Consider the following 131,169-nt stretch of genomic DNA (forward strand, 5'->3'; position numbering starts at 1 on the left):
CCGGGGCTTGCCTTGCAAGTCAGCAGGGTTAGTGGCTTCTTCGGGAGCTTGATCAACGACTTCTCCTGGCTGCGGTTCTCCTATGGAAGGCTCCTGGACCGGCTCGGCAATCAGCTCGTAGGCGACTTCGATTTCAGCGTCTATACGAATAAAATAGGTCATGCATGAGACTCATGAAATGATGCAATACACTACACACAATGAAGGGTATGGACCAAACTCCAAAAGCGTCTACGGAGCAACTTCACCACTAGGGTTACGACGGAAATGATTTAGAACTGATGTACAGGCTTTGATTCTAATGCCTTTTAGCTTGAAGTGTTTCCTATCAAGCAAAAGTTACTAAACTCGCTTCGAAGGATTAAATACAACCCTATAACAACATAGATCAAATTAACCAGGGCTTGTTTTGTTGCAAAAACACATGCATGAAAGAATTAATTACAACAATTACGAAAGAAAAGAGCCTAGCTAGGAACAAATTAAAAGCAAGTACCTAAGTTGCAGATATGATCTAGCAACAAGAATTTATCAGAACAACATGATTTTGATAAAGCATGCCACATAAATTTTCCAACATTTATTGTCGATCGAAAGTATTTATTTTAACCCTAGAAAAGAAATCAAACAATAACAGCTCCACAAACATGAACATAGGCTATGCACCTGAAAAATTTTCAGTGAACTACACATGCAAAGAGTAGACTACTCCATAAATTTCATAATTTTTAGAGTAGCAGAACAATCGGTATTAAATAAATTAGCTTAAACACAACCTAAAATTTTAGCAGGGCAAAAGTGACATTTCACAAGCGTGAGTATTTTTCCTCTAAAGATCTCGATCTAAGCAACTCAACAAAATTTAGTTTGCATTTTTCGCATTTTTCTGCAATTTATTAGGCATTTACAAAACTTCAACCAAAACCAACAAAAAGAAATAAAAACCACCCTTAACCTCCCCCCCCACTGACCAACGGGTCCCACCCGACATGGAGAGAGAGAGGGGGTGCTCCCCTGCTCTGCTTGCCTGCCCCGGGCCTCCTTTCTCTGTCTGGCTGCGCCTTCCTTTTTCCTTGAACCAAGCGGCGGAGCTCGCCGGAAATGGAGAAGGTGGCGCCGCCTCGGGGCCCCTCGCCGGCGTGTGTGCTTGTCTTGGCGTGAGGGCGCTGCCGTCGAGTGGCCTTGCGGCCGCGCTCGAGCCCGCGTGCAAGCGAAACCCGCGGCATTGGTCTCCCGGCGCGAGACCACCGTTAGGCCGGTGCTTTCAGCAGCGGCGGAGCGGAAGCCCTTGCCTGCCGCTGTCCCTGATGGCGGTGGGGAAATTCCAGGTAGCTCCCTACCCCAATCCGCCCTTTCTTTGCCTGTTCTAGGGTTAGGGTTAGAGATCGGGTTCGATTTCATCTTTCCTTTGTTTCTTTCGATTTGCATCGAAACATTCTTTCCCAATCTCGATCTACACACTAGATCTGCTCTGGTATCATTATTAGAATCTTTAGAACATCTAGGTGTAGATCGAGCGGGTAAATTAGACTTCTTTTCATAGATGAATACCTTTCGGTGACCACCGTTGTCGCCTGCCATGGCGCCACTGTAGAAGGGTGACGAAGTCGCGGCGCATGGGCTGATGTAGCAGTGGCGACGGCGTGGTCGACGGCGAGATGCGCAGGGGTGGCGTGACGCAGAGGCGACGGCGAGCCGGTGGTGCTTCCTGTCGCTCTCAGCCCTCCCTATCGATCGATCTAGGGTTTGAGGTGGGAGCAATGGCGGCAGCGGTGAACCTCGTTACCTGTGCCGCTGGTCCTCACCTCTTTTTTATGGGGCTACGCGACAGAGGCCCACCAGCCTTCCATGGGCTGGGCGCCCCCGATCTAGGCGCGAGTCAAGGTTCATTTGGTCTGTTGGGCCCAAATGGTGGAGATCAATACTAACACCATGAGCTCCCGGCCCGCCGTTGCTGTCGCAAGGTAATCCGTCCCCCACCCGGAGGCAGAGGAACAGGGAAAGCTCACCGGGAGGGCCATCACGGTCACTTGGGACGTCCTTATGTGGAGCTTCAGGACGTAGCCCCCGCTCGTGGTGAGGCACAGCCAGTGCACGGCGCCGCCGGCGACCAGGGGCCTTCCTCCTCCATTTTACAGAACGCTGCGACGGAAATGAGGGGCCCGGATCTCGGTGTACTCACCCCACGCGCCCTTCTCCGATGAGAAGGTCTGGGTCTCCAGGTACCGGCGGTGGTATGACATCACTAGGTTCGCCTTGAGCACTTGGAAGGGATGACGGATGCCGCTGGCGCCGCCGGCCTCGCCGTCGCCGTCGAGCAAAACGTACGGCTCCCAGAAATTTTGTGCGGCACCAGCGAAGGTCGGCTCGGGAGGGAGGGTCTGGCTGCGGCCGGTGGCCAGGTCGCACACGCGGAGCTCTTCACGAGGCGGCTGGCAGCCCCAGTCGGTGGTGCGGACCAGGAGTAGGCCGTCGCGTGACGCCAAGGGGTCGTGCCACCGCTGACGCAGCTTCTTGCCGTCGGGGGGAGGAGGGAACCCATCGGCGGCGGTGAGCACCCTGGCCGTCGTGTCGGGCCCGGTGATGTCCACCAAGTAGTGCAGCGTCGCATTGTAGTAGTTGATGTCGTACCGGGGCTCCACGTGGCCGCGCAGGAGGGAGGGGACGAAGCGGTCGGCGTGCCGGAGGCGCAAGGCCTTGCCGCCGCCCTCGACGCGGCGGCGCACGTCGCTGCACATCGCGGCGCCGCGGACGAGGGTGGCCGGGTCGGAGCGCGCCGCGATCTCCTGCACGATGTCGAGCGGGTGCGAGGGCGTCTGGTGTTGTTTGCGCCGCCATCCTCTTGCTGCTGCCTGTGCCGGCGGCCTGGGAGCGCCGCCGCCGCCGCCGCCGCCCGACATGGTGTTGATCCACCACGATCGAGATCTGCTGGGTCCGTGGAAAATCAGCGAGTATATACAGCCGGACTAGTAGGTGTTTGAGATCGCTCTGGTGAATTGTAGGCGGACTCGAAGCGATCAATGCCGGGACGCGCAAGGAATTACTGCAACTAAGTCGACCATGAAAAACACGGTCGCGACCAGCAGCTGCCTAGATAGTTTAGCCAGTTCACGTGTCTCGGGCCGCCCAGCGCCTGGTTCGGCTGGGCTACGCTACCTGCAGGCCGCAATGGAATTCGGCCCAAACTTACCAAGGGCGCATCGGGCTCAGTGCATGAAGCCATGGGTCATGGCCTGCCGATGACGGCACGGTGGCACCTGGCACAAGACGCCAGGCAAGCAAACGCGGGCGGACCCATCTGATCTCATCCCGCCCGTGCAAAGCAAAACAAACAGGTGACGGAAGGCTGCCGTCTTCTTCCTCTCGCAACTGCTCATCAAAGGTGTAGGCATGGCATGGCCAGGGAGATTCCAGATGACCCTAGGCTCGCTCTACTGCCCATCACTGCTTGATACTGTATCTACAAATCGCATGGGCAAGACGAGACAAGATTTAAACATACTGCTGCTTGTACTATTACCATATTTCAGAAAGGGCCTCCCCCTAGTTAGCTTCTTGTGTTGTACTAGTTAGCTTCTTGTGTTGTATCTACAATGTATACGTAGCAGCTCATTGTTCTTTTAGGAAAAATAGTAAAGCTAATAAGCTCATTGCATCCAAAGGAGGAAATAAAGATCCACAGTAAGGGTGCGTTTAGATCACTTTGCATTTTGTATTTTTGAAAATGAATCTTTAATATTTGAAGTATTAAATGTAGACTAATCACAAAATTAATTACAGATCTCTGTAAACTACGAGATGAATCTAATGAGCCTAACTAATCCATCATTAGACTGTGTTTACTGTGGCATTACTGTAGCAATTTAGTGCCTAATCTCGTACTAATTAGGCTCATTATATTCATCTCGCGATTTACAGTTCATTTATGTAATGCGATTTATTTTTTGACTACATTTAGTACACTATGCAAGTGATTTACAAAATTTTTACATTTTGCGTTTTGAGATCTAAACGAGACCTAACATTGACACAGCACTCCCTGTCAGATCAGATCTCGGAAAGTGTTTTTTAAAGATGGATCTCGATGGGGGATTCACTTGTGTGCTGGAGAAGTTGTCAGCATGTACCTGTACAGCTCCGACAGCATTCTTCAGTACTAAATTAACTAACTAATCCTTTCCGGAATCTGCATGCTCCATCTTTCATTTTTGCCGTTTGCGGCAATAACTAAGCACCTGATCTTCTGCATCTAAGCCTGCAAATCCAGGCAGAGCTGTCCTTAACTTTAATACTCCTCAGCTCAGCCAGTGGCAGATCCACATTTGATGCATACTTGTACCCCAGATCTTCGGGATGCCATCCCATCACTTTCCCTGAGCTACAAACCAAACAGATCGAGATATTAATCGAGGGACATGGACCCCGAGGAAAAAAAAATATCTCCTCTCTCTCTCTGTCTATCTCCATAGGCCATGGCGAGATCTGCAAGTTGCAGAGCGCGCTCGTGCCGCATCTAGGCGTCGTCACTTGTCAGGCGGCAACATTGGCTCGGTAGAGCTCGGAGAGGCTGCCGAGCACTGTGACGGGCGCGGCTTCGTCTTCACGTGTCGCGGTGCCACCGCATGGCCGGCCGCTCCCAGCCACACAACCAAGCAGTGAAGCAGAGCAAATTGCTATTCTTCACCGTCTCAAAATTAGGAATCGGGAAGCGTTCCGCCCCGAATCCACGGAGGGAGGAAAAAGGCTCCCTTTTTTATGCTTTCACTGCAGTTTCAGGCGACGCTTTCCCAGGCTCGCCACGCCCTGCGCTCCCCCGTCGTAGACGTCGCCTTCGCCTCCACCCCCCTTTTTTATGCTTTCACTGCAGTTTCAGGCGACGCTTTCCCAGGCTCGCCACGCCCTGCGCTCCCCCGTCGTAGACGTCGCCTTCGCCTCCACCCCCCCTCGCGTCGCCTTCTATCTTTGGGGGGGAAAGCCTTTGCCGCTCCCTCACTCTCTGTGTCACGTATCTCCTCGGTTGCTGATTCCCCGCTCGTTTGTCGCCATTGCCGCACCTCGTGCCCTGTGAAGGTAACCTCTGCGCCGTTCTCTGCTCTCTGATTGGTTTCTTCTTCCCGCTGTTCTTGATCTGCTGCCGTGTGCTGCACGGGGTTACTCCTGGTAGCTGGTTCTGGGCGGCCTTGGCCATGGCAGTAGTTGGATAGGAAAGCCTAGCTATAGGAATGTGGGGAATTTCTTGGCTGGACGAATCTGGGCAGGCCTTTTTCAACGGATTCTGATTCCTGAATCTTGCGATTTGCGAACCTTGTTTATTACTGGAGAAATGGAAAGGAGCAGGCAGGGAGGGAGCCAGGAAGAAGAATATATATGCGGGATCTTGTATGGTGAAATCACTCATCCTGTGGATTCTCGGTTGATCTTTTGGGCGAATATTCATGGGAGCGGGGAGCCTATAGTAGATTCTACTTGAAGCTATCAGCTACGGGATTCGTTCTTCAATCTTGCGAATCTTACTTCTTTTGTATGCATAATACATCAATACATTCAGCCTCCTGATTTCTCTCAATTCTTTTTCCTGTTAAAAGGCATGGCGAGCTCGGGGCCAACGTCTGGGAAGAAATCTCTAAATACAGTGACTTTGCTTTTCAAATTACCATATTACACACAATGGGGGCAGAGCCTTCTGATCACCGGCTCGGAACCGGCACTGGGTTCGTGGAATGTCAAGCAAGGACTGTCTCTGAGTCCAGTTCATCAGGATAATGAGCTAATCTGGTGTGGAAAAGTGTCTGTTGCTGCTGCCTTCACCTGTGAGTACAAATACTATGTAGTGGATGACAACAAGAACGTTTTGAGATGGGAGGCTGGGGAGAATAGGAAACTAGTCCTGCCAAGTGGCGTTCAAGAAGGAGACATAATTGAAATCCGTGACTGGTGGCAGGTACCGATCATTTTTATCACTAGTGTTAACATTGTATATTTCTGTGCTCTACAATAAGCAGTAGAAATAGCAGCAATTATCGTTGTTGTATTTGCTATATTAGAAGGCTGATTATGGCATTGAGTTTCTCAAGTTCATGTCGTACAAGTTTCTTGTGTTTTTTTGTTCATGTTGGACAAAAAGAAGCCTTTTGTTCTGTATTGTGTTTAGATTTATTTATTTATTTTGGATTCAGGATGCTTCTGAAGCCCTTTTCCTTAGAAGCGCATTCAAGAATGTTGTTTTCAATGCTACAGAAGGTGTTAAAAAGGAATCCCAGTCGGCATCCCTCAATAAAAGTTTGGATCCTGAAGGTATCATCCTTATCATCATTTATATTAAAAGCAGTTGAGCGAGCAGGAGTGTTCAATCTACAGATATCTGATATTTCGTGATAAAAATATTGCTGAAAAATAATTGATATAGCGCCATGTCTTCAGATGTTAAGTACACCAAATGCAACAAGCTGATAATTTTTTTTAAGAAAAATCTTCCAACTTCTCAAGATGTATAGAGCTCGCTGAGATGATGCCTTTTGCTTGTTCTTATGTATTTTAAAGGAAGTTCCCAGTTATGTTTATCCTTGGGGGCTGGGCTTCTGAAACAAAAGAAAATTTCTTTTGAAAACCTTGCAGGGACCATCTATTTCTATTACAAATGGAAATAGAAAAAGAAAGAATTTATATTTTAGGAGCACCTCATGAAGTTATCATTTTTAATTCTTATACAATATTTTCGCTGAGCAGATATCGTTGTCCAGTTCGTAATTAGCTGTCCTCGACTCGAATCTGGCTCTACTGTAAGTACGCTTCAAGGATATCTTACTTCTACATGCTATCCTTAATTATCTTAATCAATATCATAGTTACTTAGTTAATTAATTAATTTGTATCTTATTCCTGGTGTGGGCATGTCTGCTGATAACTTTAGGTTGTCGTCACTGGAAGTAATCCTCAGTTAGGAAGATGGCAAGCTCAAGATGGTCTCAAGCTGACCTATGTTGGAGATTCCTTGTGGAAAGCAATCTGTGTTTTGCGGAAGTCTGAGTTCCCTGTAAAATATCCTTTTGCCCTTATTTTTTATTGGATGTGCCATACTGTATGAATATTCTTTTGCCAGTATTCTTCAATGCATCATCTTTTTAGCTGTTGGCTAATATGCTACCTTTTTCTTTAAATTGAGGGTGGTTGTCCTTAACATCTTTTCCACATACAAATACTGTCAAATCAGTCAAGCAGGAAACTCTTCATTGGAGCTAGGTCCAAACAGAGAGGTTGATATCGATTTATCATCACCAAAGCAATCCAGATATGTCGTGTTATCTGATGGTGCCCTCCGGGTAATATATCCAATCCGGTTTATTGCTATAAGATCTCTCTAGGAATTTCTTGACCATTTTTAACTAGAAATCATCAACATGCTCTGATGCATTGTATGCAATTAGTAGCATTCAGTATACATGAACATATGCTTAAAGAATCTGCTAGAAATCTATGCACTATACACAACCAATAATGTAATGCTTCTTCTGCATTTACCAGGATGAACCATGGAGGGGTGCAGGTGTTGCTGTACCTGTGTTTTCAATAAGATCAGATGAGGACCTTGGTGTTGGAGAATTTCTAGATCTTAAACTTCTTGTTGACTGGGCAGTCAATTCAGGTTTCCATCTTGTTCAGCTCCTTCCAATCAACGATACTTCAGTTAACGGGATGTGGTGGGATTCTTATCCATACAGGTACGGCTATATTCAATACCAAAGATTCCTGTTCATAATGGTGATTTTCTTGGAGTACATAAGGACCATATCTAAACCTAGGAATGCCCCTCGTGTTTATTGGCAGCTCACTCTCTGTATTTGCGTTGCACCCCTTGTACCTGAGAGTACAAGCACTTTCAGATGCGATTCCAGCAGATGTCAAGGTATACATTCGTTTTGCTTCCATATTTATTCATTGTATGTCCTGGCTGTGTTGTGTTTTCATTTCATTAATGATTGAATAGGTTATTCCTCACCTCATTTAGCACTCAATTTGAAATCTATCACAGGAAGAGATTCAGCAGGCAAAGAAGCAATTGGATAAAAAGGTAAGTGTGTTTGCGTGTTAACATTGATTCTGCTGCTGTTTTAGTAAATGTCTAATATTTGGCTATTTCTCTAACTTGAAAATGACCTGGAGATTAGGATGTTGACTATGAGGCAACATTGTCCTCAAAATTATCGATTGCTAGGAAAATATTCAATTTAGAAAAGGACAAAGTGCTAAACTCCAGTTCTTTCAAGCAGTTTTTATCTGAAAATGAGGTACATCCACTGCCACTTTGTTTATTATGTGTAATCATGGTACTTGATTGCCTAGTCCAAACTGCATGTAATAAGCTTTTATACTGTGTTCTAATAGGAATGGTTGAAACCATATGCGGCATTTTGCTTTTTGCGGGACTTTTTCGAGACATCTGATCACAGCCAATGGGGTCGGTTTTCTCAGTTTTCCAAGGAAAAGGTATTGAAACCATTATTCTGCATTGGTTCTTGGATCTTTTTAGGCACTATAGCTTGCTAATAACAGATCATTTGATATATATTCTTTCATTTGGTCTAATTCTTTGTGAGTGCGCATGTGTAACATGAGCACTAAGATGATTTCCTTCTGTAATGTGTTTCAGCTTGAGAAGCTTATTTCTGAAGGTACTTTGCACCATGACGTTATCCATTTTCATTACTATGTTCAGTACCATCTATATATGCAAGTAAGTATTGTCTGTTGATGTTGTCATCTGAACTGCTTATAGAATCACGCTCATGTATATATCTTTTGACATCATTTTTATTCGCTTTTTTAGTTATCTGATGCAGCTGCATATGCAAGAAAGAAAAAGGTTATCCTGAAAGGTGATTTACCTATTGGCGTTGACAGGAATAGTGTGGATACTTGGGTATACCCAACTTTATTTCGCATGAATACTGCTACCGGAGCACCTCCTGATTATTTTGACAAGAATGGTCAAAATTGGGGTTTTCCAACATATAACTGGGAGGAGATGTCAAAGGATAATTATGGGTGGTGGCGAGCTCGTCTGACACAGGTTATTTAACATGTTAGTTTCTGTATGTCTGATGGTCATACTTTCCTTCTATTGTTCATATCCTTTTAGCACATTGCAGATGGCAAAGTACTTCACAGCATACCGGATAGACCACATTTTGGGTTTCTTTAGAATATGGGAGCTTCCAGATCATGCTGCAACAGGTTTATTAGGGAAATTTAGACCTTCAATTCCTCTTAGTCAGGTAAGTTTCTGTATCTGCTGAGCAAATCAAAATGGGCCAGAGAAAACATTCGGACCAGTTTATCTAACTTGTCCTTGACTTTCAGGAGGAGTTTCTAAGTGAAGGACTATGGGATTTCAATAGAATGAGTCGGCCATACATTCGTCAAGAAATTCTGGAGGTTGCTGTGTTTAAAATGATGTTCATGTTTCCGAATCCTTCTTCAGTAAAATTTCAGGGCATAATCATGAAATTTCTTTTTTTTCCCAGGAGAAGTTTGGATCCTTTTGGACAGTCATTGCGGCCAACTTTCTAAATGAGTATCAGAAACAGTGTTATGAGGCAATGCAATGAGTCATATTCTTTATGTAGAACATATCAGCTATTTAATAGTGCACTACAAATCTCACTATAAACATCTCTATTTTTTGTTCCGAGTTGTGTTACTTTAGTGCAATTTCGTTTCTAAAATACTACCGACTTTGATCTCACATGTTTTCTATTCTTTGCTTCACTTGTATAGTTTAAAGAAGATTGCAACACAGAGAAAAAGATTATTGCAAAGATTAAAACAAGTCCTGAAAAATCACTGTGGCTAGAGAAAGAAGACAGTATCCGCCGTGGTCTTTTTGATTTATTACAGGTGATTTGGCCTTCTATTGTGATATACTTGCTTTGTTGTAGGCACACTTTATTATCCAAGTTATGACTTCTCCTAATATGTCCAGCTCCTTTTCAATTTGGATTAAGTACTGTTTGTTCTGCAGAATGTTGTTCTTATCAGGGATCCAGAGGACCCCACAAAATTTTATCCCCGTTTCAACCTGGAAGATACTTCAAGTTTTAGGGACCTTGATGAACACAGGTAATGTTAATGGTTCTCAACTATAGTTTTTCTATTCTCCATGTTCAAGTTGAGGGGATTTGATCCAGTTGTGATTTAGTCTGTAAATTTGCTTCAGTCTACTAAATGTTTATAAAATATAGTGTGGAAGTGTAAGGGTGTTTTGTTATTTTACTTTGTTATCTCCAGCTCTTTAGATACCCTGTTGCCAAGAAAAAAGAAATTAGTATATTAGTGTCCTTACAATAGGCATTTTCATGAAAACAAAATCAGCTCACACCACCTTTTCAGCTTTGCTATTTTTGCTCTTGATTTATGTAATATTTTGTAACCGAATCTGTGTTTGTGGCTTATGTCATCCTCTCATCGAACAATGTTTTACAGCAAAAATGTTCTCAGAAGATTGTATTATGACTATTATTTTGCTCGCCAAGAAAATCTCTGGCGTCAAAATGCACTGAAGACTCTGCCTGTCCTGTTGAACTCGTCAGATATGTTGGCATGTGGAGAAGACCTTGGTCTTATCCCTGCTTGTGTTCACCCTGTATGACCCCTTCTCTGGACATGCTAAGTTGCTAAATAATGTACTGATTTTTACTCACTGTTAATAAGTAACAATAAAAACTTCTTTACAGGTTATGCAAGAACTTGGGTTGATTGGACTGCGTATCCAAAGAATGCCTAGTGAACCAAACACGGAATTCGGTATTCCTTCTCAATACAGCTATATGACGGTGTGTTTCTGTCCTCTACAATATTACACTCAGATACAGCTGGAAATATATTGAAAAGTATATTCTGACTAAAAATAATACAGAGATTCAGAGGGTCCAAGTTGGATCGATGAACATTTTTTTTAAGCGATGAACAATTTTTCGCTGGAATGTTTCAGGTTTGTGCTCCCTCATGTCATGATTGCTCTACATTACGTGCTTGGTGGGAAGAAGACGAAGGAAGAAGAAGTCGTTTCTACAAGACTGTAGTTGGCAGTGATGAAGAGCCCCCATCTCGCTGCACCCCAGAAGTAGTTCACTTCATTGTTCAGCAGCATTTTGATGCTCCATCAATGTGGGCAATCTTTCCACTTCAGGTAAAGAATTTGATTGACATCATAGATCAATTTCTCACCTGACATAAGCTGACGAGCACACTTCGCGTTTGGCATTTATCAGGACCTTCTCGCACTGAAAGACAAGTACACCTCAAGACCAGCACCAGAGGAAACAATCAATGACCCCACTAACCCAAGGCACTATTGGAGATTCCGTAAGTCAATTTCCATTATTTTTTCTCCTCTTCATCAAATATGCACTATCGACTTTTTTTGAAAGATAATTGAAGCATCTGTGGTAGAAAAAAAGGCATTTCATTTTTTTTTTTGAAAATATTAAGGCTATTCTTGAATGATGCTTTATTTTTCTTTTTGAAAACAATGACGCTTTCTTTTGAGGTAATGGCTCCCATTCAATTTGTTGACATGATGACGATAGGCATGTTTTTGGTGTTGTACGGTTCAGTAGTCTTGATGTTAGATGAATTGCATGATGTATCTGCTGCCCGGAACATAAACAGTTCAGCATATGTGTTTATGCTACTACCTGCTTAACCATTTGATCTGGACTCATCAAGTGAGGCAGCACAGCAGGCGAATTTAATATTTGGAGTCACGATACAATTCTAGCCTGTCAACATTGAATTATCGAATAAACAATAGCTATGAGGGCAAATTTTTAGGATACCATCGTTTTCATATGGGCCATTGACACAGCTTTCTAAGCTAAAGCGACTTGTCTCAAGTTCCACATGCGATTCACACTCCTGTTGTAATTTAATCTGAAAAAGGCAATTCTCTTCCTTAGATCTAACTTCTCCCTAAAATTTTCAGGTGTCCATGTGACGTTGGAGTCCCTGCTGGATGACAAGGACATCCAGGCAACCATCAAGGGCCTTGTCACAAGTAGCGGGAGATCCTTCCCTGGAAAGAAGGTGGAAGGTGCCGACGAAAGCGGAGAGAAGCTATCTAAGGTGCAGTTGAATGGTAAAGCTTAGGAAAGGATCGCAATAGCAGAATGCGACCACGATTACAAGTAAATAGAATAAGGGGACACATTGCGTTACCATGTTGGTTGGTTTGTCCGCTTATGTTGTTTAAGCTAGAAATGTCCCGTGAAATTCTTTCGACACATGAAATAAGGAGTGTGACCTGTCAAGTCAGAAAGTGAAATAATTCATTCCATTCATAAAATTGTTCCTCTCATGATCCAACTATTTCTTATTGGTGCATTTCTGCTTCAGTCTGATTCAAGCCATTGAAATGGCCTCTTTTTGCATTATATAAGCTGGCCAAATCAAGCGGTATCGGTGCGTCTGTGGTGCATCACATACGAATAATGCTGTTTTTTTTTCTTTTCTGAGAATAAATTCTGCTCTAGATTTGTGTTCTGCTCTGCTAGAACTCTAGGGGGAGACAGTTCCATATCTCTTGTCGGTGAGCATAAGAAAAAGGTCATGGCTATGGATGGTTCTCCTGCTGCTGCTGCTTTCCATCATGGCCTCTACTTTTTTAGAGCTTGCCTATACCAAATGCCATTTTACAAAAATATTAGAAGCTGCATTGCTTGCTATTGAAGTGGTCCAAAGTTTTGGTTACACCAAATGCCAATTGATAATCACATTATCAGCAGCTGCCCTTGATCGATGTTGTGGTCCTGGTTGTGAAGCTTTCTTCCTTGATTTCTTTTTGAATAAATTTCTTCCTTGATTTCAGAACTGGTTGGGCACAGTCATCTAAAAGGACAGGTTGGGCACTCGTTTTTGTCTCTGCAAGTAGGATACATGTCCCTTTGTACTATCACTGAAAAGGTAGCGAAACTGAAGAAATGGACATGGGCACATGGCCATCTCCCTAGCTCAGATCACTCTGCATCTGGAGTCTAAAAGCGGGTACCCTATTTTCTTTTGGCTATGGGAAAGTCTAAAAGTTTTTATTTCGGTCAGAAGTCTAAAGAGATCTTTGAACTGTACCCTATTTTCTGAAATTGAAGGGGAGAGAAATGGACGTGTCATCTGCAGTCAGTAGTACAATCTGGGACATTGCGTGCATCATATGCTGTCTTATCTGAAAGGCTCCGAAAGGGCCTGGGCAGCTGATTAACCAGCTGAAAATCAGTAACGCACAAGATTGAAATTTGAACAGGCGCTGGAAAAATTTAGTTTATTATTAGTAAACCACCCCCTATCGTGCAAGAGCCATCGCTTTGTTGCCTCCTTTACGTCGCTTTACAACACCAAACCCATTCCATAATCAGTGGTTAACTGGTTAGAATTTCCATCTCCATTTATTTTCTTTTCCTTTCATTTTATCTTTTAGAGCAGTCCCAGGAGTGATCTGACAGTTACCGACTGTCGGCAACAGTAACTGAACTTGGACCACAAAGATGAATACTACTACTATTTGGTCGTTGTTACCGCTGTAACTGAAGACGAAGATTATTCAGTCAGCTCAAAAGGCACTGCTTGTTTGCTTTCAGGCCCTGTTTTTTTGGGTGCCGAAATTCGGTGGCAACACCACCACGGAATTTGGAGTTGGACGAAGAAAGCGAGTTCCCTTGCTTTGCCACCTCTTTCTGGCCCTGTTTGGTTCGTGTTAGAATTGTAGCGCGCTAGGAATAGTAACACTTTGACCACTAATTACGGTGTCAAACAAAGTCAGTTTACAAAACCAACTTCAGAACCCCGCGCTAGTGACCCTGAAGAATTTAACGAGGCTTTTGACCGCACGATTAGAGGATGATACTATAGCATCACTGTAGCTAATTATCGATTAATTACCGTCATTAAATTCGTCGCGAAAAGTTACACTCATTCCTAAAAAAATTTACAAATAGACTTCATTTAGTATACCATGCATGCGAGATTCTCTTCTCGGGAAATGTGCGCGCTAGGATTCTTGCACTTCCAAACAAGGCCATCTCTCTGCACTTTATTTGGGGTTGGGCAGTTGATGTTGGCACCCACTGCTTTTCTTTTCTCAAAGATGGTTAACCTTTTCTTCCATTCACTCATTCATCCAGCACATCATAATGTTCTTTCTAGAATGAATGCTGTGATAATTCTCAGGGCGGCCGGGTTTAGGTTGAAGGTTGAATTAACAGCAAAGTAAGTATCCTACCTCACCAACTACTAACCCGATTTCTTCCCAAGATCAGATCGTGCTTTCTTGGTCAACATACACCAACCCAAAAATTGCTAAAAAAAATTGTGAAATGTCTGTACAGAGAAAAAAAAACATACAGTGTGTGTGTGCTGGGCTGCTGCTGGCACGGCGATTTGGGCTTCGCCGTCGTCGTGTTGCGAGCTGCGCTCGTGACGAGCGCAATACGCCGATCGATGTCGACTGAGTTCATGGATACCCGGAGGCGAGGCAGTCCTCCCAGAACTTGCGGTCCTCCTCCTGCCGCTCCGCCGCGCGCTTCGGGTCCTCCGCGGCGGCCTCCTCCTGCGCCAGCGCCGCCGCTTGCAGAGGGAACGTCCCGCCGCCGCCGACCGCCATGTTCTGCCACCAGACGCCGCTCCCCGCCTTGTTTCTTTCCTCCTCCTCGTCGTCGTCGGCGGCGTGCTGCTGGTAGCTGCTGCACTCGTCTCCCTCGACGCAGCTGCTGCACCCGTCGTCGTCGTCCATCCCCTCGTAGTCGTGGCAGCACGCGGTGCCGCCGCAGGAGGAGGAGGAGGAGGAGGAGGAGGAGGCGGCGGAGGAGTCCTCGGCCGCCGCGGCGCGTCGCGGGTCCGGGTGCGGGCACGACTCCGCGACGCTCTCGGTGTCGCTGTCGTACTCCATCTCGATGCCGGCGCGGGAACGCGGGACAAGCGCGAACGGCGGCGGGTGCACGGCGGCCATGGCGGCCTAGCCGGGACCGGGAGGGGTGGCGCGGACGGCGGAGCGGTGGCGAGAGCGACATGGGCAGACACCGCAGCTATTTATTTATAGCTGACCACGCGCCCAACTTGCCAAGCGGGCCACTAGCTGTCCAGTCCAACAATCCTGCTGCAGCCCACAAGCAGAAGAAGAAAATAGTATTTTCAAAATACTCCTGGTCCTGGAATATAGGAGTATTTGGCAAGAACTTTACCAATAAATATCTTAAGATTTTTCACAAGCCAGAATAAATTAAAACACTAACTGCCTAGCTAACCCAACGTAACAATTTTCAAGCGCATCATATATACGACCGCTGAAAATGCAGGTTCAGAAATCAGAAGGATTCAACCTGTTCTAGAAACGCTGGTTTGACTTGCTAGGTCGAGGAAAAAGGCCACCCGCGCGGCATGTTCGGTGAAAGTGCCATGAGTGTATTCCTTCAAAAAAAAAAAGTGCCATGAGTGTCACACTACTTGAAAGCGTCCAAAAACTGAGAGGGGAGAAATTATGACGCTACACGTTTTTGGTTCCGAGAATGTGCTGCACGCATTTCAGTAAGTAGTAGATGTCATTAGTACAAGTTTATATATTTTCCCAAAAATGTGCAAGCATTATTCTGAACAGAAACTTTTCAACAAAAAAAATTCTGAACAGAAACCTTTCAACAAATTTTTTTTTGAACGGAAACGTGTTATATATTGATGCGATCGAACAAATATATGGTAAGCACATATATATAGTGGCATTTTGTCTCAATTTTTTTGGTCTATAAACTTTCAATTTTTTTAAAAGTAGAAAAAATGCATTCTTTTAAGAAATATCTATCCGTTGCAAACCGAGTAAAATAAAATAAAAAGGAACACACATACTGAAATAAAAAAGAGACAAGAAAACGGTCATTATATTCTAGTCTGGTTTAGTTTCAGTTTTATCTCTGTGCCGTGGTTCGGTGATATCGAGATGAAGGCTCGTTTGTGGGTTTGGATTTGGAATAGTCTTTAGATGGACAGACAGGCAGTCGGCAGCGGAGTTCTAAAAATCATCAAGCAGGCCAGGCTATCAGTAAGCTAAGCACCGGCAGCACGCAGCAGGGGGAAAAGACGCGGCGTGGGGGTGGACCCGCTGCCGCGCAGGCTTTTGCTTGCAGCCCCCCGCGTTCTAGAAGCGCTGACCCCCGCCGCTTCTAGAACAAGGCCAAGCGCACCATTGATCTCGTCCCGCTCCCCTCAGCTGGTAGCCGTCGATCCGTCCGTGCGTCGTCTGTCCCTTTCGATCGATCCGTAGTGATGGTGATTCTCTTTTAATTTTTTTTTGAAAGAAAGATTCTCTTTTAATTTGTCCTGTGAATCTATGATCAACCCGCTAGATATCCCAAACTTAATTTAAACAGTTGCTGGACGTGACACTTGTATCGAAATGTTATAAAAGTATTGTGAGCATTAAATGTCACACTACATTAGCAAATTTGCTGACATGTATGGTAGAGTTATTTATAAGACTAGGATGAAAGATGAATATCCTAGTGATGATACTCCTCCAACGCAATTATCAAATTTTACCGTTACAATTACATAGTCTTGATAACTATACAATGAAACCTCCCGGAAGACTGACCTTAGCTTCTGCGATTCCCCAGCCGTCACCTCACGAGATACGGTACCTCTTCATCTGTATTTGACTTGTATTACTGATCATATTGATTGTGGAGCTTAATTTATTTAGAGCAGATATTATAAAGCCCTATCAGCAGGCTGTAATGTTTTTTTTTTGCAGGTAAAGGTTGTAATGTGTTCCACGTCATCAAAATCCGAGGTGGCGGAGCGAGAAAAAAAGAGAGGGAATGGAGAGGGCGCTTCGTTGGTCGCCCGACTGAACCGCGTGCATAGAGAGGGAGGCCTTGTTTGGTTTCTTAGAATTCTAGAAATAGTTATATTTTGACCGCTAATTACTATATTAAATAAATACAGTTTACAAAACCAACTTCAGAACTCTGTGCTTGGAACCCTGACGAATCTAATGAGGTCTTTGACCGCGTAATTAGAGGATGGTTACTGTAGCATCACTATAGCTAATTATAAATTAATTACCGTCATTAGATTCGTCGCGAAAAATTATATCCATCCCTGAAGATATTTTGCAAATAGACTTCATTTAGCCCTCTATGCGGATCCTAGAAGACGTATTGGAAGATTCCTAGAATGGAACCATACAAGGCCGAAAACGCTCGCTTCCAGCCCGACGCGACCAGATCCTATGTGGCCCAGTGTCTCTGAACTCCAAATGAAAGCAAGCATGCGATTGTGCCATGAACGGCAGGGTTCGTCAGTAGTGGAGCAACAAGCTGGGGCCACAAAGATGCACATCATAATAGATGGCATGCACGTATACAGAATAGATACTTGCATTTCTTTCCAAAAAAAGAATAGATACTTGCATTTTTGTTATATTCCTTCTCTTAGCCAACCGAATAGGACATTGGTCTCCATTATTGACTCTTCATGATATGGTGGGCACTTGTATTTAGCCAGCAAGCTAAATAAATAACTAGCCTTGCTCTTGCCAGCCCAGCCCGGCCTGCTCTGCTTGGCTACTGCATGCTCGTCAAAGACGGTAGCTGTCTATTTTCCAAAGTCGAACTCACGCACGGAGACCCGGGGATGTCTATTCCTAGCGCGCGAGGGCCAGCTCTGCTATCGCATAGCAGAAGGATTGCAGCAGGCTCCCCACCAGCCACGGAGCCATCCTGGCACCCTGCTGCATGCACAGCACTTTCTTCTTACGTACTAGAAATTGTTCAATTGGAGTAACTTGATGGTGAAACTTGAAGAAAATTGGTGTTCCACCCTAAAAAATATAAATTATTCTAGAACAAATAAAAATATTCATAAAAAGTAAAAATTGTTCTGAGAAGAAAACAAAATGTTCCAAAACAGAACAAGTTGTTCTAGAACAAATAAAAATATTTTAGAAAAAATATCATCTAAACATAGTCAAGTGTGGTCTAGTTTTGAAAATTTTATCGAAAAAAACGTAACGGTACAATCAGAACTTAATTTGAATAATTAATTTGCGATGTAGAGCATTTTTTATTTGAGTATTTGTATTGTACGGAATCCAAGGCACATCAGCTGCGCGGCAAAGTCCTTTCTGCGATGGATCGGCGCCCGCTCGCATATGCGACGAATAGAAATTTCCGGAGAACCCCCGCCGGTGAACCAAAACAGAGTAAGCAAGGCCACCCACGCCATGGACTAAATTACACGGATGTATGTATGACTACAGATGATTGTCAAAGTCATTTGCCCGATCCTCCTGCTGTGCCCTGCCGACTGCCGTAGACTACCCCGTCTCTCTCTCTCATTTGCTCCACGAAAGATCCTTCACAATACTTAATTTATGCAATATATTTAATTATGCGCCTGCTTTAATTTATTTTGTGGCACGCCAAAAAGGAAAAACAATAAAAAAAGGACTCCAAATATTCGCGCGCATCAATGCAAGCTCAACCGAGCCTTGCCTAGCTAATTGAAAGCAAGATTATTCCAGTCCATCCATCCATTAACCCTTTTCTGCGCTGATTGATTGGTAACAACATGGATAGATCTTCAACTGTACAGTACGTCGTCGTCTGCCTAGTGCCACCACATCATATTCATGCAAAGGTCTTCCCAGCAAAATAATTAAGTTTTCCCAATAATTATGATGTGTCCCTCCGTCTCTCTCTTCTTTCAGTTGTACCTAGAGCACCGTACCTGGCTAGAATAGCAGATTGCCCAAGTGCCCACTATTCACAGGGCAGCCACCTGAGCACATGCTGCCGTTGCCTTCCTTCCAGTATATTAATAAAGTCCTAATTGCAGTATCAGCATCAATAGGGCATTTGGTCTAGTGGTATGATTCTTGCTTTGGGTGCAAGAGGTCCCGAGTTCGATTCTCGGAATGCCCCTTTTATCATTTTTTTTCGCCTATAATGTGCTTTGACGCTAAGCAAATGACGGGGATGGCTTTCGCGTCCTGATCCTGAACATCTGCTCGTGGCTGAAGAATAGTCGCAGGCGTCTCAGACAGCAGCAAAATTGCACAGGGAGGGAAATACAACAGCCTAAATGACACACCTGCACTCAGTTCGGTCCAAAATGCCGGGCACAAAGCCAGTCGGGTGGAATTATTCTAGAATAACCGTGTGTTTAAATGATCCTCGCTAGGTTTGTTTCCACGTACGGTATAACGAATTAATGGAAACGATGATCCTTCTTTAGCAATAAATAAATGATAATTCGTGATTCATGTTGCAAAGTTGGGCATCTACCCTATGTAACATCAGGTTTTGTTAGCAAACGGATGTCTAGCCGAATTGGTTAGATAGCCTCAGTAGCACTCTCAGTAGCACTACAGATTTCAAACCGAGGTTAAGCCCGCACGAACACGGGTAACGGTGGAGCAAGGGTTTAAGGGTTTTCTCGATCTATATGAGGTTTTCTCTTATTCAATGCTCGGAGATTTCTTCCCTCCGCAGGCCGAGTTTTTTTTTTTTTGTTAAGCAGAATGCAAATGGAAGACTAGAAGTTGGATAGGAAGAAGATGTTCAGCATCTCACATTAAAAAAAAAGTGATCAGGACTAGGAAGTGTATCTGATGGAAGTAACATGTGTGGCCTCTAGCTTAGTAGTTAGTACTGCTAATAATAATATAACAGGAGCATAAGAACTTGCTAATAAGAACGTTTGCATAAACTATGGCAGAATAATACTTTGGTTCGTTAGTGGAAAATTTAAGAGCACAGTGTGTCGCAAAGAAAACCTCCCAGGATGAACGAACCTGCCGGCAGCCCAGCACGAACGGAGTTCACCGTGGAACAAAGTTTCTGAAGCAAATGGGACCTCTTCGTCGCAGTATATTTGAGCAAAGGGTGAAAAGGAGTGTTCCGAGGATGTGTTTGTGTTTGAAGGACGAAAAAGCAGCAGGACTAAAGAGGAGGTCAACGACTCAACAGCTAGCCTGCACGCGCAAAGGACCGATTTGCAAGGAGACAAAAGACCGAAGCACCGATTTGCAAGGAGGCAAAAAGGCCGAAGCGCTCTGGAAGAATTAGCAGGGACCTATGTGCAAGGCAAAAGTTGGACGCCCAAGGTCCACAGGGACATATGTGTAAGACAAAATTTGGACCAGGGTCCGGTGCGTAAAATCTCAAAAACATTTGGACCATTTCTCGAATTGTGCGTATATCAGACGTCTCCAAAGAGAGGACCCAGCTCGCACAAGATAGTATATAAGCTGGTTGCTGCGACGTTGCTCTAGCAAGGTGGAACTAAACTCTGTTCCTCCGCTCGTCTGTCGTCACCGCGCGTCCTCGCATTCCGCAGGGGGACCGAGCGCGTCCGCCGCACCGCAGCCAGTGCCTGGGCTGGTTCGTTTACCAGCGGCCCAGTTAAGAGAGGTACATGGGCCTTGTCCCGCTGCCATGCCCAGTGTTTGAGTTTCCTTTTTTTACTTTTTTTTTTGGGGGGATCATGCCCGTGCCCGTCCATGCCCTACACACAGCTTGTGTGGACGAATGGTCAGTGCGCGTAGCAACTGCAAGCGCAAGAAGAGTGCCATGCCGGTCTGGTTGCACAAAAACGTGGCGCATCTACAAACAAATCCTTGTTTTTGTCTCGAGTATACATACTGATGTAGTACACGCATGTACAGCCGTCGGATCATAAACATGCAGATAGAGCACCGACCAGCAGATCCAACGGAAACCTTTTGCAAGTTCTCGACGGCCAACCAAGCCCAGCTCGCCGGTGAGAATCTGATCGAGGTGATGTAACACCCGGTGATTAGCACATGGATCAAGCGCTAATTGCTGGTCAAAACACCATTAGCCATGGCCCACTCGTCATCCACCTTTCCATCCTTGCCATCCCATTTCCCTGTTCGGCACAGGGCAAGGCATGGCCATCGGCCAGCTGCCTCCCCTCTCGAAGCTGCTGTGCTGTGCTGGCCGGCGACGTCTTCAAGTCGTCCACGACGTCTTCCCGAGCTCGCCACCTGGCTTCACTCTCGCTCGCACTCCCGTTCCTCTTCCTCCAGCTCGAGCGTGAGCGAGCAGAGCCGAGCCATGGCTGCCCCTCGACGCCCCACGCCGAGCCGCCGTTTGAGCTCGCCCCGAGCTCCACCAAACCCCCAGGCCATTCACCACCTCCCTAGTTCCCTTCCCTGCCCTTCAGATCGAGCTCCGGCCGTCGCACGGCTGGGAATCGAGGATTTCCCGACCATCAGACCACCATGGACAGCACCTCCGCCCTCACCGTCGAAGTCCTACCTCCGGTCCTTCTCCATCCAACCTAGGTATAGAAATCGACTCCCCTCGACTCACTGATGCTTGTGCTCTCCTCGTTCTTACACGTTCCCGTTGTTTCCGCGCTCGTTCCCGAGCCATGCCGCCGTCGACAAGCTGCTGCTCGCCGCGAGCCGCGCTCACGCGCCTCTGGGCCGTGTCGCCGAGCGCCTCCACTCCGCCCGGCCCTGCTGAACCTTCCCAGCCCGGCCGCCCTTTCCACACCTCGCCGGAGCCCCGCCGCCGCGGCTCAGTTCGCCGCCGGCCCGCCGCTCGCCGTGGCGCCACCCCTACAGACCACCCCGAGCCCCCAAACCACCACCCACAGGTGCGCACGAGCCCCCTCAACCTTTTCCCCAACTCCCCCCTCGCCGCCGGGGCCGAACCTCGCCGGAAAACGGCCGCCCGAACCTCCCCTGTACTGCCCCGTCCGCCAAGGACCCATGCTGAGAAGAAATAGAAGTTCAGGGGCCTAGATGCAAAAGTTCGTTTCCTTTTTCTTTTGTTTTCAAAAACAGCAAACTTGTAAATTCAATATAAAATCGTAGAAAAATCAGAAAAATGCAAACTAAAATGTTTTGGAATACTTGCAACAATATCTACAACTTTCATTACATGCACATATTTATTTTATGTCTGTATTTTAATCTAGGAAAAAGATTAGATTACATAGGTTGTAATTATTCAAGGAGTTCTACTCACTATCTAGGGGTTATTTTTGGTGGGTAGCTACTTCATGCTATGCTTAGATTTGTGTAAAAATTTGAGCACTAGTTAATACTTTTAACTAGATGAAACCCTAGTTTTTGCTAGATCTAGTAGAATAATATATTCTTTTATTTCTGGATGTTATGATTTAGATATATGTATGAAACTTTTTCTGTGTATTTCCAATACTAAATTAACACCACTGTCCAAATTTCGTTAATTATAGATTTGTGTAGCTATTTATTTTATTTAATCCTTATTTAGAAGACTTTAATTATGAGAAATAATTTATGTTGTTTTAAATCATGAAAATATTTCTGAGTGTTCTTTTTGAATAGATTAGCTTTTCCATGAAGTTTGAGCACCAGTTCATGACTAGAACAGAAGTTAAAAATAAATCTTGTTAGATTGATGTTTGTTTTGTTTATTTTGTCAGAATTAATTCTGTATAGATAAAATCATGAAAAATTCACAGTAGCTAACTCATCCCAGTGTCGACCTCCTGTTAAATTTTCAACTTCTGTTTTGCTCTGGTTTGACCTGTATAATTCAATCTTGTTTTAAGAGTTGTCTGAATGAATGAATTGTTCGGATTAAATGGATGCATGAAAAGACAAGATTTTTACAGAGAAGATTGCTCTCTGTACCTTCTGTTTAGAATAATTTTTGCTGAAATTTTTGTTGTTTATGTACTGAATTATTTAATTATTAGCAAGCCATGACCTGCATGTTATAGGAATCAACTATTGCTTGTTTGTGCAGTTAGTGAACTTCTTTTGTGCCGTTGATCATGATGCCCTGGGTAGTTAGAAATGTAGTTAACTACGCTATAAATGATTGCCCATGTGATATGATTGTTTGCTACTTGTTAGACTACAACTTTATCGTGAAGGAAAAATAATAGCATCTATATTGTTGAGCAACTCAGAACTGTGCATTCATACATATGCATTGCTGCATTTCATTTAGGTACGATAGATGAACCACGTGAGGGATGTGACATTGAAGCCAAGCCAGAAGACGGTGAATGGTGGACACATCTAGAAGATGGATGGATGGATGGATGGATGGATCCCGATGTACATGACCGAAGGCAGATGCTTGCCAAGCGAGTATCATCTAACTAACACTGACTCAGTGTTAATCTCAGGCAAGCCCCGGTGCACATCCGTTTATTTCAAACTATGACACCTATATTATGTTTCTATTACTTGCGCATTAGGTTCAGGAATTATTTTAAACCCTAGTTGCATGATCCCTAGGTCTCCTCGAGTTATACCAGTGTGTAGAGGACGATAGAAATGCTATGCTTAATAGAACCCGGTAGAAGACGAGTGATTTCGGGTCACTCGCGAGATATAGGATATCTCGTTATTTTGAGTATATGGAATACTGGAATAGGTTGGATAAGGAAAAGAAAGTGGAGACCGGGCGGGGAAAGGTTAGCCCCGCCTGTGTCGGTTAAGGACCGTTCGTTGCCTGGCCCTGTGATCGAGTTTGAATTGTACTAACCGCATGCCGGGAGTAGGAGGTAGTCGAAACCGGTAAGCCGAGTACTGCCTTGTTTCGAAAGTATAGAACTTCATCACCACCCCTTAGGGCGAGTCGGGTAGTCGCGGAGAATTGGGATGCATATGTTTACTTTTGGTGGTCTCTCGTTGAGCCCGGCTGACTATATGTAGGTGGGGCGGTTCTGTAGTTCGAGGCGGGGAGGGGAATGGTTGGTATGTATAGTCCGACGGGGCAAATACGTGCCGTGTTGGTTAGGTCCACCTTGCAAGGTTAAATCGGATCGATCCGCCGTACGTCGCATCTCGGATATGAGCACCTTGATCACAGCACCACATCGTAGTGATGCTATATGGAATTTAAATGGTGGTTAGAAATTAATTATCTTGATTTAATATTTCAATGGTTGCTATGGTTGCTTAGAATTTTCAAATACTAGCTCATGGTTTAAGCATATGGAAATTTGGAGCTAAAATATTGAATTTAAGGATATACCCTTAGATGCTTTTCTGCAAATAAATCCACCAGCCAGAAAGCTTTGCATGTCTAGATATGTGGGCTAAGTTATACCCACTGGTCGGGTAAGTCTTGCTGAGTATTAGTATACTCAGGGTTTGTTATTTACCCTGTTTCAGGTATAGAAGCTAACCAGGATTCGCATCAGTGGGCTCGATGTGACGTCCTCACGTGTTCATAGTTATCATTTTATTTTATTGGTTCTCAATCAAATTTCCTTCTCTCAGGTCATATTCTCTTCCGCTGCTGTCATTTATTTTATGTAAATTCTAAATTTAAAGCTGTTTTATAAATATTTATGTTATTATCTATTTTTGGGAAATTATAATATGCTGGTACCGTCTGTGCTCGCCGTCGCGCGAGACTTCTGGTGTGTTTCGATCGGCCTGTGGGTTGGAAACAGGCTGTCAGGTTACACTTAATTAAGCTAATGCGCCTGATGCGTTCAGATGATGGCCATTACGCTTAATTAAGCCGTTTAACTTGGCGGTTCTGTCACAGCTGGTATCAGAGCTGAAATGCACCAGGGAGGGTACTAGCATGATTATTTTTAGTGTTTTCAAAATTAAAAAAATGAGTTTTAGAAAGATACGCTTCTTTGCGCTTAAGGGATTAGGGAAGATTAGTACGTAAGCCCTATATAGTGTAAGTTGTATCAGGTGGCTCTATATAATATCAACTAACTTCCAGCACATTACATTTATGTCAAAAGTTAATTTCTTGTACAACCTTTATTTAATATTGTATCGACGCACCTACGCTAAGGTAAGCAAGGTAAACATTCTTGGTAGTCCCTTAGAATAGTACACGTGTTTCATACGTGCGCGGGTCCCGTATGATGAGCATACGAGGATGTGATAAGGCTCCATTCAAATGAGCCTGTCGCTATCTGCCGCCTGATATTGAACGCGGACTTCCCGCCGTGTGATTGCAATCACGGCCATCTCGTAAGGCAATGTTACGAGATGTAAATCTGTCATGCGATTGGCCATGACCGTGTACCTTGGGGCACGTTTACCCTTGGGTGTCCCGTAAGGCGATTTGTACGGGAAGTGAATACGTTGCCTTGGTAATGTATGAAGCGCTGTCCATGCAGCGTTGAACGCATGGGCGCCATCTCTATAGTGGATGGTGATGTATGTGTGAATATGTGGGCAACTGCATATGCGTTACCCATGTGGCGTAGGACACATGAGGGCCGTTCGTGTGTGCTGGCACGAAGGGTCCAGTCGTGGATATATATATATGTATATCATGTGATTTTCTGCAGGTACACTAACAAACGATTGCGTGAGCTAGAACGAGTACAAAACGACTAGATATATAATAGGGAGAGTACGTATGTATGCCACCGAATGTCTACGTATATTGCCATATAGTTATGTTGGCAAAATTCTGGCGAGAATGTACAGGTCGTGCATGCATGCATTATATCGTGCATACTATTATGTTTTGACTGTTTGTTAGTATTTCCGTATGAATTTCTTTGTACCATGTACATCTCACTTTCGGTAATTTCAGACCTTATGTCGTTAGGGAAGTAGAAAAATAAATGCGTATGTTTGAACAAAACCTATCTACTGGTTCAAGCAATAGACGTGCGAAGTGAGCATAGTAGTATGGTCGGTGTTTCTCGTTTCTAAGGTTAGAATCTTTTGACCGATTTTGTCCTCCTTGATAGTTAAAGTAGGAATGTTAACATTAAATGAAGTCCTCGGGTGGTTTTCGTCGTATACCTTTTATCTCGTAATCAGCCAATCTTATCCTATCCGTGACTCAATGACCATTCCGGTTAATCCAAATATTGATGCTTTCTACTATGGATCAATGTTCAGTTCAAAATCATATATCCTCATCTCTAGGCCATTCGTTCCGATGCCCAACGATAATCCATTCCAGCCCTCCTTGACGACTAGAGACATTCTATTGTTCTTCGAGTATTGATATCCTTTATTCTTAATCATTTTGATTCCTACCCTTAATATGGATTCACTTGCATTCTTGTTCGAATCAATGTGAATAAGATAAAGATTTTAATCACATGCATTATAGTCATCTTGCATGAATAGGAATGCAATATTGTTGCATTGCATAATCATACGTTGTTTAGGTATGGGTCTGACAAGGTGAAACCCGGATGACAGGCTAACTAACGTTGTGTGTCCCGTATGTCTTCGTAGAACTTTTGATGTTTTTGAAATCTAAAAAAAAACTCTCTGAATTTGTGCTGATTGGATTGCTTTCTATGATTTTTCTTTCGTAGCGGTGATTGTCTTTCGATCTATAGTGCCGCGACGAAACCTAGTGCCTCGTATGGACGCATACGATTGTGCCGCTGGGTGCGCGCTGGCGCTTAAGTACGGAGGGACATGGACTGTTATGACTGTCTTTTTATGCAACCCATAAAATATTTTTTTTCTACTTCGTCATCTTTAAGGGGGTAGGCCCTAGACGAATAACAGTGCGGACGGGTTGTTTAGGTTTGAGTTTCTGGGTATTGTCCACTAACTGGCATGGCATCATGTGCATCCTGCATCATGCAAGTTAATTAACAAACAATATCGAGCAAGAATATTCTTGAGAAAAACTTGTCTTGATGTCCTTTCTTTCCAGTTTCCCAGAGTTCCTTAAAACTCACTTTGATGTCTTTTCTATCTAAGATTCCCCACCAAATTGAGAATTTGAGTCTTCCCAAAAACCTCCTTGATTCATGATTGTTGAGAAGCTTAGAACTTCTCTTCTTCGTAAAATCATACTGTGTGCTAGAATCAAAATAGTCAACTGGCCCTTTTCAACCGACTTTGATGGTGATTGTATCCACATATATTATCCACAGTCACTTGCTGCAAAAGCTAAAGCCCTGGAGTTTTTTTAGTGTGGAAAAACAATTGATTAGTGCACACAGCGGCACGGTTAATCTCCAGCTAGGTAATGATAGTATGATTGCTATGAAACTTACATCTTCTAGCACCAGGTTGAGTAAGAAATTAGCAAATCAGCTGTCAGTGTTTATACCACTAAATCCAGCTACGTTAGTTAATCTAGAGACGAGCACCTATTTCGGCCGATCCTTGTCCTTGAGTTCATCGATTTTTCTCCTTTACTTTTTCCCCATTTAAATCTCGGGACGAGATTTCTTTAAGGGGGTAGGATTGTAACACCCGGTGATTAGCACATGGATCAAGCGCTAATTGCTGGTCAAAACACCATTAGCCATGGCCCACTCGTCATCCACCTTTCCATCCTTGCCATCCCATTTCCCTGTTCGGCACAGGGCAAGGCATGGCCATCGGCCAGCTGCCTCCCCTCTCGAAGCTGCTGTGCTGTGCTAGCCGGCGACGTCTTCAAGTCGTCCACGACGTCTTCCCGAGCTCGCCACCTGGCTTCACTCTCGCTCGCACTCCCGTTCCTCTTCCTCCAGCTCGAGCGTGAGCGAGCAGAGCCGAGCCATGGCTGCCCCTCGACGCCCCACGCCGAGCCGCCGTTTGAGCTCGCCCCGAGCTCCACCAAACCCCCAGGCCATTCACCACCTCCCTAGTTCCCTTGCCCGCCCTTCAGATCGAGCTCCGGCCGTCGCACGACTGGGAATCGAGGATTTCCCGACCATCAGACCACCATGGACAGCACCTCCGCCCTCACCGTCGAAGTCCTACCTCCGGTCCTTCTCCATCCAACCTAGGTATAGAAATCGACTCCCCTCGACTCACTGATGCTTGTGCTCTCCTCGTTCTTACACGTTCCCGTTGTTTCCGCGCTCGTTCCCGAGCCATGCCGCCGTCGACAAGCTGCTACTCGCCGCGAGCCGCGCTCACGCGCCTCTGGGCCGTGTCGCCGAGCGCCTCCACTCCGCCCGGCCCTGCTGAACCTTCCCAGCCCGGCCGCCCTTTCCACACCTCGCCGGAGCCCCGCCGCCGCGGCTCAGTTCGCCGCCGGCCCGCCGCTCGCCGTGGCGCCACCCCTACAGACCACCCCGAGCCCCCAAACCACCACCCACAGGTGCGCACGAGCCCCCTCAACCTTTTCCCCAACTCCCCCCTCGCCGCCGGGGCCGAACCTCGCCGGAAAACGGCCGCCCGAACCTCCCCTGTACTGCCCCGTCCGCCAAGGACCCATGCTGAGAAGAAATAGAAGTTCAGGGGCCTAGATGCAAAAGTTCGTTTCCTTTTTCTTTTGTTTTCAAAAACAGCAAACTTGTAAATTCAATATAAAATCGTAGAAAAATCAGAAAAATGCAAACTAAAATGTTTTGGAATCCTTGCAACAATATCTACAACTTTCATTACATGCACATATTTATTTTATGTCTGTATTTTAATCTAGGAAAAAGATTAGATTACATAGGTTGTAATTATTCTAGGAGTTCTACTCACTATCTAGGGGTTATTTTTGGTGGGTAGCTACTTCATGCTATGCTTAGATTTGTGTAAAAATTTGAGCACTAGTTAATACTTTTAACTAGATGAAACCCTAGTTTTTGCTAGATCTAGTAGAATAATATATTCTTTTATTTCTGGATGTTCTGATTTAGATATATGTATGAAACTTTTTCTGTGTATTTCCAATACTAAATGAACACCACTGTCCAAACTTGTTCGGATTAAATGGATGCATGAAAAGACAAGATTTTTACAGAGAAGATTGCTCTCTGTACCTTCTGTTTAGAATAATTTTTGCTGAAATTTTTGTTGTTTATGTACTGAATTATTTAATTATTAGCAAGCCATGACCTGCATGTTATAGGAATCAACTATTGCTTGTTTGTGCAGTTAGTGAACTTCTTTTGTGCCGTTGATCATGATGCCCTGGGTAGTTAGAAATGTAGTTAACTACGCTATAAATGATTGCCCATGTGATATGATTGTTTGCTACTTGTTAGACTACAACTTTATCGTGAAGGAAAAATAATAGCATCTATATTGTTGAGCAACTCAGAACTGTGCATTCATACATATGCATTGCTGCATTTCATTTAGGTACGATAGATGAACCACGTGAGGGATGTGACATTGAAGCCAAGCCAGAAGACGGTGAATTGTGGACACATCTAGAAGATGGATGGATGGATGGATCCTGATGTGCATGACCGAAGGCAGATGCTTGCCAAGCGAGTATCATCTAACTAACACTGACTCAGTGTTAATCTCAGGCAAGCCCCGGTGCACATCCGTTTATTTCAAACTATGACACCTATATTATGTTTCTATTACTTGCGCATTAGGTTCAGGAATTATTTTAAACCCTAGTTGCATGATCCCTAGGTCTCCTCGAGTTATACTAGTGTGTAGAGGACGATAGAAATGCTATGCTTAATAGAACCCGGTAGAAGACGAGTGATTTCGGGTCACTCGCGAGATATAGGATATCTCGTTATTTTGAGTATATGGAATACTGGAATAGGTTGGATAAGGAAAAGAAAGTGGAGACCGGGCGGGGAAAGGTTAGCCCCGCCTGTGTCGGTTAAGGACCGTTCGTTGCCTGGCCCTGTGATCGAGTTTGAATTGTACTAACCGCATGCCGGGAGTAGGAGGTAGTCGAAACCGGTAAGCCGAGTACTGCCTTGTTTCGAAAGTACAGAACTTCATCACCACCCCTTAGGGCGAGTCGGGTAGTCGCGGAGAATTGGGATGCATATGTTTACTTTTGGTGGTCTCTCGTTGAGCCCGGCTGACTATATGTAGGTGGGGCGGTTCTGTAGTTCGAGGCGGGGAGGGGAATGGTTGATATGTATAGTCCGACGGGGCAAATACATGCCGTGTTGGTTAGGTCCACCTTGCAAGGTTAAATCGGATCGATCCGCCGTACGTCGCATCTCGGATATGAGCACCTTGATCACAGCACCACATCGTAGTGATGCTATATGGAATTTAAATGGTGGTTAAAAATTAATTATCTTGATTTAATATTTCAATGGTTGCTATGGTTGCTTATAATTTTCAAATACTAGCTCATGGTTTAAGCATATGGAAATTTGGAGCTAAAATATTGAATTTAAGGATATACCCTTAGATGCTTTTCTGCAAATAAATCCACCAGCCAGAAAGCTTTGCATGTCTAGATATGTGGGCTAAGTTATACCCACTGGTCGGGTAAGTCTTGCTGAGTATTAGTATACTCAGGGTTTGTTATTTACCCTGTTTCAGGTATAGAAGCTAACCAGGATTCGCATCAGTGGGCTCGATGTGACGTCCTCACGTGTTCATAGTTATCATTTCATTTTATTGGTTCTCAATCAAATTTCCTTCTCTCAGGTCATATTCTCTTCCGCTGCTGTCATTTATTTTATGTAAATTCTAAATTTAAAGCTGTTTTATAAATATTTATGTTATTATCTATTTTTGGGAAATTATATTATGCTGGTACCGTCTGTGCTCGCCGTCGCGCGAGACTTCTGGTGTGTTTCGATCGGCCTGTGGGTTGGAAACAGGCTGTCAGGTTACACTTAAGCTAATGCGCCTGATGCGTTTAGATGATGGCCATTACGCTTAATTAAGCCGTTTAATTTGGCGGTTCTGTCACAGGTGATAAGCTTTTTTTAATCCACGGCTTCTCTCATCTCATATTTTAATAATTAATTAATATATATATGCTCCCACGCGCGCCGCGCGCAGGATGGGCGGCGAGAAAGACCTGAAAATTTTCATAAAAAAGATGGAGTCACATCTCCAAGATCGATCAGAGCAGCAGTGTTCAGTTCAGTTCAGTCCAGTCCAGTTCAGTTCAGGGTAGTCATTGCAGAGAGAGAGAGAGACGCAGCGGCAGCAGCAGGGTAGGGTACTTATTCAAAGATGTTCTTCAAGGCGGCGCAGCAGGTCCTCAGGTATACATGAATATTTTTTCGATCCGAGGCAACCCCCATTTCCATTTCATCAACGGAAATACCGAACAAAGAGTAACAGTAGCAAGTTGTCCAGGCAAGAAACTAACGGGGAATGAGAGGGGGGATAGTGAGGTATACATGAATATGATCCGATGACTGGATTGTTAACCAAGAACAACCGCAAATGCTTCTGTTTATGTTCCTTGGTGTTCAAAATGAGTTAGTTGTGGACTTGTGGTTCTTCGTGTGTTGATTGAAGCAGGCAGGGGAAGAGCCGAGCTGGGCCGCCAGCCTTGCCCGGCGTCGCCAGACACTTCTCCGCTGCCGCAGACTCACAAAGGTGCAGTGGTGGCCGTCATTATCCTTCGTGCCCGTCAACTCATGGTCTCATATCATACATATACATACGTGGTCGTGGCTGATCCATTCGATCCAACTGCAGGCTGGCCGGGAAGGTGGCCGTCATCACCGGCGCCGCCAGCGGCATCGGCCAGGGAGTTCGTCCGGAACGGCGCCAAGGTCGTCCTCGCCGTCATGTTCAACAACGCCGGGGTCGTGGGGTCCCTGGCGCGCCCGGCGCTGGGTGCGCTGGACCTCGGCGACTTCGACCGCGTCAGGGCAGTGAACGCCCGGGGCGTGGTGGCCGGGGTGAAGCACGCGGCGCGGGTCATGGTGCCCCGGCGCCGCGGGAGCATCATCTGCACGGCGAGCGTCGCGGGGGTGCTCGGCATGCTGACGCCGCACCCGTACAGCGTCTCCAAGGCCGCCGTGGTGGGGCTGGTGCGCGCCGTGGCCGGGGAGCTGGCGCGCTCGGGCGTGCGCGTCAACGCCGTCTCGCCCACCTACATCGCGACGCCGCGGGTGATGCGCATCCTGGAGGAGTGGTACCCGGGGATGAGCGCCGAGGAGCACAGGCTCATCGTGGAGAGGGACCTGAACGAGATGGAAGGGGTGGTGCTCGAGCCGGAGGACGTTGCCAGGGCGGCGCTGTACCTGGCGTCCGACGAGTCCAAGTACGTCAACGGACACAACCTCGTCGTCGACGGCGGCTACACGGTGGGGAAGGCGCCCAACATGCCGGCACCGACACAGTGAGCAGCAGCAAAAATGCAGGCATCGTGCGCGGGCGGCTTTCTGTTGTTCTTCTGTACTGTTTGGGAAAACTCCGAATAAGCTCTGTTTATGTTTTGTACTCACAATCCCTGTTGGTTCTTCAGTACTGTGCATGCCATTTATTTGCAGTATCTTCCATTGGACTGTGCATTTTGGTGTCATCCGTTTTCCATTACAGCTGTTTCTCGCCCTAGAATTTCCTTTCCAAATAGAGCGACCAGTTACCAGCATGGCGGATTGGTGCGCGCCATAGCCCAACGGTGGCTCGTTTGAACGCGACAACCGACAAGCAACGGTGCGCGAGCGGCGAGATCCTCGGACAGCCGAAACCGAAGTGTAGTGACGCAAGATCCAAAACAACTTATGAAAAGGTCTTGTGTCCCTCGCAGTCGCGGAGCCACGCATGCAGGGGCCAGGGCAGCTTCCACTGGATTTAACAAATTCCATCAGGCTCGATTTAACAAATTCCATCAGGCTACAACACCCCGATTCGCCCCTGAGCCTATGGTTGGGCAGAATATCCAAAATCCGAAACAAAATTAGGAATATCCGAACTCGAATCTAAAAAAATCCAAACTCAAATTCAGGTTTCAACTCACAGTACCCGAAATTATTATGGGTAATTTGGGTATCAGACTATAGTATCCGAACTACCAAACAACCTGAGAAATAGTCCAGCCCAAAATATTGTCATTCATTCTAGCCCAGCCGGCCACCCCAGTACCCCTAGCCACCAGCCGATCAACCCCCACTGCCCCTACCCAGGTGCCCGCCGCCAACCCGCCACCACACCACTACCTACCACCACCGGCAGCGTGACTGTAGGCCGAGGCGGCGAGGCCCCTCTTCTCTCTGGTGTCGCTTTCCACCTCACCTTACCCCCCCCCCCCCCCTCCCCGGGGTCCCAGCTTCCTCGAGACCTTGAGTGCAGGCCAGCAGGGCGCCGAACCCACCACCGCCAGTGCCTCAACCCTCGTCTTCTCTGGCCCAGCGCTGCAATTAGACCATCAGGGGCAAGGGGTTTATTACTTTGCATGCGGTGCTGTTTTGCATAAATTAGGTTATTCGGGTAAACCCTAACCCGAAATATCGGGTATTGTTTTTTCAGGGCAAATTTCGCGTATCATTTTTGTAAACCCGAATTTTTGAAAATCCAAAATATCCGATCCGAATTTTCTAGGTTACCCGAACGCCCATCCATACCTAAGGCAGACATAGCTTCCCGACCAATCTTAAATCTTTAATTCTTATTTTACGGAAGCTAATAGAACTAAAGACTAAACTGTAGATGACTAAACATTAGGTAAGTAAACTTCTGTTTGTTTGGATCCATAGACTAAATTTTATGTACAAGACCATTTAAAATATATAGACTAAACTTTAGTCTGAATTAGGTGGGTTCTGTGGACTAAGGTCAATTTCAGTGGCGGTTTCATGGCATTAAATTATATGCCACATCATCGACTTTGCTGATATGGCGAGTAGAGAGGAGAGAGTTTCATAGGATGAGAGATGAGTTTTATCCCTATAAAACTTAGTTGGCACAGTTATTTAGTTCTCTAGTAACTATAATATGAAACTGTGCGGGCCTAAAATTTAGTCCATGGATCCAAACATAATCTAATTCTACCATGCCTGAGGGTGCTAAGTACATTGTCAATTTAGACTATTATTAGTCATATAATTTTAATTTTTTTGTTGCATAAATGCATTAGTCGAGCGATAGTATCCGGCACCTATATAACTACTAGACAAGCATGTACATTACTCCCTCTGTTCCAAATTATAGATCATTTGATTTTTTCAACCCCAAGTTTGACCACTCGTCTTATTCAAAAATTTGTGTAAAACATCACTTCTCTTGTTGTGACTTGCTTTATTAATACAAGTTCTTGAAGAATGGTTTAAATTTGACTATTGTCGGTACCCCAGAATTGGGGTACCCCCTCTTGCAGTGTCTAGACAAGAGCCTTGTGGTTATCCTTAACTACACCCAAAACAGCCGGGCCCCTGCGATCCGGAGCCCTGTTCACTTGACAACGGTCCCGGATCCGTCCCCCGGCTGGAGAAGGTCCGGGAGCACCACGTGTTTCGGAAGAAGCAGGCGCTCAGCCCGAACAGCCGGGGGCTCCGGACCTCCCGTGGAGGTCCGGATCCCCGCGGTATCCCGGACCCCCCCTTTTTGGGGTCTCGGACCCCCGGTATAGTAACCGGACCCCTCGCCAAGGGAAGGAATCGACACTTCGCCTCGGGGTGGTGCGGAGCCGCACCGTGTCTGCAAGCACAGACACGTATATAAAGCCGCTTGATCTCCATATTAAGGTTCACCTACCGCCGTATTCATTGCGGTAGAAGGACGTCCGCATTGATGTAGCAGAAGCCGAGGCGACTCTTTGACCAGGGGGCACTATTGATCGCGTATTACCAAGATGCATAGTGGGGCTACTGGCGCCGCCCACGCCGCGCCTGTCAGTCTGCCATAACAGATGGATACGACGGCTCGGCTTCACCCATTATGACGCCTACATAATAGCCTCAACAGGTCACGCCGCAAGCTACGCTCCCCCAACGGGCTCCTTGCTGACGGGACAAGAGAAGACCTCCCTTCGTCAGAGGGTCAGTAGGGGATGGAATCATATCGGAGGAAAGATTCGTAACACTGTAGCCATTTGAGTACTCTGCGCAGTATGCTGCACAGTCACGTTGGGCCCACTTGTCGGGGCCCCAACGTCCTATGTATCCGCACCCCTTGGTCTATAAAAGGGGGCGCCCGCTAGAAGAAAAACTTAGGCTGGGTGAAAGCCAAGACCCGGCAGAGGATAGATTCATACACAACCAAGATCAAAACCTCTTCCAGTGGACGTAGGGTATTACGCTCCGGCGGCCCGAACCACTCTAGATCGTGTGTTCTTGTGTGCTTGTCTCAGAGCTAGATTAGCCCAATAGCCTAGTACCTTCCCGAGCACTCCCTCTCTGGGAATAGGCGGGTGCGTTCCGCCACCCGGCTGTGGGTACCCTAGAAATCCCGCGACATTTGGCGTCGTCCGTGGGGAGGTCAGGCGCTGGCTGGATCTTCAGGCTTCTGGGGCTGTGTTCATCCTCTGCAACGGCGAACGAGAAGATGAAGGAAGGCAAGACGTCACCCACGCCACATGCCGTGGCACTGGGGCGCCAACGCCCACGGTGCTGCGGCGCACGGCAGCGGCGTTTGTTGTGCGTCGCCACTGCGACACCTCAGAGCCAGCGCGGCAACGCACAGCGGAGGCGCCGCTGGGCGCTGCCGCCCCTACGTCGGCTCAAGGTTTTCTCTCAAGCAGCAGCCGTGCTTCCTCTGCGGTCGTATGGCGTCGGCTCAAGGCTTTCTCTCAACATGGAGCCTGGAGCCAACGGCCATCCCGGAGGAAGTTAGCCGTGTCATCGCGTCGTCGCCAGCACCACCCGAGGTGCTTGGTGCAGCAGACAGGGCCCCGCCACTAGGCGCGGGGGCCCCTGACACTAGCACCAAGGACAAGCCGGCGAACGACCGCACCTCTCCGCGCTTCGCACCGGTCCTTCTGCTGCGCAAGGGCGTCGAACTGGCTTTGGCTCACTATGAGCGGCCATCAGGTTGGCTTCCATCGGCAGACGGCGACGGCAGGGGACCACTCCCATTCAAAACCAAAGAATTTGTCTCATGCTACCTAAGCATGTGACAGCTCTTAGGCAAGGAGTGGTCCCCCGAGCTCCCGAGGTGATGCTGGATGATGCTGTACAAGCACGTCCAGGGCGCCATCGCCCCAACGACTCAGAAGAGCCCCCAAGATGGCAGCTCCACTACGACCAGCAACGTGCACGCCTTACGGGGCGACGGCTGTAGGTTATCACTAAGATAGGATTGAGTGTGTTTCTCCTTTGTAATAATTTGGTGCCTATGTGTGGTCCAGAGCGGTAAAGGTCCGCCCTTGTAAACCCGGCCTCTGGCATCATCGCACAAACAGGCGACACCAGCAAGTGGTCCAAAGCGGTAGAGGTCCGCCCTCGTAATCCCGACCTCTGATGTACACCACGAGTCAAGCAATAAAGGAGATTTGCTTCCTCAGTCCTGTCTTTATTTTAACCTAAAAGCACTTCTCCGTTCGGCGTTGCATGTTTTCTTTCTTCCGTGTGGAGTCCTTTCTTTTTTGCTAAACAATCCAAATTGAGCTGCTAACTTGTGGTCAGGTGGGGACACCCCTTCTAGCTGGAAGGCAGTTCGGACCCCTAGGGACCTCCTCAGGAGAAGTGGTGCCGTATCCTGGGGTAGGGAAGCTCCGCATAGCTTAAGCCTGGTAATGTACCCTAAGCCTATGTACTTCTCTGCCCTGTTACGAGTTCCCTAGTATCCGAGGCTGCTGCCCCTAGAGGTCCCGGGCTCCTTTCTAGTATAAGGCCTGGTTTCCCATACCTTGCTGCGAGGTCCGGTGGCGTAATCCATGGGATTGTCAGCAACGCTCCAAGTCCACTCCGGTGGCCCGCTCCGGCGGAGACCGCTCGCCACGGTCGACTCAAGTCCACTCCGGTGGCCCGCTCCGACGGAGACCGCTCGCCACGGTCGACTCAAGTCCACTCCGGTGGCCCGCTCCGGCGGAGACTGCTCGTCGCGGTCGCCAAGAGCCGGGTCCGGGAAATGGTGCTTGCTCCCTGAGCGATCCGAAGTCTGTGTAGCTGCTTAGCTTGGTTCCGCACTCTAAGCCTACACCTTCGTCACCCTGTGGAGAGCACTCTAGTACCTGGACCAGGCAACTAGTGTACCGGCCTCAGGGGTCTGGAGCGCCCGCTCTCTGCATGAGCTCACCGACGCAATCAAGTTTGTGTAGGAACACATCACGATAGTAGGCCCCACCTGCGGGTTCGTACCTCTCCCGAGGTGGGCCCGGAGGCCACTGTCGGTACCCCAGAACTGGGGTACCCCTTTTGCAGTGTCTAGACAAGAGCCTTGTGGTTATCCTTAACTACACCTAAAGCAGCCGGACCCCTGCGATCCGGAGCCCTGTTCACTTGACAACGGTCCCGGACCCGTCCCCCGGCTGGGGAAGGTCCGGGAGCACCACGTGTTCCGGAAGAAGCAGGCGCTCAGCCCGAACAGCCGGGGGCTCCGGACCTCCCGTGGAGGTCCGGATCCCCGCGGTATCCCGGACCCCCCCTTTTTGGGGTCTCGGACCCCCCGGTATAGTAACCGGACCCCTCGCCAAGGGAAGGAATCGACATTACGCCTCGGGGTGGTCCGGAGCCGCAATGTGTCTGCAAACACAGGCACGTATATAAAGCCACTTGGTCTCCATATTAAGGTTCACCTACCGCCGTATTCATTGCGGTAGAAGGACGTCCGCATTGATGTAGCAGAAGCTGAGGCGACTCTTTGACCAGGGGGCACTATTGATCGTGTATTACCAAGATGCATAGTGGGGCTACTGGCGCCGCCCACGCCGCGCCTGTCAGTCTGCCATAACAGATGGATAAGACGGCTCGGCTTCACCCATTATGACGCCTACATAATAGCCTCAACAGGTCACGCCGCAAGCTACGCTCCCCCAACGGGCTCCTTGCTGACGGGACAAGAGAAGACCTCCCTTCGTCAGAGGGTCAGCAGGGGATGGAATCATATCGGAGGAAAGATTCGTAACCACTGTAGCCATTTGAGTACTCTGCGTAGTATGCTGCACAGTCACATTGGGCCCACTTGTCGGGGCCCCAACGTCCTATGTCGGGGTGAGCGGGTAACCAACAAGGGTGCGAAAAGACGGGACCTGAACCGTCGCCCCTGCGCGCGCGGAGCGAGGCGGAAGCTGAGCTGACGTGCGCGTATTAAGCGCTGGCGTGGCCGAGCGTTTCGGGAACTGCGCCGGTGGTAAATGATCCGTTTACTCCGGCCGCAACAATGCCGAGCGTCGCGCGCGTGACTAGGTGAGCCACTGTGCGTGGGGGCCATGAGTCAATAAGCCGTTGCGGTGTGATGAGGCAGCAAACAACCCGATGGATGGTCAAAGCCGGTCAAGGCCCCTGCAATAAGAAGCTTCAAGCTATGCAGAGCCAAATCGCAGTAGTGGCCCCACCTGCGGGTTTGTACCTCCCCCAAGGTGGGCCCGGGGGCCACTGTCGGTACCCTGTAGCAGGGATACCCACTCTTACTGCGGCAAGGCAGGACCTGCGTAGTTATCCGTAACTACGCGCAAAGGACGAAGTAGCCAGGCCCCACGGGTCAGGCTCTTTCCTCACCAAGCCAACAGCCCCGGACCCGTTCCCCGCCTGGGGATGGGTCCGGAGACGCCACGTGTCTCTAAGGAAGGGAAGCTCCGAGCTGACAGCCGAGGCCTCGGACCCCGCATAGGGGTCCGGGGCCTCCTGCGTTCATCCGGACCCCCCTTACCGCGTGGGGGTCCGGAGCCGCCACATGTCCCGGAGGCACGGGCGCGGGCTCGTGCGCGAGTCCTCCGCTAGGAGACTCGCCCACCCACCACATTTAATGCGGATGGTTGAGGCGTGCTCTATCACCGCGGCACGCGGGACAGCCTTTGTCAGGCCTCACTGTGCACTGCGTATTACCAAGGTACACAGTGCAGCCGCCTGTGCCGCACCCGCGCAGAGCCCGTCTGCAGCATTAAATGGATACGACGGCACGACACTTTTCCATCATGCCGCCTACGCCGCAAGCTACATAGCCCGTTCAGCTACGTGGCAGGCGACGCCACTAGCTACGTCTGGCATCGTCCCGACAAGACAGCGCCTGGACATGATGAACGAGGGACTCCAGGAGCAGGCAAGGGATTCCAGAAGAGAGATCTCCTTTGCCTGCGATGCCATGATGTATGAACAGTATGTTATTTTATACTACATCGTTGGGCCCACCTGTCGGGGACCCAACAGCTATGTACGCGTCTCCCTTGAGATATAAAAGGGAGGCGCTCGCTGCGCACTACAAACTCTCCGGACACACAAGCTCTCGCGAACTCTCTCACTCTCGTGGGAGGGCAATACAACACACAGTGGAACACACAGTGGACGTAGGGTATTACGCTCCGGCGGCCCGAACCACTCTAATCCCGCTGTGTTTATCGTGTTCTTGAGTGAGATCTAACTGGGACTAGCTAACCCCCGAGTACACACCCTCTGGGCTAGGGCGGGTGCCTTCCGCCACCCGGCTGTGGTTTGCAGCACCACGACAACTATGTTTTCATAAATTTTTTGAACAAGACGAGTGGTCAAACTTGGTATCAAAAAAGGCAAACGACCTATAATTTGGAACGGAGGGAGTACAATTTTTGATATATGGATTAGGGAGGGTAGTGTTCCTGCGGTGAACTATTATTGTTGGGTTCAGCATACATTATTGTTGGGAAAAGCTAAACATTGCTCGGGTATTTTAATCGGATCTGGCACCAGAATTTGTAACCGTCCGATTTATGAGTTGACCCCAGCGTAAGCGTCTGATCTGGTCTATAGGATGTGCGGTGGGTAAAGGATTTGTCTGATGGGGCCCACTTGTCATTGGTCTGTGGTTCAATTTTTCGGGGGGGGGGGGGGGGGGGGGGGGGGGGGGGGGGGGGGGGGGGGCGCGCTCCTTTATTTCTTGATTCCCGCGCAACGGTGAGTTCATTTTCACTTTCCCCATCTTCTAGCTGAGGAACGCTTCCCAGGTGAGGCGATTTTTACTTCACCTCCGCTCCCTGTGTAGGTGATTGCGCTTTTGGATTTTTTTTGCTGGCGGGTCTTTCTGATCTGGTGCTCTGTATTGCCGGTAGCTGTAACTATTTGTGCTCCTGTATTTGGATCTGTTTTTATTTTCTATTTTGGCCTCGTTTCCTCCGTTAAATTTGAAGTAATCTCATGGTGACCATGATTGTTTTTCTCTTCATTTTTGAGTGCTGCCCATGTTGTTTCCTGGTTCGAATTAGGCTCGTCCTGTTAGATTTTCAGTAATCACGTCGTGATTTTGGCTTTTGTTTGTTCGATTTGGACCTGTCTCCCTGTTGTTTCCTGTTTTGATTTTGGTTGCGCCGTTTGTTTTGCTGGGCAGGTCCAACGCCATGGACGGGACGGCCCAGGCGGCGTCAACGGCGTGGCTCGAGGAGTTCGTGATGGCGTCCAAGGATGACGAAGCCGGCGATCACCGAGTCAGCTAACTATCTTCCAAGCACCACCTATAGTATGGTGCTGTTGTCTTCCCCATCGCGGGGCACCCCTGCCCCGCCGCCACCCCTCCCTGCGCCGGCGACCATCCCGGAGCTGGCGGCCACCCCCTTGAGGAGCGCCCCCCCATCCCAGCTGCCGCCTTCGCCTGCGCCGGTGGTCTCTTCGGCCCCGGCGGCCACCTCCGCGTCGGTAGTCACTCCGACTCCGACGGCCACCCCACATGCCTCCGATCTGATCTCGCCGCGCTGTACCCCCGCTCCTACCGGCCCCTCGGCCGACCTCACTCCACGGCGGTCGTCCACCCCACTCTCCGCGTCTGCCTCACCGTTCTCCCCAGGCGCGTCCTCTACCGGCCGGAACAAGGAGATGCGCTGGGCGGACTCCCCCCTTTCCTTCGGCGGGAGCTTGGAGGCTTCACCAGCGTCCTACCGCGACGTCGTCTGCCGTTCCAACCCTTCCTCGCCCACGGCCGCCGGCCCCTCGCAGGTGCGCTCCTCTCTGGCGCAGGTTGACGTGCGGGAGGCCCCCCGGGAGCGTCCAGGGAACTCACGTCGCAACCCGTCTCGTCGCCCGCATTCTCGTCGTCAGGGCCGCCAGACGGAGCTCGTCATCGGCCTCCCACACCGGGGTCGCGACGACAACCGCAGGCCTTCCTCCCGACGAGTCCCGGCCCGGGACGTGCGGGTGCCGCCGGCGCGCCGCGTTCCGGTACACCAGCGCCTCGGCCCCCGTGTGGTTCCTCCCCCACCCCCGCAGCCTCGTCATCGCCGTTTCTCCCCGCCGGACGCGGAGGGTTGGTGCGAGGTTCTGCGGAGGGAGGCGTCGAGGCAGAGCGGCCACGCTCAGGGCGCGCCGTCACGGCCTTCCAGGATCCCGGCGGAGATGGAGGGGCGGTGCCTCAACTGCCTCTCCTACAACCACCGCGTGGCCACCTGCAAGCTTCCGACGCGGTGTCTGCGTTGCCACGGGTTCCGGCATCTCGCTCGCGACTGCAAGCGCCCGAGATCCTCGCCGACCGGCAACACTGTTGCCGGGGTTGTTCGTGTTCGACGGACTGTGCGTCCTCGCCACCGTTCTCGGACTCCTGACACCATCCGAGGATCCGCGGCTGAGGGCACCACCCCCTCGCTGCCTCCTAGCCGCCCGGCGAGCCCGGTGCAGCCGGAAGCTTTGGAGATCCAGCCTCCTGCCGTGCGCCGGCGTGGCGAGGGCTGTTTCATCGACTACTCCCCCGACATCGCGACTGAGGATAGTCGTCTCCACCTTGCGCTCGTTGCGCACGCCGGCGCCGCCGGCAAAAGGATCTCCGTGGAGGCCTTCACCGCTTCCGTCGACGCTGCCTTGGGCGGGTCGGCAGCGACCGAGGTGACCATCCGGCCCTTCTACCCCGAGAACTTCATCGTCCTCTGCAACAGCCAGACGGCTCGCGACCGGCTCTTCTCCGCCGGTGGTGTCCATGTGGCGGGGACCATGCTCCGCTTCCGGCAATGGACACGGTTGGCGCACGCCGATTCTACCACGCTGTTCCAGCGCGTGAAGATCGAGCTTGAGGGCATCCCCCCTCACGTTTGGTCCGTGGACACGGCGAGCAAGCTGCTTGCCCCGTCCTGTTGGATCGAGTCGATCAACTCGCCCACATCGAACAAGACCGACATGACTGCGTTCAAGCTCACCGCTTGGACCAATGACATGTACTCCATCCCGACGTCGCGGCCACTCCATGTTGCTGAGCTGGAGCCGACGTTCGAGCAGGTCGTATTTGGGAACCTGCCTCCCTACTTGCGCCGCAGGAGAATCCTCACCTACGAGGTTCTGGTGCATGTGAGGAGCATGGCGGATTTTGGTCCCAGGTCGCCGTCTACGTCTCCATCCATCCCCTCCGATGATGGCGACAATGGCCATGATGGGAACCCCGTGCGGGATCTCACGTCTCTTGGTCAAGGCCCCATCATGCATGGTTTCCGCATCCACTCTGGGATCGCTGATGGGGATACTTCAACGCCGAGGGACGCGGCACAAGTTGACATGGCAACCTTGCACGCCGCGGTTGTGCCGGTCTCCACTGCGATCCTGCCGGCCAGCGCGGAGCTCCCACCTATCACGGTTTTCTCCGCGGTAGGGCCTCCCGTGGCCTCCTTGCCGAGTTCGCCATTTCCGGCACCTCCAGCGGCCACCGTGGCTGACTCGCCGGCGATCATGGAGGGCTCTTCGGCGGCGGCCATGGCGGGCTCGCCGGCGATCATGGCGGCTGCACCGGCATTCGTGGCGGGGAACTCGACGAGCGATGGCGTCGGGGAGAACCCCACCACTGACGGGGTCACGGGGGCCTGCAACGGCACCCCAGCCTTTTCGGAAAGCGCTACTCCTGTGCACTTCCCTGAAAAAGAGACGGTCGCTGGCGCGACTGAGGAGATTCCCCTCCCACCCTCTGCGGCAGCGACACGCGGGCCTGTTCAAACCGAAGGCGTGCAACTGTCTCCCCTCCCTCCCGTTGTGGCGGCGACGCGTGGGTCTGTCCAAGCTGTAGCCTGTAGGCGTGCAGCTGTCTCATCCTGTCCTGGCGGTCAAAGTGATCCTGCGGTTGTCTGTTTCCGCATGCCTGACATCCGGGGAGCAGACAGCACAGCGGACCCGATGCGGCTGGAAGGCGCCCGCGCTTCGGCGGATTCCCAGCTCGCATCTGTCGGTACGCTCGACCGGCAGCTGTCGGGTACTGATGTCGAAGCTGCGGTGAAGGTGCCGTTGGGCTCTTCTGTGGCAACGTGCGCGAGGGCTGGCGTCTCTCAGGCCAATGGGCCTCCATCAGCACAGTCGGAGGATTTGGGCTACATTGCTGATCCGGCGGCTACCGCTGACTTGCTGGGCCGTGGCTCTGCCGCGCCTGATGGGCTGGGGTCTGAGATTGTGGGCCGGGTGGTCGCCGCCCACCACTCGGAGGTTGACCAGTTCTCTAAATCTATTCAGAAACCCACCTCTACACCAATGGCGCCAAAAATCAGTCGTGCGCGCCCTGCTCCCCTGCCTTCCTCCGACAAATCTACGACAAGACGTTGCAGCACACGCCTCGCCAACAACAAGCTCTCTCGTGTTCCTGTTGCTCGGCGGGGGGAGGTCCTTCTCATGCGACGTTTAGACATCCTGGACGACTCTGCTCCGGTGTCGGAGGCGGCTAGGCGCAACCTCTCCACTGTCTTCCATGATGGTCTTTTACGTGGGCATGTTGATGCTATCAACGGGGCGTTCCCACCACGGAAGGCTGCTGCGGGTGAACATGCCCAGCATCTAGCAAACGCCACCCCTGCTTGAATAGCAGAAGACAAGGTTGTCATGTTCCATGGATAATCTGAACATTTTATCTTGGAATGTGCGTGGGCTAAACTCGAGAGCCCGTCGTGATGCAGTTAGATTGGTGGTGGAAGAATCTGGTGCATCCATCGTCTGTTTCCAGGAAACAAAGCTGGATGTTGTAACTGACTTCCTCATGATGAGCATGCTTGGTGTCCAGTTTATGGACTATGCGTATCTCCCTGCGTCTGATACACGTGGTGGCATTCTCATTGCCGCTCGTCAGGGAGCTGCCACGCTCTCTGAGGTTCAGTTGGGGTGCTTTTCCCTCACTGTTCGGGTGCAACCTAGCGATGCCGAGCAGCAGGCTTGGTGGCTTACTTCGGTGTACGGCCCGCAGCCCGACGCGGAGAAAGAGCTGTTCTTGGAGGAGCTTGAAGCTATCAGGGATGCCTGTCACGGCCCTTGGGCAGTAGCGGGCGATTTTAATCTGATTCTGGAGGAATCAGATAAAAACAATGCCCGCATCAACCGACGTAACATGTGTCGCTTCCGGCAGGTGGTTGATCATTTGGAGCTCCAGGATATTCACTTGTTCGGACGCACCTATACTTGGAGCAATGAGCGCAGGCGACCGACACTGGTAAAACTCGATCGTGTTCTTGTTTCCTTGGATTGGGAGGAGCGCTTTCACTCCTGCCTGTTGCATGCTCTCTCTTCCGATGCTTCCGATCACTGCCCGCTGCTCCTACAGACGAATGCATCTTTCTCCTCGAAGCCAAGATTTCATTTCGAGATCTTTTGGCCAAAATTTGATGGGTACCTTGATGCTGTCTCCCGAGGATGGCACTGTCCGGATTCGGTACATGATCCATTCCGGCGTCTTGATCAGTTCTTCCGGAATGTTGGTAGGGAATTGCAGAGCTGGTCTGCAAAGCATATTGGCAACGTCAAGGCTCAGTTGTTGCTAGCTCGGGAAGTCATTCTGCGGCTCGATCAGGAGCAGGACAAAAGGCAACTTTCTGAGCTCGAATCTGAGCTGCGTCGAGGGCTCAAGCAACGGTGCCTAGGATTGTCGTCGCTCGAGCGTACCATCGCGCGGCAAAGATCCCGAGTGCGCGAGCTCCGGGAGGGTGATGCAAACACCCGGTACTTTCACCTCAAGGCTCGCAGTCTGCGGCGTCGAAAGCAGATCATTAGCCTGAGGGATGGAGACCGTGTTGCAACGACACATGATGAAAAGGCAGAGGTGTTGTATTCCTACTTCACTGATCTTCTGGGCCGGGAAACCCCAAGAGAGACAACTATTGATCTCTCAGTGCTTGATATTCCTCTTACTGATCTCTCGGCGCTGGATGTACCGTTCTCCGAAGAGGAAGTCTGGGCTGGCATTAAGGAGCTACCTACTGACCGGGCTCCGGGGCCAGATGGCTTCACTGGAGCGTTCTATCAGACTGCCTGGCCGGTCATCAGAAATGATGTCATGTGGGCGTTGAACTCATTCTGGTCCTCTGGTCGCTGCAGCTTCCGCAGTCTGAACAATTCGCTCATCGTGCTCTTGCCGAAGGTGCCGACTCCTCTGGAAGCCAAGGATTTCAGGCCTATCTCGTTGGTGCATAGTTTTGGCAAGTTGATATCCAAGCTGCTGGCTAATAGGCTTAGGCCATTCATGTCAGAGCTGATCGGGTTAAATCAGAGCGCATTTATCAAGGGAAGATCAATATTGGACAATTACAAATATGTTCAGAGAGCTGCGGCACTCCTCAGGAAACGTAAAGTGCCCAAATTGCTGCTCAAATTGGATATCTCCAAAGCTTTTGACTCCCTAGCTTGGCCTTTTTTGCTTGAGGTGCTTCGGACAAGAGGTTTCGGCAACAAGTGGTGTGGCTGGATTGCTACTCTTTTATCCACTGCCTCCTCTCGTATTATTCTCAATAGCATTCCAGGGCAGCCCATACAGCATTGTCGCGGGGTTCGACAGGGGGACCCTCTTTCCCCTTTGCTGTTCATAATTGCCATGGATGTTCTAGACAGGATTTTCAAGAGAGCTGCTGAGCATGGTATTCTGGAAAGCTCGGGCAGACAGGAGGTGCAACATCAGTGCAGTTTCTATGCGGATGATGTGATTCTGTTCGCTGCACCAACTGAGAGAGAAGGCCATGCTGTTGCCAAGCTGCTCAGCATTTTTGGTCAGGCTTCAGGCCTATGTACAAATTTGCAGAAGTGCTCTGTCACGGCCATCTTTGATCCTGGGAACATGATGGCGGACTTTCAGCGTGAATTTCCCTGCCCGGTTGTGGAATTTCCAGTTAAATACTTGGGATTGCCACTGTCCTTAAAGAAAATCCCCAAGTCCCACATTCGGCCGGTGATAGAGAAGGAGGCCGCCAAGCTGCCTCCGTGGCATGGCTCTCTGATGAACAAAAGTGGCCGGCTTGTGGTGGTGAAGTCTGTAGCTACTGCAGTTCCTATTTATATGCTTATGGCTAACAATTTGCCACCTTGGGCCATTCAAGAGATTGATGCGATTTGCCGCAAGTTCCTCTGGGCTGGTGGTGATCAGGACGTGAGGGGGAAATGTGCTGTTGCCTGGCCTTCAGCCTGTCGCCCGACTGAGCTTGGGGGACTAGGAATTTTGGACCTGAAGCTGGCAGGGATTGCACTTCAGTCCAGGTGGTTGTGGTTGCAGCTTACTGATCGGGACAGGGCTTGGTCAGCACTTGAAATTTGTGTGGATCCAGATGTTGAGGCCTTCTTTCGTGCTTCTGTTCTCGCAGTTCTTGGTGATGGTTCCTCGATTCTGTTCTGGAAGGACAGCTGGCTGGAAGGGAAATCAATCGAGTGCATTGCCCCCAAGCTGTTAGCACTTGTGCCTCCAAGATTTAAGAAGGTGCGCACTGTGGCTCAAGCTCTTGCAGAGGATCGGTGGACGAGAGATATCACTGGTGTACCTGGTGCTACAGCGCTTGAAGAATTGAACCGGCTTGGGGATCGACTAGCCAACATTCAGCTACAACCAGGTATAAGTGATCGCTTCACTTGGCGATGGTCGGCTGATGGAAGATACTCTGCACAATCAGCCTATCGTGCCCTGCATCTTGGGTCGACTGCCTTGCATGGAGCTCAGCTTATATGGCGCTGCTGGGCTCCTCTGAAAGTCAAGTTCTTCCTTTGGCTTGCATTTCATCGTAGGCTATGGACTGCTGATAGAAGGTTGCGACATGGGCTGCAAGCTGATGCTACCTGCAAGCTCTGCGATCAAGCTGATGAGACGAGTGAACACATGCTGTTTCAGTGTTCCTTCTCTTTGCAAGTTTGGTGGGAAATTCTGCAGCACCTAGGATTCACTGTCCTTGCGCCAGAGCAAGACATGTCCCTTGCAGACTGGTGGTGGCATCTGCGGCAACAACTTCCAGGCTACAAGAGGAAGGGGTTCGACACCCTTTTCTCGCTAATTACCTGGCATCTTTGGAAGGAGCGGAATGCCCGGGTGTTCAGAGGCGCTGCAGTTGGTGTTAACCTGGTCATCCATATGATCAGACAGGAAGGCTTATGGTGGATCGATGCTGGTGCACGTAAGTTAGGTTGTTTGTTTGTTACGTAAATTACGCCTCAGCGCTGGTTCTTTTTTGTTGTTTCAGGCGTGTAATATAAGCGCTTGTGTGAGTGGTTGCGTGGCGAGTCAGGCGATTCAGCTCGCGTTGTTTGTAAAACTCTATTCTTCTTCTTAATACAAAGATACGCAGCTCTCCTGCGTATTCGATAAAAAAAAAAAAGGATGACGAGGTCGTGGACGCGTGAGCAGGGGAAGGCGTTGGAGCAAGGGGATGCGCTCGGGGTGGAGCGATTTCCGTGGGGATTTCTCCGTTTCCGAACTCTGCTGCCTCGTTCAATTTAGATTTGTCACGCTAGTGTCGTGTTCATAGCACTGCCATGCCATCGTGTGCTCTGTCTCGTGGGGGCACCACTCTGTATAGAGAATAAACTTCGCTAGGTTTCCTGTGTCCTGAATGTTGATGCCAGTATGCCAGTTCACTTCTCAATTTTGATGTCTGGGAAGTACTTCGCTGTCTCTTTTCTGGATCTCGCCTTTTCTTATGGGTTTCCTGTGTCCTGATTAGTATGTATCCTTCTGCTATTGCAGTTGATTCTCTTATGTATCTTTCTCACTTAATTTGCTTGTGTAATCACGCATCATTTTCGTTATTTAGTTCATATTCTTTTGGTATTAATGTTATTCTAGAAATGCTTGCTTACAGATAGTCTCATGTGTGATTGATGTGTTGGTTCTTTTAGTGTTGCAGTTTTTGTCTTATTATTCTAATGTTATGTAGTGTTCAGGCCCTTTTTTGTGATAGCTTCTACCGTCATAGTAGTATAATATTTGTGTTAGGTTCAGGTTCATGTTTTGTTATCTGCCTATGAATCACTATTATGTAAACTAATGCAATGTCTTAAACTAAACATATCATCATGAAATGTGGAGGCATTATTTTTTACAATGTTTTACCTGATATTCCAAGTCTGTGTTCAGAAGGTCCATGAATGATTTTGCTTGGTCCTGCCAACACACATGCACAAATCACAATAGTTACAGCTGTCGATTCAGTGTAATTTTGTAGAATTTGAAATATAACTTTAGCTTACTATAGTTGTTAGTTTTTACCAGATAGATTTTTGAATTGGTGTCCTGTTTTTGTGAATTCCTGATTTGTTCCCATAGTAGATCTGTATAAAATCCCTGCATAAATATCATTGTTTGTTATTATCCACTTCCTTCTTGAAGTGAAACTGCTTTTTCATAAGAATCTTATAGTGTCTTTTAACTGTTTTTATAGGTGCATGATCCCTGTAATTTCTGTTATGTATATGTGTAACAGGCATGGGGACTATGCAGATTTGTACTAAGTTTGTCTATCTGTTATAGGCTCATGCAGAAACATGAAAGAGTACATATATGTGATCAGGCAAGTAACTGAATTTTTTACAGTGTACACTAGAAGTGAAACTTCTTTACAAGAATCTTACAGTGTCTTTAAACTGTTTTTACAGCTGCATGTTTCCTGTGTTGTCTGTTATGTACATGTGTAACAAGCATGAGGATTATGCATATATATACTAATTTGTCTATCTATTACATGCTCATGCAGAAATATGGAAGAGTATATCTATGGGATCAAGCAAGTAACTGATTTTTCTTACATGAGTTTTTTCTGGGTCGATATTTTGATTGTAGATCTCGTGGTCATCTTTGCTTGTGTTCTTCATCGTCCTCTTTTCCTGAGTTCTTTTTGGGTCGACATTTTGATTGTAGATGTCGGTGATCATCTTTGCCTGTGTTCTTGATCGCCCTCCTCGCCCCTCATGCAATGTTGCCGAGCAGTAGCCCTATCCCCGTGGATCTGTTTTTTGGATCAACTTGGGTCTCAAGTTTCGTTCCTTTATTTTGTTACTCAATCTTTGGTTTTGTAGGATTTCTTATTTGCATATGACAGGGTTTCTCAGGCCCCGGAAATAATTTGCATCTTACTGACTGTAGATAAAATCTATGTTTCATTTGAAATATTTGCATTTGACTGGGTTCCTCATGCCCCAAAAATCATTTGCATCTTACTGACTGTAGATAACATCTGTGTTTCATTTGTATTATTCCTTATTTGCATTTGACAGGGTTCCTCAAGCCGCAGAAATTATTTGCATCTTACTGACTATAGATAAAATTTGTATTTGATTGTTGTTAGGTCTTAACTCTTTATTTGTTTATTGATTTTGTTTGCCCTTTTGCATATTTTGCTTTATGTTTAATCTTTAACTCGTAGTGGTACTCAGGCCCATATATTATTTGCATTTTAAAGACTATACATAGGTCTTTGTATTTGGTTTTGGTTTTGCTCATCTAATATGTTTGATGCAGAAGATATTTAGTTTTCCTGCTGAATTCATTGTGTGTCGACTACTATTTATGTCTGATGCACTTGCGTGTTCATCATCTTTGCTTAGGGCATTATACTTCCTATTAGTTGGCACCTTAAACATTTTCATTCATATATCAATTAAATTGTTCATATTATGTTAAAAGTTTCATTATATTAATTTGACAGTTCAAGTATACTGTATTTACAGCATAATGTACATTGTCAATTTTATATCTTAATCCTGTAATTTACAGTGTTAATATACTAGTTTGGCAGTTTTAGTATACTTTTTGTTGACAACATAGTCAGTGCTGTTATTTTAAAAAAAAATTCACACATTATCTCAAGCCCATATATTTTTTTGGCAATATGCATTTGTTATCTGATATTTGCATTCTCTCTAATTCGCACAGGACTGGGTTTATCCTTCTGAAGACTTGATCAATCTTTTTCTTCGACTTAGTCAAAAGTGTTAAAAAGATGCTTTTCGCTGATGACATCAACCAACACCCAAGAGTCAGCATATGGATTTGAGATCAGTGTGACTGATATCTTCTTCTAATTACACCTTCTTGATGGATTCTGCCATATGATCAAGTTTTTTATGCTACTATCCTGCTTTTATTTTTCTTGGTTTCTTAAGCTTTTTTCAACATGAAGTAGTTGTGAATGTGTACTGAATCCTATTTTATATGATCTTGTCAAAGTTCAGTACTTGCGTGTGCTGTTTGTAAATGGCATGCTTTGCACTATATTATCCATTTGTTTGTGGGCTGTCGGATCAAAATCTGATGCATAAAAATTCGTGTGCTGCATCTTCTCCCAGCACTCGATTTTGTCTACGCATTTCATCCGAGTGTTTTGTCAAAAACAAACACACGGGTGCTCAGATGCAAAAAAAAAAAAAAGCTACTCGGAAGTCGAAATCCTGGTTCCGCCCCACCAGCCGGCACCCGGCAGCTTGGACTGTTGAAGTAAATCTGTAGCAGCCGGCAAGCTGCCTTCCTTAAGCATGGGGCATGGCTGACCTTTCCTGCCCAAGGAGAAGGCTGAGGAGAAGCTAGCTTCACAAGTACGGCAGCGCGAGGCCGCACGATGTTCCGAGCCGCCCGGAGTGTTCTCCTTCTCGGGGGCAAGAACCAGGCCGAGCAGGCCATGTCCGCCGCCGTCAGCCGCTTCTCCGCGGCGGCCGCCTCGCAGAGGTTCCCCATCTCGTTTTTCTCCCGCTAGCTCCGCTGAATCCTTTGTTTCGCTCGCTCACGTCTCACCTTTGGTTTCTTTCTTGATCATGGCCTGGCAATTACCTGGTTTGCAGGCTGGCTGGAAAGGTGGCGGTGATCGCCGGCGGCGCGAGCGGCATCGGCAAGGCGACGGCCGCCGAGTTCGTCAGGAACGGCGCGAGGGTCGTCCTCGCCGACGTCCAGGACGACCTCGGCCACGCCGCCGCCGCGGAGCTCGGCGCGGACGCGGCGGTCTACACCCGCTGCGACGTCACCGACGAGGCGCAGGTCGCTGCCGCCGTAGACCTCGCCGTCGCGCGCCACGGGCGCCTCGACGTCGTCTTCAACAACGCCGGGATCAGCGGCAACGTGATGCCCGTCCCCGTGGGCGCCCTGGACATGGACGACTTCGACCGCGTCACGGCGGTCAACGCCCGCGCGGTGGTGGCCGGCGTCAAGCACGCCGCGCGCGTCATGGTGCCCCGCCGCGCCGGCAGCATCATCTGCACGGCCAGCACCGCGGGCGTGGTGGGCGGGGTGGCGCTGGCGCCGTACAGCGTGTCCAAGGCCGCCGTGGTCGGGCTGGTGCGCGCCGTGGGCCGGGGAGCTGGCGCGGTCCGGCGTGCGGGTCAACGCCGTCTCGCCCAACTACATCCCGACGCCGCTGGTGATGGGCGCCATGGCCGAGTGGTACCCCGGGATTAGTGTCGAGGAGCGCAGGCGGGTCGTGGAGAGGGACATGAGCGAGATGGAAGGGGTGGTGCTCGAGGCTGAGGACGTTGCCAGGGCGGCGCTGTACCTGGCGTCCGACGAGTCCAAGTACGTCAACGGCCACAACCTCGTCGTCGACGGTGGGTTCACGGTGGGGAAGGTGCCCAACATGCCGAAACCTGCACGGTGAACTCGTTGCCCCAAGAGCTAGGTGGCATCATCTTTGTTCCGCGTCCTTTACCTCGGCCGCCTGGCTGACTCTAGTGACTCGATCGTCTTCTTCTGCCACCGGATCCCTTAGCGCCGTCCGCCATTGTTGTAACCACTCGCTCCGGCAATCTAGCCAGCGAGATTGTCCACTTTTTTTTTTCCAACGCGGGGGTATGCCCCTGATTTCATTACTGGTAGTAACGAAATTACAGCAGTTCACAAACCAAGGTTCGACACGAAAGAAACGAGGATTTAAAGGCTAAAAGTCTACGGATTAACAGCCTCCAGCAAACCCAGCAACACCACAAGAGCCACAAAGAGTAGCAAAATGATAGCTAGTTAAACTTTATCAAATCTCCAAAGCGGTTGGACATATGTCGAAGCTTCAGTCTTTCAGCTCCCCTTCCCTGGAGCAGAACCACACCGGCATCTCCTGGTGGGGCTTCATGTGGATGTATACTCAGCGCCACTGCGCCACTGCTCTGAGGATATCCGCACCCCCCCTCTAGCAGCAGCTTGTCCTCTTCCGACTGTAATTCTGCCCAAAAGGAGATAAACAATGAGGCGAGACAAATCACCTCTGTGGGAGATCTTACCTTTTTCTCTTCAAAGCACACATTATTTCTAGTTCTCCAAAGTGCCCAGCAAATCCCGGCCAATCCCACCATATGGAACTTTTCAGCGCGGGGCATAAAAATTTTAACCCAGTACCAAAATTGGTCAAATGATGAGGGCCTACAATCACCCCCAACAACCATTGCTACCATGCTCCAAACATACTTGGCCATGGAGCATTCAAAAAACAGATGAATAATGGATTCATCCTCCCTGCAAAACATACACTTACTATCCCCATTCCAGCCCCTCTTCAAGAGATTATCTTTGGCCAGGATCGAATTTTGTTGTATCAACCACATGAAAATTTTAATCTTTAGTGGTAGTTTAGTTTTCCAAATCTTCTTGTTAGGCTCATTAGCTTCTTCACTGAAGAAGTGCTTGTACATTGATTTAACTGAGAACCTTCCAGTTTTTCCCCAAATCCATCTAGGACAGTCACGCTCCCTTCCTAAGGCAAAAGAGGTAGTTATGTCCTGTAGCCTCCTCAGCTGATTTTGTTTTTCCTCATCCAGCCATCTTCTGAATGTTAGCCTCCATCCTCTCTGTGCCATACTCGCAACAGAGCAGAACTTTTCATTACAGATAATATACAGGTCAAGAAACTTGTCTTTTAAGGCTGCTGCCCCACACCAGGGGTCCAGCCAGAAATCTGTTATCTTTCCATTCCCTACTACCATCACTCTTCCTTTTAAATAATATTCTCTTACTTTCAGTAGATCGTTCCAAACTGGTGAGTTGGTAGCTTTGTACTTCAGGTGGGAGATACAATTTTGTTTAACATATTTTTTCCTCACTATTTCTTGCCATAATCCTTCTCCCTTTTCTACTTTCCACCACCATTTACATAACAGGCTTAAGTTCATCTTTCTCAAATCATGAATTCCCAGGCCACCTTTCTGTTTTGGTTTGGCTATTTTGCACCACTTAACCAAGTGATATTTTTTCTTCATACCCCCTCCCTGCCAAAAAAATCTTTTCCTAGTGCAGTCCATCTTTTTATGAATGGTCTTTGGGATAAGATACATAGACATACAGTAAATGGGAATGCTGCTTAGACAAGTTTTAATAAGAGTGGTTCTCCCTCCAATGGATAGGGCACTTCCCTTCCACCCATCAAGTCTTTTTAGGAGTTTTTCGTCAAGAATCAGCCAGTCCTTGACATGCAGCCTAGATCCAGACACTGGTACACCTAAGTATTTAATGGGCCAAACTCCCATAGCACAGTTGAACATCTCAGAATATATCAGTGTTTTCCCTTCATCTTCACCAACCATCGCTACCTCGCTTTTGTTGAAATTTATTTTGAGACCTGACATATTCTCAAATAAATACAGCAATAGTTTCATATTTCTCGCCCCCTCAATCGATCGCCTCTATCTGCTGCCTCTGTTAGTAATCTTGTGCATGTTTGATAGGACTGCATGCATGTTTGTATTTCGCTCGTCCACGAACCTGGGCATGCAAGCATGGCTGGCGTTGCGGAGCGTGGGGATGGACGCGCTGATTTCCCGCAACGCGCACGCTGTGATCGTGCTGCTCTTCTGTACTCTCCAATAAAAGAGAAAGCTAAGAACAGAAAACGCTGCCGTTTCATCACCACCGTCGCGCTCGTGAGCTCGCCGGCGGCGTTAACCGCCGTCCGGTGACTAACAGCCTCGCCTCCGATTCTGTTTCGTCGTAGACCTACACTCGTCCTACCAGATTCATCATTTCCAAGCTTGTTCGATCACTTGGGCTTTAATTATTTGGCTACCTATTTCAATTGAAATGTGTAAGAGGTGAGAGAACAGAATGGATCGTAACAACCTCGCTGTATTGATCAACGGGTTATTGTGTATATATACACGTACAAAGCTAAACTAGTCAGCAACTGACCACGACTCTATCTATTCGAGCTACAAACAAGGAGAGCCGGTGGACGTGATATCTAGAGGCAACACAACGCTAACACCCCCCTGCAGTGTGAGCGTCGGACACCATGGAGACGCACAGACTGTTCCGGAATTCCTCAAAGCTTTATGTCGGGAGACCCTTGGTCATCACGTCGGCGGACTGCTGAGTTGTAGGCACATGCAGAACCCGACATTGGCCGAGAGCAACCTTCTCCTGGACAAAGTGTACGTCGAGTTCAATATGCTTAGTTCTTCGATGATGAGCAGGATGGCTGCTCATGTAGCACGCAGACACATTGTCGCAGAAAACAACAGTGGCCTGCTCTGGAGCACAACCCAATTCATCGAGCAGCTGACGGAGCCATGTGCACTCGGCAACCGCATTGGCAACCCCTCGGTACTCAGCCTCTGCACTTGATCGTGAGACAGTTGTTTGTCTTTTGGATGACCATGAGATCAGAGCATCGCCAAGAAAAACACAGAAGCCGGAGGTGGAACGCCTCGTGTCCGGGCATCCTGCCCAATCCGCATCCGAATAGGCCACAATGTTTGTGATGTTGGAGATCCGGAGATGAAGATCGAGATTAGCAGTGCCGCGGACATAACGAAGAATGCGTTTCACCAGAGCTTCATGATTAGTCGTTGGTTCATGCATATGGAGGCAAGCTTGTTGGATTGAGTACTGAAGATCAGGCCTGGTCATTGTCAAATACTGGAGGGCGCCGACTATGCTGCGATATGAGGATGAAGCAGCAGCGTCCAGCTTGGTGCCTGAGTTCCCAGAAATCTTGCCGTTGGTGTCAATTGGTATTGAACAGGGACGGCATTCTTGCATACCAGCTCGCTCAAGAAGATCAAGTGCATATTGATGCTGATTGAGGAAGAAGCCATCACTGGACCGTTGTACCTGAATGCCGAGGAAGTAGTGCAGAGCCCCCATGTCCTTGAGCTTGAACTCAGCGTTGATGCTTGAAATAACAGAACGTAGCTGCTCGGATGAAGAGGCGGTGATCACAATGTCATCAACATAGAGCAAGAGATACACCATGTCGTTGCCGTGACGGAGAACGAAGAGGGAGCTATCGGACTTGGTCGGGGTGAAGCCGAGGTCGCCGAGGAAGCTTGCAAACCGTGTGTACCAAGCTCGTGGAGCCTGCTTGAGGCCATACAAGCTCTTGTTGAGTTTGCAAACGTGGTCGCTCTAATTTGTGTTGACGAAGCCAGCAGGCTGCCGAGCGAAGATGTTCTCATCGATGAAGCCGTGGAGGAAGGCGTTGTTCACGTCAAGTTGATGCACCGGCCAGCCACGAGAGGCTGCACGAGTGAGGACGGTTCTGACCGTGGCTGACTTGACGACAGGGCAATACGTCTCACCGTAGTCGATGCCGGCGCGCTGAGTGAATCCACGGACGACCCAGCAAGCTTTGTAGCGGTCGAGTGTACCATCGTCCTTGTACTTGATGCGGAAGATCCACTTGCCACTGACAACATGAGCACTGCGCGGCCGGGGAACGAGTTCCCATGTATGATTGTCGAGGAGGGCATCATACTCAGCTTGCATGGCGGCGCGCCAGTTGGGGTCACAGAGCGCGGCGTGAACTGACTTCGGGATTGGAGAGATCACGCACGTGGTCGTGGTGGCGGCGCCGTCGTAGCGGGGGTTGGGCTTGTAGATGCCAGCCCGAGAATGCGTGGTCATCGGGTGGACGTCGGACGCGCGATCGACCACGGGAAGGTGCTGGTGCAGCGTGGACGGCGATGGCGACGCGGACGCTGAGCGTGGTGAGGTCGTGGCCGCCGTGGATGATGTTGGCGAGCCCGTGCGATGCGTTGGCGTAGGAGTCGGGTGGCCGCTGGCAGCAGTTGCCGAAGTAGACGTACGGGGCATCATTGGACCCGGAATCGAGGCCGTTGGCGACGATGGAGCCGCAGATGACGTCTAATCTGGTGTGGCCGAGCCGGGCGCCGCTGGACCCGGAACTGAGGCTGTTGGAGATCCCACGTCGAGTGAGCCAGGGGCCCAGGCGGTGGGCGTGCATGGCGCAGGCGTGACAACAGGTGACCACGCACTGGTGTTGGCTGACCCGGGCTCCGCGTTGAGCACCCGAAATGGGAACACGTTCTCGTCGAAGTAGACGTGCCTGGAGATGATGACGCGGCGGGTAGCCGGATCGTAGCAGCGGTACCCTCGATGATCCTGTGAAAGGCCAAGCACAACGCATGCTACTGAGCGCGGCGCAAGTTTGTGCGCACTGGTGGCAGCAATGTTAGGGTAGCATAAACAACCGAAAACCCGAAGCATGGAGTAATCTGGTGCTCGATTGTAGAGAAGATGGTGAGGGGTGTCAAGCTGTTTTGGTTTGCACGGTTGGCGATTCAAAAGGAACGTGGATGTGTGAAGAGGTTCGACCCAGAAGATGGGTGGCAGGTTGGCGTGCAGCAGTAGAACACGAATGCCATCGTTGAGTGTGCGAAGGATGCGCTCAACTTTGCCATTTTGAGGAGATGTATACGGGCATGTGAGCCGGAGAGTGATGCCATTGGTGGAGTAGAAAGAACGAAGAGAGGCATTGTCAAATTCACGGCCGTTGTCCGATTGGAAGGCAAGGATAGGGCGTGCAAATTGAGTGTGAACATAAGCATGGAAGTGCTGAATGGTGCTGGCAACGTCGGATTTCTGGCGTAGGGGAAAGGTCCAGACAAAGTGAGTGTAATCATCAAGTAAAGCTAAGTAATACTTGTATCCAGTGAAGCTCACAACCGGAGAGGTCCACACATCACAATATATAAGTTCAAAAGGAGCATTTGTTTTGGAACTGGAAGGACGAAAAGGTAGGCGAACATGTTTGCCGACACGACATGCATGACAAGTGTGAGACAAATCTTTATTACAGCTGAAATTTGAGGAACGAAGCATCTGGTGAAAGGAGTCCCTCCCAGGATGACCGAGTCGCTGATGCCAGAGATCGGCTGTGATAGCAGTGAGGCAGTGAGTGTTGGACGAGGTCGACGCCTGGAGAGGGTAGAGGTCGCCGGCACTGTCACTGCGGAGTATCACTGTCTTCGTGTAGAGATCCTTGACAGAGAAGCCAAATTTGTCAAACTCAATTGTAATGGGATTATCTCTTGTTAAAGCACGGACAGATATCAAGTTCATGATGAGCGATGGCGAAATCAAAATGTTATCAAGAACAAGAGGGGAAGCAGTGGTGGGAATTTGAGTAGTACCATAATGCGTGACAGGTAAAGAAGATCCATCACCCACAATGATATGAGTAGAAGAAGAATTTGGGCGAAGAGAACACATGTTACCAGGGCCAGACGCCATGTGAGTAGAAGCACCGGTGTCGACGAACCAATCGCCGCCCGTGGAGGACTGCTGCAGCGAGAGGTTGGTTAGCGCAACAAGAAGTTGAGGATCGAGCTGCGATGTCGGCACGGTCGGTGGTGTACTGCTGGCGACATGTGCCTGAGGAGCCGACGTCGCTGGTCGTGCTCCAAGAAGACCAGTCGTGGGGCGTGGCCCAGTAGGAAATGGCCAAGCCTGGACGACACCTGTCCATGGGTTGATGTTGGGGGAGAAGCCCGGTGGCGCCGAGGATGAAGAACCGCGAGACTGCGTGGAGGAGGGGCCACTGGAGTTGGTATGCTTCTTGCGTTTCTTCTTGGAAGGAGACGGCGTCGTGGACGAGCGGGTGTTGGTGCCAGGAGAGGAGCCGCTCGTCGCGCCGTGGACAGGAGGTGGAGGTGGAGCACCACGTTGTGCCTGGGCGATGAGAGCTGAGGCGGCCTGCAGTTTGGCCGATTCAGCCAGGCGATGTTCCTCCATCTGGAGCATAGAGCGAGCCTTGTGGAAGGAAGGCAAGCGCTTGCGAAGCGTCAGATGGGGAACGTAGTGGTGGAGCCGAGGGTTGAGGCCGCGGATGATGTTCTGCACCAGATCGGCGTTGGTGATGGGAGAGCCGAGGTCACCAAGCCGACCGGCCATTGCCTTCATGCGAGTGCAGTAGGCAAGGACGGACAGATCGCCCTGGAGGAAGGTTCTGAACTCGGCGTTGAGGTAGACAGCCCGAGCCGATCTGTTGTTGCGGAAGATCTAGCGGACGCTGCGCCAGAGAGAGTAGGCCGTGTCGTCGTCGGTGGAGACGGCGGTGAGGAGGTCGGGGGCGAGCCGATTGTAGATCCACCACACGATGGCACAGTCGTTTTGGACCCAATCGGAGTCGCCTTGCGGCGGGGCGGTGCCGTCGATGTGGTCGCCGAGGCCATACTGGCCGAAGACGGCAGCAAACACGCGCACCCAGGCGGTGTAGTTGGCCTCGTTGAGATCCAGCATGATGGGGAAGCGAGACTGAATGTTGATCCCATGGACGACGGTAGGAGCAGCGGGGGCAGTGGCAACACGCAGCGTGTTGGGGACGGTGGAGCCGGCGTCGTCGGAGTCCGAGGAGGAGGAGGAGGAAGAGGAGGACATGGCGACGGCGGCGGCGGCGAGTTGAAGGAGCAGCAGCGGAAGATTAGGATTGTAGATCGCCAGATACCATGTAAGAGGTGAGAGAACAGGATCGTAACAACTTCGCTGTATTGATCAATGGGTTAGTGTGTATATATACACGTACAAAGCTGAACTAGTCAGCAACTGACCACGACTCTATCTATTCTAGCTACAAACAAGGAGAGCAGGTGGACGTGATATCTAGAGGCAACACAACGCTAACAAAATGGACAGGACGGCCTTATAGCTAGCTTGCTCGGTCGTCCAAGCTTGGAAGATGCAAGTAAAAAAAAGCTTGGAAGATGCATGCGACGTCGCGAAATGAACAGGGCGTAACAATCATGTTGTTGTTGTTAGATCTTATAGGATCATTAGCACGAAATAGAACCACAAACAGGGAGCTCAATTAGGTTTAGTATCTTTGCTCTTGAGCTTGTGTATGTGTATGTGTGCATGTCGGTGGTGCTTCTCTGGTAATGGCAACGTGAGCATGATCGAGTGCTTGAACGGGTACAACCCCTTCTTTTATATCGCTGCTCACCGGGGAAACCGACATCCCTAGGTCGGTTTCCGTCCCCGATCAAGACGGGTACGGATAGAAACATCCCGTTCTCTTATCTTCATTTATTTTTTCATTAATTGTTTTATTGTACATTCACGGTTAAACTTACTGTTTAAGCTTTACAGTTCATCATCTAACAGTTGTAGCTCGAAATTAAAGACTCAGCTACTGCTACCGGCCGGCGGCTATGAAAACGACGTCATGTACGTAAGCTTTATTATTTCAAATAATATTGGCCTTTTCATCATTAAGGTTCGTTTTATTCCTAAGCAGCCAAGTGTGAGAAGCCCGAACGAATGACGTTCATTATCATTAAGAAAACATTTCAATGGGTGCGTGTTTTTTTTTTTGAACTCCGCATGCAGGAATTCCGCCCAGCCAGCTTGTACTGGTAGAGAAGAGGATATGCTTAATAATCATAGTAGCAGATATAAGCAAATTAGTTATCTGTTTGTTTGCATCAGCCAGCCAGCGATACTTTCCGGGGGCGTCTTATCCTTAACGCGCGCGATTTTCTCGGATCTTATCGCACCCCTCGTCCTCCGCCCCAGGTCCTCTCGCCGCCGGGCCGCGCCGCCCGCCCACCACCGACCCCTCGCCGGCGACTCCTCACCAACCACCCCTCGCCGCGCCGCCCGCCCACCACCCACCCCTCGCAGGCCATCCCTCCCCAACCACCTTTGGCCGGCCACCCACGCTGCGCCGCCCGTCCACCCACGCTGCGCCGCCCGTCCACCGGCCACCCCTTCTCCCCTAGCACGCCGGCAGCCGCCGCTCCACCACCTTCTCTCCCTTCTCCCCTAGCACGCCGGCAGCCGCGCTCCTTCTGCGACACTTCAGCTCCCACCCGCGCGCGCGATATATAGACGTCCCCCCGCCGCCCCTTCCACCAGCGCCGCCGCCGCCTGCTGGCGAAAACCTCTAATCCCTCATCGCTGACCCTTGCCGTCCGTGGCGACGGCTCCGTCCCCCCTCCCACCTGTGGCTAGCTACTAGGTCACTAGCCGAATCCGCTTACTAGGTCATCGTCATCATCAGCCGCCTGCCCACAGTGTCCGTCTTGCCGCTACTTGACGTTTGCGACCTAGTCCGCCGTCGCTGTCCTCGGGAATAGAAGAAAAGGAGAGGGAAAAAAGGAAGAAGAGGAAAAAGGGGAAAAGGAGGGATTTCGCGGAGTTCATCTGATCATTACAAATTCACATTCTTCGCTGCAGGGGTAACTGTTTTTTTACTCTCTAGATGATTGAATATAGGATTATGATATTGCTGTGGCCTTTGCAATCGATGTTTTAACCAACGCTTACCAAGTTTAATTTTAATTCTGATACTGGTCGGTGTTGAAGCTCAGGGTATCCCAAAACGGAAGCTGTAGATGTTGATTTCATTCCAATAAGCGATGTAGACGTCATTGTGAAATTAGTGCCAAAATGTACAATAATTTGTTTGGTTTCTTTATGGCTGATATACTCAATCATGTTTACTAGTATCTAAGTATCTTAATGAGTTTTAGGTCAGCAGCTTGTATTTCTGTCAATTATTATGTGGTACTGTCACCCTTGATATTGACATCTGGCTGCTGCATTTCGTTCGTCACATAAGGGTCTTCTTGAGCGGATATATCAGCAGCAGCATTGCCAATGGCACTCTTAAGACATTTTCTTGGATTAGTTCCATCCAACTAAAAAAATCCTTTTGAGTGACTGGCTGCAGTATGCACCTGCCATTTCATCAAACAGAAGCATCTTAAGACAATGGAACCTATCCGGCCAAAATTCACATTTTCGCTGATGTTTGTCAAGTGCTTGCGTGGTTGTTATCAATGTCCTGAGAGGTCAGTGGTGCTACGTTCTGCTCCTTGGTTCTGTAGTGACTGCAGTGACATATCTAGCATCTGCAGCAGGAGTGGAAGCCTTTGAATACATAGTACTCTATGTTTCTCCAACCCAGAAGTCAGAGGATCCTATCCTAATTTCTGAAATTAGTTGCCATGCGTTATCTGTAGGCATTATCAACTGCAATGGCAGAGTAACCTTAGTGTACTCTGATCAATTAGAACAGCTAACATTTACTCTGTACAGGTATATACAATTTAGACTGCTGATATATATGTTCACTACAATTTTTGTGTAGGCTGTTCTAATATGGGCCTCTGGAGAATGCTTCAGCTGCTTGTGCGGTTTGCCAATCCACGGTAAATCTACATCAGTTTCTTGCCCCATATAATTCTGGATGTTTTACAGACATCTTCATCTCAGTGGCATTTTATGTTCTCTTCATTTACATTTACTCAAACTATCTTTTTTGTGCAGTCAGCGATAGTCAGAATTTTGAACTGATATCCTGTTCTGTCCTTCACCACTAATTACAACAACTGATATCTAATCGCCATCACCTCAAATAATTTTGAATATGTGCTTTGCATGTACACTTATTAGAAATGCTATTTTGTTATAAAGTGCAAATTAGTTGTCTTTGGAAAATAAAAGAGAATCAAAGAAGTGAACAGTTTTTTCGTCCCTTATGGTTTAGGGTCTTTCTTTTAAGTAGTAGTGGACTCAGGTTTTCTTTTGAGAGTAAGGAGTATTCAACTTCTTCTCCTCCTCCTCCTCCTCCTCTCTCTCTCTCTCTCTCTCTCTCTCTCTCTCTCTCTCTCTCTCTCTGAAAACACCACATCCATAGTTATGAGCATAGCCAGAACTTTTCAGTTTGGCCTGTGTGCTGCATGTGGGTTCAACTCAAAAGGACTGCCATTCCATTGCAACCGTTTTGTACAGAACAATATGGACCAGCTCCTCCATCTTGCTTCTGTTGCTATGTTGCCCATCTCGTGGTACAACCCAGATCATGGCCTCATGGGTGACTTATAATTTGGGACAGACAGATAATGATCAGCATCGCAACACTGCATGGAATTGGTTTAGGCTAACATGGTCAGATCATTGAATCAGGACTTTACAATCTCTTCTCTAGAATCTCTACATTTGATTGGATAAATCACATCATATAAAAAGTATTCAGTATGGATTTAGCTTGAAATCATGCTGTTACTGTTACTTAGCTGAAACAGGGGATTAGAGCCCCTAGCACGGTAGTATCAGAGACTGCAAAAATAGCTGCCAATTGTATATGATCACGTATTGGTGATTATTTGATTAACGAACACACTAGTGAATCCTCCACCACAATATCCATAGTCCATCTCAACGTTGCTTACTTCGTTCTTTTGTTTGCTGATGAGGTAAATCTGATTTTTTTTTCACTGTGCAGATAGACATGGGGCTTGTGTCGATATGAAGGAATAAGTGATCGTCTTAAGACAATTTGGAACAACAGAGGGCATGGTAAACCTGCTACCTGAAGATGTACTCACCAACATCATTCGCCTTCTTGCACCACGCTATGTTGCTATATCCCGTAGCGTCTGCAAGACCTGGTGTGCCATCATTGATGCCCGCAACCTTCTGCGTGCGGACCTCCTCCCACGCTCGGTGCGTGGAATATTCATTAACTTCAATGAGTTAAGCATGTCAGAATTCTTCTCCCGCCCCTCAAAAGGCCGAACGGTATCTGGCAACTTTAACTATTTGCCTCTCGGGTCCCGCATCATAGGCCACTGCAATGGGCTTCTCTTGTTTTGCAACTATGTGGTTAACCCAGTCACACGGCAGTCAGCTCCGCTGCCCCCATGCACAAGCCCAAATATTGTCATAGAGCACTTTGTTTGCAGGGAGTACCTTGTATTTGACCCCCAATTGTCACCACATTATGAGGTATTCATGATCCCTCGTGTCCGATGCTATGGGAGGTATGAAATGTTAAATTCTGATGGTGAATTAGACCCTGCAATGGAGGGATTAGAATGGCCACCATCGCCTTGGATCCTGAACGTGTTCTCATCAAGGACAAAGGTGTGGGAGGAGAGGTCATTTGTTCGAGAAGGGGAGGCTGCAGGGAATGTTGCTGACAGGCGGTTGGATTCTTCATGTGTTCAGGACAATTCTGTCTATTGGCGGGGAGTACTTTATGTAAATTGCCAAACCAAGTTTGTTATGAGGTAGATACTCACTTCATTGGCATTGCCCTTCATCTTTGTACCTCTTGATCAAATGAAAATTCAGTTATCATTTATTAATATTTCTTAATTATTCGACTCTTGTAGAATATCATTGTCAAATGGATCATACCAAGTAATCAAGCCACCTGTATATTTTGAAAGGATGGAATGCACAGATCTTTATCTGGGAAAATCAGTGAAAGGAGTGCACTGTGCTTTGTATGGCTTTCCATCCAGTTTTTGGATTTATATTCTTGATGAATCGAGTGGAAGAACGGAGTGGGTATTCAAGCATTCCTGTGATATTCAGCCATATCAAAGAATCGATGGGTGTGGACCCTGGACTTTACAAGATATTAACAGTCAGGACTGGTCCAATAAATTTGAAGATGGTAACGAAGAGGCAATAGTACAGGAGAAGTTCGAATGGGACTCAGACAATGATAATGTTATTGACACCATAAGCAGGGGCAATCATCTCTCTCGTCGTGATATTACTTTTCTTGGATTTCACCCGTACAAGGAGGTTGTCTTCTTGAGTGACACATTGAGACGAGGATTGGCGTACCACTTAAATAGCTCAAAGATTCAAGACCTGGGCAATATCCATCCAACACATTATGGAACAGAGATGGGCATTCAGCCATTTATACAAGCATCTTTTCCATACACACCCTGGACGGGAGTGTTTCCGGAAGACAATTAATTTTTCCTTGAAGATTATGATATACCACTGCGTACAAGGCATTAGTGCCCAGGACAAGCTGTCAGGTGCTAGTTTGTATAGTGAGGTTTGCAAGTTCTTCATTGTATCCAACGAGTAAAGAGTTTGTTACCGTTGCATCAGCTCTTGCTGTGTTCTACCGAATGCCAGCTATAACGGAAGTTTAGCTATTTCAAATTTATAGGCATGCAACAACCACCACCATGAAAAATGTATTGATAGTGCAAATATTATAAATATTATTACTGTATTTTTTATAAATTTGTCAAAATTAGAGAGATTTTAATTAGGACAAACTAAAATGATCTAGAATTTGGAACGAACGGAGCAATGTTGTCCCCATGGGGTGCTTGTTTGGATGTCTATGTATTTGCTTCCATCCACGTGTAGAAATGGGTTGGAGTGTATTTAAACTAAGTTTTACCCCAATCCACTTCAACCCATGTGGTTTGAATTAAGTATTTAAATATATGTGCATCCAAACAAGGCTGGGATTGGGAACTACGGTGCTTAACACAGGTTGCTGTAGGCAACCCATCCAGTAACGGTGCTTAACTCAGGGAGATTTAGAGCTTAGACTTGCAGGATGCAGACATCAACGGCCCAGCTGCCCTGTGCCCAATTCATTGTTCTTTTGGAGCATTGTTCACTCCAGCAAGCAGGTACTTCACAGGTACAGTTCAGGCAAATGGTCGAACAAATCGTTATGCTACGAAATGCAAGAATCAAAACGATCAAAATCTTGCACGTCTTGTGACCTTTTTAGCAAATGAGTGGGCAACAAAAACAGTAACGACCTGTTTGAGTTGAATCATAATGTGTTGCTGAGTTTTGAAAAGAACAGTATATTTTTAAAATAGCTATGTCCGGCATGCCAGCCATAGCATTGTGCTTGTGGGAAGGATGTGATGAAGACGAAGTCTAAAAGGTTCATGAGTTCCAGAATGAGGATTTTATCTTTCAGTACAAAAACTGCAATAAATGCCAACAAAGTCCAAAAAGATTATACAGAACTTTCACGAAAAATGCTTGGCTCTGCTTATTGAGAATCATTCAGCTTCTCGGCATGCTGTATGCCTGTATCTTTGATAGTATATTTGTTCGTTTGATTCTGTTACCTCATTGGGAACTGACAAAGTGCATAAATGCCAGTTTTGGTTTTAGTTACCTAATAATTGAGAACCGACAAACCAAATGTTTCCATGCCAAATTGACAGTCTGCATTAGTTATGATTTAAACAGAAAAAGGACCTGTGATATGTATCGGATGGAAAATGTTATAGAGAAATCAAAATTTTAACCTTTAGTGCACTGTACACATGCACATTATCTGTCCTGGCTATCTATTTGTTTTCCCCAAATTGTGAAGAAAATAAGTCAACCCATAGTTAACCATATTGATTTTGTTACTGCCATTAATTTGAAATGCAGACTAGGACTGTTAAGTGTCATATTGTTGATCATCACTCAGGATTACAAAGAATGTATGATCTCAGACTTTCAGTAAAGAAGAGAGATAAATCCTCCTTGCATCACATTTATTTACAGAGCATAATGTTAAGGCTGTGTTTGGCAGGTGCAGCCACCCCTTTCAGGCCTTGTTTGGCTACAAGACTTTTTTCAGAAGTCCCTATCACATCAAAAAGAATCTTACTATTTTATAGTATTAAATAAAATCTGTTTATAAATGTTTTTTGACAGCTGAGTGCTTTTTCGCGAGACGAATCTAATGAGCCTAATTAATTCATAATTTGCTACAGTGATGCTACAGTACCATTCGCTGATCATGGATTAAGATACCTCATTAGATTCGTCTCACAGTTTAGCCCCAGGGTTCTGCAGTTAGTTTTATAATTAACATTTATTTAATACTTCTAAATACTAAAAAGTTCCAGGGACTTAAAAAAAGTCCCTGGAACCAAACAACCCCTCAGTCTTTCACCTAGTTGTGCCGTCTTACTTTCATCATGCTTTAGATGTCTTAACAAGGATTTGCTTTGTGATTAGACGAAGAAACATTTCTTTGATCCTAGTTACATCGCAACGTCTGCCGACGCTTTGTGTTCTGATGATATCAGACTGTCTATGATGCATTTCCCCCAGATTCAGATTACAGACCCAATGCCAAGATACTACATCATGAAGCATACTACATCATGAAGCATGGGCAGGTCGTGAAGATCATCCGAACCAGTGAGACTGCTGGAAGATACTCCCTCCGTATTGGTAAAAGAAGTCGTTTTGGATATGTTTTGGGTCAAACATTGGGAATATAAATCATCAATAACTTTTAAATTGTCGAGTTTGTAAATGTAAAAATTATATGAATAGATTTGTCTTGAAAAATACTATTATAAAAGTATACATATCTTATTTTTCTATGAATATTTTTATAATGACAAGGGGTCAAAGTTATGTTTTGGAGACCGTATCGTTGTCCTAAACGACTTCTTTTACCAGCACAGAGGGAGTACGACACCTACCGCTAGTTGCCACGCTAACATCACCAAGCTAAAATTCTCCCCTATCCCTAGTTGCTAATCTCGCAGTGTACTAAACATTGTTGCCGCTGAGAATCATAAGTACTTTCGAAATGCCCTGCAGAGAGAATGAATGTTTCTGCTTCAAAGTTCTGAATTTTCTTATTCTCAGTACTTGACCACAGAGGCACATCAGTGCTCCTCAGAGTGTGCCTTAAGTAGTCCAAAGGCAAGGGCAAAGCTAGAAATTTTGACCCTCACTATTTGAATGAGAAAAAACAGTAAACTACGTGACCGAAGAGGATGACACGTCGGCAATATGAGTTTTTTCTTTCTTTTTTTTTGAAGCAAATCCGGGGGGGGGGGGGGGGGAGTTCCCCACCTACTTCATTGATGAATAAACGATTGTATGTTTACATGATAAATAAAACTATTGTATGTTCCCCACCTACTTCGCTAGTTTTTTCCTTCTTCGAAAACACAACGTTTGATATGTACTACTGTATTTCAACATCTACGAAGTTTTTATAATAGTTTGCCAGATCACTGCCACATCATCCGTCAAAGTGGCAACACTGCCTCGACAGGTTTGCCTTCCTCTGGTATAACATGTTCCAAGCGAGCTCTGCTGCTCAGAAAGTAAACATTACCGGATGGTTAACCTATCCCCGAATTACGGTTACTGAGTTGCATGCACCAACCAATTCAACCCAAAAATAAATAATGTAGAGGTACTTCCTCTCATGTGTAGAGAGTCGGTTGCAATTTTTTTATTTAATCGTGCCCGCTAGGATTCGAACTCGAAACCTCTGACCCTAATACCATATTGAGTTGCATTCACAGACTAATTTAACCAAAAATCTAGCGGAGAGGTGGGCAATTTACTTATACTTCAATAATAGTACATCAGACAACCCATAAAAAAATCCACAAAACATTTTCCAAAACAGCCACTTCGCACTAAAGCCAAATGATAGTTGTGCAATGTTCATACACTGGAATGATGGGAATAGTGCTCTGACCATTGATCAGGCGATTATTAAGTGTAGCCAATTAAGTATCCAATATAAGGGAAATGAAGCAGCAAGACCGGAGGTGCTCAGATGTGAATGTTTGCCAACGAAGACAGCATTTAGCCCTGGAGCCCAATGATACCTGACAAGATGAGGAAAATGAGGACCACAACTCCACAAGGACTCGAGAGTAGCATAAATATGTGTGGCTCTAACAGATCCACTAATAAGTATCAGCTTCTCTCTTCTTCACAAAAACAAAAATGAAAAAAAAAGAAAGAAAGCTCCACCAAGTGTCATAAAAAAAAGATAGATTCGGCAAGATTGTATAATGTGTTCAACTCCACAAAGTTAAACCAAGATACAGGAACCTTACCACAGGCAACACGGCCACCAGCATTTCCCGTGCTCTTGCTAAGCTCATGTCCACCTGATACACGACAGAGAAGGTATGGTTATATGTAAACCTTTTAGTCTTGGAGCACTATGTATTAACAATAGCACACCTATAAGAAGCTATTAGGAATTTGCTCAAAAACAGAATAAAAGCACAGACTAAAAGAGGCTAACAGATAAACACTAGTTTGCTAAAAAATTCTCTTTGTGAACAATTCAGCATCCATGGAAGAATGACAACCAGATTTGTAAGATACACATTCAGAAAGTGGATAAAATCAAGAATTCCTAGTTAACGTAAATTAAATGATAAGCATCAGTTTCATCCAATAGCATGTGAAAATAGTTTGTGAACTGACAGAAATGCAGTTAAGGCGATTTCCATTTTGTCTCTAATATTATGTTTATTATCTACTGTATGAAGGATAGTGAGAACATGCAGACAGCATAACACAAACTACTCCATCAACACTGCACTAGAGAGGCCATACAGATCTGATAAACTGCATTCAAGTGTTTATGGAGCATTACCCTTGCCAAGGTCATCAGGATCGGCATGGACAACTACAGCTCGGCCAATGATTGAGTGTGGCCCAGTGAGGGGAATCTGACATTCAAATGTGTGTTCCATGTCAAATGAACAAATTCAAACCAAAATGGTAAGAAAAGGTACAGCGAGAAAGTGAGTATCAGTATCCCCAACCTGGCAGTCAGTAATATCGACATTAGCAACACCTGCCAAGCAATAAATTGTCAGTGGGATTATGCGCTGCAATCTAATGCAACAAATTACTTTTGAAAACAAAGAAACTAATCTTTTCAGTCAACTATGTTAAAGGTTTCTCCAATACAAATGAACCAGACAGCAGTAAAAGACAGTGAGACAAATCACAAATGTACCATCTTCACCAGTTGTCACATTCCCAAGATCACCGGCATGGCGATTCTCATCTTCTGGTGCACCATGCTCCTTACCAGCAGGATTGAAGTGTGGCCCTGCAGCACAAAATAATTTACCCCGTAAGCACAGCATATCCACTTGCCCTGATACATAACAGGGGAAAGAGATGTAGGTACCAGTGGACATGCAGCCATTGGTGGTGTCACCAAGCGCATGCACATGGAACCCATGGAGCCCCGGCTTGAGCCCAGAGATACTTCCGGTCACGGTGGTTGGACCTAAGCATAAACCAGAATTAGCAACCAAACCAACCAATTGTGTTTGACGAATGCAATAGTATAGAACACAGATGTTCTCATAAGTCAAGACATGTGGGGAGAATTACCATCTCCCTCTTGGGAAAAGAAGATGGTGCCCTTGACATCACTGCCAGCGAGGACAGCGACAGCCTTCACCATTGTCTATGTGATCTGCAGTCAAAGCCCGAAAGGAACGAGTTCATTTAAGTAGGCTAACATGACAGGGCATGTTGAAGTGCTGAAGAACAAAACTTTTGCAGTATATGTATTCACTAATCAGTATACTGAAACTGTAGGTTTAACAGCATAAATCAACACAGCTTAAAGTTCAAACAGTTAGTAGACTGCAGTCGTAGGTTGTAGCTACACGCATCGATGCATCTATTACACAATCATCCGCGTGGGCAAACACTAGTGCACAGGCAGCAAACCAAATCATACGGGTAGGCAAATACTACTGCACAGGCAGCAAACCAGTCGCCCAGATCTTCTATCTAGTAATTCGAACACAAATTCGGCAGGGCCAACGAATATCAAAGACTCAAGCGAACAGAACAACCACAGATCCGGCGAACCCGGCTGAATCAGCGATAGGGGGGGCCTAGGTGGATGAATTCAGGCAAAGAGAAACGATTAGAACCCTAATTACGATTTGGGGGTTTAGAACTTGAGGACGGGAGCACTTGCAAACGATGAGAAGCGACTAGAAACCTAGGATCTGGGGGTTTAGGGTGATTGATATACCTCAGGCGACCCCTGCGTGCGACGCGAGTGGAGAAGTCGGAAGAGAAGGCGAGCAGCGAGAGCGAGTCTGTGGAAGACTCGAGAACCGAGGGCTAAGGGGCCGTTTAGTTCCCAAAAATTTCCACCAAAAAATTTTCATCTCCTCTTTAAACACATGTATGAAGCACTAAATATAATTAAATAACAAAACTAATTACACAGTTTGGATGTACACGACGAGACGAATTTTTTGAGCCTAATTAGTGTATGATCAGCCATAAGTGCTACAGTAACCCACATGTGCTAATGGTACGGTCAAAGGCCTCAAAAGATTCGTCTCGCGGTTTCCAAGCGGGTTCTGAAATTAGTGTTCGAAAAATCCTCTCGACATCTGGTCAAACATTAATGTGACACGCAAAAAATTTCGCGTTGGGGAACTAAATGCCCCCTAAATGGATGGATCGGAGGGCAGTTGTCCAGGTGCAACTGGAAGCACCTTAAGAGGCTGTCGGAGGAGACTTGTCCAGGTGCAACTGGAAGCACCCTAAGAGGGTGTACACGACGAGACATATATATGGACATATATAGAGCACTAAATGTACTTAAACAACAAAATTAATTGTACAGTTTGGATGTACACGACGAGATGAATCTTTTGAGTCTAATTAGTGCATGATTAGTCATAAGTGCTACAGTAACCCACATGTGCTAATGATACAGTCAAAGACTACAAAAAATCGTCTCACGGTTTCCAAGTGAGTTTTGAAATTAGTTTTTTAATTAGTATCCGAAAAGCACTCCCGATATCTGATCAAACTATTGATGTGACACCCAAAAAATTTTAGTTTGGAAACTAAACGGCCCCTTAGTTCCAAAAATTTTCACGCGCTGCAGTACTTGCAACGTTTGACTACTAATTTAAAGTATTAAATGTAGATAACTGACAAAATCTATTCCATAACCCCGGGTGAAATCGCGAGACGAATCAATTATGCAATGATTAGACATGTTATGCTACAGTAATTAACCTCTAATGATAGATTAATTAGCCTTAGTAGATTCGTCTCGCGATTTCCCATCCATTCGTGTAATTAGTTTATAATTAATCTATTTTTAATACTATTAATTAGTAGTCAAACGGTCCCAAAAAATTTTGGAACTAAACGCCCCCTAAATTGCCACCGTTGACTAGATGAATTGCCACCCACCCCTCCTTTATTTTTTTATTTTTTGTCTTTTTGTATCTGGTACCTACTCCCCTGTAAGGATTACCGGGGTGTCCGACCCTAGAGGGGGAGGGGGTGAATAGGGTCGCTAATCGCTTTTCTATCCTAGGGCTCAATCTAATTGCATAAGATAATCCTAACACGTCCTACACATGTTAGTTATGACTAAGGTTTATCTATGCAACTCTCTACTTACCCCTAAAAACTTGCAACCTATAGCCAATCCTAATCAAACTAACTAGAAAAGTAAAGGCACACAAGAAAGAGTAAATGCGGAAACGTAATAAGGTAAGTAAAGAGGTAAGTGCAAGAGGAATGCAAACTCCCGAGTAGACACGGTCATGTAAAGTGGTTCGGCACAAACGCCTACGTCCACGGGACACCGAGGCTCTTCCGATCACCGTCTTGCACTACGCCACCAAGGCGATGCCGGCAAGCAAAGGCAAGTGCACACAAGACACCGAGTCTAGTGCACCGCCACCGTCTCTCTCGGTCACCCGGCCGAAAATCCACTACGGAGCTTCTCCACCAAGGAGGGGGCCTCCTCTTCCCCCGCACAAAGTGTCGTTGCCACTCCACACCAAGACGGAGGGTCACACGACGGATCACAAGTTGCTTGCCACAGCAAGACTTCTCTCAAGGGAGCTCTCGCAAGAACTAATCCCTAAACAAGCACTAAGCACTCTCACAAGTGTGCTTAAGCCTATATGATGTACAATGAAGCTCTATGGTGGTTGGAGATGTTCTTGGGTGTGTTTGGGATGTTCAGCAACTCCAGCACACTTCAAATGGCCGGGGTGAGGCATATATATAGGCCACCAAGTCTTGTAGCCGTTGCTCCAACGGTCAGCTGAAAATCTGCTACCACCGGAAGAACCGATGCCTCTTGGCAGGGTAGCGTCGGTTCATCCGGTCACTCACAACATGAAGTAGCCGTTGAAGTCCTGACAGCTGACGCAGAGACCACCGGTTGAACCGATGCAATGCACCGATGCCTCACCGGTTCAACCGGTGCTGAAAGAATCTTCTCCTGGATGCTGACGTCATTACACCGGTGGTATGCACCGATGCACCGTCGGTTGAACCGGTGCTGAAGAAACTTCTTCTGGGCACTTGACATCGTCTCTGGTACAAAGGACGGCCATTGCACCGATGCCCTATTTTAGACCGTCGGTTCAACCGGTGCCGATAGGCTGACTTGGCTTCGATTCTCTTCTGCACCAAAGTATCAAGGCGTCGGTTCTTCCGACTACCATCGGATGCTCCGATGCCCTGGCGTCGGTTCTTCCGGTGCTCCTGAATCGAAGAGCTTTCAGGGCGCTGCCCTGAGACCCCCGTAGGGGCAGTCCATCGGGCCTTGCTACGCCTATCTTCTCTTTCTCTTTGTCATCACTTGAACCTAAAAGCCTGAGAATGATCATCTTAACAATCATATTAGTCCAAGTGTTGTGTTGTCATTCGATCACCAAAATCACTCGAAATGGCATTAATGGTGCCATATTCGTTACATCCCCTCCCAGCAATCCAATATCAGGGTGTGTTTAGTTGGTGAAAAAATGTAGACTTTGGTACTGTAGCAAATTTCGTTATTATTTGATAAATAATGTCTAATTATGGACTAATTAGACTTAAAAGATTCATCTCTTGCTAATCAGTTAGACTGTATAATTAATTATTTTTTCAATTGCATTTAATACTTCATACATGTGTCCGAAAATTCGATGTGACGTGTATTTTGCAAACTATACGGGGCCTCGCTTCTTATCGTAGTAGCTTGTCAAACTGTTAATTCCGTTCAGTTTAACCACAACAAAATCCAGGGGTTACTAAAGTGCACCTGACCCGAGAACCAATTTCATTTCATCATGCTCTCACTGATTGCCTGAACTTCGAACGAAAGGCTTCAGCTTGGCAGCATTTCAAGATGGTTCAGACCTTCAGACTGGACGGTAAATACTCTAGTACTACTACTATGACAGAACCGCCAACCGCCAAGTTAAACAGTTTAATTAACCATAATGATTATCATTTGAAAATATCATACGCATTAGTTTAATTAAGTGTAACCTGACAGTCTGTTTCCAACCCACAGGCCGATCGAAAGATCACCAGTAGTCTTACACGACGGCGAGCGCAGACGGTACTAGCATGATATAATTTCACAAATATAGATAAATTTCACAAATATAGAAGCAGACTACTGGTGATGTTTCGATCGGTCTGTGAGTTGGAAACAGACTGTCAGGTTACACTTAATTAAACTAATGCACCTAATATATTCAAATAATAGTCATTATACTTAATTAAGCTATTTAACTTGGCGATTCGGTCACAACCACCACCACCAAGAATCACACAACACGAGGAGTAACTTACGAGAATATTTAGCTATAGTTAACGCCATTGTATGGGTGAACAAACAACTGTACTTAACTACCACCACAGATGTAAATACAGGTGCCGAAGCACTGGTTAAAACGAATCCTCTCTAGTTGCTAAACCTGAACATGAACAGAAACGGACAGGCTAGTACACCATCCTCAATATGCACATGATCTACAACAAATGTATCATCAGATTCATGCTGTTTTCTCTTTCCTTCATCCTGCTGCGCCGGACTCTCTTCAGAGCGCGACGATGGGGCCCGTCGGCTTGCAGTGCGCGGTGAATAGCCTCGCAGAGAAGAGATCCTTGGCCACCTTCTTGAGATCAAACGCACGGGTGGACGCGGACGAATGCTTCGATCCCCTGATGTGCTCACGCAGCGTGAGGTTCTCATCCCTCATCATGTCCAGGGACGACGCGAGCTGCCTGATGACCTCCCTCTTCTCCTCGTCCTTCCCCGCGAGCTCCGCCTTCAGCGCCGCGTTCTCCTCCTCCGCCTTCTGCAGCGCCGCATTCTGCTCCTTCAGCTTCTCGATCTCCGCGCGCATTAGCTCGACCTGCTCTTTCTGCCGCTGCTGTTCCTGCGAGGCCGACTCCATCTTGATGGCCTCCGCACGCATCAGCTCTACCTGCGCTCCCTCGTGTTCTTCTTCTTCTTGCTCGGGGTCATCGACCTCAGACTCCGAGTCATAGATGGAGACAGAGCAAGAGGAGCGAGGCGTCGTCTTGCCGTTCGTGGACGACGCCTGAGACCGGCTCTGCGTGCAGGAAGAAAGGCCAAACACTGTTTGGCGTGTGCCGCTGCCATGTTTCAGCAGGTCATACTGCTCTGCCAGCGAGCGGTGCGTGCGGTACAGGTCGCCGAGCATGTCCACTAGCACGGGCCGCTTCTTGTAGTACATTTCAGCGCGCTGTGCAAACGAGTCCGCGTCTTGGTCGATTAGCTTCAGCATTTGCATGGTCTTGTCATCCAGCTCTGAAACCAACGGGAAGGGACAACAAAACAATTTTGTTACTGAGCGTGAACAAGAGGTAATCTACCAAGACGAAGTTCTACATTTCTACTTATGAAGCCTTACAACAACAACAACAATATAATATTTTTTTCCCAAGCAAGTTGGGGTAGGCTAGAGATAAAACCCGAAAGAAATAAATTCAAGATTCAGGAACATTGATAGCTAGTCTCCAAGCGCTCCTATCCAAAGCTATCTCTTTAGAGATATTTCAATCCTTAAGGTCTCTCTTAACCGACTCATCCCACGTCAGTTTAGGTCTACCTCTACCCCTTTTTACATTATCGACCCGGTTAAAAACCCCATTACACACCAGCGCCTCAGGAGGCCTTCGTTGGACATGTCCAAACCATCTCAGCCGATGCTGGGTAAGTTTCTTCTCAATTGGTGCCACCCCGACCCTATCCCGAATAACTTCGTTCCGGACTCTATCCCCTCTTGTGTGCCCGCAAAACCACCGCAACATCCGCATATCTTCTACACTCAGTTGTTGGACATGTCGCCTTTTTGTAGGCCAACATTCAGCACCGTATAACATCGCCGGACGAATTGCTGTCCTACTTATGAAGCCTTCTTCCAAAAAAAATTATGAAGCAATGGCAACTTCGTCAGAACGCAAAGGTCAAAATCACAACAGAACAGAATAATCAGGTTATAAATTCCCATGTAAAGTCAAGTGCAATAGCTAGAGTTTGCTATAAGGATTTTGTATCACATTGAGTTGAAGGATTGGCAAGACAGAATGATCATGAGAGAAATTTTCTGATAAATTCAAATGGAAATGCTATAGTTGAGTCCGTTGGAGAATGCCAAGGGGATGAGGCCATACCTGAAAGTGTGTTGTTCAGCCATGGAGATGGCCTTGCTAGGTTGCGGCTGCCAAACCACCATACCTGTGGCAACTCCTTGTGCATCATCTTGTCTTCTGACTTACCTGCAGCAATCATACAGACCAACAAGAATAAGCAAATGGAAAATTTCAAACAAAAGCCACTAAATCTTCTTTTTTGAAACTTTATCACACATGATCACCAAGATTTCAGGCCTCTACCATGGATGGATTCTTTTAGTTTGCCGTAAAATGTTTTGGACAAAACTTGACATTGCATCCAAATCAACACGTAAGCAGAAGTAATATACTTCTCAGTGGGCATGAATTGAAGAGTGAACGAACAAGCGACCAAAGATTTTATTCACGAACATGCACAAGACTATTGGTTGAATTTAGGAACTGTGACTACATGAAATCTTCAGACCACGTGGGACTACATACAGATTCTTTGCAAAAGAGAGTGATCCAGGAGCGCATTACAGAGGGCAGGAACAGAGTGGGAAAGGATGTGGATCTCCTCTTTCACAAGTCAGAAACAAGAACATTGGTTGGAGATGACTGTAACCTGAAAAGTTCAGTTTTCATGTCCAAGAGAAAAGGGGGAAAAGAAAACAGACCATTTTTAGTCCAACTTATGTAGTTCATGCAACTGAACAAATCACTAAAAGGGCGAACAGGTGCAATCAACACATCTTCACTCGAGGAGTGAAAAGGTTCACAGGGCTATGCCGTGCCAAAAGTCAGAGTAAACAACAGCAAGCCGAATCAGAACGAAATAAAAATAAAAACTTGTCAGAGGATTTAGCTTTGAATCGCCTAAGCTGATTGAAAAGTAAAATGTAACGCACCGTCTTAACGAAAAGAAGCACACCTCCAAGACCTTGCAGTTATCAAAGGCGTACTAACTGAAGAGCTAGCAAAACCGTAGGTGGCCTGAACTAGCTAGGAACTGAACCCGTCTCGCAATCGATCTCGCTGTTGTACCGGAACAATCAAATCAAGTACCGTACTATCCATAGCAGCAAGACATCCCATGCTAACATGATATTGCCAGACGCAACACAGGCGCAGAAAATCGAATCAAAAGGAAGGGAAGAGCCAAGAAACCGAACTGGAAGTACTGAGGTTGCAGTTACAGATTCATCCGCACATTCCCATCGGACGGAACCTCCTCGACGCAGCAAGAAACACCAGACCGCGCCACTCACGCACACAACAGAACCGGTACTACCTCGCACGTCGGCCCCCGTGAACCACGCCGCGGCGGGATGGAAGAATCATCAACCAAATCGAGAAGTTTCTGGGAGAGAGAGGGGGGGTTTGGAACCGCACGGCACCTGCGTCGCGTTCGTGTGGCCGCGGCCGCTCCGCCCCGAGGCGAAGAGAAGGTTTCCCGTTGCGGCTGGGCTCTCTCTGTGTCTCTCGCTCGCTCTCTCCGCGGCTTTTAGGACGGCGAAGCTGAGGAAGCGGACAAGCGGCGGGCGCCTCGCGAGATTTTCAAATCCGGGCGCTCCACGAGTCCGCGACGGCGATGGCGCCTGGCTGGACGCGACGCGAGGGGAAGGGGGACTCTTGCGGGGGAGCCCTCGGAAGAATCTCCTATTTATCTTCCGGGTCGGACTGGCACGCGCCGCGGCCGTGGTGGGATCGGCTTTGGTTTTCTATGCCTCGGAGGGGCCGGAAGGCGAACGTGAGAGAGTTCAGAGTGCGCCCAGCCCGTGGGGCGGCTGGCACGTGGGCCCACAGTTGGCGGGGCGCTCCAAGTCAGCAGCAGCCTTGAGTTGAGAGAGAGCGTGTCCATCTCGGTAAGCGCTAGGGAGCAGTAATTAAAAGTCGATGTAAATGGACAGCAGCGCGGGTGCCAAGGCATCATGCATTGGCGATGGCGAGCTATAAAAATCTGCCAAATTTGGAACGAAAACGCATCGAATTTGCTCTTGTAGATGAATCTTTCCATTCCGGAGAGAGTGGGGAAAAAACAAGCGCTTGGCGATTGGGCAATGGGCATGGTGGAGGGTAAAGGGCCCCTCCGTCGCTTTCTGAAAGCGCGCTGCTCGGGCTGTACTTGTTGGGCCCTGCTAGTTTACGCGCGGATGCTTCCTTTTTTTTTAACTAGCCGTTGCAGACTCCCAGCCGCATCCCACTCGTGACTATGACTAGTAAAAAAAAGGAAGAAAATTAAGAAGTAAAATTGTGGCCAAATGATACAGATAGTAGGGGTGTAAGTGGGTGACCCTTAGGTGCACCTACAATTCTTTTTAATTCAAAATTTTATACTAATTTTGTAAATTAAAATATAATTTTGGAGAATTAATACAAAATTTTAAACTAGAGAGGATTGAAGGGGCACCTAATAGTTATCAATTGGCACCCTAGCGAATATGGAGACGAGGCTAACGCCAGGTGCTTAAACAGGATCTCCCTAATCGGAGGAAGTGAGATGGGCGGTGGGGTGGCCCCACCACGCAGCGCGCGCGCCTGCTAGCCGGGCGTTGCCCTTGCCGGCCTACTGCGACCGGGACATTCTTGAGGTTCTCGAGTGCCTTTCTTTGGTCGCGAGATGGATGATGGATGCATCGTCGGCTCGGCGACGAGGAGACACGGACACGCCTCGACGGAGTTACCGGCGCCTGGTCGGTGGTGCAAACATCACCGTTGATTCTCTTCTCTTCTCCCCTGCACAATTCCGAGACCACCACCCACTGTTTTTTGGTGGATCGAATGAAAGGCCCATCTCAGCTCTGGCCCGCACCATTAAAGGCCCATCTCAGACGGGGCTTGTCGGGCTGCGACCAACAACCAGTCAGGCCCAATGAATGAGAGGCCTGCTCGGCTGTTTGATCTATGGGCCGGCCTAAGACTGACTTCAACAAGCGAATGCAAAATGAGAGATGCATTCTTGGGTTTGCCTCGCACACAGGTTTGCATCGTCGTTGCAAAAAAACACACTCATATGTAAGCTCTTATGCTCGAAGAAAAAGGAGGCACGAGAGTTGCCCTGCGGTTTTAACCTATTAGCGGATGCCGCGTGTCCAAGCCCACCCTTTCTTTGCCATCTTGATGTTTGCGTTCTGCTATTGTTATGAGCTGGCTCCCTTTGTGTTGGCCCATGGGCCGGTTGAAATTGAACCGTGTTGGTTCATCATCGGTCGTCGATGTCTCACCACTATTTTGGACCACGGCTGTCAAGATAGTAGAAGGCCTGTGGTAGGCTCTGACACAGTAGTGAAAGGTCACCGTGTTAATTTTTCTATTGACATTATGTACTAAAATAATTTGTTCAGTGTCCCTACGATGCTTGCCATTATTTTTCACATGCGATGGTCCTTTCAGATAGGGGAGAAATCGTTCCTACCATGCTGTTTCCACGGTGCATGGAGTTCAACAGGATGCAGATTGACACTAAAATGCGAGGCCCGGATTCCAAAATAGTAGCTTTCAGTTATGCCAGTAACAACAAATAGAGGAACCTCCCTATTTTTTCTTCTGCTAAGAAGCATATATAAACTATATATGACACTGGTAACAAAGGTCCAAGACAGTACGTCAGTACCTTATCAAGGGATCATCAGACATAGAAAAATAGTACAATTATTTTTTGCGTGAAACAAATCATGTATATACTCTATAGCCTTAGCTGAATTCATGTGTATGCTTCATAGCGTTAGCTTGTGCTAGGGTTCCATATACATCTCAGGTTAGGCCAGTCATATCCCATTCTTCACCGCACATGCTAAATTCATCCGTGTAAGTCTTTCTTTCTTCAAAATATATTACAGATGTAGATACTCACATAAACGTGAGGACACTTGCTTCTATGAATACAATAACGTAACCCTACTCTTACGAATAACTTTATGAGATTGAGCCCGCATATTTCGAGATTAAGAGCATCTCCAACAGATTACCAAAACCCCATATCCTAAAACCATTCGTAGGGCACTCCCCTATTATTGGTAATGCAGTTTTTTGCCATCTCCTCCAACAGATTACCAAAACCTCACCCTATATTTCCTTTTCTTCCATCTCTCTTCCTCTTACGAATATATAGTCTCTTTTGGTTACTTTCTCATCTCAATAGTTCAATCTTTTCTAATGGATTACATATACCTAAACAATATTTCACATTCGTAATTTTGAAACTTGAATTTTGAATTCAAATCACATCGCCTTGCCCATCAGTGGCAAATGGAATTGAGCAAAAGAAGCTAAAATAGAGAACAAATATAAGAACGTATTGTCCTGACAAAATCTGGTAGCAGTATATTCTTAAAGAAAAGAGATACCAAATCTGGTATTGTCCTATCATATCCACAATTATTTGCCATCTTTCTTGGCATATAGCTTACAAGTTCATGCAAATGGAAGTATCAATAGTAAAGGAACTATCAAAAGTAAATCAACCATCCTTCCATGGCACAATTCATCAAAGACCATTACTTCCATTCGAAGTCCCACCTTCAAAACCACCCATCTCTGCTGCCAAGATACGTGCACGCATTGTACTTACATATGCTTTTTGCTGATCATCAAGACAACTTGTGTCCATGAACATGATTTTCTGCTCTCGCTCCAAATTTTTGTTCACCACCTTGTTGCCCATGATCCTCAGCTTTTCCTCCTCAATTGCCACCTTTCGCTCCTTGAAGGCCGCCTTCCGCTCCTCCATTGCCTTGACCTCTATCCACCTTGCTTCCTTGCGAGCCTCCATCTCTTCTCTTTTAGTAAGCATTTCTTGGAACACTTCCTTGTACGCGCCACCTCCTGCTCCCCTCTTCAACTTCTCTTTCTCAGCCTTTCTTCCTGGAGGTCGTGTCCTTGTGGGTGCCTCAGAGCTTGCAGTTGGACTACTGCCTCTCCTATCCTCATCTAGTATTCCATCATCAACAACATCTTGAAAACCCTCGAACTGAAGAGAGGAGTTTCTTGACTTCTGCCTTTTAGGTGGAGCCTCATCTTTCCTTGTAAGCCACTTCTGATTGTGTTGGAGCAAGACCCAACAGTGCAACATGACAAATGGCTTGCCCAGCCTTGGCTTCTTTCCTTTGTATAGCTCCTGCACAAGGTTGATCTACCAAATTGAGCAAGTATTAGTAAACAAGATGTCATAGAAAACTGAGATAGAAATGATTAAAAGTGATCAAGCACTCACATGCTCTTGGTATGGCACACCACTTGGACTTTGGCGCTCAACTTAGCAAATGTAGAATCCTACATATTAGTCCAGGCCAGTGCTAACACAAGAAGAAGAGTAGAAGCTACTCTTGTTCCCAATGACACTGAAACAAGTCTTCTCGTTGTATGAACCAAGAACTACCTTAATATAAAGAATAAACTAAGCACTAAAACTAAGTACTGAATGCTCTAGTCCAAGGACTCAGAGTCGCATCCACAAATCAGATCTGGTGCAAAAGCATTTTTTAGTAGTGTTGCTTTGATTAATCAATAGCTGGCAGGTGCAGATCCAAAATTATTGAGTGGGAGTAGTGCATTGCACTGGCTCGTGACAAATTCATGGAACTATGAACCAGGCAGGTGATAGAGCGAGCCCTAAGGATTGGGATAGATAGATACCTTCGGCCTATTCTTGTCTAGTGTCCCCTGCTATTGACGCTACTCACAGGTCCCCTGATGTGATGCAGCGCTGCAGGAGCCTTGCGCACGCCGCACGCGTAGGAGTCGAGCTTGGGGAGCGCGAGCGAGGCGAGCTCGTCGCCCAGCCACTGCAGCGACAGCGTGAGCGCGCGTAATTAGTAGGCGGTGGCAGGAGGTGGTGGTTCTAGTAGGCGGCGGCGGGAGTGTGCGGAGGCTGGGCGGCGACGCGTCGGCGGCGGGATCGCGCGGAGCCTGGGCGGCGGCGTGACGCGGGACAAGCACCACCGCAACTTAATTTGGTCTGGAAAAAGATCGATTCAGGTAACCATGCTCTTGATCTGGAGTGGCGGGGCAAGATCGGGGCGGAGAGAAGTGACGGCGTCGCTGGGGCGGAGAGATGCGTCGCCGCTGTGCAGGGGGGGCGGAGCGAGATGGCGTGAGGCGCGGGAGGGGAAAATTTCTTCGCGCTAGAAATAGCAGTGGATAGGGGATAGACTGGCCTCCCCTCTATTTAGGCGAGGGAGGGGTGTATTTTGGTGATTACTAAAAAATTTTTGGTAATAGAGATTTAATTGGTAATTTGTTGGAGCACTTTAATTACCAATAATACAATTTTTAGGTATTGGGGAGAAGAATATATAATCTGTTGGAGATGTTCTAACATGCATGTCTCCTTATTGACAGACATAACATCTACCATTGAAAAATTGTGCCGGTTAAATTGTGGTATATATTCAAAAAAAAATGCAAACACCTATTTCAAGTCGAGAACTCAAACCCGAATAAGTAGATTTCACCAAGTTATCTTACCAATTGAGCTACATTCTACTTATCAAACTAGCGTAAGTCTAATCACACTTGATACGTATGTGACGCCACGGTCACGGACACGGCAAAAAAGCGCAACTCATCCTAGTCTCCAACAGCGCACGTAAAAAATCTCCCATGACGTGGCCCCTGCGCGCGCGACGCGGCAGCGACGGCGGACAGCGGCGCCGGCAGAGCAGAGCAGGCGGGGTCGAGCTAGTGTGCGCATGGCGGAGAGGAAGAGGCGGCGAGCCTCACCGACGGCAGCGCGGCAGAGAGAGGCGGCGGAAGGGGTGGCGCTGCGAGGACAGGCGGCACCGGTGTGGAGCTCCGCCGGGGAGGACCCGCGGAAGGGGAATCAGCCGAGTGTGGACCGGAATTGGTCGAGGATGATGAGGGGGCGCCGTAGGTGCGAGCAATCGAGAAAGGGCTCACCGGACCGGGCAAAATCAACGACGATCGGCGGCGGCAATGGAGGTGGCGGCGGCTGCAATGGGGAACAAGGGAGTGAGGGCGAGGTGGAGGTGGAGGAGCGCGTTGCCGGCAAGGTGGAGGAGCGCGGCGTCGCGGGTAGCCACGGACAGCCAAGACCGTGCCTCGCCGAGCGCCGGCGGGCCTCCACCGCCGCACTGGTGCTGGGCGGCGCCGCCGCGTGGCCCCGGTCCACGCCGCTGCTGGGCAAGCGAGCGGGGCGAGGGCAAGGCGTCCAGTGGAACGCGGCCAGGTGGCGTGTGGCACGGTAGAGTGCAAGACGGCGTGATGGCCGGCGGCACGAGACGTGGCGGGGCGGAGCAGCATGCGACGCGCCGGGGCAGAGCAGATGCATTTGAGGAGAGAGGGAATGCAATTTTGCATCGCCTCTCTCCTCCGACGCAAAATGCATCTCGAGTATGGCTCGGCTGTTGGAGGGTTTGCCTCGTGTGAACAGTAGACCGTGGAAAGGCAAAATGCATTTGACTGCTTCTGTTGAAGTCAGTCTAACTGTGCAGAGGGCTCAAGATGCGCAAAATGAAAGCCGCAAACAAGTTTCTGAAAAGGGCCCAACCCACGATGAAAAGATCGCGCACGGGGCGTCCAGCATGGGTTTCTATGACTTTGATCCCCTGCGTTTGAGTTGGGAGACCCGTACATGCATCAGTGACAGTGAGACGCGTACATGAATCAGACCCGTTACATGCAAAGGCTCATCCGTCGGTCCCAGCATCGCTCGAAGCAACACGAAGGCAGACACAGGTAACGAGTTTTCCTTCCAGCGTCGAGAGGCCTTGTCGCACCGCCGCTTGTGTCGTCTGCGTCACCGCCCGTGTGCCTTTATAGTATCAAGGAGGGCGAGTCCAGACTATAGTCTTGTTCGGCTGGGAGATTCAACCAGTCACAACAATATTTTTCTCTCACGTCAAATCAGACAGCCAGCCAGCCAACCAACCAGCAATATTTTTCTCTCACGTCAAATCAGCCAGCCATCCATCTAGCCAGCCAGCCGAACAAGGCATAGGCTATGGTCCTGCGTTCGAGGAGGGCCGCCCGGGGACAGGGACAGCAACGTAAAAAAGCTGGCCTGCCGCGGCGCCGATGGAGGGATCTCCAGGTGATCCCCTTTGGCCTTTTGCCGGCCGGCGGCACGATGAGGAGGTGGCCATCATTCTGTCCGCCCCCCGGAGCCGCTGGCGGTGGGCGTGGAGCGAGCGACCACTCACTCACTCGAGTTGTCGCCCATGGCGCTCTGTCCACGGTAGCTTTATTTTGTGCATGCATGGGTGGTGATGACACGAGATTGACTTGACAAAAGCCGGCCACGGCCGTTGAGAGGCTTGCTTTTGCTGCCTGCTTAACGGATTTAATTAATGTTTGCACCGGCTACCCGTGCGATCGCTTCATCCACCGCCGGACCGCCCTAGCTAGTTCGCCGTGCATGCCAATTGCCAAGGGCGTGCTTCATTTCTAGCAGGTTCGTTCCGTCATCCACCGGTACACGAAGAAGAAGAAGCAGCAGCTAGCCAGCTACTGCTACAGTGAGTTGTCGATTGGATGGATATACTCATTCAGAGATGAGATGATGGTCGCCGTCACCGACCTCACCTGCACGAGCTAGCTGTGCTGCCTGCACGCAGCAAGCAGAACCGCACACCGTTCCCGAAAGGCCCAAAGGGTCCAAGTCCACATGCATGTGCCACGTACGCCAGCTGCTGCCGCTGGATCCGGTCCGAGACAGCAGGCGCCCGCCCGCGGCCGAGGACAGACGGGACAGCTCACCACGCGCGGCTTGCCCCGTCAGCCGCCTCCGTCCGTTCCGTTGATTCCCCCTACCCGCTCCAGCTGGACGACGCCGCCGTCGCTGCGTGTACGTGTTCGACTTGGCCCCGGCCGGCCGCCCGTACGGCGCGCGCCTGTCGTCGTCCGCCGCCAGGCCGGCAAGCGAGGCAACAAAGATGAAAGAGCGTGCATGTGCCTTGTTTGGATTGTAGCGCGCTAGGAATAGTAATAACTTTGACCATTAATTACAGTGTCAAACAAAGTCAGTTTACAAAACTAACTTTTGAACCCCCGCGCTAGTGACCCTGAAGAATCTAATGAGATCTTTGACTGCGCGATTAGAGGATAGCTACTGTAGCTAATCATCGATTAATTGTCATCATTAGATTCGTCGCGAAAAGTTACACCCATTCCTAAAAAAATTTTACAAATAGACTTCATTTAGTACTTCATGTATGCGAGATTTTCTTCTCGGAAAACATACACGCTAGTTTTGTTGACAAACCAAATAGGTTCGTGATGCCAGCGGAGTGATAAGGCGATAAGCCACGGCGCCATCGTGCCAGCAGCCTGCTGCCGGGCGGTCGAGAGAAGAGATGATGCAAGATCTCATCTGATAAGGCATGCCGCGCTATCAATGATGCCCCACTTGTTGTCTGTATTGGCAATTTGGCATGTTGTAGGTAAAGGGCCTGGTACGGTGGTGCGTGTGGCCGCCGGCGGGGCTGACAGCTCGGCCGTACTCCGTGTCCTACGTGTACTGAAGCTTACCGGCCCTGGGACTGGCCGACTGGGAGTAGGCGGCATCTTGGATCGGTCGATTCAGCTCGTCGGAGCTAGCCAGCATGGGTGCAAACGGCCAACGACGATCGACGACAACTGGAAGGCATGTGGCTGCGTGCGTCGGACCGGTCTTCTCGCGCGTACTTGCAGTGGTTCAGCACTAGCAGCCGCCTCGCTCCAGATTTCCAAGCAAGCACCACCAGGGAACGGGGGACGCTACTCGACGCTCGTACTGTTCTTCTTCTTTCTCCCTCTTCTTTTCTTCTTCCGTCTCTATTATTCCTGATGCCCCCGCCGCCGACCGGCTCCGACGGCCTCCGCCGCCGCCCTCCACCACCGCCGCACTAACCGAGCACGCCACTGTGCCGTCGTCGCGCCGTCCCGTCGCCCCCGCCGCCGGCCACCGCCCAACGGTTATCCGGCACCGCCGGCCGACGGCACTCCCACGCCGCCGCGCCCTCCGCCGGACAACCCGCTCCCGGCCCCTTCCTCTATGGCCGGTGGCCATGGGAGCCGGCGAGCCGCCCCCACCCCAACAACCCGAATCATGAAGGTCGCCGCCTCCCGCCGCCACCCCGGCCGCCGGCGACCTCGCCGGCGGCCACTCCGCCCACCTCCCACCCTCCCTGGCCGCCCCCTCCCCCTCCCCCAAACCCTAAGTCGTTCTTGGGCGGCGGCGGCTGCGACAGGCGCCTGCGCCGCTACCGTGCGCCCACGCGCGCCAACTAAGAAATCTGCCAGGGAACGGACGACTGAAGCTTCGTTCCCAGCACGCGTCACGCTCCTAGTCGTACTACTGCGTCTCATTCATATATACCGAACCATGGACAAAAAAAAAAGGAGGACCTCACCTGCTGTCCACGTTGGCGATGTCACGGAGCGGAGCCGCTAATAAGGTAATAAAGAAGAAAAACACAAACAAATAAAAACGTAAGGTTATTAGGCAAGCAGCAATAGCACCATAGGAGTAGAACAAGAGCTTGGATATGATGGTTTGCAACGCGGAATATTCATCATCATGACGTCATCATGGGATTAAGCATGAATAGTGACTAGCTAGCTCTTCCGTCACTACTACTGATTCCATGCATATCCCAGCCCCCATGTCTGCCGGGCAGTGTCCGTCAAAGGCGGCGCACGCAGAAAGCTTGCCGTGTTTAGATGACAAAATTTTTTGGCAAAAAACATCACATCACATGTTTGGGCATAGGCATAAAGTACTAAATGAAGTTTATTTAATTTTTTTTACACGAATGGGTTGTGAATCGCAAGACGAATCTAATGAGCCTATTTAATCCATGATTTGTAACAGTGATGCTACGGTAACCATTCGCTAATTATAAATTAATCATGAATTAAGTATGTTCATTAGATTAGATTTGTCTCGCGATTTACCATCCATATGCATAAAAAGTTTTATAAATATACTCCATTTAGTAGTGCGAAATAATAAGAATAGCTCTGCGCGTGCACGCAACTACGTACGTACCCTCGGCGGCACGGGCGACGACCGGCAGATCGAAGAGAAGCGCGTGCTGGCTCGCTCGGGGACAACTACTCGGACCCACGCATCTCTCGCTTCTTCGCCACCACCCAAATACCCTGGGTGTCATGCATGCCAAGTCGGCAGGCAACGACGACGTACCTACACATGATGCCCGCAGCATTTGGCCGGCATCCCCTGTCCCCTTTAATTTCCCAGCGGACCAGTAATAAGGGTCAGGGAACGAAGAAGCTTCCTAACTATATACACACATCCACACGTATGCATGCATGGTAACTTACTATACATATACCGCCAAATTTGAAGATGGATTATTAGAGGGGTTGTAAGTAGTACTCCCTCCGTTTCAAAATATTAGTTGTTTTGATTTTTTTCTAGATGCATAGATTTTACTATGCAGCTAGATATATATTATATCTACAGATGAATAGTAAAATCTATACATCTAGAAAAATAAAAATAACCAATAATTTAGGAAATTAAAATGACTAATAATTTGGGACGAAGAAGGTACTAGTAGGTATGCAAACGAAATGAGCGAATAATGCACGTGGACGTAATTGCTGGCTCGATCGATCAAGCTGCTGTGCCAGCATGTTCGATCTCTGGGCTAGCTATTAGTATTAGCTATAGGTTGCATGGACCGTTCCAGCGTTGTTGCCCGCCGCATGCAGCCGATCCATCCAGCGTCATGCACTCATGCTAGCTCTTGCTGGCTTCGATCTAGCTTCTTCTTTTTACAGTAGGGTCGGATCGATGGATCTACCCGCCTCGGCAGGCCACAACCAGCTGGCATGCCATTTGAGAATGAACCAGCTAGTAGTAGCTCGAGTGGCATCCAACGATGTACTCCCTCCGTTCAAAATCTAGGTATACGCTCCGTCTAAATGACTACGAGCCTGTTCGGTTAATCGGTTCTCGGCTTGTCTCGACTTGTTTCGATTTATTTTTTCTCATATAATACTATTTATTTTACCAGCCGAATACTATTTATCAGATCAGCCGAATAGCCTCTACATAGCAACACCTATCTAAATTTGTCAAAACAATCTGCAATTTTAAATGGAGGGAGTACGTAGTGGTAGGAAAAGATAGCTGCCCCTCACTTTACTAGCCAAAGCAGCCGGATGTACTACAATACTACATACTCCCTCCGTATTGATAAAAGAAGTCGTTTTGGACATGTTTTCGGCCAAATATTGAGAATATAAATCATCAATAACTTTTATATTGTTGAGTTTGTAATTGTGAAAATTATATGAATAGATTTGTCTTGAAAAATACTTTCATAAAAGTATACATATCTCACTTTTCTATAAATATTTTTATAATAATAAGAGGTCAAAGTTATGTTTTGGAGCCGTGTCATTGTCATAAATGACTTCTTTTACCAGCACAGAGGGAGTACTCTGTTCGGCAGGCAGCTCCAGCTCCAGCCCAACAGTATTTTTCTCTCACACCACTCCAGCCACCAGCTCCAGCTCCAACCAGCCCAATAATATTTTTCTCTCACACCATTCCAGCTCCAGCCTACAGCTCCAGCCTGCCGAATGCAGTGTCAGTCTACTGATCTGCAACCGCAGCAAGCTGCTAGTAGTCAACTTATCACGCTGCGAGAGTCGAATGTCAGATAAGAGATCAAAGTAACTAAATTCGGACTAGTCCACGACAAGATATATGATCGATCCCCGATCATCACATCATATCATTGATCCGGAAACGACGAAACGAGGCATGTGATGATCATCAAGCGGCACAGCCTTTCTTCGATCCGATCCCACAAGAGAGAGAGAGAGAGAGAGAGAGAGAGAGAGAGAGAGAGAGAGAGAGAGAGAGAGAGAGAGAGAGAGAGAGAGAGAGAGAGAACAAGTTGTGCTACACAAGCAGCAGGGCATATAATCAATTAATAAATGGGAAACAAATGAAGTTTTCGTACCCGGGACGTAATTGAGGATAGAGCTCTAGCTGAGTAGCAATCGAACAAGAACTTTCTTGTGAGTTCTTACGCACGCAGCGGCTCTTATCAACCTTTGATGCAGCTAGCCCCATATGCATCATTTCATTGGACCACCAACTGATCACGGGTGGCCTGGGCAAATTAAATAAAGACAGAAAGGAAGGCTCTCTCTATATATAATCACAGTCCAAAATCAAACACGGCCGGGAATGAACGAACCAACTGATGAATGGAGATCGAGGCAGGGGCGGAGCGAGGATCTGATCATGGAGGGGGGGGGGGGGCAAGCGGTGATTGGGGGGCCAACAGTTTTGCCGCAGGTTACCGCTCCCCCGTCTCCGCCCTGGATCGAGGTGTAGAGGGTTAGAGATAGCGTTCCCGATGCAGTAGGAAGGAACTTTGCAGTACGTGTAACGCTTCTAAAAACGACTCTTCGTCGTTCAGAGAGGTCAGATTAAGGATGTCCAAACTAGCTTTAGCTGTTTAGCTAAATCAATGATTGGAGCACATATGCAGATGCAGGCGGAATGCTAGCTACATGCATGCATGCATGCATCATGTGAACTAGTTTGTTCCCTTCCTTGTAGGGTATCTTTAATTTCTCCAAAACCAAAAAAAAGGGGGGGAACACTCCTCAGGCTCTGCCAATATCATTACCCGTTAATACAAAGATGCATGTGCAGCTCTCCTTCGTATTCGATAAGAAAAATATCATTACCTGTTTCATGATATTTGTCCAAGCAAAGTTACCACACACAGAGAGGAAGAGGAAAAATTTAATAAAAAGATGATGAATAGAAAATTTGATTATACTCCCATTATATTCTTTAACTATACTCTAACATTTCGGGTTCATACCATCAATTAAACATTTTTTTTTGTAAAACTAACTTTTAACAAGGACCTATCTAATACCAGAAATGATGGTAGAGGGACGTTAGAACTAACCTTTCTGAAAAAGAAAAGAAAATAGGGGAGTGAGCACATTCTGACATTCACGCGCGAAAAATACAAAGTGGTTAGGCTTTATACACGTGTAGAATAGAGAGAGAAAGCACAGCCATATACCATGGAACACCATCTTGCAAGTTGTACCCTGTAAAGAGCATAATTGCGCGCTGAATATTCAGCACAAAACTCTGCTTAAAAAAGGGTACTTCCGGGAGAGAAAAAAAGGAGAGAGAGCGCATAAACTCGAGCAGAATCCACCCCGTTCCAAGCTGCAAAGACGGGTGGCCGCAGTGGATCCACCTAGGCGATCCAGATCGTCGCAGCCGCACAGGGTTGTCGGACAGATCAGAGATCACGGCCTTGGTTGTGCAAAAAAAACTAGCGCGTATGTTTTGTGAGAAGAGAATTTCGAATGCATGATGTATTAAATGAAATTTATTTGTAAATTTTTTTTAAGGATGAGTGTAATTTTTCGTGACGAATCTAATGACGATAATTAATCGATGATTAGCTCCAGTGATGCTACAGTAACAATCCTCCGATCGTGCAGCCAAAAATCTCGTTAGATTCTTCAGGGTCACTAGCGCGAGGTTCTGAAATTGGTTTTATAAACAGATTTTATTTAACATCGTAATTAGTGATTAAAATTATTACTATTCCTAACACACTATAATTGTAGCCCGAACCAAGGCCCACGGCCGGAGAAATCCCGGACCACCCGCTGCTGCTACCATAACAACACCAAACACCGGTGTTGACCTCTCATCACCAGGCACGTGTCCCTCCCCTGATCGACCCCCCACCCCACGAGCCCCATCCGCTTTATATACGCCCAGCCCAACCGAAACACGAAAAGCTTGAGTTGAGAGCGCTCGCGCGAAACCAGCCGAGAGGTCTCGAGAAGCAGTAGCCAGATTCCCAAGCCACTCCCCCCCACTCTGCTCGTCTCTGAATTTTCCTCCCTCGCGGGGATTTTCCCCGGGATTCATTCCTTGCCCGGCCCGGAACGGCGGCGCTCACGAGGGGAAAGAAAAGCTCCAATTTTCCCCTGCCGAGCTCTCTTCCGATTCCCACTATCTTGAGCAGCCTGCGCGCGGCCGGCCAGCCTCGCCGCGGGAGTTTTTCTGGGCTTTTTCCTCGGCCAGAATTAGCCATTCCCTGGAGCTAAAGGCCGAGCTCGGCCGGGGCTAAACTTCGCATCTTCTCCGCGGCGGCCGCGGGGGAATTCATTCTTCTCCCCGTCAGTCGCTGCCGTATCGCCGGCGGGGCGGCATGGGGCTCGGCTTGGTGGCGCACCTGGTGCGCCTGGGCGTGCTGGGCTCCACCTCCGACCACGCCTCGGTGGTGTCCATCAACCTGTTCGTGGCGCTGCTCTGCGCCTGCATCGTCCTCGGCCACCTCCTCGAGGAGAACCGGTGGGTCAACGAGTCCATCACCGCGCTCATCATCGTAAGCACACGCCTACATCCAAGCAAAGCTCCCGCCTTGATGCTGATAATGCCGCCGGCCCGGCCGGCCGGAGCGCGCGGACGCCGGTGCTGATGGTGCTCGTCTTTTTCTTTGGCTGTGACAGGGGCTGTGCACCGGCGTGGTGATCCTGCTGACGACCAAGGGGAAGAGCTCGCACATCCTCGTCTTCAGCGAGGACCTCTTCTTCATCTACCTCCTGCCTCCCATCATCTTCAATGCCGGGTAAGCCAAAAGAGGGCGTTCATGCGATTGCTTCTCCTTCTTGGCACAGACATGCTTGGCTCATCTTGATTCTGTGGCAGTAGTGTTATCTTAATGAGGTTAAGGTTTCGTGGGGAATCTGTGCGTGCGCGCAGTAGACAACGCGAAGTGGAGCATGCTGGTTTCGATCTTGTTTTTTCTTCTGGGCCTAGGCCTAGCTGTCCATCTGGGTCTGGCTCATACTTGCATGTCGTATGCATTTTCTATTCCACTTCCTTTCCCTGGCAAACATGGATGTTTCTCTGGTCGCTCACGCATACCCTGAATTGCCAGCTGCAACAGCTGACTGGAAATCTTGGTCTGTTTTTTTACTAGTGAGACAGTGAAAAAAAAAGGTTCTGTGTTTTACTAGTATTACTCATGTTTGTCGTCGTAGAACGACTGTACAATAGGACAGGTCTTGGTTTACAGCACCATTTTATTTTTTTTTCTCGAACGTACAGCACCATTTTATCGGTCAGTAACCATAAAGGCCTGATCCTGTAAAAGGGGTGGTTATCTTATCAGTTTCTGGAACAACCCAGACCTTGATAGTCTGAGTTTGTTGGAGCATTTAAAAACCTCCTCTGGAGGTTTCTGATGTACTAGTTAGTTGGACTGAAGTTGAATGCTGTGAACTCTGTGACTCTTTAGGCAGAAACTGCACTGTCTTTGTTAGCGTTCAGGAGAACTGGAGAAGAGTAGGACTCCCTTTTAACAGACCTTTTGTTGTTTATTCGTATAAACACACATGACAATTGAAAAATATTTGCTCACCAGTTTCCAGGTAAAGAAGAAGCAATTCTTCCGGAATTTCATGACAATCACATTATTTGGTGCTGTTGGGACAATGATATCCTTCTTCACGATCTCGCTCGGTAAGTTATTTCCAAAACCTGCTTGTAACTCTCTCTATCTCTCTCGAGTTTTATAGCGAATAGGTTTACCACCTATAACAAAGGTGGCTTTGTTATTAGGTTGGCTTTTTATGTTGGGTTGTGCTGTACCACTACCACCTTTTGGACATGTCTGACTGTCTGATACCCGATTACAATGTCAGGTGCCATATCAATATTCAGTAGAATGAACATTGGGACGCTAGATGTAGGGGATTTCCTCGGTAAGCCATCACTGTCTTTTTCACATGATGCTCTCCCTGGAAATAATTGTGTCACCATGTGAGCTTCATCTCTTTCTGCTCTGTCATAATTGCAGCAATTGGAGCGATCTTTTCTGCAACAGATTCTGTCTGCACATTGCAGGTTGGTTTTGGGAACAATCTCATGACCCTGTTAAATTCGCATCTTCAGATAAACCCAGATCATAGATAGTGTTGTACAGTGCTGATCTTGTTTTCAAAACAGGTCCTCAATCAGGACGAGACACCCCTTTTGTACAGTCTTGTGTTTGGTGAAGGAGTTGTGAACGATGCCACATCAGTTGTGCTCTTCAATGCACTTCAGAACTTTGATCTTAACCAAATTGATGTAGCCGTCGTGCTGAAGTTCTTGGGGAATTTCTGTTATCTATTTCTGTCCAGCACCTTCCTTGGAGTGTTTGTAAGTTTGATTCTTAAGCATCATCTACTTTTATGTTTACTGATTCCATGAGATTACTAATAAATCAAATTAACATTCAATATTCTATTGGCAGGCTGGATTGCTCAGTGCTTACATAATAAAGAAATTATACATCGGAAGGTCCGTTCACCTAACAAATTTAACCTTTTGTTGATAAAAAGCAGATCAATGGTATCACAGTTTAGTTTAAATCGGTTGTTTGATTGTCGATTTCAGGCACTCCACTGACCGTGAGGTTGCCCTTATGATGCTCATGGCTTATCTCTCATATATGCTGGCTGAGGTGCACCTCTGACTAGATACAAAACAAGAATTGGATTTTTATTATTGCAGTACTATTTTACGTTAACTTCCTCTTCTTTGGTCTTGGCAGTTGCTAGACTTGAGCGGCATTCTCACTGTGTTCTTCTGTGGTATTGTGATGTCACATTACACTTGGCATAATGTGACAGAGAGCTCAAGAGTTACAACCAAGTAATTATACTGACTCCATCAGTTTTCCCTATAGAAAAGTTTATAGAGGTTTAAATAAAAAAATACTAATTGATTTTCTCCTGACTTTCCTTATCTACTCAGGCATGCCTTTGCAACTTTGTCCTTCATTGCCGAGACTTTTCTTTTCCTGTATGTTGGTATGGATGCGCTTGATATCGAAAAGTGGGAATTTGCCAGTGACAGGTCAGTTAAATTTACTTCTCACCTATAAATACCTTTTCTGTTTATGAATACTCAGATTTGTTGTTTCCTGTTTGCAGCCCTGGCAAATCCATTTGCATAAGCTCAATTTTGCTAGGATTAGTTCTGGTGGGAAGAGCTGCTTTTGTTTTTCCACTGTCCTTCTTGTCCAACTTAACGAAAAAGACACCTTTGGAAAAGATAACCTGGAGACAACAGGTGAGTAAACCTTTTTTCTTTTGAAATTAATTTTTCAATAGGATCATCTTAACTGAATTTTTTAACAGATTGTAATATGGTGGGCCGGGCTGATGAGAGGTGCCGTGTCCATTGCTCTTGCTTACAACAAGGTTAGTTTTCTTTGCCTTGTCCAACTTCACCCAGTTCCTCTTGAAGTATCTCTTAAGTTTCTTTTTCTTCTCCAAGTTTAACTCTTCCTCTTGGAATTGCAGTTCACAAGATCTGGACACACTCAGCTGCACGGCAATGCGATAATGATCACCAGCACAATCACTGTCGTCCTATTTAGCACCATGGTGAGTCATTTGTTCCAATATTCAGCTTATCATGTATGGTGCCCTGACATGTATGCATTCTCACCCTGAATGGATGCTCACCATTCACCTAACCCAAAAGGCTCCAAGTCGATTGTCACATCACACCAGTCAGATGTCATTGGAATTAAATCTGGAAGTTTGTGGTGGTGAGCAGGATCTTATCATTTCTAAATAGATAGCTCAAAGCTGACAGAAATGTGAGGTTATGTTATAAGAACCCATAAACCGGTCCCCTACTATCCTTACCCATCTGCTTTCCTTGATGATGTTCATATCATTGTTTTTAAAATAATAGCTGGAGAAATGCTTCTGCTACTTGTCCTTCATGGCAACAAGCATTTGTTTGGAAAGTGGCCTACCAATATACCATCTAGAACTAAAGATACTGCAATCACTGAATAAGTAACCTACTTGATTCTCTGAATGTTTCTGAAACTTTGTAATGTCTACCAGGTGTTTGGGATGATGACGAAGCCATTGATCCAGTTCCTGCTCCCTGCCTCCAGCAACACTGTCGCCTCCGAGCCTTCGTCGCCCAAATCCCTGCACTCCCCTCTGCTGACGAGCATGCAGGGCTCCGACCTCGAGAATGCCACTGCGAGCATTGTCAGACCGTCCAGCCTTCGGATGCTCCTCAGCAAGCCGACCCATACCGTCCACTACTACTGGCGCAAGTTCGACGACGCGCTGATGCGGCCCGTGTTCGGCGGCCGTGGCTTCGTGCCCTTCTCCCCCGGATCACCCACCGAGCATAGTGGACGGTGAACACTGCCAAGATAACAAAAACTGACACGAGAGGAAGAGACACGTTTCTGGTGAGTAGGGAGTTTGGCTGCTGATAGTCAGATGACGAAGCTTATGTTGTTCAGAACTTCAGATGGTGTAGTCCCTCAGCAATGGTGAGGAGGGACCTTCAGCTAATGGACCAAATGGAGGGTTAGTTGGTTTGGATCTGCAGGATAAAGAAGTTGAGTCCTGTAAATCTCTACCTACGATTCCTGCACAAAAAGCGGGCAAACCATCGCGCCACGTCACCCGTTAGCCCTCTAACAGTTGGATCCAGCAAACTTACGATATCAGCCGTCCGATCATCGCCGTCGCGGGTCTCTTACCCGTTATGCCACAAACCCGGACGCTCGCGAATCGTCGCGAATCCGCTTGTCCGCCCACCGTCCTCAACCTCTCGGTCCTGCCACACCTCCCTCCGTCCTCCGTAGTTCCGGCTGCTGCGCCGGCCACCGACCGACGCCGCGTTCCGCGTTCCGGGAACGCAAAGACCAGCGGACGCTCGGGTCGTGACCTTGTCGTCGTCCCTGCGGCGTCACGGTGGGTCAGGCCTTATTGCGCGGCGGCCGCCATGGCTGATGCGATCCGTGGACAGAGACTGCTCGATTTTCCGGTCGATTTGTTTCTTGGTCTGCGAGGCGGCGCGAGTCTCAGGTAGAGCATGAAGGCCGGCGGCCGGCGGCTGGCTACATCCGGCCGTGAGCACCTGGAGGAGATGAAGCGGCGGAGGAGGAGTCGAGGACTCTGATTGGAAGGCAGCAGCCGGCCGTGAGCACCTGGAGGAGCTAAAGCGGCGGAGGAGTAGCAGCAGGCACCATCGAAGGCATTAGATTAAGGATAATTATTAATACTAATCAAGGCATGGTATCTTATACAGTAGAATATATTCAACACTTAAAAGAATCATATGATAAACGATCATATTTAGGTGAACCAAAATACCAGTGTAAATATTGTGGAGCTATATTACCAATGAATGTAACTAAACTGAGAGCTGGCATATAGCAAACAAATTATATACACAGACTGTTGTAAAAATGGAAAAATAAAGATACCACCATATAAAGACCCTCACGGTTAATTAATGATAAAAATGGCACAAAATCGAAGCATTTCTTATAAAGAATAAGGCAATACAATAGTCTCTTTGCCTTCACCTCAATGAGAGCAAATATAATAAAAGACATTAACAAAGGAGAAGAATCATATGTATTTCATATTAATGGCCAAATACATCACCTTATAGGGTCATTAATTCCAGAACAAGGTCAAGCACCACAATATGCTGAACTATATATTTTTGATAAAAAATGAAATTGAAAATAGAATAAAAGCTTTAGACAGCCTAGAACATTTGTACGCACCGTATCACAACGTACATGATGAAATGGTAGATTCTAAGATACCTATCTTTTGAGGAGAAAAGTTAGATTCACTGGTGTTGACAATTTCTCATTTCCCACAATGTTATACCTCGCTTCACCAGAGGAATAAGAAAAAATGAGAGGCCAGACACTGGTGGTGTTGATAATTTCTCATTTCTCACAATGTTCTACCTCGCTTAACCAGAGGAACACAAAAAAAGGGAGGACAAACACTGGCCATAAGCCGCAACGCCGCGAGCATTTCTAGTTTTGTAGATAATATAAAAACACCCATTTTTATCTCTTATATGTTGGTGTGTAGCTAGCGGATTGTGTTTTGAATGTGGATGGGCCAAAATTCTGGCCCATGCGAATCTGAACTAAAAATTCGGGCCCATAGGAGGAGCTGGCCTCCTCCGTGTAAGTTTAGTTTCCTTTTTGTTGTAAATCTTTCAAAAAAAAAAGTTTCCTTTTTGTTCTGATTTTGAAATGGGTTTGGCGTATGAGTGATCGTGTGGTTGGATGGAATGAGAGAACTTAAAATGCAAGTGAAGACATCAGTCGCGAGTTGCCTGACGTTTTTTTATAATTACGGAGTTTACCTGCCTTTCTTGCAAGTACAACTACTGCGAACTTTATTTTCACATTTGATTCTCTGCATTTGATGATGTCAGAATGTTCTGGAGTGTGATTTTGTGAATCTTCATGTTCAGAATCAATACAAACATTGACACAGTTGCATCTTGTCAACATCAAAATAATTCATCCATTAAGTTCTGTCCTGAATAAGCCACAGAAGACAGCATATAAGGCACTTTACTACTTTTCTAGCACACTCTTGGGCAAACCATGCGTTGGCACCATGATATGCAAAGATTTTCCTACCAAAAGCGCATGCACCCAAATTATTCCACCGAACCTTGCACTAAACAAGAATCGAGTGCCACGTTCACATGTTCTTGTTGATCATTGAAACCACTGCCCCAAACAATCTAGTGACGGCCTGGTACTTCAGACTTCAGAGTTGGGATTGATGGCTACAGATCATGGCAAGTTTGCAATATACTAGACAGCATATTGTGTTAATCCAAAGAAGACAAGAGATGGTGGCATGTAAGGCTGTAAGCAATGTCTTTGTCTTGATGGCTGTTATTACCATGAAAACCTGAAAGTTTGGTTTCTGCTCAACACAGCATGGCAGAAAGCCAGCAAGGCAGCAAGTACTATCTTGGTGTAGGGTGGGAACTGCACTGCATGATCATGTAGCCAAACTCAACTGCCGAGCAGTTTCCTCCCTCGTTCGGCCGCTTGGTTCCTTTCTCAGAGTTGCGTCTTTCAGATGCGAAACCACAGTGCAGTCTGAAGGCTTGAATAGCTGGCTACCTGAACTGAGATAGACAGCCCATGCTGCGGTTAGGTTCTGAAGCATTAGAACAAGCAACGTTAATCGTATCTGCAGAGGAATTCAAGTTGAACTGCCATCTCTAGTCTTCGTCCACTCAGTGCTGTCAATTTTTGCAGCGCAGTCAAGAGATTCGGCTGAAGGGCAGGCCTGGTGCAGCGGTAGAGCCTACCGTCTGTAACCGGAAGGTCTCGGGTTCGAGCTCCAGCCTCTGCACATTTGTGTGAGTAAGGCTTGGGGCTTAAAAACAATCATTCCCCAGACCCCGCACAGTGCAGGAAGCCTACGACACTGGTACGCCCTAGTCAAGAGATTCGGCTCCCAGAACATGCATATCACACATGCAAATGCAACTCCTTTCCAGGCAATGACGGTGACATCTCCCTACTACCCTGGTAGGCTCATAACTCTGGATCCAGATGAACTGGGTGCTGCAAGTGCGATGGGATAGCTCATAGCTTTGGTGTTGCAAGTGCAATGCTTTAATAAATGTGATATTGGAACAGTAGCAGATTTTCTAAAAAAAACAGGAGGAAAAGTTTCCACTTCACAAGCTACTCCAAACTACTCCAACAAAGATTGTCTTACTCATGACTGTCAGTTTTTTATAATTCTGAAAGAGATGAGCGTCTTTGCTTTTGACTCGTACGTTGATCAGTTCAGAAAGAATTTCAGTCAGAACTCAGAAAGGAGTGTCAGAGTGCTGTAGAATTTCATATCCCATTGCTGCAATGTGGAGGCACAGTCCCATGTGGGAGAGTACATGCTTTGCTATCCTTTCACACGTATAGACGCGGTTGAGATCGCAAAAGAGTGTTAGGTTTTCATCTACACCTACAGGCTACTGTGGCCTACTACTATTCCCTTTGTTCCTCACCCAGCTTCCTTCCCTCCTCGGCAGGCAAGCACCCAAACCCCATGGACACGGAAGGCTCCACATCCTGTGTCTCTGTCCACCACAAGGACAAAGTCACATCCCCACAATTCCCTCTCAGCTCACAAGCCCCATCCCCACATCCATATCGACACAACGCAGGAAGCTTCCCATCTCTCCATTCCCCACCCCCTGCAGTCTGAAGTCTGAACTCTGAAGATTACTCATGGCCTAGTTCCTGTCACGATTCATAAAGACCCCGCCTTCACCGATCATTCTTGCTCCATCCGAAAGCGCGTGATATTTTGTGGAATTGGGCTTGGAAATTGCATCGTAGGAGAGTTCTTGGGGGATTGGTTCTGCGTTCTGGTGAGGAGGACGCGAAAGGCGATGCCTTTCAGCAGCATGATCCAGGAGATGAAGGGCGAGATCGGCGCAATCTCGCGGCGCGGCCTGATGCGGTCGCGGTCGCGGCCGCACAGCACGGGCCGCGTCCAGCGAGTGGAGCCGGACGAGGCGGCGATGCGGGAGAGCTCCTGGGCGCACGTCCCCCCGGAGCTCCTGCGGGTGGTGCTGGCGAAGGTCGAGGCGGTGGAGGCGCGGTGGCCGGGACGCGGGGCCGTCGTGGCGTGCGCCGGCGTCTGCCGGGGCTGGAGGGGCGCCGTGAAGGAGATCGTGCGCGCGCCGGAGGCGTGTGGGAGGCTTACCTTACCCATCTCTCTCAAGCAGGTATGGTTTTTTCCACGAATTCTGAATCTCTGTTCAGTGATCATGCATGCTGCTGATATTGCTGAAAGCGCTACTGTTCCATTCATGTCTAATCGGTGCTTTGCATCAAAATTCTCAGCATCACCGGAATTTTTACCTTAAATAGTAATTGATAGTGACGGTGCCTTAGTCCACATTGCATCCATCATTTTCTTGAAGTTGTAATGGTCAATCCTCCATGTCCATGTTGCGTGTGCGGCACAAAGGTGTGGTGTGCCTTCGTTGTCACTGCAAGATATCAAACAAAAATTCCATTCCTGGTCATGTTTGTTTAATTTTCAGTTCTGGAGTACTAGAAAATTGTAGACAATAGATTAGGAAGGCCGAGATTTTATTCTGTTACCAAAGGAAGTCAGATTAGTGGACAATTATTGATGAGTTGTTCGTTGGATCAATTCCAAGAAGATTAGTATCAGGTATGCAAGGTCAAATGTTACTTCACCGTGATAGTTGACTTGTTATTACAGTTGGCTATGTAACCCTTCAAAAAAAATGTTGGCTATGTAGAACATGGGACAGATTCTTATTGCCATTGTAATAAGAGAAGTGACGTGTTTGGAAATTTTCATTGCCTTCAGAATTTTGCTCATAGATTTGTTTTAGTTTAAACTAGAAATTTCACCTTTGTAACATGCAGCCTGGCCCAAGGGATGGCCCTCTTAAATGTTTCATTAGGAGGAACCGGGCTACTCAGTCATATTTTCTGTGCATTGGAGTCACTGACGGTATGGTCATTCCCCCCATGTATCCTCTTGGGCATGTACAGTGTGGATGTGCTCATTGTTGATGAAACAAATGCTTTTCATTATGTAGGATTAGCTGATGATGGGAAATTCCTACTTTCTGCCCGCAAATACCGAAGGCCATCATGCACTGAATACCTGATTTCACTTGATGCGCGTGATACGTCAAAGGGGAATGGTACTTATATTGGCAAGTTAAGGTGAGGCTTGAAGAAATAGATGTCGGTGTATGAAAGCTATGACTTGCTCTACTTTTTTTCAGTGCTGTGCATGATAATAGAGGAAGTGATATTACAGATATCTCAAGAGTAACATATTCGCCTCTGTTAAACAGATCAAACTTCTTAGGCACAAAATTTACTGTCTATGATGCCCATCCACCTTGTGCCGGAGCTGCGGTTTCGAAGGGTTCATCTGCGCACATGATCGGTTCAGCCCAAGTTTCTCCCATGAAGCCTCTGCCTGCTGGGAATTATCCAGTTTCGCACATTTCTTACGAAGTGAATGTCTTGGGTTCTAGGTATGGCAAACCTTGTGATAGAACTCTATTCTGCCAATGTTAGTTCATGTTTTTTTCCAAGACAGTGTTCAACTATGAGTAGACATCATGTGAATCTATTTTATAATTTCGATGGGAATGCTACAGCACCATCAGAAAGTTTGTTTGGCCCTAATGATCATGATTGCATCCCTGTTTATACCTGCTAACTGAATTGCTGATAGCAATCTTATTCTAGAGAATTGCTGTTACTAGCTAGTGAGCTAACATAAACCGTAAGAAATGTCCGAGTTTATGATGTGCTAACTCATTAAAACAATCAGATTCATATACATAGTGGAACAGTTATACTTCAGGACCTGCCAGGAGCCCAGGACTTGGTTACTAGAAAGAGCAATATGGATTTGATGTATTATTACAAGAGGAAATAGATTAGCTGCAGACTGCTGCTTTATCAGATGGCAGCTGAAAAGTTTGTCTGACTATCTTTGGCGTACTCCTTTTGCAGGGGGCCAAGAAAGATGAACTGTGTTATGGATTCTATCCCTGTATCAGCGATTAAAGAAGGAGGGATTGCTCCCACACAGACTGAATTTCCATCTAGTTCTAGTAACTCCAGCTCGCTCGCATCAGTTCCATTCTTTGGATCGAAATCAGGCCGACTGGATGCTCAATTAACCACTCAGAATGAATGTAAGGTGGCTCTGAAGAACAAGTCCCCGAGGTGGCATGAACAGCTCCAGTGCTGGTGCCTCAATTTCCATGGACGGGTAACGGTTGCGTCCGTAAAGAACTTCCAGCTGGTGGCTTCAGATGAGCGTGCTCCAACTCCAAGTAACCAGGAGGAGGAGGATGACGTTATACTCCAGTTTGGCAAGATAGGGAAGGACCTATTCACCATGGACTACCGCTATCCCATATCTGCATTTCAGGCATTTGCCATCTGCCTAAGCAGCTTTGACACCAAAATTGGTTGTGAATGAATCAAGGTATGACATTCAATCTAAGCTTTTAGCTGGGTGTTTATGATGTGTACCAACAATTTATCTTTATAAGTGGTCTCCATCACCAGCATGGCGTTTCTGCACACACATATACATTTAACACGCACCATTTTATTCATTTTTTTTTTTGCGAGTGCCAATTTATTTACTTTTAGATCCCATTTTCAAAGGCTATGTTGTTGTTGTTGTTAGATCCCATTTTCCTACAGGTGTTGGAATCACAGAAAGTCGAATCAAAGACAGCAAGGACAATCTATACTACTTGAGTTTCAAGATGGCGAGTTTGGTGAATGGTGATTATAGAGCTAGATACTTCTATTCTATAATGTCGTGATATAAATAGCAACCTAGCTTTAGTGGGTTTTGTAAGTGTCGGGAAGTCTGAACGACTGAACACCAGGTCCAGAGTGTCCTCTAGTATTTCGCTTTTCATTCAGCGTTTGAGTTCAGATTAAAATGGAGAGGTCATATATTCATATTTGCATCTATGTATGAACCCTTCTGAGATGACAGAAGGCTCGCAGCCGAATATATTGATGACAAGGGTTCAAAATATGCTCTCTATTTTTTTGTCACAGTTTCTTCTAACAACTTGTAGTGTTTGTTGTTCCGTCTAAAAAAATGTAATGTTGTTTGAGCGTTGTAGTACGCTTGTGCAGAGTCGATGAACAGGGACGTTTTTTTTTAGAGCAACATGGATCCTCCATTCCATCGTCATCCTATGGTTCGGTTCATCGACGGCGAGGCTTGCACTGCATCAGGCTGGAAGGGCAGGAGATCAATTCGGGAGCGATTGACATGAACACGCACACGAGCCTGCAGATGAGTGATCGAAAGCTTCTCAAATCGTGGCAATGTCTAAGTTCAGAAATGCCCCTGTTACGGTTATCGGGTAATTGGACCACAAGTGCTCTCTGCCGTAGGATCGGTAGTACTTGCCGCCGCCGGACGCTTCTTATGAGGTCGCCGAACGGCGGGTCCGCGGCCCGCCAGAGGTCGCACTAGGGGTCGAGCGAGCAAGAAGAAAAGAGTCCCTTCGTGACCCCCCACGCCAATCTTGTCCGCTCAAATCTGATCTTACGGCAGCGGGACACCCAGGGGTGGACGGTATTTCATTTACCGTCCACCCCCAGGACGCCGCTGCGTCCCCGGAGCGCCGCCGCGTTCCGTCCATGGGCCATTCCCAGCCTTCTCCCCTCTTGTTCACCTTACCTGGAGTCTCCGTGCGCCCGCCGGTGAACCACTCTGCACGGTGAGCCATCACAGACCGCGACCGGCCAACGGCCATGGCGCCTGTTCTCGGCCGGCGAGAGCGCCGAGGAAAAGCAAAGGCCACAACACCGCGCCGCGCCACGCATATGTTCCCCGAAACGGCGGCGCGCCGGCACCTAGCGATGGTAAGACGCGCACGGACGCCACGGGCTGCGGCGGCGTCGACCGGGGCTTGATCCTCCTGCACTTCGCGTATGCTTCGCGATGCGAACAGAACATGGGAGCCTGCAGAGTGCGAAAAGCAGAGATGTGTTACACTGTTACCATTCGGTAATAGGACAACGAGTGCTCTCTGCCATCGGATCGGAGTTTGTTGCCGCCGCCGGGCGCTTCCTTATGGGCTCGCCAACGAGCTCCGTCTGCTGGAGCTCGGGCCGGGGGTTGTGCGCGGAAGAAGAAGAGAGTCCCTTCGTGAGCCCCACCCCTGCCTCCGCCAATCTTGTCCGCTCAAGTCTAATCCTACGGCAACGGGACACCCAAGGGGGGGCGGTAGCCCTGGCGTCGCCAGAGCGCCGCCGCGTTCCAGCCATTCGCTGCCTTCTCCCTCTTGTTCACCTTACCTGAGGCCCCCGTGCGCCAGCCGGTGAACAGTTTATTCCAACAACTTGTAGTGTTGTTGTTCCCTGTAAAAAAAAAAGTAATGCTGTTTGACCGTTGTAGTACGCTTGTGCAGAGTCGATGAACAGGGACGCTTTTTTTTTGGAGAGCAACATGGATCCTCCATTCCATCGTAATCCTTTGGCTTTGTTCATTGACGGCGAGGCTTGCACTGCATCCGGCTGGAAGACGACGACGGGAAGCCCAGCAGATCAATTTTTTTATATCGCCCAGCAGATCAATTTGGGAGCGATTGACATGAACTGATGAACACGCAAACGAGCAGCATAGCCTGCTGATGAGTGATCGAAAGCTTCTGAAATCGTGGCAATGTCTCCATGTTCAGAAATGCCCTTGTTACGGTTATCGGGTAATTGGACCACAAGTGCTCTCTGCCGTAGGATCGGTAGTTCTTGCCGCCGCCGGACGCTTCTTATGAGGTCGCCGACGGGCTCCGCCCGCCCCGCAGCCCGCCAGAGCTCGCGCTAGGGCCTAGGGGTCGAGCGAGGAAGAAGAAAAGAGTCCCTTCGTGACCCCCCACGCCAATCTTGTCCGCTCAAATCTGATCTTACGGCAGCGGAACACCCAGGGGTGGACGATATTTCATTTACCGTCCATTCCCAGGGCGGCGCTGCGCCCCTGGAGCGCTGCCGCGTTCCGGCCATTCCCAGCCTTCTCCCCTCTTGTTCACGTTACCTGGGGCCTCCGTGAGCCAGCCGGTGAACCACGCCACACGGTGTGCCATGGAGCCTGTTCTCGGTCGGCCAGGCGCGGCGCCGTGCTCATGTGCCCCCAAAACGACGGCGTACCGGCACCTAGCGACGGGAAGACGGGCGTCGAACGGGACATGATCCGCCTCCACGCCGCGTATGCCTCGCGACGCGACGCAACTGTTCCAAATGGAAGAAGCGGAACATGGGGGGCCTCAGGCCTGCAGAGTGCAGGAAGCATACAGGGGCGCAGCGCATTGGTGTTGTCTTTTCGACGGAGGCACAGATCGTACTAGCACCGCGCCAATCAGAAGCTGACGATCTTCAGGTCTTGTCTTGCATTCCTCGATCTGATTTTTCCTTTGTCGGAGATAGTAATCTGAACTAACTTGTAAAGTTTTCTTCGATACTTCTTCATTATTGCTTTTAATCCCGTTGAGACAATACATGTAATCAATGACAGAAAGCCTCAATCAAATGAAAATATGAGATCATATATACTCGGATCATCTGCCTTGTCAGCTAATAAATAAATTAACACTAGTCGTATTTACCAGTACAGGTTTGCAAGTATATATTTGCCCGGTAGCGACAGACAGACACTGATGCACATATATAATGCTGTACACCGGCCGGAGATTACTTGGAGGGAAATTAAAGGTGATAGTCAAGCCTCCGTTGCAGCCTTGGCACTGCCTGAGGCGGCGGCCATGGCGCGGTCCTCGTCGGCGGGCCCGTCGTCCTCGTTCCACTCGCCGCACACGACGCTGCGCACGAACTCCATGAAGTGCGGGAAGTGGTCCGGCGAGAAGAAGTCGGCGCCCATGCGCTGGTACGTGAAGTGGCAGGGGCGCATGAGCTCCGTGGTGAGGATGTTGCTCCGGATGCGGGAGAAGCTGCTGGTGTGCGTCATGACCAGCGACGCGTTCTCGCCGGCGATGCGCGCGCCGTGGCGCCGGCACGCGTTCTTGATCTGCACCAGAAGCTGGTCGGGGCTCGACCCGGCGCTGTGGTGCTGCTTGTTCATGCACACGTCCATGCCCGGCACCACCATCGTGCACCCGTGCCGCGCGAACATCTTGGCCACGGGGCTGTACCCGTTCTTCCGGTTGCTCTTGTAGAACCCCGCCGCCACCTCCGCCGGCCGCGACTGCGCCCCGTGCCACCAGTGCATGAACGGGATCTTGGCCGACAGCTCCGCCGGCCGCGACTGCGCCCCGTGCCACCAGTGCATGAACGGGATCTTGGCCGACAGCTCCGCCGGCTTGCCGCCGAACACGGCGCTCGCCACGCCCAGCACGCGGTCGCCGTGCCCCACCAGCTGCCCGGCGTACCACGACAGGAAGAAGTCGCCGTAGGGGGTCTCCCACGAGCCGCCGCGCTCCCGGAAGAAGCCGCACGAGTTCGGCGACTCGTGGTAGCGCGGAGCGTCGTGCGGCCCCGACAGCCCCCACATGGCGTTCCCGGCCTCCTCGGCCTCGCGCCGCAGCTGCGCCAGCATGTACTTGTCGTAGCACTGGAACTCGCCCACCCCGGTGAACTTGCCGGCGTCGCTGCCCGGCGGGTACGACGGGTACCGGAGCACGCCGTGCACGCCCAGCCCCACAGTCACGTCCTGCGATGCCATGGTGGATAATCCATGGATGCTTATATAAGCAACTTATAAGCACTAGCCATGGATGCAACAATTACGTACGGTGATGGTGGAGTCGTCGAAGAAGTCCTCGAACGCGGCGGCGAAGCTGCGGAAGAAGGCCTCGTAGAGCTGGAGCGGGGACTTGCCGTGGAGCACGGGGAGCTCGTCGATGGCGAAGGAGAGGCAGCCCTCGTGGCGCGCACCTGAGCGGTCGGTGAAGAAGATGTCGGGGTCGTCGGCGGCGACGCCGCTCACCCACGCGGGCAGCGTCGGGACGCCGCCGCCGGGCGTGCCGTGGGCGCGGAGCGACACGCGGAGGCTGAGGCCCTCGGCGCGCACCATGTCCGCCACGGCCCGGTACCCGGCCCAGGAGAACCTGTCCGGGGACTCGGGCTGCGCCACCGACCAGAACACCGGCAGCTCCACGCCGTCCGCGCCCAGCAGCCTGACGGCGCGTATCCCGGCCGCGACGGCCGCCGCGCCGTTCACCGTGGCGCCGTCCGTGACCGAGTCGATGGGCAGGCCCACGAACAGCCTCGCCGGGGCGAACTCGTCCACCTCGTGGTTCTTGTTGTTGTGGTCGCCGCCGCCGCCGAAGAACCAGCCGAGCCCGGCGGCCCTGAGGTCCCTGCAGCCGCCACCTTGCCTCGCCCGTCGGAACGCGACCCTGTTCGGCGCGCCGCGTCCGTCCTGCCCCCGCACGGCCTGCCGGCGCCACCCCGACGGCGGCGCGGCCGCGCGCTGCAGCAGCAGCAGCATCGGCGCGGTCTCCATGGCGATCAGGTCAAGCAGCAAAGCGTTCACGTTCGTTGGTCGGTGGCCGGCCCGGTTGCGTCGCTTCCCCGGCGAGGATTTATGGGTAAGGGAAAAGGGGAAGGGGAGGGGTGGCCACACGCGCGTTGGCAGCCGCCGCGGAACTCGGCGTGGACGGAGGTGAACGCGCAGTGATTTGCCTTGTTCGGCCGGCGAATCTCGAGGTGCGCGGCCCGCGGCTCCCGTGGCCGATTGTAACACCCCTCAATTAGCCCTTAATTAGGAGTCTTAAACGAAATTTGAAGATTTAAATTGGGTCAAAAAATATCAAGCCCACATGTAGCTCTCTCTGCTCTCTCTTTCCTATGTGTGGTCACCGTGGCCAAATTGGTCACGGCGTCGCTCGCGCCGAGCGTCTCAATCCATCCCCTGCTGCCGCGCGTCCGTTCTCGAACCCTCTCGCTTCCTCGCCACCTTTCTTGCAAGTACAACTACTGCGAACTTTATTTTCACATTTGATTCTCTGCATTTGATGATGTCAGAATGTTCTGGAGTGTGATTTTGTGAATCTTCATGTTCAGAATCATACAAACATTGACACAGTTGCATCTTGTCAACATCAAAATAATTCATCCATTAAGTTCTGTCCTGAATAAGCCACAGAAGACAGCATATAAGGCACTTTACTACTTTTCTAGCACACTCTTGGGCAAACCATGCGTTGGCACCATGATATGCAAAGATTTTCCTACCAAAAGCGCATGCACCCAAATTATTCCACCGAACCTTGCACTAAACAAGAATCGAGTGACACGTTCACATGTTCTTGTTGATCATTGAAACCACTGCCCCAAACAATCTAGTGACGGCCTGGTACTTCAGACTTCAGAGTTGGGATTGATGGCTACAGATCATGGCAAGTTTGCAATATACTAGAGAGCATATTGTGTTAATCCAAAGAAGACAAGAGATGGTGGCATGTAAGGCTGTAAGCAATGTCTTTGTCTTGATGGCTGTTATTACCATGAAAACCTGAATGCAACGGTTTCTGCTCAACACAGCATGGCAGAAAGCCAGCAAGGCAGCAAGTACTATTTTGGTGTAGGGTGGGAACTGCACTGCATGATCATGTAGCCAAACTCAACTGCCGAGTTGTTTCCTCCCTCGTTCGGCCGCTTGGTTCCTTTCTCAGAGTTGCGTCTTTCAGATGCGAAACCACACTGTGCAGTCTGAAGGCTTGAATAGCTGGCTACCTGAACTGAGATAGACAGCCCATGCTGCGGTTAGGTTCTGAAGCATTAGAACAAGCAGCGTTAATCGTATCTGCAGAGAGAGGAATTCAAGTTGAACTGCCATCTCTAGTCTTCGTCCCCTCAGTGCTGTCAATTTTTGCAGCGCAGTCAAGAGATTCGGCTCCCAGAACATGCATATCACACATGCAAATGCAACTCCTTTCCAGGCAATGACGGTGACATCTCCCTACTACCCCGGTAGGCTCATAACTCTGGATCCAGATGAACTGGGTGCTGCAATTGCGATGGGATAGCTCATAGCTTTGGTGTTGCAAGTGCAATGCTTTAATAAATGTGATATTGGAACAGTAGCAGATTTTCTAAAAAAAACAGGAGGAAAAGTTTCCACTTCACAAGCTACTCCAAACTACTCCAACAAAGATTGTCTTACTCATGACTGTCAGCTTTTTATAATTCTGAAAGATATGAGCGTCTTTGCTTTTGACTCGTACGTTGATCAGTTCAGAAAGAATTTCAGTCAGAACTCAGAAAGGAGTGTCAGAGTGCTGTAGAATTTCATATCCCATTGCTGCAATGTGGAGGCACAGTCCCATGTGGGAGAGTACATGCTTTGCTATCCTTTCACACGTATAGGCGCCGTTGAGATCGCAAAAGAGGAGTAAATTCCCTGAATGCCATCAAAATTTAAGCCAATTCCTTAAATGCAATCAAAATTTAGGCCATTCCTTCATTGCCACTGAAATTTTACTCCAATCCCCTTAGTGCCATTCCGTGAGTCAGCTGTTAGATTGACTGTTAAATTAAGTGAAAAAGACGTTATTGCCCCTGTATGACATGAATGAAATATTTGTAGTGCCATCCCTTCTATGCCATTGTAGACAATTATAAATCTATGTACATATATAAGCTTCAGTGCTGTCCATAAAAGCAGCCATACATATTAACATTGATGTCCATACATGCATATTCCAATCAACCATGGTTGTCCATACGCACAGTCATGCATGCAAAGTACTAGTAGCTCGCAATACCTTAGCAAATAGAGTACTCTAGTCTAGCAAATAAAGAAAGAACTAGCAGCACCCAGTAGCTGACAATATCTTAGCAAAAGAACATGACATTGGTTCACAAAGACCAAGCAAAATAGAGTGCCACAAAATGAACTGCATCAACTAGCAGTTGAGATGTGGAAGTGTAAGCTTTCTTTTGCTTCTAGTTTGTGAGGCAGGGCTGTCTTTTTGGGGTGTGGTCTTGCTTCTAGTACCCATTGCCGAAAGTACATGAACCCGCACCCAACTCCTAGAGCAAGTCGAGTGGCCGCGGAGAAAGGGGTCGCATATGTTTATTTTTGGTGGTCTCATGTAGGGCTCGGCTGACTATATGTCGTTGGGCTGGTTCCTGTAGTTCGAGGCGGGGAGGGGAAAGGTTGGTGCGTGGGGTCCGACGGGGTTTTTGCGTGCCGTGTTGGTTAGGTCCATCTTGCAAGGTTAAATCGGATCGATTCGCCGTCAGTCGCTCTCGGACATGAGCACCTTGATCTCCGAGTCACATCGTAGTAAGTAAATGAAACAAAACGAGTTGATAAATGTTGATATTATCTAATTAATTATGTTTCCACCTTGGTTGCTATAGATATGCAAATCATAGATGTTTAGCCAATTTATTGTTATCATTTGGAGCTAAAATTTTGAAGTTAAGGATCTATTTTAGATGTTTTTTGGCAAAACAAACCCACCAGCCAAAAGCCTTTCATGTCTAGATAATGGACTAAGTATACCCTTAGTCGGGTAATTCTTGCTGAGTATTAGTATACTCAGGGTTTGTTGTTTATTCTATTTCAGGTATAGGAGCTAACCCGGATTTACATCGGTGGGCTCGATGTGACGTCCTCACGTCTCCGTAGTTATCGTTTTATTTCAATTTATTTCAGTTGGTTTCTAATGAAAATCTTCCTCAGGTTAGACTCTCTCTCTCCCGCTGATATTATCTATTATGTGAACTTTAATTTGTAAAAATTATTTTGTAAATACCTTAATATTATTTATTATTTTGTAAAATTGTATCATGCTGGTACCGTCTGCACTCGCCGTCGCGCGAGACTTCTGGTGTGTTTCGATCGGCCTATTGGTTGAAAACAGACTGTCAAGTTATACTTAATTAAGCTAATGCGTCTGATGCTTTTAAATGATGATCATTACGTTTAATTAAGCCTTGTAACTTGGCGGTTCTGTCACACCGATAATCCAGGGCGCATCGCGTTTCTTTTTAGAGCGGGTGGCGGGCGCTACGCATGCTGCATGCACGGCCCCGCGGCACATGTAGCAAGACCCGCAACAGCACGGCCGAAAAGACAAGACGTTCCAAAAACAGAATAAAATGTTTCTAGAAAAAGTGCAAAGAAAACTTATTTAAATCTGGTCAAATGTGGTAAGAAACTGGACGGTGAAAATAAAATTAACTTAAGTAATCAGTTAGTGAGCTATAGTTTGTTTTTTAATAATCGTTTATACAAATTTGTTTGCACACATGTGCGTCAGACTCGAGGCATCCATCCTATATGTCTCGGACTGACCCCTATGGTTTGCATTTTTGAGAGCCAACGTCTGTCACCAAGGGCGGCGAGCTGAGAGGAGGCCGCGGCGCTCGTCGTTGTGGTCGAGGTGCGGCGTCCGGAGCGGGGCCTACCCAGGGGCGGAGCCAGGAAGTATTTTTTTTTTCATTGTTAAGAGGGGCCAACCATATAAATTTCTATAAAAATTTAATCAAAATTTAAATTTATAGTGTTAATTTAGAGATCATGGGGGCCAGGCCCCTGTCCGCCCCCTCCCTCCGCCCCTGGGCCTACCTACGCCGAAAGAGGCACGGCTGTTGGTGAGGCCTCCGGATCTCGGCGCGGAGGAGTTCAGGACCAGAGCGAGGAGGCGAAGGACGGCGAGGAGGCGCCCTCGCGGGGGCTGCGGCCCTGGAGATCGCGCACGCCCCGGCTGGGGAGCTGGCGCGCGCTCATGGGGCCACAGCGGCGGAGCTCCCTTGCGGCAGCGAGGCCCGGCGGCAGAGCTCACGGGCTCCTGGCAACCTCGGCTGCTCCACTACGGCGCCAACTATTTGCATCGGTGGAGAGAGAAATGTATTTTTGCATCGCCATTAGTCTCCTAGGCAAAATGCCTGTCTTGTTTGCCTCTTCTGTTGGATGGAGTTATTCATTAAAAAAAACACTATGCCGGATGCATTTTTCCGTTTGTGTGGCGTTGTTGAAGTCAGTCTCACGGAAGATGGTTAAGCGAAACGTTGCACGGCCCGTGATGGTTAAGCAAAACGTTGCTAGTCCATGTAAAAACTGACACCTCAGCAGAGCACGGACAGCACAGGCACAGCGTAAGCAAAGGTGGTAAGGCTCTCTGCACCGGGTACGGGGAGCGGTACGCTACCGCTCCCTCCGGTACCAATTTGACGTAAGAACGTCTGCAGCTGGTACTGGATAGCCATCCGCAAAAACAGCGGACGGCTCCCGGGCCGCTATTTCGAGCGGACGTAGAGGGCGTCCGCCATGGACTACGCCGGCCCCACTCGTCCCGGCCGTTGCTGCGCCCACGTCGTTCATTGCCGCGTGGGTCACAGTCGCCGTCGCCGCCGCGCCTGCTCGCCGCTGGCCCGCGGCCATGGCCTCCACGCCGAGAAGCTCGAGCCCGGAGCACCGGAGCCGGCCACCGCTATCGGCCTCCCGCGCGGAACCAGAAGGGATTGGGGGATAGGGAGGCGGCCATGCTATAGCCCCTGTGGTCCAGAGCGCGTGCGCCGCCGCCCGGAGTCGGCCGCCGCGGCTGCTTGCCTGCCCGCCGCCTGTGCGCGCCGCTCCGCCGCCCGCGCGCGCTCCTCCGAGGCCCGAGCGTCGCCCCGTCGCGCGCCCGTGCTCCTCCGCCACCGGCGCGCGCCGCTGCTCCGCCCCGCCGAGGATCTGAGAGGAGGCGGAGGAGGCTCAGGCACCGGCCCCGCACTGTCGCCGCCGCGCTCTGGAGGCGGCCGCCGCACACACCCGGGGAGGGGCCCGCAGGGAGGCGCAGGGAGGGGGCGCGGCGAGAGGGGTGGGCGCCGCGCTCGCCCACGGCCGCCGCCACCGGCTCCTCCTTGCCGTCCTCACCCGCCGGCCGCCGGCGAGGGGCGCAGGGTAGCACGGCCCTCGCCCGCGCCGGCTGCCACCGTGCATCCCGTGAGCATGGTTAACCTTACCGGTGGGAACCGGTCCGGTTTGACCGGTAACCGGTCAAACCGGTCCGGACCGGTTCCGGTTCCGACCGGTTCCCAACCGGTCCAAATTCAAATTTTGAATTTGAATTCAAAAAAATGAAAAATTCTCAAAAAATTCCTAAAAATATTTCAAGGTGTGATGAATCTAATGGTGTCAAATTTTCTCAAAAATTCGTTCATTTAGTATGGTTTGCGGAATTTATAAGTTAAATAAAAAAAACGTGCATACGAAAGTATACAAATACAATGTAAAAGTAGTATAAAAAAGAGTTGGAGGGTTCATTTAGACTAAAATATGTTGTACAAACATTTATTTAGTATACTTTGTGGGCATTTGAATTTAAACAAAAAAAGAAAAAAATTTGAATTTGACCTGTACCAGTCAAACCGGCCGGTTACCATCCAAACCGGCCGGTATACCGGCCAAACCGGCCGGTATACCGGTCTAACCGACCGGCATACCGATCGGAACCGGTTGAACGGGGAAGTTTGAATTCAAATTTGAATTCCACCGGTTCCGACCGGTAACCGGCCAAACCGGACCGGTATACCGGAACCAGAGGCCGGCGGTTACCGGTCACCGGTCGGATACGTGAACCCTGCCCGTGAGCCGGCCGCTGCCGCACCCCTCCGCCGCCGGGAGGGCGCAGGGGAGTGGAGGGCGCGCCAAGGAGGGAGGGAGCAGGAGGGGATGGGGAGGGAGAGGGATTCTGGGAGAGAGAGGGGAGGGGATGGGGAGGGAGAGAGAAGGTAAGGCTGACATATGGGCCCGCAAGTGGGTAGTTGGGATAGATGATGCAATATAGAGTATGACGGGTGCAGAGAAACTGTGTATAGAGAAGAGAATTTCGATGATCAGGACAGAATATTCTTTTTAGAGGATGAATTTAGAGTATAACGAGTGCAGACAGCCTAAGTACGCTATCTCTATTTTATTTTTCTTTTAATCTATGCTAATAATTTTTTTCTAAATATCATGTTACCTAGTACATATGGAATATTATATAACGGATTCAATATTTTAATATACAAGATTCAACCGTCACCGGACTTAGTTCAACAATTCCAATAAACTAATGTAACCTATTATGTGAGATGTTGAAGCTGTATACATATGGAATTTTATTTTGTTGCATTAATTCTAAACAACGCAATGGTTCAAAAGGAATTGAAAATGGACTCAAGGTTTAAGAGAAAAATGCATTTTATGGTAGCAAATCAATTAAACCTCCACCCGCTCAACCGACCCTGTCACGATGGAAAAAAAAATTTGGGTGTGCCTCGGGCGCATGGGGGCCTCTGTGCACCTCCTTGATCCTCACCATCTATCCCAGATTCGCATCTGATGGTTCCTATCAGGCGTGTAGGGGACGATGAGAGTCTGTGGGGTTGGTTCGTGGATGGAGGCAAATATTCAATGGAGGGAAAAATTAGACCCAGTGACTGTTGGATGCAGATATGGGACAGGTGGCTCCTCTCTCTTCTGCCTGCAGGCTCAGCTGTTTGTTTCCGTTCTCCACGCATCTTAAACTGGGAGTTTTATAGCAAACTACCTTCCGCAAGATATATAGGTTTGTAGTTCCTGACTATCACTCGAATAATTATTGTTTTGCTCTATCAATCGATTTTTTTATCACACTGTCTGTGTTGATTTTGCTTTCGATGAGATTTTTTACAGCCCGGCCCATCAGCGTGCATGTGGCCGTCGCGAGGGGATAGTAGCTTAGAGCAACTTTAACATTGATTTTCTTCTTTCCCCTTTCTACTTTTTAGCCATAAAAGAAATTTAGGGGGAAAAATTTAGCTCCAACAAATTAATTTTTCATTTTCCCCTTTCTCCTTAATTTCTCTCCCCTCTCCCCTTTTTAACAGGGAATTCCACCTTCTCTCTTTCCTTTCTCCCTTTCTATCCATTCTTTCCTAGCCATAAGATCCACATACATGAAAAGATCCAGTTCACTTATGAATTAAAGAGGAAAGGGAAAAATCAATCTGCTAGAGCACATCTCCCCCAATAAACTAAAATTGTGACGAGGGATTCCTCTGTAAGATGAGAAAAGGAAAAAGAAAAAATCAATCTGTTGGAGTTGCTCTTAGTCCCTGCGTGGAATTGTCGTTGGGATGGGAACATGCAGGCTCGCTGCTTAGACAAATAGTGGTGCGTCACCAGGAAACAAAACCAGGAAAACAACATAGTGGTGGCTGATTATTTCTGATCGCAAGTCGCACAACAGAGCATCATCGTCTTCAATGGCACCAACAACACGGGCCGAGCTCTGCTACGCACGCACGCGCCGGCCCCACGGTCCCCCTTCTCCGCCGTGCCCGGGCCACCCTAGCTGCCGAGGTCACCATCGGTCGATCGCCCCATTCGCCGCCAAGCATCCCTCGATGCCATCAGGCCTCGCCGGACTTGGCGAACCGGCCCTTGATCCGAAGCCGGCCGTCGGCGCGGGCCTTGCGCGACTCGTACCGGATCTGCTTGTCGAACCTGCGATGCGAGGCGACACCGTCAGAACATGCGTTCTTCGACGATCGGCGTGCTCGCCACATGTGACAGTCAGTGTCTGATCTGCGGCGCGGCTCACCTCCTGTTCTTCCGCTTCTCCTTGTAGCGCGAGATCACCGTGCCGCGGTCGGGGTAGGCCACGTCGTAGCCGCCCTTCTTCGCCGGCGCCGGCGAGGCCTGCTGCGGGGCCGCTTCGGCGGCGTCTCGCTTGCTGCTGCTGCCGCTGTCGACGCCGACGCTGCTGCTGCGGAGGGTCATGCTGGGGCAGATCTCTGACATCTCCACGAACGAGGACAGCAGGCACGGCTCGGCCAACGAGCTCGCCGGCGCCGGCGCTTGCTCGCGCGCCTCCCTGCACGCGCCGCCGTCGCCGTCGGTCGCGACCCACGCTTCCTGCTGTGACCAGATGAGGGTGACATTGGAGAATAAATTACGATGGACATGTGACGTGTCTAGCAACTACTGAAACGTGAAAAAATACCCTTGCTTAATTAATTTGGTGCCACCATAGTCCACAACTCGTATATTCCTCGGTGGTTACTTGCTTGGAAATTAGGTGCCTTGTTTTTTGAGTTTCTATCTAATTTCATTTGTTTTGTTCGGCTGGCTGTGGCTGGTAGCAGACTAGTGGTATTATTATGGGCAGTAAAAACTAAAAAGGCTACTGGATTAATTTGGTATCCAATCACCGTAAATAGATGCAAAAAAGTGACTGGAATGGATCAAACCTCACAAGAAGGCACGGCCATGCTTGCTGCCTCATGGCAAGCATCGTTGTCGAAAGCCCCGAAATCGCCGTACTCTGACGAAGCCCACGAAGGCAGCTGCTCACCGTCGGCTGGCTCCGCCTCCGAGAAAGCCATCGCCGCCGCCTCGGACTTGGCGAGCTCCCCCAGCTGCCGGATTACCTCTTCGGTCAGCTTCCCGCCGGAGCTCGGGTTCTTGCGCATCAGAGAGAAGGTGAGAAAATTCCTTTTTTTTTTCCGGACACTGAACACAGTAGGAGTTGTTCCAGCAGATTTGCTACCTTTGGGGAGGATGGCGTGAGGAGCGGCTGGAGGCCATGGCAGGAGGTGGTGGGCACGATCACGTCCTCCAGGCGGAGAACCTGTGGCTCCTCCCAGGCGGGCCACCACCCGTCCCCGTGCCCGTGCCCGGCCGCGGCCTCCGCCTTCTCGCACCCGCCGACGCCGAGGATCGCGGCGAGCTCCGCGATGGAGGGGCAGCCGGCGTAGCTTTCCACCGCGCCACGATCGTGGAGCGGCCGCGGGTCGCCGTCCCGCTGGCGCTCCTCCTCGAAGTCGCAGTTTGCGCAGAGGAAGACGGCGCCGCCGCGGCGGAACGCGGCCGCGGCGGCGCGGCACGCGGCGCAGAGCGGCGCCCGGGCGTGGCGGCTGGACACCGTGTTGGCGCCGTGGACGTGGCGGTCGCACGGCAGGCAGAGCCTGGCGGAGTCGCCCCGGCAGTACACCACCGCCGGCAGGCCGGCGCAGAAGTCGCACGCCGGCGGTGGCATCACCTTGTCGGCGGCGCCCGCGACGGACATGGCTTTTCAGTCGCGAGACCGCGCCGAGAGCGCGGGTGCTCGGCACGAGCGGAAGCGACAAGGCGGGAGGACGGAACCTGGGAGCGCCGTGCGCGCTCTCATGGCGGTTTTAGAGGAGGAAGGCAAGTGAGATTTGTAGCGGAGAGTACAGGATTTATGGCGCGAGAGCGAGAGATGACGAGGGGAGCGAGTGGGACACCCCCTAGGCGCCCGGCAAGGCCTTTTTGCGAGCCGAGAAGATGGTTGAGGCGTAGAGCTCACACTCCCTCTTCACTGCCTCACATGACTTGTCACCTGTGCGAAATCGAGGGCGATAGGTCGTTGTCTCGCGAAACAACATCAATTCGGAGGAGAGGACTTGTGTCTCTCCGTCGCGAAAAAGTTATCTCAGGAAAGAAAATTTCGAATTTTGTTCTAGCAAGGTTCGAATTACCACTCGAATATGGTGCATTGGTGTCACCGCCCTTGCCATGTGTTCAAGGGCGGAGGCCGCGGTTGCGACCATGGGTCTCCCTCCCTCTTAGTGGATCCCGAGTTCCGGACTGAATGGCAAGTCATGACCAGATACAAGTAGCCCAACAGTTGGTACACGCTTCAGGCCGATGCATCAGAATTGGGCAAAGAAGCACCTGGCACTGAACATGTGTGTGCAACTGAATTCGCAGGCTCAAGGACAAATGTCTGACGGATGGAGCCAGTGGTACGGTACTGGCCAGCCCCACGATACCGAGGCTGTGTTTAGTTCCCATGAAAAAACACTTCCCATGAAAAAACACTGTAGCACTGGAAAGTGCACTGCAGCACTTTTCGTTGTTTGTTTGTGGTAAATATTGTCCTACCATGACCTAACTAGGCTCAAAAGATTCGTCTCGCAACGTACATCAAAACTATGCAATTAGTTTTTTTATTTACCTACATTTAGTACTCCATGTGTCATTTGCTATATTTAATGTTTTGATGTAATTTCAATGTGATGGAAAGTTTGGAGTTTTTGTGGGATCTAAACACACCCTGAAACAAAACCAGAAATTGATAGGCTGGACCAGCCACTACAGAATCTCAATAAATCGTAACAGAAATCCAGCGAACCCATATGGGTCATCAAGGAAAAGTCATATGCTGGAGATCTGAGCCGAAATGATGGATGATCCTCCCAAAATGGACAGGTCATTTTCAGGTTCGCCATAGGCCCATAGCTCTCCTGAATGGACGAGGGCGCCCTTTTTTTCTACAAAATAAAGTACTGTAATTGTTATTACAGGACTGGAGTTCTGAGACAGAAGGGCACGAATTCTAGAGACAAATTTAGCACACATGTTACCAACATTGCAGCTTAGGGACCATGGTACATATTAGTTAACAGATAGATAAACAGGGTCATGAATCCGGTGATGCACACAGGTCGTCTGAGGCTTATGCCAGACATGGATACATGAAAGATCACCATCATAGGCTGATAGGACATGTCTCAAATTATACGGAATATCTAAATGAGAAATACATGAAGCAAGAATGCTTCAGTCTCAGCATGGGAATAATCTAAAAATAAAAGCATGTTGCTTAAAAACTTAAGCTGAAAACGCTAATGATAACTGAATGATAGCTGAGAATCGCTCCATAATCTATATAGTGACAAAATATTCACAATTTCACATTGACCTCTGGCACCAACACTAGAGTTAAACAAGTAGTTGCGAATATGAACCTCCAACTACCAGCACGGAAAGTCGGAAACTAGGTAGTTGGCATGGAGCACAACAATTTTAATTAAAAAGTCAATGCCACAAGAGAAAATAATTTGATAAAACACTAGTTATATGGTGAATAGAGATACACTGTAAGTTGACAAAGGCATACAAATATTCACCATAACACTGTAGCATAACAAAGTACCTTGTCAGCAGGGACCGCGTAAAATGCAAACATACGATAGCAGGTCTTATCCTTGCCAAAAATCATTAAATCTTGCCTGGTGGTACAATTCTATTTTGACCGTAGTAGGGAGTTTGCAGATAAAAATAATTCTGGCAAAAATTCGCAGTACATCCAATAATTGGTCCTAACTAAAGCTAACACATTAAACCAACACCCCCAAAAAGGACATCAGTTCTAGATAGGGTGTCAAGAGAGGTAGGAAACAATTTGATCCTCATGTAAGCAGCTTTGTACTTTGGGTACTGTGGTATGTCAACATTTGTCAACGGAAAGATAATCAGAGTCATATCCTTTGATACACTTAAGCAATACATTAGAGGTCATCATCATAAGCTGACAGAACTAAGGTGTCTGACACGTACTGAAACTATCCTAATTTTGAGATGTAAACAAGCCATATTTCGATACTTTTAGTCAAACCAAGAGAATCAATTGGATAAAAACACTACTTATATAATGAACAGGTTACAGGTATACACTGTAAATTGACAAAAATCACATGCTTGCAACGAGAGATTTCAGAATTTGGGTCTAAATTCATGAGCCTTTCAGAATTTGACCCCCCAATCACAATGACATGTGGGGTTCATCAGAGTCATTGACATGTGAGTCAGGGGGTCAAATTCTGAAAGGCTCACGAATTGAGACCCAAATCTTGAAATTTCTCGCTTGCAACTAGTCGACAAAATACAGCAGCATAACAAAGTGTCTGTTCAATGAATGCAAGAATAAGATAAGCAGAGTTATCCTTGTCATAGCTTACTAAACTCTGCGTGCTGATAAGATTCTATTTTGATCACAGGAGGCAGCTTTCAGAGTAACAGGCATGTATCACACGACTTTGACATCAGCTACCTGCCTACCCTATAAGGCCATAGTACCAGAAACCCCTGTTTTAAAAAACGTTTTAAAACTACGTTTAATCTTGATTAAACTCTAAACTTTGGCCTAGCGTTGCGTTTAATCACAGTGTCGTTTAATCACAAAAGACGTTTAATCTACGTTTAATCACAAAAAACTCTAAACCATAGGCTAGCGTTCACCTAGCGTCTAGCGTTTTTTAAAACCTTGCCAGAAACATTACTAGAGTTACAGTACATCCAATAATGGGTGCTAATTAAAGCTATAGCCTTCATCCACCACTCACCTAATGTAACCTGGAAGACTCGCTGAAGCACCGGAGTGTCTCTTAATCATGACTTTTGGTGCATATGCTTGAATTAGGTACCAAGCGAACATCAATATCGATCTGAAGTCAAGTCCCAGTAGTGTACAAATAGTACAAGCACGACTGGATCTGTGCTCAAAACCACCAAAACTGCACCACAGAAACCAAACCACTTTCTACCATCAAGATCTAAACTTCTGGCCGGCGGAATTCAAACCAAATCTCGTAGTGGTTAAATAACAAGCTATCATGAGTGTGCTTGCCCACATATTCAAGGCCCAATTTTGCAAGCCGCCGTGTGCACTCATCACGACCCAGTCTTAAGCAAAACTTAAGGTTATGCGATACAAAAATCCGGCCTCTCTGCGGTCTCAGCTTCCCTGCAAGCCTCTCAAGCCCAGTCCAAACAAGCTTATCTGGAATATGGATGAACACAGCACTTGCATAAATGAGATCATACATAACCGTATCCCCAAACTTGCTGAAGTCCATATCCTCCCCTCTCACAATCATCGGACGCTTATACAGCAGCCCCTGTGCTGGCAGTTCATACTGGAGCGCAGCCATGAGAGACAACTCGTCCCTTTCCAGGCAATGGAACCTCCCAGCCTCAAGATACCGAATAAAATGCAGACCAACACGAAGTGTTCCACACCCAATTTCAAGGACCTGGTCCGTGGGCGTGAGCGTAGAGGCATTAGCAAGGAACTCGAAGATGTCCCGGCCACCGGCCCACGGTTCACCGTAGTTGCTGTGGTGCTCTTCCACAAGGAGCTCTCCGGGGCACGGCAGTGCGGTGTGGTTGCTTGCCTCTTCATCCGGATAGTGAGAGATCCCATGGTGCCTACAGTGTAGTTGCAATACAAGAATGTGAAGAGGTCTAAATTGATCGTAGCATAACATGGTCAATGTGAAATCCATCAGTCAATGTGCAGTGGGAAAGAACTAAAATGCGGGGATCTGAAACAAATGGTGACCTTGGGATTTCTACCTGTTGATGTCGAAGAGCTGCTGCTCGCGAGTGCGGGGATTGATGCCCTTGCGCAGACGGTGCCAGGCGTCGTGGGAGGCCGCGGCGCCGCCGGCGAGGGAGTTGGACGCGAGCTGGGCCTTGAGCCAGGCGACGTCCGCAGGGGAGGTGGTGACGGGCGCGGGGGAGGCCGTGGTGGTGGTCGTTGTGACGGTGGTGGTGGTGTGAGTGGAGGGGGGCGAGCAGGTGCAGAGGTGCGGGGAGGTGGCCGAGGAGGACGGGGAGAGCGAGGGGAGGATGAGGAATACGAGCAGCGCGGCGGAGGATAGCAACAGCAGAAGCGCCGGCACGGTGAGCAGCCGCGGCCGCGCTGCGGAGGCGCTCGACGGCAGCGCCATCGGCGGCTGAATGGAGCGCAAGATTGGGATCTCGTCTCGGGCGCTGCTGTTGCCTTGGTCTGGTTCCACCACGGACACTGACCCAAAATGAAGGGTTTATTTGCAAATATTCGGATTACGATTAGTAATATCGATCAATTAAGGGGTAAACTGTAAATACTAAATCCTGTACTTAACATTTAGACCCCTAATTTGCATCGGTACTCCAAATTAGGAGACCAAATGTAAATTTTTTGGTCGCAATCCGGGTTAGGGGTAAATAAGGCTAATCCCAATGGTAGATTTCACTTTGTTGTTTCCAAGAATGTCACATCACCAAAATACAAATGAAACTTGAATGAAACACTCCACAATGCATTGTTTCATATTTGCTATTTCATAGACTCTCATCTCATTGAATTATAAGACTCATCAAGAGTTGTTAACCATGCATACATGGTTTCATCTACATGAAACTCATTTCATCTCTCTCCTCATTAAACTAGTGTCATATCATCTAAAACTAGTGACATGGTACCCTATTTAATGTGTACTCCCTCCGTATTGGTAAAAGAAGTCGTTTTGGACAAGATTTGGGTCAAACATTGGGAATATAAATCATCAATAACTTTTAAGTTGTTGAGTTTACAAATGTGAAAATTATATGAATAGATTTGTCTTGAAAAATACTTTCATAAAAATTTACGTATATTATTTTTCTATAAATATTTTTTTTAAAAAATAAGAGGTCAAAGTTGTGTTTTGGAAACCGTGTCGCTGTCATAAACGACTTCCTTTACCAATACGGAGGGAGCCCCCGACTCCAGTAAATTTCCTAGAGACCCACTGCGTAGTAACAATATTACAATGCGAGTTCAGGGTGAAAGAAAAACATATAAGTTTAAAGAAAAAGATAGTTAGCTGCCCAGTGGATCCCAGAACCTTTAGTCACTAATTAATTTTGTTAATTTGCATGTGATTGACGATCTAAAGGAGCAATTAATTGCACGAGAAACACAAAAAAATAGTTTATTGAGGAATTGAGTGTTAGATGGCTATAACTTATCTGCATGTGGCATCATCGCTTGCAGGATGCCTGCATGTGGAGTTTTCATCTCTTTAGATTTTTCTTATATTATAAGACTTTTATTATCTAAATCCTTAGTAAAGTGTCAAAATGAGGGTTTCTTCAAAACTGGTTTACCAGTGAAACTAAAGAATTTAGCGTCACATTGCTTCTAGTTCATATTTGTCTCGATTTGTAAAACAATTTTCACTCTTCAGTGCTTCAATTTGCATAAAAGATATGAAGGCAAAGTCAATACCTCTCAAACGCTTTCTTTAAGAAAAACAGGTTTTAAATGTGTAAGCAATAAAATAATTTAGCTTGCATACAATAGCTTTATGTAGATTCTTTTATAATATATATTATGAAACATCGATCACGTTTGTCCAGCCTCCTCATGAAAAATTTCTGATTCCGCCACTGTACCTGCCGGTACTCCGTCGCCGGCCGAGTCCCGCAAGGCGACGTCCACGCCGGGAGCTGAGACCTTCTCGCGCCGCGCCCTCACATCTCCATCTCTGGTCTCTACACCGCGGCGGCTCCTCCCATCACCCCCAAATGGGGGTTCGTTTGCTGTCCGACGAGGTCCCCTGCTGCAACTGCAACTGCGGGGGTGCATGTGCATGAGCGATCCCCTTCCTTCTGCCGCACAAACTGAAACGGCTGTTCTTTGTATCTAGGCCCGGCAGACGGCAGTGTATCTGATGCAGCAGACAACGTTGGATTTTTGGTTGGCGAACCTGGTTGCTCTTGCACCATCAGTGGCAGGTTATGGTCAGTTCGTCACCGATGGGCCAAGCAAATGGAGGAGCAAACGGAATATGCAGAGATACATTCAAGAATCGATCCCAAAAGAACAACTGCATATTTCTGGCAACGTCAGGTCTTCAGAACGACTCTCTGAATTTCTGACATGAGTGTAGGTACTTGGCAATGTCAGATCTTCAAAACAAGTCTATGAAGTACTCCCTCTAAGTCGCTTTTGATTTTCGTGCCACAAATTTGACCAGATTTATAAGAAATATGTGCAACATTTGTATCTCGAAATAAATTTATTAAAAAATTAGATGAAAAGATGTATCTAATGATATCAATTATGTATCATAAATATTAATACTTTTTTTTATAAAATTAATCAAAGCTATTTCATGGGAAGCGAGAACGACAGTTATTTAGGGACAGAGTGAGTATGTGCTCTTCAGACGCTACTAGTAGGGATGGCAAAGGGTTTTAATTTTTTACCTAGATAATCTAAGAGTCGGACTCTAAAAGGACCGGGTTTAAATCTTATTCAATTTTAAACTAAAAATATTAAGGACTAACTAGGATTGTGAAAAGAGCATTAAGGTAATGGCCCATTACCACCCCTAGGTACTAGTTTGACTGATTTTCCTGGAGGGCAGTATCAGTATGATCTGAGCAGGAATGCCTGTTTGCATCCTGGCCAAAAGGAAAAGCTTATCTAAAACAAAATCCATGAAGAGTATGCGTGACGAATAGCAAGCAGGATAACACTGAATGAAAAACGCAAGATGCTCATATGATCTTTGGCTTTTCGCACGAAACAGAAATCAAACGATTCTAGTTGCAACATCTTTACGATTTTTCAGGTAATAAATTGATAAACACCCAATGCAAATTGCCACATCTTTTAAAAGGAAAACAAAAGCTGCCATATGCTTAAAGAAGTGACAATCATATCAATTACCCACACATCCAGGATACCACTGGACTAACAACACCCAGTAATTACTTACTAGCTCCAAGAATGGATCAACGGGAAGTCGTCGGAAGTCGGCGCGACGAAGCACGGGTGTTGCACAAGGCTCCCCTTGAACACATGCATCGACACGAACATCCTGTTCTTCCGCTGCACCGCCGAGTCGACGGTCTTCAACGTCTTCCTCGTCCTCGTGCTGTACACTACTAACGCGTCGTTGTTGCCGACGATGACGTTGCCGTCGTCGTCGCCCGCCACGGCCACAGACTGCATACCCCAATGATTACGCGGCCTCCCTTGGCTGCCATGTTTCCACGGTGAGGCAGCCCGGTAGCGGTGCGCCCACCTCTCGCCGATGTAGTCCTCGAGGAACCAGAAGTCGACGAGCTTGTCATCCCCAAAGTCGGCGGCCGCGAGCTGCCCTTCCATCTCGAACAGCTTCACCATCCTGGGCGTCCTCGACTTGGGCCCGGCCATTTGGAGGAACGTCTCCGACACCGTGTTGAAAGCCATGATCCTCGTTTCGCCGCCGGCGCAGAGCCACAGCGGCGGCCAGTGCAAGTTGCCGTGGAGAGGCACGGGTATCGCCGCCGTCGTGAGCAGGGGGCGTACGAATTGGGTGATGAGATCGGGGTCGGGGTTCGCTTTGAGGTGCCGGGGCCCGGCGGCGCCAGTGGAGACGACGTACCAGATGCGGCGCGTGAGGCTGCAGCAGAGGAGCCGGAACTCGCCGGACGGCTGGTGGAAGTAGAAGCCGTGCTCCGGGTCGCGGTCCCCGCAGTACTCGTCGGGCAGCCGCGGCAGCTCGGCCCACTTCCTCGCGACGGGGTCGCAGAGGAGGTAGAGCCCCGCGGCCTTCTTGAACAGCAGCACGCCGGCGCACGAGGCGAGCAGGCGGCCGCAGTGCGCCGGGATGGTCGCGGGGTAGCGGACGAGGCGCCGGCGGTCGTCCTCGGGGGAGGCGACCGGGAGCGCCTCGAGCGCGGTGTCCTCGGAGCTGAAGCCGTCGTCGCCGCACGGCCATGGCGCCGCGGGCAGGAACGCGTGCGCGAGGATCGAGACCGGCGGCTGGCGGCGCGCGCGCGCGCGGCGAGGAAGTGCGGGGCGGTGGTGACGCGGCGCCAGGCCCTGCAGACGGCGCCGGAGCGGAGGATGTACTTGGACGGCAGGCGGAGGAGGATGTCGGCGATGGTGTCCTCGGGAAGCCGGCGGACCGGCGTCGTGTCCTCCATCCTCGCCGCGGCCGCGGCCGCCGCCGCCGCCGCCGCTTCGATTCAGACTAGAGATGACTACACAGATCGAACTAAAAGTGTTTTGTGCCTTATTCTGGTTGAGCATAGATGCTGGTAAATCGTGAAACAAATTGCGCTCTGGTTGAACTTGGACGGCTGCTCCCTCGTGGCGGACGCCGAGAACTGAGCTCTGGTTGAACTTGGACGGCTGCTCCCTCGCGGCGGACGCCGAAAACTGAGCCGAGCGCTGCGCCGCGCCATTGCCGACGCTGACATTTGAAGGTGCGAGTCTGTGACGCTCTGGGCAGAGAGCAGGATGTCCGCGCATGTAGGCTATGGCCAGTGGCCAACCCCCTGATGAGTGCTGACACAACCTAGGCTCGCCGGCTCGAGCTGCTGCCGCTCTCGAGTTTCCATGTCCGTCGCATATCGAGCTAGACGGCGTCCATCCGCACCAACGGCTCACGGCCGGCGCCAGGCCCGGTTCGGCTCGCCGGAGCTCCGCGCAGCGAATCGTGTCGGGGAGCCGCGGAGGCGCGGTAGAGCGTCCGATGAGCCCCTGAGCTCAAGCTGCCTGACCACGCCGTCGTGACCTCAACAGCGAGCTCTCGCAGCCATCCGCGTCGTGCTCAAGGGCTCACGCACAGGAAGGTCGGCCCTGCGAGCGTCCACGGCCGGAGAACCGCCCGCGTGCCTAGCGTGCGGCACCGTCGTTCATCTTCCCCGACGAGGTTGGCCAGCGCTGGAGCGGCCCAGCGCGCGAGCCAGCGGGAGGGGCTCGCTCCATGAAGCCGATCCTGGCCGTACGATACCGATCCAACGGCTCCGATAGGCCTAGGGGGTGGACGGTATTTCATTTACCGTCCACCCGCGGACGGTAGATGGAACACCGTCCACCCAGGAGTCGGACGTCCACGCCGGCGATCGTCAGAGAGAACCATCCATGGCCTTCCGGCCGCGAAACTGCAGGAGCCCTTGCCGGACGAGCGTGCAGCACGGCGTTCTGCACGCTCAGCGACCGGCCGGCGTGCCAGGCGAGAGCAGCAGCATCGATCGCAAGCTTCTTTCTCCTCCTGAGTCCTGAAGCATAAGCAATCCTGACCTCCGCCGCAGCTGCTGCCCAGCCGTGAGCCCGCGAAGCTTCCCATGGGCGCTCGACGGGCTCGCGGCAGAAGCAGCTCGTGCTCCAGGCTTGCACGGTGGCCGGGGATGAGCTAGGCTGCGCTCTGGATGGCGGCGGCGGCCTGCATCTTGCTCCTCCCCTCAAGGCTTCAACTGCTCTCCGAGCTCCCGCACCTCGCCGGCCGCCGCGGTGCCAGCACGAACGAACTGCAGGCGCGGGATCCATACCTGTGCTTCCTGGGCGGCGCCGGGGCTCACCGCCGGCCGGATGCCGGCGCAGCGCATCGTGCCGGGCGGGGAGCGGCAGGCCGGCAGCCCAGTGGACAGCGCGCGAGGGCCGTGGGGACTGGGGAGGCGACTATTCATGTCAATCTCCGCCGTACGAGGCCGATCCAACGACCAGGAGGGCCCAAAGGGTGGACGGTATTTCGTTTACGGTCCACCCCCGGACGGCAAATAGAGTACCGTACACCCCAGACTCGGCGTTCCTCGCCGCGCGCCGCTCGCCGCTCGCGCAGACGTCGGCTCCCGTTCTGCGTCGCCCGGCAACCGGACTTACACGTTCCCGCACACGCCCGTACGGTGCGGCGTGGCAGCGGCGTCGCCAGAGACCCCTCTTCCCGCATAACGGGGCATGGCCGCCGGCGACGGTGATGGAGTCATGGAGCATGGAAGAAGTGCAAGGGGGAAGGCGCTCGTCGACGAGGTCGCCGGAGTGAAGGTCGCGGCCGCCTTCCGGTGCAGGGTGTAGCGCTCGGGTGGGTGCCGAGGAGCTAGGAGATGATAGATGGAGGTGCGGGTGGACATGCCAGCCCGGCCCCTCTGCGTTTGTGCCTGCTCCGGCTCGCAGCGGCGGCGTGCGTTGTCTTCTACTTCTGAAGCCGGGCTTGATCGTGGCCGTGAAGGTCCGAAGACCCCCCGAGCTCGGGCTGCCCGAGTGCCCGGCACCATCAATGGCGACCGCGCCGTCGTGACCTCAACGAATGGAGCGTCGGGGCTCGCCGGCCGCGTCCTGCTCATGCTGCACGGTACAGTACAACGCCTAGGCGGCGCCCGTCGGTCCTGCGTGCGTACACGGCCTGAGAACCGCCCGGGTGCTGCGCGCCTACGCCGTCGATCATCTTCCCCGACGAGATTGGCCAGCCTGGACGGAGCGGCCCAGCGCAGGAGAGCCTCGCTTCCTTGAAGCTGATCCTGTCCATACAAGACCGATCCGACAGTTTCAAGAAGCCCAAGGGGTGGACGGTACCCGGACGGGGAATCAGATACCGTCCTCCCCGGAGTCCGGCATCCGTCGTCGCGCGGGACTGCCGGTTGCTGTTCTGCGTGCCCGGCGACCGGAATCACACGTTCCCGCACTCGCCCAGCTGGTACAGCGTGCTGGTGCGTCGTGATGGGAGTCCCTGCTGCCCGCTCAACGAGGCCATGCCGCCGCCCGGCGGGGCATGGGACGCTCGAGCTCGGCGAAGGCGGCAGCGGAGCTTGGAATGGATGCACGGGCAGGAGGCGCTGGATCTTCGACGAGGCTGCCGGAGTGACGGTAGAGCGCCGGTGGGGTGCCGAGGAATGCGTGGCTGAGGTGGGGGAGGCGTTCAAGACGCGGGCGGACGTGCTCGATCTGCGTCAACGCCGCCGCCGGCGGGTTGCAGGAGGACGATCGGCGGCGACGAGTCTCGTCTGCTAACTTCTTAGGAAAACGAGTTCTAGAAACCTCACAATCGCTGCATAGATCTAAGCATGCTATTTGCTATGCCATGACGAGAATAACATACACTCTGATTCTCTAGTACGCCGTTAGCTGCATAAAGTTGTTGCATTGGCTGAGAATGTTTATTGCTTGAGCGTTCAGTTGGTATGGTAATACACCCCTTGATATTTGAGGATTTTTTTTTCCTTTTGAACTTGAATAAAAAGTAGCAGACATGTGTACCATACGTATGCATTCAGGGTTTGATGCTCCACACACAACACAAAGGCTTTAAGCTGATTATCCATCAGCATGACAAGGTGAACCTACCTGGGCGAACAAAATTCTGAATTTATATCGATACAACAAAGGAGCACACAATATCACATCTGCAGCGTTCCCGGAAAATTGTTTTGCTAAACATGACAGCTGCCAACATTCAGCTTAGCATATGAACCTTCCAGGTACATTTTGTCGAAAGATATTCAGACATGTACAGAAAATCTGAAGATCCTCCGGTGACCAAAGGGGAAGCATCATCGTCAACAAAAGACATGGTTGTGCAGCCTTCAGATTGGTTGTTTTCATCATCCTGGGTTCGAGGACCCACCGGACAGCAAATGCATGCATTATTCAGGCATTACTGTTTCAGAGTTTTATAGGGGTAGGTAATCTCCCAAGTCCCTAGTCTTTTACTAGGAAACAAAAGACGGTTTGATAATCGTTTACAACATACAGATGGTGTCAGCATCCGTCAAAATTAAGCACTCAATCTCACCTTCCCCCACAACATTACGCGACAGCACCATGATGAACAGCAGATAAGTGCAAACTCGACTGAAATAGGACCACCCTAAACAGAGATAACTTGCTCGGATCAAACAACTTGCTATGTTTTTCTTTTCTTGAAAAATGAAAAGCAACTGGCAAGAATTTTGCCGGGCCTGTACTGATAGAGGTAAAAACAAGTTTGCAGGTTTTTCAGTCTCTTCAGATGTCGATGCTGGACTGACGATATACTTCCTCATCTCCTCTGACCTCTGGGGGTGGCACTCATCTCCGGTCAGCACTGACTAAGCAGCATGTGCTTCCTCCATCAGGTCTTGATCAACTCCAAACTTAATCTTTCCAGGTAGTAGCCTTCAAGACAGTGGCCCATATACTGGTGACCATCAGGTTCCATAAGGCTGGATGGCGGTGCGGCCCAGCTGGATCATCATCGGCTTCTAGACCGCCAACCTCATCCCTGATCGCTCCGGTTTGGCCGTTTCGGCGGCCATTGCGGCATTGGTGCCAGGGCTTACAGGCTTGCTTCCCATGGGCGCCGGCTCGGACGGAGTTCCCGCTGTCGCCTGTCGGACGGACGCCGCCGTGGCCAGGTTGTCCCCACCGAAGTCGCCATCTGTGCTTCCTAGCCGGCGCCGGGGCTCACCGGAGGGAGCTCCGCGCAGCGCGTGGACGCGTCGTGCAGGGGGTGGACGCGGGAGAACCGTGGAAACTGCGACGGTTCAGATCTATCTTGGCCACAAGAGGCCGATCGAACGACCGGGGGCTCCAGCTTGGAAGCATGGGTCGGAGGCTCTCTTCGACGAGCGAGGTCCCCAGAGTGACAGTCGCGGCCGCAGTACTGCGGTCAAGGGTGCAGCGCGAGGGCGCGTTCAGAGGAGCGAGAAGATGATGGAGGCGTTCCTTCAAGACGACGGCGAACATGGCCGCCCGCGCCGCTATGCCTGCTCCGGCTCGCAGCACGATCGGCGGCGATGATGTTGGTGATCGGCGCCTCGGCCTTGTAGACGGCGGCGGCCGTGTCGGCGAAGGCGGGGCTGAGGCGTCGGCCCAGACGGCAGTGGCGCAGCGGACCCGGCCCGGCCGACCCTCGAGGCGAGCGCGTCGTGCGCCCGCGGGGCCGACCGAGGAAGAAGGCGACGACCTGGTCGCGCTGCCTCTGCAACTTGTCAAGGCAATCTCCGCCGCAGGAAGCTGATCCAACGGCCTGGATAGGCCTAGGGGGCGGACGGTATTTCAGTTACCGTCCACCCCGAAAGTAGATGGAATACCGTCCACCCCAGACCAGCAGTCGGACGTCCACGCCGGGCGGGAGATCCTCGAAGAGAAACCATCCATGGCCTTCCGGGCCGCGAAACTCCTGGAGCCCTTGCCGTACGGGCGCGCAGCACGGCGTTCTGCGCGCTCAATGAGCGGCCGGGCCGACGAGCGCGGGCAAGCTAAGTGCCGGCCGGCGTGCCAGGCGAGCAGCAGCATCGATGGCGAGCTTCTTTCTCCTCCTCAAGCATATGCAATCCTGACCTCCGCCGCAACTGCTTCCTGCTTCCCGGCCGCGAAGCTGCCCATGGGCGCTAGCTGGACGGGTGTGCGGCAGAAGCAGCTCGTGCTCCAGACGTGCACGGCCCCCGGGGATGAGGCTGCACTCTGGGCGGCGATGCGGACGGCGGACCTGCATCCTTGCTCCTCCCCTCAACTGCTCTCCGAGCTCCCGCACCTCGCCGGCCACCGCGGTGGCAGCACGGACGAACTGCAGGTCCTGGGCGGCGCCGGACTCACCGCCGGCCGGATGCCGGTGCAGCGCCTCGTGCTGGGGACGGGGAGCGGCAGCCCAGGGTACAGCGCGTGAGGACCGTGGAGAGGCAACTATTCACGTCGATCTCCGCCGCACGAGGCTGATCTAACGGCCAGGAGGGGCCCAAGGGGTGGACGGTATTTCATTTACCGTCCACCCCCGGACGGGGAATCAAATACCGTCCTCCCCGGAGTCCGGCATGCGTCGCCGGCGGAGGTGCCCGGGAGCGCCGGTTGCCGTTCTACGTGCCCGGCGACCAGAATCGCATGTTCCCGCACTCACCCGGCCGGCACGGCGTGTCGGTGCGTTGTGATGGGAGTCCCTGCTTGCTCACTGGGGCCATACCGCCGCCTAGCGTTGTGCGGGACGCTCGAGCTCGGTGACGGCGGATGCACGGGAGGGTGGTGCTACATCTTCGACGAGTCTGCTGGGTAGCGCGCGGGTGGGGTGCCGAGGAGTGCGTGGCGGAGATGACGGAGGCGTTCAAGACGCGGGCGGACGTGCTCGATCTGCGTCAGCGCCGCCAGCGGCGGCGATGCTTACGAAAACGAGTTCTAGAAAGCTCACAATCGAACCTATTTGAGGTTTTCAGATGCTGCCTGCATAACATACACTCTGATCCTCTTGTACACAGCGTTAGCTGCATACACAGTTGCATTTGCTGAGAATGTTTATCGCTTGATCGCGTTCAGTTGGTAGAACCCCTTCATATTTGAGGATTTTTTTTTTCTTCTTTTGAATAAAAATTAGCAGACATGTGTACCATACTTATGCATTCAGTGTTTGATGCTCGACACGCAACACAAAGGTAAGCTGATTATCCATCACCAAAGGTGAACCTGGAGAAAATTAAAACTGAATTTATGACGCAACAAAGGAGTGCACAATAACACAACTGCCTCGTTCCCGGCAAATTGTTTTGCTTAGCTGCCAACATTCAGCTTGAGCTTAGCATCATCATTCAGGCATGTAGAGCAAATCTGAAGATCCTCCGGTGACCAAATGGTCCAGCGCTGGCCAGCGTGCATTCAGGTATCCTCCCGTAATCCTCCGGTGACGAGGCTGGCCAGCGTGCATTCAGGTATCCTCCCGTAATCCTCCGGTGACGAGGCTGGCCAGCGCTGGACGGAGCGGCCCAGCGCGCGAACCAGCGAAGGAGGGCTGCGCTACCTGGAAGCCGATCCTGTCCGTACAAGACCGACGGTTTCGAAAGGCCCAAGGGATGGACGGTATTTCATTCGCCGTCCACCCCCCGGACGGTAAATGAGCCACCGTCCGCCCCCGACCCGGCGCCACGACAGCAGCGCGCAGGAGACAGAGGTCCGGCGGCCCGTCGAGCGCAGCTGGCCGGTGTCCGGTGAGGCGCCACGCGCGTTCCGGTGCTCCTGTTCGGGTAACACCGGGCACACGGGATGGCCGGCGCCACATCGTATTACCGTTTCTCCGCCGGCTCGACGCGACGGCGCTCTTCGACTTGATCGGTAAGGGCGTCGCCGGTGCCGACCCGCACGGTCTCGCGGAGAAGACGTGCCAGAAGTCGCGCAGGATGAAGTGATCGGTCGCTTTCACGGGGCACCTGGGGACCGGAGCTTCGACTTGCACGCGACCGTGGAGGCGTGCCGCGCCCGGCAGCGACAGGCGAGGGAGCGGGAAGCGGCGGCGGCCCGGGTCGCGAGCGCCGCGGCGCGGGACGACTGCGGTGGCATGGAGGAGTACGCGGGCGTCCTGGTGGAGCAGATGTCCGCGGCGGCCGACGTCGCGGACGCCAGGGGCCGCGCGTCGCTGATCTTGAAGTTGATCGAGGGTGCCGTCGCCAACCGCGTGGCGGCGGCGGCGGAGGTGCAAGCGGCGGCGCTGCTGGAGGAGAACGCGGCGCTCAAG

The 131,169-nt window shown here is 49.1% G+C and overlaps 11 protein-coding genes, 1 long non-coding RNA gene, 1 other non-coding gene and 2 pseudogenes across 26 annotated transcripts; 7 read left to right on the forward strand and 8 right to left on the reverse strand.

Annotated features, from left to right (window-relative positions):
- The first annotated feature begins 4,786 nt into the window (after positions 1–4,786).
- Positions 4,787–12,360, forward strand: LOC120662103 (4-alpha-glucanotransferase DPE2-like). Its single transcript, XM_039941198.1, has 23 exons — positions 4,787–5,070; positions 5,586–5,941; positions 6,177–6,294; positions 6,727–6,779; positions 6,911–7,038; positions 7,190–7,319; positions 7,522–7,718; positions 7,825–7,903; positions 8,030–8,068; positions 8,166–8,285; positions 8,383–8,484; positions 8,648–8,731; positions 8,825–9,067; positions 9,147–9,272; positions 9,358–9,432; positions 9,522–9,593; positions 9,775–9,894; positions 10,019–10,116; positions 10,480–10,639; positions 10,731–10,829; positions 10,988–11,185; positions 11,268–11,361; positions 11,981–12,360. The coding sequence occupies exons 2-23, from the start codon at positions 5,588–5,590 to the stop codon at positions 12,142–12,144; spliced, it is 2,853 nt and encodes a 950-aa protein (XP_039797132.1). The 5' UTR covers positions 4,787–5,070; positions 5,586–5,587; the 3' UTR covers positions 12,145–12,360.
- A 1,832-nt stretch (positions 12,361–14,192) lies between these two features.
- Positions 14,193–15,442, reverse strand: LOC120662104. Its single transcript, XM_039941199.1, has one exon. The coding sequence runs from the start codon at positions 14,990–14,992 to the stop codon at positions 14,498–14,500; it is 495 nt and encodes a 164-aa protein (XP_039797133.1). The 5' UTR covers positions 14,993–15,442; the 3' UTR covers positions 14,193–14,497.
- Positions 15,443–18,887: 3,445 nt separating this feature from the next.
- On the forward strand, positions 18,888–18,959 carry TRNAP-UGG. The gene has a single exon. It is a non-coding gene; the product is annotated as a tRNA-Pro (tRNA).
- An 11,894-nt stretch (positions 18,960–30,853) lies between these two features.
- Positions 30,854–32,096, forward strand: LOC120662962 (annotated as a pseudogene).
- Positions 32,097–47,217: 15,121 nt separating this feature from the next.
- On the forward strand, positions 47,218–51,633 carry LOC120662105 (annotated as a pseudogene).
- Positions 51,634–54,121: 2,488 nt separating this feature from the next.
- On the reverse strand, positions 54,122–55,045 carry LOC120662963 (uncharacterized mitochondrial protein AtMg00810-like). The gene has a single exon (XM_039942005.1). The coding sequence runs from the start codon at positions 55,043–55,045 to the stop codon at positions 54,122–54,124; it is 924 nt and encodes a 307-aa protein (XP_039797939.1).
- Positions 55,046–59,704: 4,659 nt separating this feature from the next.
- LOC120662106 lies at positions 59,705–64,093 on the forward strand. The gene is made up of 4 exons (XM_039941200.1): positions 59,705–60,270; positions 61,185–61,245; positions 62,322–63,108; positions 63,214–64,093. The coding sequence occupies exons 3-4, from the start codon at positions 62,393–62,395 to the stop codon at positions 63,812–63,814; spliced, it is 1,317 nt and encodes a 438-aa protein (XP_039797134.1). The 5' UTR covers positions 59,705–60,270; positions 61,185–61,245; positions 62,322–62,392; the 3' UTR covers positions 63,815–64,093.
- Positions 64,094–67,174: 3,081 nt separating this feature from the next.
- On the reverse strand, positions 67,175–70,143 carry LOC120662108 (superoxide dismutase [Cu-Zn] 2-like). 3 transcript variants are annotated; one of them, XM_039941202.1, is made up of 9 exons: positions 70,094–70,141; positions 69,666–69,759; positions 69,008–69,092; positions 68,799–68,900; positions 68,622–68,717; positions 68,425–68,456; positions 68,253–68,328; positions 67,702–67,755; positions 67,175–67,467 (listed from the first exon to the last, which is right to left on the reverse strand). In XM_039941202.1, the coding sequence occupies exons 3-9, from the start codon at positions 69,078–69,080 to the stop codon at positions 67,445–67,447; spliced, it is 456 nt and encodes a 151-aa protein (XP_039797136.1). In that variant the 5' UTR covers positions 69,081–69,092; positions 69,666–69,759; positions 70,094–70,141; the 3' UTR covers positions 67,175–67,444. The 3 variants fall into 3 exon arrangements, with proteins under 3 accessions (XP_039797136.1, XP_039797135.1, XP_039797137.1); XM_039941201.1 differs by having other exon boundaries at positions 68,622–68,900; positions 70,094–70,143; XM_039941203.1 differs by lacking the exons at positions 69,666–69,759; positions 70,094–70,141 and adding an exon at positions 69,481–69,629.
- Positions 70,144–73,233: 3,090 nt separating this feature from the next.
- On the reverse strand, positions 73,234–76,672 carry LOC120662109 (protein NETWORKED 3A-like). 6 transcript variants are annotated; one of them, XM_039941205.1, is made up of 4 exons: positions 76,438–76,638; positions 75,615–75,665; positions 75,098–75,202; positions 73,234–74,231 (listed from the first exon to the last, which is right to left on the reverse strand). In XM_039941205.1, exons 2-4 carry the CDS (start codon positions 75,643–75,645, stop codon positions 73,495–73,497), a joined length of 873 nt encoding a protein of 290 aa, XP_039797139.1. In that variant the 5' UTR covers positions 75,646–75,665; positions 76,438–76,638; the 3' UTR covers positions 73,234–73,494. The 6 variants fall into 6 exon arrangements, with proteins under 6 accessions (XP_039797139.1, XP_039797140.1, XP_039797142.1 ...); XM_039941206.1 differs by lacking the exon at positions 75,615–75,665 and having other exon boundaries at positions 76,438–76,672; XM_039941208.1 differs by lacking the exon at positions 75,615–75,665 and having other exon boundaries at positions 76,332–76,636.
- A 2,655-nt stretch (positions 76,673–79,327) lies between these two features.
- LOC120662110 lies at positions 79,328–81,180 on the reverse strand. The gene is made up of 2 exons (XR_005670195.1): positions 80,253–81,180; positions 79,328–80,171 (listed from the first exon to the last, which is right to left on the reverse strand). It is a non-coding gene; the product is annotated as an uncharacterized LOC120662110 (long non-coding RNA).
- Positions 81,181–89,805: 8,625 nt separating this feature from the next.
- LOC120662111 (sodium/hydrogen exchanger 2-like) lies at positions 89,806–94,506 on the forward strand. Its single transcript, XM_039941211.1, has 14 exons — positions 89,806–90,399; positions 90,524–90,642; positions 91,441–91,538; positions 91,721–91,780; positions 91,876–91,922; positions 92,025–92,219; positions 92,314–92,360; positions 92,457–92,523; positions 92,614–92,714; positions 92,817–92,918; positions 92,996–93,134; positions 93,203–93,265; positions 93,368–93,451; positions 93,926–94,506. The coding sequence occupies exons 1-14, from the start codon at positions 90,223–90,225 to the stop codon at positions 94,235–94,237; spliced, it is 1,611 nt and encodes a 536-aa protein (XP_039797145.1). The 5' UTR covers positions 89,806–90,222; the 3' UTR covers positions 94,238–94,506.
- A 3,383-nt stretch (positions 94,507–97,889) lies between these two features.
- LOC120662112 (tubby-like F-box protein 6) lies at positions 97,890–101,487 on the forward strand. 4 transcript variants are annotated; one of them, XM_039941213.1, is made up of 6 exons: positions 97,890–98,627; positions 99,304–99,391; positions 99,480–99,609; positions 99,744–99,929; positions 100,417–100,897; positions 101,068–101,467. In XM_039941213.1, exons 1-5 carry the CDS (start codon positions 98,289–98,291, stop codon positions 100,889–100,891), a joined length of 1,218 nt encoding a protein of 405 aa, XP_039797147.1. In that variant the 5' UTR covers positions 97,890–98,288; the 3' UTR covers positions 100,892–100,897; positions 101,068–101,467. The 4 variants fall into 4 exon arrangements, with proteins under 4 accessions (XP_039797147.1, XP_039797148.1, XP_039797146.1 ...); XM_039941214.1 differs by having other exon boundaries at positions 97,891–98,627; positions 101,122–101,467; XM_039941212.1 differs by having other exon boundaries at positions 97,899–98,627; positions 101,105–101,487.
- Positions 101,488–103,960: 2,473 nt separating this feature from the next.
- Positions 103,961–106,146, reverse strand: LOC120662114 (inactive beta-amylase 9-like). 2 transcript variants are annotated; one of them, XM_039941217.1, is made up of 3 exons: positions 105,188–106,146; positions 104,718–105,106; positions 103,961–104,657 (listed from the first exon to the last, which is right to left on the reverse strand). In XM_039941217.1, the coding sequence occupies exons 1-3, from the start codon at positions 105,899–105,901 to the stop codon at positions 104,159–104,161; spliced, it is 1,602 nt and encodes a 533-aa protein (XP_039797151.1). In that variant the 5' UTR covers positions 105,902–106,146; the 3' UTR covers positions 103,961–104,158. The 2 variants fall into 2 exon arrangements, with proteins under 2 accessions (XP_039797151.1, XP_039797150.1); XM_039941216.1 differs by having other exon boundaries at positions 103,961–105,106; positions 105,188–106,145.
- Positions 106,147–113,371: 7,225 nt separating this feature from the next.
- LOC120662115 (zinc finger protein CONSTANS-LIKE 13-like) lies at positions 113,372–115,795 on the reverse strand. 2 transcript variants are annotated; one of them, XM_039941219.1, is made up of 4 exons: positions 114,915–115,795; positions 114,616–114,828; positions 113,967–114,283; positions 113,372–113,869 (listed from the first exon to the last, which is right to left on the reverse strand). In XM_039941219.1, exons 1-4 carry the CDS (start codon positions 115,431–115,433, stop codon positions 113,776–113,778), a joined length of 1,143 nt encoding a protein of 380 aa, XP_039797153.1. In that variant the 5' UTR covers positions 115,434–115,795; the 3' UTR covers positions 113,372–113,775. The 2 variants fall into 2 exon arrangements, with proteins under 2 accessions (XP_039797153.1, XP_039797154.1); XM_039941220.1 differs by having other exon boundaries at positions 113,967–114,280; positions 114,915–115,789.
- Positions 115,796–116,462: 667 nt separating this feature from the next.
- LOC120662116 lies at positions 116,463–119,973 on the reverse strand. Of its 2 annotated transcripts, none has more exons than XM_039941222.1 (3): positions 119,528–119,973; positions 118,516–119,380; positions 116,463–116,661 (listed from the first exon to the last, which is right to left on the reverse strand). In XM_039941222.1, the coding sequence occupies exons 1-2, from the start codon at positions 119,902–119,904 to the stop codon at positions 118,726–118,728; spliced, it is 1,032 nt and encodes a 343-aa protein (XP_039797156.1). In that variant the 5' UTR covers positions 119,905–119,973; the 3' UTR covers positions 116,463–116,661; positions 118,516–118,725. The 2 variants fall into 2 exon arrangements, with proteins under 2 accessions (XP_039797156.1, XP_039797155.1); XM_039941221.1 differs by lacking the exon at positions 116,463–116,661 and adding an exon at positions 118,067–118,256 and having other exon boundaries at positions 118,448–119,380.
- Positions 119,974–131,169: the final 11,196 nt, after the last annotated feature.

Source organism: Panicum virgatum, chromosome 2N (genome assembly GCF_016808335.1).
Source record: "Panicum virgatum strain AP13 chromosome 2N, P.virgatum_v5, whole genome shotgun sequence".
Lineage (NCBI taxonomy): Eukaryota > Viridiplantae > Streptophyta > Magnoliopsida > Poales > Poaceae > Panicum > Panicum virgatum.

Coding starts and splice junctions, on each gene's coding strand:
- LOC120662103 (XM_039941198.1), top strand. CDS start 5,588: ATGGCGAGCTCGGGGCCAACGTCTGGGAAGAAATCTCTAAATACAGTG. Junction 8,732..8,824: donor AGTACCATCTATATATGCAA/GTAAGTATTGTC, acceptor TCGCTTTTTTAG/TTATCTGATGCAGCTGCATA. Junction 11,362..11,980: donor AAGGCACTATTGGAGATTCC/GTAAGTCAATTT, acceptor TAAAATTTTCAG/GTGTCCATGTGACGTTGGAG.
- LOC120662104 (XM_039941199.1), bottom strand. CDS start 14,992: ATGGCCGCCGTGCACCCGCCGCCGTTCGCGCTTGTCCCGCGTTCCCGC.
- LOC120662963 (XM_039942005.1), bottom strand. CDS start 55,045: ATGGTGTATCTCTTGCTCTATGTTGATGACATTGTGATCACCGCCTCT.
- LOC120662106 (XM_039941200.1), top strand. CDS start 62,393: ATGGTAAACCTGCTACCTGAAGATGTACTCACCAACATCATTCGCCTT. Junction 63,109..63,213: donor CAAACCAAGTTTGTTATGAG/GTAGATACTCAC, acceptor CGACTCTTGTAG/AATATCATTGTCAAATGGAT.
- LOC120662108 (XM_039941201.1), bottom strand. CDS start 69,080: ATGGTGAAGGCTGTCGCTGTCCTCGCTGGCAGTGATGTCAAGGGCACC. Junction 68,457..68,621: donor TGTGACAACTGGTGAAGATG/GTACATTTGTGA, acceptor ATTGCTTGGCAG/GTGTTGCTAATGTCGATATT. Junction 67,468..67,701: donor TGGTGGCCGTGTTGCCTGTG/GTAAGGTTCCTG, acceptor TCATCTTGTCAG/GTATCATTGGGCTCCAGGGC.
- LOC120662109 (XM_039941205.1), bottom strand. CDS start 75,645: ATGTTCTTGTTTCTGACTTGTGAAAGAGGAG. Junction 75,203..75,614: donor TCTGACTTGTGAAAGAGGAG/ATCCACATCCTT, acceptor TGATTGCTGCAG/GTAAGTCAGAAGACAAGATG. Junction 74,232..75,097: donor GCTGAACAACACACTTTCAG/GTATGGCCTCAT, acceptor CGTTGGTTTCAG/AGCTGGATGACAAGACCATG.
- LOC120662111 (XM_039941211.1), top strand. CDS start 90,223: ATGGGGCTCGGCTTGGTGGCGCACCTGGTGCGCCTGGGCGTGCTGGGC. Junction 91,539..91,720: donor CTTCTTCACGATCTCGCTCG/GTAAGTTATTTC, acceptor TTACAATGTCAG/GTGCCATATCAATATTCAGT. Junction 92,361..92,456: donor AAGAAATTATACATCGGAAG/GTCCGTTCACCT, acceptor TGTCGATTTCAG/GCACTCCACTGACCGTGAGG.
- LOC120662112 (XM_039941213.1), top strand. CDS start 98,289: ATGCCTTTCAGCAGCATGATCCAGGAGATGAAGGGCGAGATCGGCGCA. Junction 99,610..99,743: donor ACTTATATTGGCAAGTTAAG/GTGAGGCTTGAA, acceptor TCTGTTAAACAG/ATCAAACTTCTTAGGCACAA. Junction 99,930..100,416: donor GTGAATGTCTTGGGTTCTAG/GTATGGCAAACC, acceptor CTCCTTTTGCAG/GGGGCCAAGAAAGATGAACT.
- LOC120662114 (XM_039941216.1), bottom strand. CDS start 105,901: ATGGAGACCGCGCCGATGCTGCTGCTGCTGCAGCGCGCGGCCGCGCCG. Junction 105,107..105,187: donor TCGACGACTCCACCATCACC/GTACGTAATTGT, acceptor ATGGCATCGCAG/GACGTGACTGTGGGGCTGGG.
- LOC120662115 (XM_039941219.1), bottom strand. CDS start 115,433: ATGTCCGTCGCGGGCGCCGCCGACAAGGTGATGCCACCGCCGGCGTGC. Junction 114,829..114,914: donor TCACGCCATCCTCCCCAAAG/GTAGCAAATCTG, acceptor CTGATGCGCAAG/AACCCGAGCTCCGGCGGGAA. Junction 113,870..113,966: donor GAGAAGCGGAAGAACAGGAG/GTGAGCCGCGCC, acceptor CTCGCATCGCAG/GTTCGACAAGCAGATCCGGT.
- LOC120662116 (XM_039941222.1), bottom strand. CDS start 119,904: ATGGCGCTGCCGTCGAGCGCCTCCGCAGCGCGGCCGCGGCTGCTCACC. Junction 119,381..119,527: donor CAGCTCTTCGACATCAACAG/GTAGAAATCCCA, acceptor ACTACACTGTAG/GCACCATGGGATCTCTCACT.